General features: G+C 43.0%; 3 protein-coding genes and 1 non-coding gene across 9 annotated transcripts; 1 reads left to right on the top strand and 3 right to left on the bottom strand.

The window, feature by feature from the left end:
- Positions 1-20799: 20799 nt before the first annotated feature.
- On the top strand, positions 20800-48213 carry LOC121581957. Of its 5 annotated transcripts, none has more exons than XM_041897391.1 (13): positions 20800-21205; positions 38824-39355; positions 40024-40446; positions 42391-42542; positions 42761-43040; positions 43315-43526; positions 45591-45646; positions 45760-45974; positions 46138-46394; positions 46537-46671; positions 46755-46902; positions 47031-47063; positions 47290-48213. In XM_041897391.1, the coding sequence occupies exons 2-13, from the start codon at positions 38833-38835 to the stop codon at positions 47604-47606; spliced, it is 2751 nt and encodes a 916-aa protein (XP_041753325.1). In that variant the 5' UTR covers positions 20800-21205; positions 38824-38832; the 3' UTR covers positions 47607-48213. The 5 variants fall into 5 exon arrangements, with proteins under 5 accessions (XP_041753325.1, XP_041753324.1, XP_041753326.1 ...); XM_041897390.1 differs by having other exon boundaries at positions 47013-47063; XM_041897392.1 differs by lacking the exon at positions 47031-47063.
- A 6339-nt stretch (positions 48214-54552) lies between these two features.
- chd1 (chromodomain helicase DNA binding protein 1) lies at positions 54553-90934 on the bottom strand. 2 transcript variants are annotated; one of them, XM_041897388.1, is made up of 37 exons: positions 90620-90934; positions 88917-89047; positions 85237-85444; positions 84745-84849; positions 84432-84484; positions 84187-84333; positions 83232-83509; positions 82232-82457; positions 81924-82024; positions 81535-81713; positions 79070-79194; positions 78506-78722; positions 74853-74942; positions 74309-74499; positions 72922-73110; positions 70454-70616; positions 69252-69404; positions 68433-68504; positions 68049-68198; positions 67387-67535; positions 66802-66898; positions 66266-66361; positions 65784-65960; positions 65326-65486; positions 65034-65075; positions 64802-64935; positions 64254-64392; positions 62519-62669; positions 61952-62074; positions 60551-60688; positions 59901-60107; positions 58803-58931; positions 58426-58604; positions 56895-56994; positions 56674-56725; positions 56212-56452; positions 54553-55949 (listed from the first exon to the last, which is right to left on the bottom strand). In XM_041897388.1, exons 2-37 carry the CDS (start codon positions 88967-88969, stop codon positions 55553-55555), a joined length of 5412 nt encoding a protein of 1803 aa, XP_041753322.1. In that variant the 5' UTR covers positions 88970-89047; positions 90620-90934; the 3' UTR covers positions 54553-55552. The 2 variants fall into 2 exon arrangements, with proteins under 2 accessions (XP_041753322.1, XP_041753323.1); XM_041897389.1 differs by having other exon boundaries at positions 88917-89020.
- LOC121583739 lies at positions 60188-60315 on the bottom strand. The gene has a single exon (XR_006003596.1). It is a non-coding gene; the product is annotated as a small nucleolar RNA ACA64 (small nucleolar RNA).
- Positions 90935-94860: 3926 nt separating the features above from the next.
- Positions 94861-96657, bottom strand: LOC121583179 (transmembrane protein 217). The gene is made up of 3 exons (XM_041899376.2): positions 96551-96657; positions 95025-95905; positions 94861-94930 (listed from the first exon to the last, which is right to left on the bottom strand). Exon 2 carries the CDS (start codon positions 95612-95614, stop codon positions 95048-95050), a length of 567 nt encoding a protein of 188 aa, XP_041755310.1. The 5' UTR covers positions 95615-95905; positions 96551-96657; the 3' UTR covers positions 94861-94930; positions 95025-95047.
- Positions 96658-119720: the final 23063 nt, after the last annotated feature.

Raw genomic sequence — 119720 nt, 5'->3', positions numbered from 1 at the left:
AACTCCAACCTCATAAACGCACAAACACACACAAGGCTGGCAGGAGCACAGAATCGGCTGCAGATCAGCGTCGCCGGGGCAATTGTAGGTGTTAAGTGACTTGCTCAAGGACACATCGGCAGTGAATAGTACCTGGGATCAGAGATCAGCAGCCGTCGGTTGGCAGTTTAGTTCCCGCTTATGTAGCCCGGCCCAGAGTGGTATACTACAAAGCAAGATCAATGCGTTAACTTTGATAAACCAGAAAGAACCATTTATTTTCTGGTTCATAAAGCTAAACTTGTGTTTTTGGTTAAGTAGACAATGCCCATTTCAAGCGGATCTTTTTAAACAATAAAACGTTTTTTTTCTGAATATTTAGGCAGGTTAGCATGCTAACTCATTGATCCTGCTGTGTAGTATACCGCTCTGGGCTTGACGCAGAAACCTTCCCATTTATCCCCTGGTACCACGATAGACTGATAAATGAGTGAGGAACAATTGATGTACGTCCATGATCAATAATGATTCTTTTTTTTTTTTTTTTTAGGTATGTTGTTCTTATTATTGTGTAGAGGTGAAAGGTAGAGATGAGTGCTGAAAGACCAGTGGGCCAGATTCAAACCCATGCTGGCAGCGGTACATCGTACACGCAGGCCACATTAGATGCCAGAATATTCAGTGGTGGAAAAAGTACCCAATTGTCATACTTGAGTAAAAGTATAGATACCTTTAATAGAAAGTTACTCAAGTAAAAGTGAAAGTCACCCAGTAAAATACTACTTGAGTAAAAGTCTAATAGTATTTGGTTGTAAATGTACTTAAGTATCAAAAGTAAATGTAATTGTTAAAATATACTTAAGTATCAAAAGTAAAAGTATAAATCATTTCAAATTCCTTATTAAGCAAAGCAGATGGCACCATTTTCTTGTTTTTTTAAATTTACAGATAGCCAGGTGCACACTCCAACAATCACACATAATTTACAAAAGATGCATTTGTGTTTAGTGAGTCTGCCAGATCAGAGGCAGTAGGGATGACCACGTGTTCTCTTGATAAGTGCATGAATTTGATCCTTTTCCTGACCTGCTAAGCATTCAACATGTGATGAGTACTTTTGGGTGTCAGGGAAAATGTATGGAGTAAAAAGTACATAATTTTCTTTAGGAATGTATGTAACAGATGTTCATCGTACTCTCCTTGCGCTGTGTTTAGTTTAAAGAAATCACCCCAGCCAGTGGTCCCAGTTGATAGTTATTTATTATCTGTGACTAAATAGGAAACGGCACGTTAGTTGTGCAGGGCTTAATGATGTTGATGGCTGTCGATGATAAAATCTGTAGAATGAAAACAACTGTGTTAGCAGTGAGCTTATGTGACCATTACATCGGTGCATGCTAGCTAACGTTTGCAATCTCCCCCTATCTGCAAGCGGGGCCAATAACAACAGCACGCCTTATTGTCATCGGAATTGAACCAACCAATAAGAGTGCTTGAACATTAAATACACATTTCTTTAGAGGCAAGTGGAAACATACCCAACCCTGTTACAGTCTCCCCTGCTGAATTCCACTTGCATACTATAAAGAAATAATGAAAACAAAATGAGGTATGCAATACCTTGCAATATATATGTCACCAAATATTCCAGTGCAAAGACTATTCTCTAAAGAGAATTAGGGGAATTTAAAGACCCCGTAGGAAAACATGCCTGTTACATGTTCAGTACACTCGGTGACAATAAGAACCTCAGACAAAAACATTTACATTTTAGTCATTTAGCAGACACTCTTATCCAGAGCGACTTACAGTTAGTGAATACATATTATTATTTTTTATACTGGCCCCCCGTGGGAATTGAACCCACAACCCTGCTGTTGCAAACACCATGCTCTATCAACTGAGCTACATCCCTGCCGGCCATTCCCTCCCCTACCCTGGACGACGCTGGGCCAATTGTGCACTGCCCATGAGTCTCCCGGTCGCGGCCGGCTGCGACAGAGCCTGGATTCGAACCAGGATCTCTAGTGGCACAGTTAGCACTGCGATGCAGTGCCTTAGACCACTGCGCCACTCAGGAGTACGTGGGATCAGAGATCATCGGCCTACTTGACCTCTGACCCATTACCTCCATAGGGCCTCTAAAAAGTACATTATTTTCTTTAGGAATGTATGTAACAGATGTTAATCGTACTCTACAGGCCAACTTGGATTCTAATCCTACACCCACTCAGGTGTTCTAATGAACTCTGTATGAAAAACCCTCTGTGTCTGCATAGTCTCTGAGTCTCACTGGGCGTTTCCTAACCCGACCAGCCCCTGACCTGACAGGCCTAACTGAGTTATCATTACGGTTAACCTGTTCAACTACAACCACCATTGGTGGGTCACTGCCCACAGTCGGGGGATAGACAAGGTCAAGGTTTCTGTGACTGTTGCCAGAGCTGGAGCTTGTGCTACAAGCGGCATCTTCAGAATGCCTTTCTTCTTCAGAGGGTTCTGACATTTCTTCTCCAAAGGTTAGCTCTGACACGCTTGTGCCACCAGTGGCACCTTCGGAATGTGGTGAGTTCTGAGGACCCCTCGCCAGTGGCCCATCTTCCAGCACATCTGGGGCATCTTCTTCAGAGGGCTCTGACTGTGTTTCCCCCGAGGTCTGCTCTGATACCCTACACTAGTCCTCTCACACCCATGTCCATTTCTGGTATATCGTTCATGGATGAGGCCTCCATCTCCTCCCGCTGATCCTCACTGTCTCCCGTATTAGGTGTCTCCAAGGTAGTGTCCGGGAGAGGCAAGAAGTTTACAGGCATTATCAGATTACGGTGGACTGTTTTCTCCTGGCTAGTCGACATGTTCTGTATCTTGACGATGTGGATGTCACTATTCTTCTCCGTAACAATATAGAGGTTGTTCTCCCAACGATCAGCCAGCTTCCTCTTTCCACGTTCACCCTTATTCGCCAGCAGCACCCGATCACTAACCTCCACAGGAGCTCCTCTGATCTTCCTGTGGTAGAGACCTGCATGCCTCTTCAGCTGTTTGGTTGCTGACACCTTTACCGTCTCCATGGCCTCCCTCAGGTCTCTAGTCAGGGACTTGACGTACTCGTCATAGTCTACAACCTCGATGAGTCTTGCAGCACGGTACCAAACATCATGTCGACAGGCAGACGTGGGGTTCTCCCAAACATCAACTGGAAAGGGGCGTGGTCCATGGTTTCATGGACTGTACATTTGAAGGTCAACGACTTCAGCTTCTGGGGCCACCTGTGCTTCGCTCTCGTAGGTAAGGCCCTGATCATGTTTCCCAGCATTCTGTTGAACCTTTTGACTCCCCCCGTTCCCCATCGGATGGTAAGGAGACTTGTGCGACTTCTGGATTCCTGCAGCACTCAACAACTCAAATCAATTTACTTTCAAAGTTGGCCCCTTGGTCGGAATGGATACGACGAGGAAAACCATACACACAGAAGATGTTGTTCCACAGCTGAAGGGCCACTGCTTTAGCTGATTGGTTCGGACACAAGAAGGCATGGGCCATCTTAGTAAAATGGTCATTGACGACCAGAACATCCAAGGACTTGTTGTTGGAGTCTTCAACAGAACAGAAGTCCACACACACCAACTCGAGTGGCTCAGTTGTGATGATGTTCTCCAATGGAGCTCTGGCCTCTGGCTCGGGGGCTTTACTGAACACACACCTCTTGCAGCTCTTGACGTATTCTCTCACATCAGACTCCAGATGGGTTGTTGTCTGTCCATACAGGAAAAGGCTTGCCCCTTAGCCAATGACTAAACTTCTCACACAGCCCAGCGTAAAGCAAAAACTCTAACCTATGCGCAGGATAATTTGACTGTGCATAAGTAAGTGATTTGCTAGCGAATGCTGCGTGTCTGGCCGCGGACCCATCCTCTGGCACCTGGGAGAGGACAGCACCTAAGCCATTACTAGATGCATCTACAGACAGCAAGAAAGGTCTACTAAAATCAGGGTGGGCTAGCATGACCTGATCGATGAGAGCTGAAGTCCTGTTTGCACTCACCAGTCCAGTCTGCTGCTGTGAGTTTCCTATGTATTCCTTGTTTCTTCTTGCCTTTTCCATGGCGCCTTCGTCCCAGTTGTAGGCCCATGCAGCGGCTTAGCGATGGTGGAGCACCCCTCAATGAACTGCTGGTAATAGACTATCATTCAGAGAAAGGACCAAATCTTCCCCTGGGAGGGCACGTCTGTGTTATCTTCCATGAGATCCTCCTCTGTCATCCCTGCAATAGCCTTCACTTTTTCTGGGTCTGTGGCGACACCTCCTTCACTGATGACATGTCCCAAGAACCGCATTGACCTCTTCATGAAATGGCATTTCCTTGGTGCCAATTTCAGATTATGGGCTTTGAGACGCTCAAAAACGGACTCCAAGCGTTTCAATCCAAGTTCTTTAGTCGGGGCAAAAACCAGCACATCGTCCAGGTAACAGAGAAGGCTACCACATTGTAGTAGCCTGAGGTCAAATCCATCGTAGAGAAGAAGGCATTGCCACCCAGGGCCGCCAGAGCATCAGCTTGGTGAGGTAGAGGGTGAGCATCCTTTACGGTGCGAGCATCCTTTACGGTGCGAGCATCCTTTACGGTGCGAGCATCCTTTACGGTGCGAGCATCCTTTACGGTGCGAGCATCCTTTACGGTGCGAGCATCGAGCCATCGGAAGTCTGTACACAGTCTCAGATCACCACCAGCACGAGCGGGGAGGCATACTCACTGCTGGATTTCCTGATTATGTCTCGCTCTTCCATCTCATCCAAGGCCTGCCTGAGCTTGTCATAATGGTTAGGGGGGAGCCTACGGTAAGGTAGCCTAAAAGGCTTAGTGTCACTGAGTCTGATGCGATGGACATAACCAGTAGTCTTCCCGCAATCTAGTTTGTGCCAGGAGAAGATACTCGTAGCGGGCTATAAGCTGAACTAGCTTGGCCTTACACTGTTGCGACAACTGAGTGGACTCAATGTCAATGTCACTTAGCCCTAACTCGTGCAACACCTCACTTGTCACTCTGTGTGGTTTGACGTCACTGTCAATGGTCAAGCTATCTGCACTACCATTGTCAAAGTCTGGATTGTCATCTATTTAGTGTACCTCCTGCACCAGGGAGACTGGCAGGACAGTGGGCCCATCTATATAGTCCGTGTCAAAGTCCTCTAATGCCATGCAAGGAAAAACGTCCGCTATCTTGGCATTGCTTCTCACTGTTACTGGCTTTAGTGAGGGATTGATAACTTTGACAGGGACCCAGCCATCGCTCCACAATGTCGTTACTGTTCTCCCCACTAGAATGTTTTTCGGTCTTGAGCGTGCCCTCGTAGGCTCAGTAACGACAGCACTGCCCGCGGATACACAGCCGGCCCCAGACTAAATGCTCCTGCATAGGCTCCAATGTGACTGCCCGCTTCAGCCTTACCGTGCTCACTCTTTCTGGCACTTCGGTTCCTTTCCATCGCTCTACATTAGCCAGCAGACAGAACAGTTTGTCATCTCCATTGTGTTCAGACGATGACATCTTCTCCCAGAAGTCACCGGTTGTCTTCAGCTCCCTGATGAGGTGTTTTATCACGTTGCTGCCTAGGATGAGCTCATCACGTTGGCCATCCACTACTAGAACAGGGACAGAGACACTGCTGCCATACACAGACATATTCAATTCACACACACCTACAGGGTTGGTCTTCAACCCCCCGCAGCCAACAAACACCACTTCGGTCAGACTGAGGGAGCCACTCTTAAGCACACCTGCTTTCTCAAGGTGTGGCACCACCGTTGAGCTCAATGTGCATGCCATAGACCCACTGTCAATCATAGCGCTCAACTCTATAACATCCCCCAGTAACACACTAGTATAGAAAAGTTCATCGTTGTGGAGCACTCTCTGTATTCTGCATAATGACTTTTTCATTCGACTTGACTTCATCACAAACACTTGAATATATTGGCTCTAAAATCTACACCACTATCTGATTGGGGCACCTCACAAGGCCCAGCACTTCCCCCCACCCCGTGCGGGCCAGCTAGTTTTCCTGCCGCTGAGCCGTGTTGCTGTTTGATGGAGCGACGGGAGTTACCGATGAAGCGCGTGGACATTCTTGACGTGTGTGCCCAGCTGCATAACAGAGGAAGCATAGGTGGTTAGAATAACAATGATCCATTGTGCTGTGATTTGCGTCCCCACACACTCTGCATCTCCCTTCTCCTGGGCCTCCTCTGGAAACGGTTATCATAGCCGCCTACTGGTTGCTGTGGCCTCTGCTCCAAAACCCGTTCAAGCATGGCAATCACACAATCCAATGCCTCGGATGAGCCATTTGTGGGCTGTGGCAAGCGGCCCGGGCAGTTTACAACAGCCGACACTGGCCTACTCACTTCCTGTGTCAGTGGGGTGACCAGTGGCGGCAGCCGCAAGGGACATGGAGCCTTGCACTTCCTCTGGTACTCCTCCAGCCTGCCATGGACCTCCGCAGCCATCCACTCATCCAATGGTTTGTCCATGAATATCAATGACAGCTCTGGGTTTGGACAGTGCTTGATGAACATGACAGTCAGAACACGTGACGGATTGTCTAGCTCCTTGTTCTGCCTCTTCAAACAGTCCTCTGCCACCTCTATGGCCCTGTTCAGTCTAATCCAGTAGTCAAATGGAGTCTCCCCTTCCATTGGCAAAGTAGACTAAACATCAGCTAGGGGCATGTCAGAGTTGATTGTGTCGCTAAAGTGATGCTTCAAAATGTAAAAAACGTTGCACTCACGTTAATTGGCGTCGGAAAGTATATTATATTTCTCCCACTCACTCATGCTACCAGGAGCTTCCTGAGAATTCTGCTTGTGCAGAATGCGAAACAGTTCATATGCACACGCTAGGCCTCCGGTGTGCATCAGCACCCACTGTACTTCTTGAAGCCGGCTCGCGGATCCCTCCACGCGACGTCCAGCGAAGACAAGAAGACAAGTCTCTGCACCAGTGTAACAGATGTTAATCGTACTCTCCTTGCATTGTGTTTAGTTTTAGAAAATCACCCCAGCCAGTGGTCCCAGTTGATCGTTATTTATTATCTGTGACTAAATAGGAAACAGCACGTTAGTTGTGCAGGGCTTAATGATGTTGATGGCTGTCGATGGTAAAATCTGTAGAATGAAAACAACTGTGTTAGCAGTGAGCTTATGTGACCATTACATCGGTGCATGCTAGCTAACACACTCATATTCAGCAATCATCTACCAAAGCACATCCCAGGAAGCCCCTCAATCCATTTTACATTACATTTTACATTTTAGTCATTTAGCAGACGCTCTTATCCAGAGCGACTTACAGGAGCAATTAGGGTTAAGTGCCTTGCTCAAGGGCACAGACAGATTTTTCACCTAGTTCGCTCGGGGATTAGAACCAGCGACCTTTCGGTTACTGGCACAACGCTCTTAACCACTAAGCTAATCCCTAACAGGTACCATATACCCACACATGTATAAATCAGGAATGTACAGCAAACTTGTACACATTGTAAAATATAGAAATAGAATACAGGATTCAGAACATGACCTACCCCCTTGCATCACATTTTCATACTGGGGAGACCTGACGTTCGCGATCTCCCCCTATCTGCCAATAACAACACGCCTTATTGTCATCGGAATTGAACCAACCAATAAGAGTGCTTGAACATTAAATACACATTTCTTTAGAGGCAAGTGGAAACATAACCAACCCTGTTACATGTAGTAAAGTAAAAAATTTACAGATATAAAAAAAAAAAACTACTTAAGTAGTACTTTAAAGTACTTTACACCACTGAGAATAATGAATGTGTTCTCTCCCTCCCTCCACTTTATTTCACACGTTTGATATGTACCTGTAGGCCTATGTAACGAGGTCCTGACGCTGTGTTCAAGGATTGTCAACCAGAAACCATTACCAGGTAACCAGTTTCATATTTGGGAAATGTTTTTCAGCATGATATCAGTGCCACATGCCAATGTCCTGGTTGTGCATGAAATGAAGGGTGACAGGAAGCCTACTCGGTGTGGGGGACCGTACAAGGGGCCGTTGCAATGTGATGCATTAGTGTGAGCAGCAGCATGTATCTCCTTGGGTACTGATAGAGGTGTAATGAAGTCAGTGGTTTTCCATCTCGCTTGAGGTGCAACCTCATTTTTCTGTGCGTTGTTGGGAATTGCATGCAGTAACCGGAACGATCACTTGATTCAGACAATCGTTGTTGGCTGGTTCTACTGCTGCCTCGAATACAAGTGCTTTTGGCTAAGGCGACCTCCCCTTCTTTCTCCAGGCGAAGTGTCCAACAGTGGAGGCTGGTGGGAGGAGCTATAGGAGGACGGGCTCATTTGGAATGGATTAAATGGAACAGTATCAAACATGGATGTAGCCTCTTTACGTACTTCCTCTACCTTGAGCTGGGCCTACCGCTAAGCTGACTTGACTCTCATTTCACATTCCTTTTGATTGTATGATGCTCTCGTCCTTGCTGATGACGCTCTGGCACAGGCCTCCACTGCAACCATACTGCCTAGCTAGCTACAGTCACTAGACATTAAGCTTGCTAGCAAACTTTCAGACATGGCTTTAGTTATAAACATCTAGCTATCTGACCGTTCAGAATTATAACAAAGCACGGCTTCCGGTCCCATCGACGCGCGTAAACCCGGGTGAAACTGTTGGTGAGTCAACTTCTGCTAGGCTCTGAGAGTGTAGAGAACTGGGGAATGAATCCACTAAGCTACGGACCTCTGATGCAGACTCAGGCTCCCTGGTCTTGACCACTGCTCTCACCCATTCAGCTGTGAGACCGATGGCTCCCTGGTCTTGACCACTGCTCTCACCCATTCAGCTGTGAGACCGATGGCTCCCTGGTCTTGACCACTGCTCTCACCCATTCAGCTGTGAGACCGATGGCTCCCTGGTCTTGACCACTGCTCTCACCCATTCAGCTGTGAGACCGATGGCTCCCTGGTCTTGATCACTGCTCTCACCCATTCAGCTGTGAGACCGATGGCTCCCTGGTCTTGACCACTGCTCTCACCCATTCAGCTGTGAGACAGATGGCTCCCTGGTCTTGACCACTGCTCTCACCCATTCAGCTGTGAGACAGATGGCTCCCTGGTCTTGACCACTGCTCTCACCCATTCAGCTGTGAGACATACTGTGGGGAGAACAAGTATTTGATACACTGCCGATTTTGCAGGTTTTCCTACTTACAAAGCATGTAGAGGTCTGTCATTTTTATCATAGGGACACTTCAACTGTGAGAGACGGAATGTAAAAAATCCAGAAAATCACATTGTATGATTTTTAAGTAATAATTTGCATTTTATTGCATGACATAAGTATTTGATCACCTACCAACCAGTAAGAATTCCGGCTCTCACAGACCTGTTAGTTTTTCTTTAAGAAGCCCTCCTGTTCTCCACTCATTACCTGTATTAACTGCAACTGTTTGAACTCATTACCTGTATAAAAGACACCTGTCCACACACTCAATCAAACAGACTCCAACCTCTCCACAATGGCCAAGACCAGAGAGCTGTGTAAGGACATCAGGGATAAAATTGTAGACCTACACAAGGCTGGGATGGGCTACAGGACATTAGGCAAGCAGCTTGGTGAGAAGGTACCAACTGTTGGCGCAATTATTAGAAAATGGAAGAAGTTCATGATGACGGTCAATCACCCTCGGTCTGGGGCTCCATGCAAGATCTCACCTCGTGGGGCATCAATGATCATGAGGAAGGTGAGGGATCAGCCCAGAACTACACGGCAGGACCTGGTCAATGACCTGAAGAGAGCTGGGACCACAGTCTCAAAGAAAACCATTAGTAACACACTACGCCGTCATGGATTAAAATCCTGCAGTGCACACAAGGTCCCCCTGCTCAAGCCAGCGCATGTCCAGGCCCGTCTGAAGTTTGCCAATGACCATCTGGATGATCCAGAGGAGGAATGGGAGAAGGTCATGTGGTCTGATGAGACAGAAATAGAGCTTTTTGGTCTAAACTCCACTCACCGTGTTTGGAGGAAGAAGAAGGATGAGTACAACCCCAAGAACACCATCCCAACCGTGAAGCATGGAGGTGGAAACATCATTCTTTGGGGATGCTTTTCTGCAAAGGGGACAGGACGACTGCACCGTATTGAGGAGAGGATGGATGGGGCCATGTATTGCGAGATCTTGGCTAACAACCTCCTTCCCTCAGTAAGAGCATTGAAGATGGTTCATGGCTGGGTCTTCCAGCATGACAACGACCCGAAACACACAGCCAGGGCAACTAAGGAGTGGCTCCGTAAGAAGCATCTCAAGGTCCTGGAGTGGCCTAGCCAGTCTCCAGACCTGAACCCAATAGAAAATCTTTGGAGGGAGCTGAAAGTCCGTATTGCCCAGCGACAGCCCCGAAACCTGAAGGATCTGGAGAAGGTCTGTATGGAGGAGTGGGACAAAATCCCTGCTGCAGTGTGTGCAAACCTGGTCAAGACCTACAGGAAACGTATGATCTCTGTAATTGCAAACAAAGGTTTCTGTACCAAATATTAAGTTCTGCTTTTCTGATGTATCAAATACTTATGTCATGCAATAAAATGCAAATTAATTACTTAAAAATCATACAATGTGATTTTCTGGATTTTTAGATTCCGTCTCTCACAGTTGAAATGTACCTATGATAAACATTACAGACCTCTACATGCTTTGTAAGTAGGAAAACCTGCAAAATCGGCAGTGTATCAAATACTTGTTCTCCCCACTGTAGAACAGATCTACCACTTCTTAGACTTGCTTTCAATGAGAATGACAGATCTATAACACACATTTCTATATGAATTCGGTCGGGTCACCCAAAACGTTACAGCAAAACTCCTTTAAAGCAAATCTACCCAAACTATTTCTTATGGTGAACCTGAACAAATTCTAAATAAAATCTGAATGATTGAAAACCCCATTCAGCAGTTGGATGTGAGTTGCGTCCACTCCGGTAGGCAACACAACCCCAGTAAAATACAATTTTCTACAGCGCATTTGGTAACCATGAGCCAGCAATTTACACTGGTTGTCGCTCAACTAATAAAGTCTATAATTTGACGTTGCGAAAGCCATTTTACAAGCATCTGAATGCTGAAGGTGCCAGATTTAGGCCTACGAATAGCCTATTAGAACAGGGATTGGCCTACCTCTCGTTTGCGCGAGCAGCCGGGTCATTGTTGACAAAATTCCCTCTTGAATTACTGAGATTAGGATCTGTAGTTATCTATTTCATAATAATTATTATGTTTTTTGATAAGATATTATGAATTTTACTAACATTTTCACCAAATTCACATTACCGTAACAGTTTTCGAAGACCAAAAAAGTTATAAACAAATTAATATTTCTAATAATTTTTAACACTGCTCCCGTAATGAAAAGGCCTGAGTTAAACATAAGACTGGAAAAATATATATTTCAAATGAAATTATACAATTAAAATCAGACATTTTCCCAATTTGAGCTCTTTAGCCGTTTTGGTATATAGAAGGCCAAGTGGGGTAAAGGGGATGTTTTGAGAATAAGAACCTCATTCTGAAGTAATAAAAGCAAAATAAAAGAACTTAACCTCTAAAAAGGACTTCTCCTCTAGATGATGCATCATGGGTGAATAAAACTTTATTTAAAAACTAATTGGAGTTTTTACAGGAACTTGAAAAAGTGTTACGGTAATGAGACACGTATGCAATAAATATAATAGTTTAATGTAAACTTCAACTTGTATTTTTCTGATTTATGGACAAACTACAGCAACAGATTTTCTGTTTTATTCAAATACGTTTTTTTTAATTGTATAAAATTACCTGAGAATTTAATCCAGAAGGATTTCGGTAATGAGAATTTGGGGTGAAAATGTACAAAATGAAAGGGAAAATATGACATAAAGGTTTGATAGGCTACTGACCTGAAGGAGAAGACGCATCAATTCAGTCACAACAGATAAGAGGTACACTACTGGTCAAAAGTTTTAGAACACCTACTCATTCAAGGGTTTTTCTTTATTTTTACTATTTTCTACAGTGTAGAATAATAGTGAAGACATCAAAACTATGAAATAACACATATGGAATCATGTCGTAACCAAAAAAGTGTTAAACAAATCAAAATATACTTTATATTTGAGATTCTTCAAATAGCCACTCTTTGCCTTGATGACAGCTTTGCACTCTTGGCATTCTCTCAACCAGCTTCACCTGGAATGCTTTTCCAACAGTCTTGAAGGAGTTCCCACATATGCTGAGCACTTGTTGGCTGCTTTTCTTTCACTCTGCGGTCCGACTCATCCCAAACCATCTCAATTTGGTTGAGGTCGGGGGATTGTGGAGGCCAGGTCATCTGATGCAGCACTCCATCACTCTCCTTCTTGGTAAAATAGCCCTTACACAGCCTGGAGGTGTGTTGGGTCATTGTCCCATTGAAAAACAAATGATAGTCCCACTAAGCCCAAACCAGATGGGATGACGTATCGCTGCAGAATGCTATGGTAGCCATGCTGGTTAAGTGTGCCTTGAATTCTAAATAAATCACAGACAGTGTCACCAGCAAAGCACCCCCACACCATAACACCTCCTCCTCCATGCTTTACAAAGACACTGTCTCAAATTTGGACTCCAGACCAAAGGACACTTTTCCACCGGTCTAATGTCCATTGCTCGTGTTTCTTGGCCCAAGCAAGTCTCTTCTTCTTATTGGTGTCCTTTATTAGTGGTTTCTTTGCAGCAATTCGACCACGAAGGCATGATTCACACAGTCTTCTCTGAACAGTTGATGTTGAGATGTGTCTGTTACTTGAACTCATTGATGCATTTATTTGGGCTGCAATTTCTGAGGCTGGTAACTCTAATGAACTTATCCTCTGCAGCAGAGGTAACTCTGGGTCTTTCATTCCTGTGGCGGTCCTCATGAGAGCCAGTTTCATCATAGCGCTTGATGGTTTTTGTGACTGCACTTGAAGAAACTTTCAAAGTTCTTGACATTTTCCATATTGACGGACCTTCATGTCTTAAAGTAATGATGGACTGTTGTTTCTCTTTGCTTATTTGAGCTCTTCTTGCCATAATATGGACTTGGTCTTTTACCAAATAGGGCTATCTTCTGTATACCCCCCCTACCTTGTCACAACACAACTGATTGGCTCAAGCGCATTAAGAAGGAAAGAAATTCCACAAATTAACTTTTAAGAAGGCACACCTGTTAATTGAAATGCATTCCAGGTGACAACCTCATGAAGCTGGTTGAGAGAATGCCAAGAGTGTGCAAAGCTGTCATCAAGGCAAAAGGTGGCTATTTGAAGAATCTCAAATATAACATTTATTTTGATTTTTTTAACACTTTTTTTGGTACCTACATGTGTTATTTCATAGTTTTGATGTCTTCACTATTATTCTACAATGTAGAAAATAGTAAAAAATTAAGAAAAACCCTTGAATGAGTAGGTGTTCTAAAACTTTTGACCGGTAGTCAAAATACGAGTAAAAAACATTAGTGAACTGGCAATTCCTAAGGTTTGAATCGGTTCTCTGACCGATGCATGCTTAATTTAGGTTGGTTTGGGCTCCCACAGACAGATGCACTCATATCTTTTAAACATTTGGACCGGGGACCGATGCATATAGAAGAATCGTTACATCCCTACTAGCTAGCCACTTAATATAACTTGTTTTCTCTAAATGTATGATGGCTAGCTAAGCTAGCTATGTTATGAATACAACTACCATCTGCTGTCGACATCAGGATACGATTTGAGAGCACTAGTTAGCTCAAAAAGTGGTTATAGCTTTGACTGCATGCTGACAGTGAATTCAGAGCCACCAAGTGGCTATAGCTTCACTACAAACATAATTTTACCAGGTTCCCGTGAAGCAATTGTAATGACAGTCCACCACAACATACCCGAGAGTATCCTGATTAGCAAGGTTTAGTCTGTTTTTAATTTCATTGTGTATTAGAAACACAGTTTGAGATCATTATGAGGGGATTTCGCTAGTGGTTTAATGGGGACTTGGGGCCCCCACAGGGGGGCGTGCTCAGCTCCCTCTTGAATTACTCCCTGGTCACCCATGACTGTGTGGCTAAACACGTCTCCAACTCAATCATCAAGTTTGCTGATGACACAACAGTGGTAGGCCTGATTACCAACATCAAGGAGATAGCCTACAGGGAGGATGTGAGAGTCTGGTGGAGTGGTGTCAGGAAAATAACCTCTCCCTCAATGTCAACAAAATGAAGGAGCTGATCAGGGACTACAGGAGACCGCAGAGACAGCACGCCCCCATTCACATCGACGTGGCCCCAGTGGAGAGGGTGAAAAGCTTCAAGTTCCTCTGCGTGCACATCACAGAGGACCTGAAATGATCCCTCCACACAGAGGTGAAGGCGTAGCAGCGCCTCTTCTACCTAAGGAGACTGAAATTCAGCTTGGCCCCTAACGGTAGGTTTTGACCAGAAGCGGCACCTCCGCTTGACAACGCTTCACTCCAAAAGATTGTCTGCAAACCTATTCAAGTAAGTAAGTAAATACATTTGGGAAATGTAAAAAAAAACCAATGTATTATTAGCTAGCTAGCTACAGCAGGCAACTGTGTGTAGGCTAATGAGCTGCTAGCTAGCCAGCTAGACAACTTTACATACTATAGCTAAGTGAAATATCATCAGCTAGCTAACTTAATTTAGCTTGTTACCTTGATGTAGGACTATTTATCGTTGTAAATTAAAAAGTCATACTCCAAATTTGAAGAGGGTGAAAGGATGTTCTGCTCCAGCTGTCAGAAAAGAGAGTAGGTGTACTAGCTGGTTAGACAGGGCAGGTTGTGGGATGACATTATGCAAATATTCTGGCGTTCTAGTCCTAGAGAGGAAAACTATGAAGACAGACAAGGAGATAATAGTCAGGGCTGTCTAATTGTAATAAAATGAAGCCTGTTTCTTTGTGTCCTCAGATATGGAGAGCTGTGAAAGCCTGTCTGCAGATGAAGAGGTCCCAATGAATGTCCCAAGAGCCAGCTGGCACATTCTTGTAGGCCATGGGTTGTATGTGTACGTATGTTAGCACATGTTATATACTACAATACAGTTAAAAGTCACACAATGTAGCCTGCAAACTTATTATAAATGTAGCAGGCCAATCCTTCTCCTGGAGGTCTGCTGGGTGTGCAGGCTTCTGTTCCAGCCCAGCACTAACACATTTGATTCAACTTATGAAACCTGATGAGTTGATAATAATGTGTATTATTGCTGGGCTGGAATATAAGTCCGCTCACCCAGTAGACCCAGGGAGTGGAGCAAGGTTGGCCACCTCTGGTATGGAATTGATAGTTTTCCCGAAATTATGCTTTAGTAATAATGGCCTACTTACTAAGATGTCTAATATTTACAAACAAGTTAGCTAATTTGTACATTTTGAAATTATATGTTGATTAATTAAATTTTTATTGAAGTGAAGTGTTTAAACTTATAATTGTTAACTTAAAAACATTATTCAAGATGAACTAGTGTAAATGTTCATTCATCACAGATCATAAGCTGTTGACTTAAATGTAATGTAAATAATTCTACAATAAAAAGGTGTGTTTCTTTCCCAACTGAACATTACGTTTTTTGTCCAGTTGTGAGATCTCCAATCTGTTTTATTTGATTGTTACCGTCTCAGGATATCAGCCATGTGGACCCATTTTGCAGCTTATCATAATGGCATGCATTACCAACGCAGCCAGAGGCCTACAGTATGGTGGCATTACTAGCCTAATGGGTATGTGCAATCAATGTACCCCTTGTCATTGTACATCAGAAGCAGAGAGTAGCTAAACTCACAAATCATCTGCATATTGTTGAGATAGCTATATGTTCTCAATTTTAAATGATACCAGTAGATAATGTATATGAGGCTAACCATAATCCAGATTTTTTACATGATTCTTCTGACATGAAATTGTTTAGTGCAAATCCAACCCTTGTATTGCGAATCGCGCCGAGTGGCGCAGTGGTCTAAGGCACAGCATTGCAGTGCTAGCTGTGCCACTAGAGATCCTGGTTCGAATCCAGGCTCTGTCGTAGCTGGCCGTGACCGGGAGACCCATGGGGCGGCGCACAATTGGCCCAGCGTCGTCCAGGGTAGGGAAGGGAATGGCCAGCAGGGATGTAGCTCAGTTGGTAGAGCATGGCGTTTGCAACGCCAGGGTTGTGGGTTCGATTCCCACGGGGGCCCAGTATGAAAAATAAAAAATAAAAATGTATGCACTAACTGTAAGTCGCTCTGGATAAGAGCGTCTGCTAAATGACTTAAATGTAAAATGTAAATATAGGTACAGTACTTTACATGAAAATAAGGATCTGATCATTTGTAGGCTAATTACAGCTATCTCAACAATATGCAGATGATTTGTGAGTTTAGCTACTCTTTGCTTCTGATGTACAATGACAAGGGGTACATTGATTGCACATACCCATTAGGCTAGTAATGCCACCATACTGTAGGTCTCTGGCTGCGTTGGTAATGCATGCCATTATGATAAGCTGCAAAATGGGTCCACATGGCTGATATCCTGAGACGGTAACAATCAAATAAAACAGATTGGAGATCTCACAACTGGACAAAAAACGTAATGTTCAGTTGGGAAAGAAACACACCTTTTTATTGTAGAATTATGATCTGTGATGAATGAACATTGACACTAGTTCATCTTGCTAATTAAAAATGTCAAAAAAGGTAAATAATGGGGCGTGGGGAGCGTTATAATTCTACCAAATTTATTTGCTGAGAATAATTTTAGAATACAGAGACAAAATCAGAAGGTCAATGGCATGGAGGAGGATTGCAGAGGTGTTGGTGTTGATGGTGGGTGAAGAGAGATTTGCACAACAATGTTTGCAAGTCAATTTCCTTTACCCAAAGTACCCATTCATTGCATTTTACATGTAGGCCTGTGTATTTTACAGGAACTGAGCTATAATCAATGTCATGGCACAGGTACACTATACAGTGGGGAAAAAAAGTATTTAGTCAGCCACCAATTGTGCAAGTTCTCCCACTTAAAAAGATGAGAGAGGCCTGTAATTTTCATCATAGGTAAACGTCAACTATGACAGACAAAAATAGAAAAAAAATCCAGAAAATTCCCATGTAGGAATTTTTTATGAATTTATTGGCATATGATGGTGGAAAATAAGTATTTGGTCAATAACAAAAGTTTCTCAATACTTTGTTATATACCCTTTGTTGGCAATGACACAGGTCAAACGTTTTCTGTAAGTCTTCACAAGGTTTTCACACACTGTTGCTGGTATTTTGGCCCATTCCTCCATGCAGATCTCCTCTAGAGCAGTGATGTTTTGGGGCTGTCGCTGGGCAACACAGACTTTCAACTCCCTCCAAATATTTTCTATGGGGTTGAGATCTGGAGACTGGCTAGGCCACTCCAGGACCTTGAAATGCTTCTTACGAAGCCACTCCTTCGTTGCCCGGGCGGTGTGTTTGGGATCATTGTCATGCTGAAAGACCCAGCCACGTTTCATCTTCAATGCCCTTGCTGATGGAAGGAGGGTTTCACTCAAAATCTCACGATACATGGCCCCATTCATTCTTTCCTTTACACGGATCAGTCGTCCTGGTCCCTTTGCAGAAAAAACAGCCCCAAAGCATGATGTTTCCAACCCCATGCTTCACAGTAGGTATGGTGTTCTTTGGATGCAACTCAGCATTCTTTGTCCTCCAAACATGACGAGTTGAGTTTTTACCAAAAGTTATATTTTGGTTTCATCTGACCATATGACATTCTCCCAATCCTCTTCTGGATCATCCAAATGCACTTCAGACGGGCCTGGACATGTACTGGCTTAAGCAGGGGGGACACGTCTCTCACTGCAGGATTTGAGTCCCTGGCGGCGTAGTGTGTTACTGATGGTTGGCTTTGTTACTTTGGTCCCAGCTCTCAGCAGGTCATTCACTAGGTCCCCCCGTGTGGTTCTGGGATTTTTGCTCACCGTTCTTGTGATCTTTTTGACCCCACGGGGTGAGATCTTGCATGGAGCCCCAGATCGAGGGAGATTATCAGTGGTCTTGTATGTCTTCCATTTCCTAATAATTGCTCCCACAGTTGATTTCTTCAAACCAAGCTGCTTACCTGTTGCAGATTCAGTCTTCCCAGCCTGGTGCAGGTCTACAATTTTGTTTTTGGTGTCCTTTGACAGCTCTTTGGTCTTGGCCATTGTGAAGTTTGGAGTGTGACTGTTTGAGGTTGTGGACAGGTGTCTTTTATACTGATAACAAGTTCAAACAGGTGCCATTAATACAGGTAACGAGTGGAGGACAGAGGAGCCTCTTAAAGAAGAAGTTACAGGTCTGTGAGAGCCAGAAATCTTGCTTGTTTGTAGGTGACCAAATACTTATTTTCCACCATAATTTGCAAATAAATTCATTAAAAATCCTACAATGGGATTTTCTGGATTTTTTTTTCTCAATTTGTCTGTCATAGTTGACGTGTACCTATGATGAAAATTACAGGCCTCTCTCATCTTTTTAAGTGGGAGAACTTGCACAATTGGTGGCTGACTAAATACTTTTTTGCCCCACTGTATATACAAAAGTATGTGGACACCCCTTCAAATGTGTGGATTCGGCTATTTCAGCCACACCCGTTGCTGACAGGTGAATAAAATAGAGCACACAGCAATGCAATCTCCATAGACAAACATTGGCTGGGGCTGTTTTTCATGGTTCGGGCTAGGCCCCTTCGTTCCAGTGAAGGGAAATCTTAACGCTACAGCATACAATCCCATTCTAGACGATTCTGTGCTTCCAACTTTGTGGCAACAGTTTGGGGAAGGCCCTTTCCTGTTTCATCATGACAAAGCGATACAGAAATGGTTTGTCGAGATCGGTGTGGAAGAACTTGACTGGCCTCCACAGAGCCCTGATCTCAACTTCATCGAACACCTTTGGGATGGATTGGAACGCCGACTGCGAGCCAGGCCTAATCGCCCAACCTCACTAATGCTCCTGCAGCTGAATGGAAGCAAGTCCCCGCAGCAATGTTTGAACAGGTCAGATAAAACCTACCATAATTAGGTAGGTTTTATCTGACCTGTTCAAACTTAAACATAGTACCTGTTTGTGTGTCAGATATTACCTATCCTAACTGCTTTTGGTAACAGAACATGAAGCCAGCACATGGATACTTGAAAGATGACGCGATAAAGTCCAGACTGACAGACAGGCTTGATATTGAGGTCTCTGAATGGAGAGAGACCTGGCACTCAGCATAAACATTTTACTAGACACAACTTTGACTTGTATAGTCTTTTTTCTTATTGTGTGATTGAATAGTACAGTATTAGTCAACATGGGGAGTGAGAAACCCTGTATATTCTGCACCAGGATCAGGGAACTCCTGTTGTACAGTGAGGGAAAAAAGTATTTGATATAACAATGGACAACAAAATGCAGATAGAGGAGCACACGGAGAGGAGAAAAAACGCAAAAGAAATCAACTGTACAGATAACTAATCCAAAGGGCTTTGACTTCTCAAACACGGTAGAAAGCTAACACAATATGATGCCCCGTGAAGCAAGTGCTCATTGTGCAAATGTATTTGTTTTCAATAAACATTTGGAGACGATATCATTTGTATTTGTCAACAACGTAAGCCAACCCCATCTATTTTGTCCCATAGTTACACACGTCGGTTTTGTTGGTTAACAACCAACCCCTCTATACCTTCAAAATAAGGTTATAACTATTTATTCGATGTCAGACTGACAGTCCTTGCATGTAGAGCACTGTCTATGAATTTAAGAGGGGTTACATTACCCTAATGTGGAGAACAATCACAGAGAATCAATCATTGTAAGCTACAATCTAAACCGCTGTGAAATATCTTCAAAATAACCAAAGAATAGCATTTTTTCAGCTGTTTAAAAGATGGTATACAAAACCAAATGTAAAAAGACGCAAAAACAAAACCTAAACACCCACACCATTAGAAATCCAATTTTTTCGAGCTGAAAGACGATGGCCAGAGCTTACCCCATGATGTTGCACAACAATGTAAATCAATAAGTCAAAGTATGATCATATTTTGGCCTGCAAATTCGTGCCAATGACGTGTAAATTATTTGCCGCCTATGTTTCGTTTCAGGGCTGGGTTTTATTTGAATAGTACCACACACCAGCATGGCATTGTTTATTAATCAAATACACCTGCGAATCGCGCCTGAGCTGGGCAATATAATAGATCATCTTTGACCACAGCAAAGATGGTGGATAAATTAACATAGTTCACTCAGGCGTTTTATCATAGACAACAAATAATCAGTTCCGGTCTACTTAATGGGGTGGGTTTCCCATAGACACAAAAGGAAAACAATTGGCAGTTTCGGTCTATTTAATGGGGTGGGTCTCCAATATACACAAACGCAATAGCAGTTGGGTCTAGTCTACTTAGTTCATTGAACCGAAGAAGAAAAAAAACCGCGAGGAAGTCTTGCTTCCTCTTCCGTCTCTGGCTGCCTGAGCCATGGAGCAAATTAAAAGAGGGGGGTGCAAATTAAAAAAAATCCACCTGCCCTTTATTACCAGCAAATTATTATAATCCATTACATCATTTGTCAAATTTCACTTATTTTAGAGCTAGTCTGCATAAAAAATATGTATAACAATTTTATAAATAATAACATTGCGTGATATGATTGCATTTTAGAACCCCCCGTCGCTCCAAGATGAATGGTTTTGACCACTAACTCTTTAGGCCAATTTGTTTTGCATGGCTCGGTGCCCCAAGTGTCCAGTGTTTGATGATTTTCGACCATTCCACTGATCTTTTTAAAAAATCGCCACACACCCGGGGCACCGGGCCATGCAAAACGGATTCGCCCATTGCTTCAGTAAGGCTAACCATATAAACCGAGTTTATATTCTTTCTATTTCTATGTCGGATTCGCAGACACAATTTAGATAATGCATTGATATATAGATAAGCTATCTTGCTGAGATAACAGAGAGAACAAAGATTATAGCTATTTCATATTGTCCGTGGCCATGTCCAAATATTAATGACTTCTGGAATTCGACACAGTTTTACTGGCATTATCAAAAGGCAAGGAGAGACAAACCTCAATACTCAACAGCTCGTATAGGCACGACGTAGATGGGACTAATCTCTTGAGAGGTAGGCTGGTAGTCTTTTTCTGAAATAATTATTTTCACCTGATTTACAGTATGCCTGTCTTAACTGAAATGGTGCTCACATAACTTTCATTAGCTAGGTAAGATTAGCATGCTGTCTAGTTATACTGACAGCTGTCAGTCAGTGCTTTATTTGTTATAAACTGGGTGTTTCGGCCCTGAATGCTGATTGTCTAAAAGTTGTTTCTTATTGTCCAAGAAATACTAAAGAAAACAACTGTTCTTTAAAACAACTGTTCTTTATTCAAGTTAACCGGAACCATACAAGCATCGTGCATTGAGCTGGGATCTCCCACTCTTCTACGCGGGTTTCGCGTCCGCTAAGTGGTCACATGGCCTCTGTCGTAGAAATTCTAATCTAAGGGAAGAGAGACTGCAAAACAGATATTGGTCAGGAGAAATGCAGTATTATCATAAGGAGACGTATACTTGGATGAATGAGGAGGAATGGAGGGAAAAGGAGAGGCAGAGGATGTCTAAGAGAGAGAGAGAGAGAGGGAGGAAGACTGTGAGTTTGAGTCGGTAAAAAATGGCGGGGAAAAGGGAGAAGTTTGTTAAAGAAGAGTGGTAGGAAATGTAAGCAAAGTGAGCTGAAGACAGGAGTAGAAAAGGAAGAGGGTGAAGTATCGGAGGTGGTAGGTGTTGTTAAATTGCGTCAATTCAAATCTGGTATTGGGAACAAAAGAGGTGAACACACGTCTTCTAAGATTTACTAGTATTTTAATTAATGCAAAACACTTCAATGGTAAATATGATGTTCGTATATACGGGTCCACTGAAATACCACGCAGGGCACTCAGAGAACTGGTCCATTGTTATAAGTTCTTCTTAAAATACTCTGACAGAGATAGTTCCCGCTCCCTGCTGGCCTATCAGAGTAGAGACTGAGCGTGGTTTAGACTTACTCAGCCTATCGTTGGCACACAGGCTGGTCCCAGCCACTTTGCGCTTCACTGTTGCCAGGTGTCTAGTTGTTTTGCAACTTGTCCAGAAAGTCAGCTCTTTTGCAGTACACGTCCTCGAGCGTTCTAACAAAGAGGCTGTGTTTGTGTATGTGAGAATCACAAGTCTGTCTCACCCTACTCCCTAACATTCCTCACATTAATCACAGCTTGTTATATTAAACAGTCTATATCAGTACAGCACAAACCTTTTATGTTTAATCATTAATGCTTTCTTATTAAGCTAACAGCACATCTAAAATATAAGAGAATAATTCCCCACAATCCCCCTTTTCACACCCACTGGGTGTGAACCCAAGATAAGAAAACCCAAAATAAGACATTTCAGGGAAATTTAGGATTCCCCATTTTGACACCCTCTAGGGTGTCACTCATTAAAATACAATACAAACAAGAAGAATCACACTTTTATTAATAGGCAATAATGATAATAAAAAGGCCTTCAGTCCTTCCATCTACACCCAACTTGTACTAGGTTGGCTACCAGCCACCCAGGAACTTTAAACCTTCACATAAGGAAAGACAAACATTCACAATGGTTAACTTGATTAATAAAGCATAAAACACAGGATTAATAGAACACAAAACACAAGATTATTAAAACATAAAACACAAACAGGGAAGTAAATTTTGGCCCCCTTTAGACACCCTCTAGGGTGTCACTCCACCACCTCACCAATAGCAAACCAAGGGTCATCTTTTGTCAACCCCAGTTTCTTCCGAAAGCTAGACTCAGTGTCTGCATCCCCTTCTTGAGCCCCTAGGAGGGGCATCATACCAGCCGTATGCACGACATCTGTAACATACTTTCTCAGACAAGGAATTACACAGGCAGTACAGCACATTAATATTAGAAACACAACTACTAGGGTCAGAAATCCAGTAACCACCATAGTTGAATACTTGCCAAACCAGTCGTTCAACCAGGAGAACAGCCCACTACTTTCCATTCCAGCCATGCACTTCATTTCAGCTGATAGTTGATCTAAACCAACTAGGGCTTTAGAGATACTCCCGTCAGGACTGTTAAAACTCCTCCTACATCTGTTTAATCCTTGGTTTCTGGTGACTAATTCTAACTAGCTGAACCAGTAGAACCAGGGCGCATGTATCTAGCCACCCCTTTGGAATTCTCTGCCTTACACTGCCTTTACTGGCACACGCCCACCACACATCGGTTACAGGGGCTGTAAGGTTTAGAATTCTCTCCTGTGCTTCCGAACTTAAGTCTCCAATTGATAATTGGTGATGTCTTTGTTTCCCTTTACCCCCCCTGGATGTTCAGTCCCCCTCGGTCTCATATCCCCATCCCCAAGTGTATTTAAACCCTTGAGTCTAGGAACAATCCGCCGTGGGGGCCGAACACGAATATAATAGGATTTTATAATCCCAATTTGCTTATTGACATGTACCCCACCCATTGGCTACATCCCTAACCCTTATTTTGAATCTGACAGTCTGCCCTTCTCTGACTCCCATTTTGTAGGCCACTCGTCCTTGACGGTCAGTATGTCGGGTCGCTTCTCTTCTCTTTTACTTCTTAACAATGGTAAGGGCATAGCGTAATTGGTGGTGGATCTTGACATATCAAGACCATTGCAGAGACTATGATGCAACCCAAGTTATCCATATTCCCAAAAACCGCCAACCCTCTCCTGTCCTCAATCTTTCTGCTTGGTACTACCCCATACTCACACCTCTATAAACACTCCACAGTGATGAAAGGTCGGGGTAGGGGATCTTCGTTAACAGAGTTTACCCCCAGACCCTATTGGTTCCAGTTCTTCTCTTTAACTCTGTGTGTGTTCAACGGTGTTGGTATGTGGGCCTACCTTTTTGCAGTGGGTAACGTTGACCCAAGTGGCTCTCTCAGCTATTCTAATGGCAAAGGCAGTGACCAATATAACCTGATAGGGCCCTTCCCAACAGGCCTGTTTCCAGTTTTTCTTCTTTAGGGACTGGATGCTCACCAGTCACCTGGTTAGATAGAGTGGGTCACCTTCTCCTTTAGTTCACCTGTGGGGCACAAAACCTCTGACATACGGGTGTGGTTAATAAACTATCTTCACACATGTTCAGCTCTCAATTTCTATTTCAGACTTTTTTTTTTCTAGACTGTATCTAAAAACATTTTTTTAAAGTATTTTGTCCTCTCCTTCGTATATATTTATTATTTAATCCTACCATCTCCTACCATCCCCCTTTTGACACATGATTTGCCCATGTGTCAATATTACCACCTACCTAAACAATCACTTAGGTAATATTGGTAATTTATCATCCAATTGCCATCCCTTATTTATTTTTGAGACTGTCCCTTGCTTCTTTATTGCTCCTATCTTCCTGATCTCATTACTAAATCAATGATCTAGGTAATAGCTGTTTCGCATTAGATTGTGCCTTCCTCTGATTACTGCAGCTCATTGCATTAATTTAGTTTCAAATACCAACTTGTTGTTTATTAAAGCATACTAAAAATGAAATTTAAATGACAACATTTGATAATACCTCAATTTACTTCTATGCCGTAAAAGTAATCCAAGATTAGTACAATTGACTAGCAACAGGTATCCCTCATTCAGGGAAAGCTCTCTCTCTTCTGTTATTTTATGGTTCAAATCATATATATTATTACCAAATTATAATCTTCTTCACACTTTTCACAGTATTATAAATTACCCTCAACTTAGTTTATTTTACTATCTTAAAGTCCTCCTCTCATGCCTTTAGAATTTACTAGTGTGGATGATTAATTAACACCAGAAAGTTAAAACAGAGTTCAGAGGCAATTGAAATGATTAAACGAACTGTTCCATCCCATAGTATACCAAACATTTCCATTATTCTAAATATTTCATAAATGTTACTTATCCCAAGTGTTCATTAAGTCCTCATGCCATTCATTCTCATAAGAAATCATATATACCCCAAACTCAGCCAAAACCGAAAAACTCCATAAAATTCACTGTGTGCTCCTCCAAGACCTATCACCCTTGACCTGCTGAAAACCCCCCAAAATTGAAACAACAAGGCTTTATAAACATCATACTAGGTGTGTTGTTTTTTATTTGAAAAACCCAATTTGAAAAACAACAACCACAAATAGCCAGGCCTCACTTAATTTGGTAGCTCACTTTTACGACCTAAATACTGCCTAACTTCACTACTGCTCCCCCTCGCCCTGGGCAACAGTCCAACGAGATAAGCTAATTATCTTTCTCCTGGTTATAATTTTTGTTAACCTTCAATTACCATCAGTAATCTAAAGATGGTAGTACACACAAAACATGATACAGATATCCCCAGTCCTAACCCATCAATAATTATTTGTATCAATCTAATTCCTCATAACTAATCCATAAAACCACTCAAAATTCCTCGAGTATACAATGATTATTTAATTGATTACCTTAAATCTGCAACATGTGATCTCATCTCAAATGATCCATTATCAATTATTTGATCAACCCCTAGGAAAATCTGTCTCCCCTGCTATTGTTCCTGTCCCCCCTGTAAATGTCATATTTCATTTTTTAGCCAATACAATCACGGTTACATCAAATGTTCCCTCCTTTGGCCATGATAATAACTGTAATAACTATTAATAATAATTGTAATAACTATTTCACATTAAATTGTGCCTTTTTCTGATAATGTTATAATTGTAGCCTATTGCATTACTTTAGTTTAAAATATAAGTTTGTTTATTTAACAAATCTAGAATCCACCACAGGCTGGCGCTATTCCCCCAGCACAACAGCCAAAGCCACTTGCATCCCCTGGTCCCCGTAACGAAAATAAATTATCGTTCTAGAATTCACCAACTATTTGCATACACTACTGGTGTTAAGCAACCTATCGAATAAAGAAATAACAATTAGAATTGATCAAAGCACTGCCTTCCAGTCAAGCATTCAGACCTCCATTTGAAATCCCACAGCTCAACCCAACTCGCTTGACTGTCTCTATTTTTTTCTCCCGCTAACCAGAGCCATAAATGATTCTCCTTTGTCCTCAACTCAATTTTCACAGCTCTATCGCCATTTCAGTTCGCTATTCAATTTCTTTAACTGTTCTCTCTGATTAGGCCCTAATTAATAAAACAAATACTTGCTATCGTTGATAAGCATACATTTAATGATATTCCTATCATTTGAACTCTCTCACCCCTCCCCTTGCTCCTTCCTACACAACGGGGAAGGCGCGGGGACCTTGTAATACATCCTCATAGACCTTTCTAGAATACTTCTACTTAAGCTATCTAATTCAACCTTTCACATTTCTCAATCCACGTAGTAATCTAGGTCTATAGCCCCAATGCGAAAGCTTTACCCACTGTCCCTACCTGTGTTCGAACCAGAGACCCTCTCCATACATTGCCAGTCACCCCACACATTCCGCGATGCTTTCAAAGCACGCCAAACAACCACTTCCATGTCGCACAACCAGCCACGTCATCACTCCCGACTAGCCAGCCCTTTCATCTCAAACACTAAATCCCCTAGTAGCAAAAATTAAATACACTCTCAAACAGCGTTCTGCATTTACCTCTATCGTCGGGTTTAAAAACGAACGTAACAACATTAACCATCCTCTATTGCTGTAGTAACGTCATGTTTGGTTCAGTTTATTTATTACGGAGTGTCCATAATACTATAATAATACATAATCGAATTCCCCTCATACATACAGATTTCACCTTATGCCATTGAAATGCCAAATAAACCATAATAGTTCAATGGAGCCCCCTATTGGCTCTCCACTATTTATACATTACTTCCATAACCACACCAGTCTTGGTCCGATCACCCATCAAACCCCATCACATGATCAAACAACGGTACAACCTTAAACTCATATTCTCTACTTTCTCACCCATTACGTACGTCTACGTTCGGGTGAGCAAGTTCATACGTATATATCGTTAGAAATGTATAGGTACCTCTCAAATAATCGCTTCGTGGTGTTTTTAGCCAATTCTTAATCGACACAAATCACCCCCTAGTCCTTCCTGACTCTCCAAAAGCCACACTCTCGCTGTCTCCAGCCCCTCCCCTCGCGGCTCTCCCTCCTGTGTCCAGTCGGAACAGGCCCCGTCTGTTCCTCGTCCTAATTTGTAATATACGTCCGTTATTTAATTATTTAAAGTACGTCTATCTATTTAAATCAAATTATTCCCACCTAATTAGTTCAAGTCTGTGCATATTTATATTTCAACGATAAACCAAATTATTTCAGTCTAATTATTTAACCAGTATTTTGCAGGGTCAAACATCAACCGTTAAATTAAATAATAAACCAAATAGCTTCAACTTAATTATTTAAAACCAGTATTATGCTATGTCGAACATCAAACATTAAATCAAATAATAAACCAAATTGCTTCAACACAACTATTCAAAACCAGTATTATGCTATGTCAAACATCAAACGCCACAGTTCAATCATATCAGCTCAAACGTTTCAGTTCAGTCACACTAGCCATTCATCACTTTACCTTTATGTTCCCAATTGTTATTAACGGGTTATAGGGTTTAAGCAACCACAAACCCAACAGTTATTCACAAATTATACAGTTTGGACAGCCACAGACGTCTTTAATTCCTAATTAGTTTTCTATCAAGGTATACAGGTTTATTAATTTTAGTAACCCGCGTTCACTCTTTTATTTCGTCTGCAAACACTCTTTTATTACACTGGGATCATTCGCACAACACCCTACACTCCAAAGTGTCCCTCAGATCCTAGCCGTACCTAGCCCCCGGGTACGTGTCAGTAGTGCAACACTATCTAAAATTGTAAGTGTCCCTCTGATCCTAGCCGTATCTAGCCCTCTCATACGTGTCAATAGCGTAACACCTTTAACCAATAATTCCCTACGCCTCCAGTTCTCACCACTTGTGATCCTAGCCTGGAGTCGACTAAAATTTAAGTGTCCCTATGATCCTAGCCGTATCTAGCCTTCTGATACGTGTCAATAGCGTAACACCTTTAACCAATAATTCCCTACGCCTCCAGTTCTCACCACTTGTGATCCTAGCCTGGAGTCGACTAAAATGTAAGTGTCCCTATGATCCTAGCCGTATCTAGCATTCTGATACGTGTCAATAGCGCAACACTTTTAAGCCAATAATTCCCTGTACCCCCAGTTCCCACCCCTGGTGGTCCTAGCCTGGGGATTTCAGTATTTTTCCCGAACCTAGCCGTACCTAGCCCTCTGGTACGTGCCGGTGGAACAATACTTTATGGTACCAAGGTTTAACATCACATTCACCACAGGTTTGCATGTCACAATATGGTGCTTATCTACTCATAATAATTTGTATAATAATTCATAATTTAGTTCACTTACATCAAACAGGTGTTTCACAAAATTAATTTGGATAAAGCCAATGTGCAGAACTTTAGTTATATAACAATAGGTGTCTGCTTACCTGTTTTTAGTAGTCCGGACTCTTTGTGAAACACACCGTCCAATGACAGAGATGTCCAATGGGCCGGACAATACCCAGCGAAGTCCCTTCTACCAGATCACAGTCGGTGGTCACCAATTGTTAAGTTGCGTCAATTCAAATCTGGTATTGGGAACAAAAGAGGTGAACACACGTCTTCTAAGATTTACTAGTATTTAAATTAATGCAAAACACTTCAATGGTAAATATGATGTTCGTATATACGGGTCCACTGAAATACCACGCAGGGCACTCAGAGAACTGGTCCATTGTTATAAGTTCTTCTTAAAATACTTTGACAGAGATAGTTCTCGCTCCCTGCTGGCCTATCAGAGTAGAGACTGAGCGTGGTTTAGACTTACTCAGCCTATCGTTGGCGCACAGGCTGGTCCCAGCCCCTTGGCGCTTCACTGTTGCCAGGTGTCTAGTTGTTTTGCAACTTGTCCAGAAAGTCAGCACTTTTGCAGTACACGTCCTTGAGCGTTCTAACAAAGAGGCTGTGTTTGTGTATGTGAGAATCACAAGTCTGTCTCACCCTACTCCCTAACATTCCTCACATTAATCACAGCTTGTTATATTAAACAGTCTATATCAGTACAGCACAAACCTTTTATGTTTAATCATTAATGCTTTCTTATTAAGCTAACAGCACATCTAAAATATAAGAGAATAATTTCCCACAGTGTGGTGAAGTACTCGGAGCCAGAGGCTTGCGCAGACGGTCAGGATAAAGATGAGTCTGTGACAGTAGGAGTGAAGTTTGTGGAAAAAGTGGATCCTTGCCTTTTGGCTGATCCATTTGTGGTTTCAAGATGGGTGAAAAAAGCGTTGGGTATAGTGGAATCGGTGATAATTGTTTGTTTTTCTGTTGGGCAGAGGGAGAAGGCGCTCAGAGTTAAACAAATGCGGGAAAGAATTGTGAATTGTTTCGCTCTTAAGAAAAGGGCGCCATTGAGAGGAGTGATTACTGGGGTAGCAGTAAATGTAAAAGTGGATCAACTGAAGGAGAAGATTCCCGGTGTGTGTGATGCTTGTCGTTTGGTGCGACGTAAACAGGGTGGCGATAGTGGGGAAACAGAAGAGTCATTGTCTGTTCTTTTGACTTTTGAAGTTGAGTCTTTGCCTGATAAAGTGAAGTTAGGATATACAAGTTAAAATAGGGGGGTGCAAATTAAATGTCATCCATTAAGTTATCCTGTGCGAGCTTATGTGCCGAGTACATTACGATGTTACAGGTGTCAAATTTATGAGCATGTGGCAGCAGTATGTAGGAGGGAGATTCCAAGGTGTGAGAAGTGTGCAGAAGGGCATGAGACAAAGGAGTGTGAAGCATTGGGGAAAGTGGTGGTATGTGCTAATTGTAGGGGTGGCCATGGGGCTGGGGATCAGACATGTCCAGTGCGAGAGAAGCAGGTTGAGGTTTCCAGGGTAAGAGTAGAGAAGAAGTTGTCATATGCGGAGGCAGTGAAGAAAGTAGAGGAAGAGGGGTCAAGGGGGGAGTGGTGAGAGTAGTAGATATGTACCAGTACAGTGGGATAGGCAAGCAAGTGATATATGTTTCAGTAAGATTGGGTTTTTAGTGTTTATAGCAATGGTTATTAATTGTACTGCAGGGATGGAACGCAAATCGAAGAAAATTGAGGTTGTGGTGGCAGCTGCAGAGAGATATTTGGGTGTGCGAGACTTGACAGCAGAAGAGTTACAGGGTGTGTTAAGTGGTGATGTCCCATCATTTCAGGTTAAGGGCATGAGGTTGGAGTGAGTATATTTAAATAGTGGAGAAGGGTGGGGTTAATTATTAATAGAAGTTTTGAAGTTGTGAGTGTAGTGTTAGATGGTAGGATATTTCTTTGCTTTGTTTTATTTTATTTTTCAAGGAAATAAAAGGGAGTTGTACTCCAGTCTAGTAGGTGGCGGTAATGCAACAAATTGGATGCCAACCGCTGTTAAACCTCATTGAAGAAGAAGAAGAGACTGCAAATTATTTTGCTTGTGTCTTTCCGGAGTGATTATTTGTTATAATCTTTGCTAAATAAATAACGGAGGAAAGTGGAAAGCCTACTTGAGCGCACACGAAAAAATTTGCTGAATCAATCTCTATTTTTAATCTAATTTTTAATGGATGATGCGATGGAACTATCAAATTATTCGGAATTGTTTTCGACATCCCAGAAAAGACAGTTGAAAGTTTGATTTGTTCAGCAAGTAAAGAATCGTAACGTGCAGTTACCTCTGCAAGCTGCTTGTAGTTGCCCTTGTTTGGCGGAACTCTCCCTCTCATCGTGTCCTCTAAAAGCAAATTCTTGCATGCCCAAAAACACAGTGGTGTTGATAAGCCGCTTGAGAACATCTCTGTTTCTTCTTACTTTCTCGTCGTGTTGCGCAGTTTGAATACGCAGACCTTCGTCATAATCGATGCAGCTTTTTCCCAGAAGCTTGAATCTGATGTGGGCATTTATATGCTCCCTGCTTTTGTTTTGCCGTTAATCTGAACGATCAATGTTCTTTAGGTCACTGTACCCACCTTTCGCCCAAGGCTCAGACTTTCCAAAAAGCAGGCAAGGCCAGCAATACAGGCGGCTTGATGAAAGGCTCCCTGTTAACCAGCTATACTTTTGATACCAGTTGGTATTGAACAACCTCACCTTTTCATCCTTCTTCATGAAACTGACCTCAGGCAGAGGTCGACCCTCGCTTTTAATATGCACCTTTACCGTGTACCCCAGAGAATGAACAAAAAGTCCACAACATTTTCGGCAGCGTTGGCCATTCTACCATTCTGGTGGAGAAAACTGCACATTCGAGCTGGTAGCTAGCTAGCTACTGAAGTTAGCAAGGCAAATTTAAATAAATTGCACTAACTGGACACAAAAATAAAGTTCTAAAACCAAGAAAACTATTTATAATATACCTCCTCCGTCTCCTGTAATTTGAAAAAACTGATTTGAATTGAATAATATCCCAAAAATGCTCAACTATCACTCTCTCTTAATCTCTATCCAACAATGTCACCAAGCTTCTCAACACAGAACCCCCATAATGCTCTGTGGCACAACACACTAGGTTTGTTCTCTGATCTTAATTCTATGATTGGATGGACAACATGTGTTAAGAGAATGTATTAACTAACTATTTCAGTGTCTCTGTGCGTCTCCCAAAAGGTTGTAAGGCTTTTGGATCAAGAAACGGACAGAGCTCCCAGTTGCAATAGTCAGAGATCTTTATTCATTGAGAATTCTGTTATCACAATTTCAGAGTCCATCTTTTATACACACACGTCATACAAAAATCCCACCCGCTTTAGGCGGGCTGTAGTTTTCCACTGGAAAACTGCTCTCCTGACCATCTGGTCACACACACACACACACACACACACACACACACACACACACACACACACACACACACACACACACGTGTTCTTATCATAATCTACAACCTGCTAGGGCAGGCTGCATTCCAAAGTTATCGCCGTTCTCACAATATCCTGCAACATGTTTAACAGTTCTCCTTCTTCGCCGTCCGGCCCAACTCCCACTCACATTGCTAAACAGCAACACAATGTAATCTCAACTTGCCCTACGCTCACACATTACCAGGTAGTAGATTCTAACACATCTCACACAGTTTCGGAGTGTAATAATTAGTCCCTACTAAGAAAGTACTAATCATACTTAAAACAAGAACATTTCACAACTATATTTAAGGGTGGAACATTTAGTCATTACTTTTAACCTGTATATATTTTAATTTCTATATCAACATGTCAGTTCATACTGCAAAAGCTTTGATTGGTTGGAGGACGTCCTCCGGAAGTGGTCATAATTACCATGTATGTCTATGGAAGGAAGTAAGGCCTACGAGCCTCCTAGGTTTTGTATTGAAGTCAACGTAGCCAGAGGAGGACGGAAGCTAGCTGTCCTCCGGCTACACCATGGTGCTACCCCAGACAGTGCTGTTGAAGTCACTGTAGACCTTCATTGCAAAACAGTGTATTTTAATGAATTATTTGGTGACATATGAATATATTTAGTATAAGTTTTATATAAAAAGGATAACTTTTTAAACGTTTCACTATTTTTATTGTTATAAAATTTCACTGAGGAGGATGGTCCTCTCCTTCCTCCTCTGAGGAGCCTCCACTGGTGTGTTGGTGTGTGTGGTAAAACGTAGGACAAAAACAAACAAACAAATGGCCAGACCTTACATATCTGGGAGCTCCCTTTAGGGCCGGATACGGATACCTTTATACATTTACATTTTTACATTTTAGTTATTTAGCAGACGCTCTTATCCAGAGCGACTTACAGTTAGTGAATGCATACGTATTATTAATATTATTTTTTATATTTTTATTTCTTTCATACTGACCCCCCGTGGGAAACGAACCCACATCCCTGCCGGCCATTCCCTCCCCTCCCCTGGACGACGCTGAACCAATTGTGCGCCGCCCATGGGTCTCCCGGTTGCGGCCAGCTGCGACAGAGACTGAACTCGAACCAGGATCTCTAGTGGCACAGCTAGCACTGCGATGCAGTGCCTTAGACCACTGCGCCACTTTATAAAACTGCAGAATTTCACTAACTGCTCTCCCAAGATAACAGTTTCGGAAACATTTCAAAGAGAGAGATAATGACACACCATCCTCTCCTGGAAGAGAAAGTGTACATTTCGGTAGTATTCACTATGCTACATCTTAATCAGCAACACAAAAGTTGTAATTCCAAACCAAACAAAATAAAGATAAGTCCACCGTCCTCCCTCCAATCATTAATCGTTTGTTTTAATCCACCCTAATGATTATGTACCCTTAATTTAGCATGTACAGTTGTGGTCAAAAGTTTTGAGAATGACACAAATATTAATTGCTGCCTCAGTTTTTATGATGGCAATTTGCATATACTCCAGAATGTTATGAAGATTGATCAGATGAATTGCAATTAATTGCAAAGTCCCTCTTTACAATGAAAATTAACTTAATTCCAAAAAAACATTTCCACTGCATTTCAGCCCTGCCACAAAAGGACCAGCTGACATCATGTCAGTGATTCTCTCGTTAACACAGGTGAGAGTGTTGACGAGGACAAGGCTGGAGATCACTCTGTCATGCTGATTGAGTTAGAATAACAGACTGGAAGCTTTAAAAAGGAGGGTGGTGCTTGAAATCATTGTTCTTCCTCTGTTAACCATGGTTACCTGCAAGGAAACACGTGCCGTCATCATTGCTTTGCACAAAAAGGGCCTCACAGGCAAGGATATTGCTGCTAGTAAGATTGCACCTAAATCAACTATTTATCGGATCATCAAGAACTTCAAGGAGAGAGGTTCAATTGTTGTGAAGAAGGCTTCAGGGCGCCCAAGAAAGTCCAGCAAGCGCCAGGACCGTCTCCTAAAGTTGAATCAGCTGCGGGATCGGGGCACCACCAGTGCAGAGCTTGCTCAGGAATGGCAGCAGGCAGGTGTGAGTGCATCTGCACGCACAGTGAGGCGAAGACTTTTGGAGGATGGCCTGGTGTCAAGAAGGGCAACGAGGAAGCCACTTCTCTCCAGGAAAAAGATCAGGGACAGGCTGATATTTTGCAAAAGGTACAGGGATTGGACTGCTGACGACTGGGATAAAGTCATTTTCTCTGATGAATCCCCTTTCCGATTGTTTGGGGCATCCGGAAAAAAGCTTGTCTGGAGAAGACAAGGTGAGCGCTACCATCAGTCCTGTGTAATGCCAACAGTAAAGCATCCTGAGACCATTCATGTGTGGGGTTGCTTCTCAGCCAAGGGAGTGGGCTCACTCACAATTTTGCTTAAGAACACAGCCATGAACTTCTCCCAACCATCCAAGAACAGTTTGGTGACGAACAATGCCTTTTCCAGCATGATGGAGCATCTTGCCATAAGGCAAAAGTGATAAGTGGCTCGGGGAACAAAACATCGACATTTTGGGTCCATGGCCAGGAAACTCCCCTGACCTTAATCCCATTGAGAACTTGTGGTCAATCCTCAAGAGGCGGGTGGACAAACAAAAACCCACAAATTCTGACAAACTCCAAGCATTGATTATGCAAGAATGGGCTGCCATCAGTCAGGATGTGGCCCAGAAGTTAATTGACAGCATGCCAGGGCGGGTTGCAGAGGTCTTGAAAAAGAAGGGTCAACACTGCAAATATTGACTCTGCATAAACTTAATGTAATTGTCATTAAAAGCCTTTGACACTTATGGAATGTTTGTAATTATACTTCAGTATACCATAGTAACATCTGACAAAAATATCTAAAAACACTGAAGCAGCAAACGTTGTGAAGACCAATACTTGTGTCATTCTCAAAAACTGTTGACCATGACTGTACTACCCTTACACACGGCGACATTTATCTCGCCACTGAGTCTAACGATTTACTCCCGTATATGACTGGTCTCTCTCTTCCCCATGATTTTCCGTAACCACCGCACTACAAAGCCCTTCATGTTCATGAACAACCATTTTAAAAGGTAATTTTAGGTTTGGTAACCCCAATGATGTCGCTTGACAGAATTGTTTCTTTCAAAAGTCTACTAAAAATTACTCACAATATTAACTCCACTCTTAATTTCTCGTGACCCCCTCCTCCCCCTCCTCCCTTTCGTCAATTCTATAAATCTATTTCAGAATAAGAAGAAATAAAATGCCTCACAAGATTTAAAAAACCTTGGTGCACATTTAGCCTCTTGTTTTGATAGTTGTGCTTTCTCATATGATGCTTCATGATTTGCTCTGCCACACTCATTTTTCCAATCACTACTTTCTCACCTATCGCCCTACGCGTCGGTATTCTTCTGCTACCCCTGCAATATTCGTTTTGATAACAGGTTTCAAACCTGCTATCAAAGCAGACGTACCCATTTTATCAATGTGCTCTGGCCGAGGAGCAGGGTTGATCTGAGCGTTCTGACCTCACAACAGCAGTCAAGCACCCATTTACATTTTTATTCATTTAGCAGACGCTCTTATCCAGAGCGACTTACAGTTAGTGAATACATATTTTTTTATACTGGCCCCCCCGTGGGAATCAAACCCACAACCCTGGCGTTGCAAACGCCATGCTCTATCAACTGAGCTACATCCCTGCCGGCCATTCCCTCCCTTACCCTGGACGACGCTGGGACAATTGTGCGCCGCCCATGAGTCTCCCGGTCGCGGCCGGCTGCGACAGAGCCTGGATTCGAACCAGGATCTCTAGTGGCACAGTTAGCACTGCGATGCAGTGCCTTAGACCACTGCGCCACTCAGGAGACACCCAAGCTAACTGGCTAAAGTTTGGCTAGCTTGTTAGCTACTTCCAGACACAAATGAGAGAACACCTCATTCTGACCATTTTACCGCCCTAGCAGAGCTGGTTAGGCTGTTTTCATATTATCCAAAGCGTTGGTGACTATAACTGTGCTGCTGGCAACAATTTAATACAAATTAAAAAATCCAAGGTTTACTGACAACGGCCATATTCAACGGGTGTTGAGGGTTCGTAAATTCAACAGTTCCTCTGTGCCCTGGCACATTCAGACGAGTGCCTTGAAATCGGAGCAGATAGCCAGAGCGAATTTACGAAGCACCCGCTTTAACAATGTCCATAGATAACGCACAATGACTATACCATTTAGCTAAGCTAAGAACGACGTGAATAATTCTGTCAATAAACGTTGGGTAGTTGGATAGCATATAGTTAATATACTAGCAAGTTTGGTATATTAGTAGCTAGCTAACATATATTACCGGTACATACTACTGCAATGATATGCGATGCGGTTCATAAGGATGGCGTAACTAACAAATTGCCAGCCAAGTCATTACTTTGTTACATTGCTCAACATTTTCTTAACATTTGTCATAATTAGTTAAAGCAATGAATTTGTATCTATAACCAATAAGCATACTACATACTCAATTTACGTCACAAATAGTACGGTTAGTGCGGTTATGCTGAGTACTAATTTTGGTTTTATCGGTATTTCTTTTCTGTTGATAACATCAAAACGCTGGTGTATTGAGCTTTGATTGTTCTTTTATGTCATTGTGCCAACTAACAATAGCATCTCTGAATTCTATATTAGATTGGAACTTTCCGTCAGCAGGGAAATGCTGCCCAATTTTATCCATGATTAGATTTTTTAAATAATATTTGAGCCGAATTGGTAGAATGCCCTTGCGCTTCTTTTAATAATATTAATAATAATAATATGCCATTTAGCAGACGCTTTTATCCAAAGCGACTTACAGTCATGTGTGCATAAATTTTTACGTATGGGTGGTCCCGGGGATCGAACCCACTACCCTGGCGTTACAAGCGCCATGCTCTACCAATTGAGCTTTTAATGCCTCTATGGCTTTGCCAAAGTTTACCTCTACTATGATGGTTATTTCTGCGCCTCTCTCAACGGTATCCAGAGTTTAGATTTCATCACTCATGGTTTTAATATATGCCCATTTCAAAAAAAAATCCAAGGTAGTGATACCCACTTCCCCGGAGAGTAGTTATGGTATTTGTGACTTTTAATTGGTGACGGCACCTGATACCTTGTATTAGAACCAGTACTGAAGCCCTGCCAATTTACTATTGGAGAATATGGGAGACCTAATGTCTTATACCAGTCTCACGCTTCAAATATCACTGTTGTTGACAACACATATTAATAAATCAAAATTAGGGTCCATCGTCTGTCCATAACATAAATGTCTTGTCAATGGTGAGAAATTCGCGATGCAATGTAAGCCAGTCTGTGACACAAAACTGCCTTTGTGTTTCCAACAACTGCGAGCAGTTGAGAAAATATATTGTACGTCCCATGCATAGTACCAATCACATGTAATCCCCAATTTACAGAGAAGATCTCTTCCTGCCAAATTGTACAGGACAACATGCAGAATAAATGAATGTATGTTTTATGCATGTGTTATCAACTTTAACAGGTAGGGGCATCGTGAGCAACTCTTTCATAGTCACTCCCGAGGCTCCGACAGTGCTGACTGACTGATTCATTTGACATGGGAAGGTTTGGACATTAGATTTAGATGTTAAGCGCTTCTGTCCGGCAACGGCGTGGGAAGTAGCTATCTAGTATCAGGGTGACAGTCACACTGAGCACACGCATACAACGCATGAAGCAACACAACGCATGAAGCAACAGTACACCCATCATCAATACTTAAATCAAAGATAAACAATCGTCAGTTTTATAACTGAAAATGTACAAATATTTGTGTAAAACTAACAGTGAAATACGACTCAGACTCATCCTCTGGCTTAAAAACAGAAGTACGGTAGCTCAATGTACGGTAGTTGCATGGTAAGAAACTGAAGAAAAAAAAACAGCTCAATCAAAACTGTCTATAGCAGAACGCTTTTGACACACCCACTACTTTCCTTTCGGCACACCCACTACTTTCCACACGCCCACTACTTTCCTTTCGGCACACCCACTCGCCCATACTCAGGTCGCCATATTGGGATGCAGCTACCCCCTTCTCCGAAATAGGTGCAGCAACTTCCTCTGAGGTGGGCCTTTTTAAGAGATGGGATGCATAGAAATTGTGCACATAGAATGGATCTACCGCATATCAGACTTGCTTTCAATGAGAATGACAGATCTGTAACTCTATAACATTTGGTCTGTCGCCCACAAAGGACCTTTTTAAAAGTGCAGAGTGAAGGAAAAATAAATAACCTGCACTTGTCCTTTCCTACTAGAGCTGACTTTGCTGATAACGTCTTTATTGAGAAACATTTTACTTACTAGGACTGTGATATGTCTCACCTACAGTTGTAGGATCTTCATTTTATCGCCCTGTTGTTGCAGGAAATGCAAACTTAGTGTATTCAAGGTTTAAAAAGGCTTTTTAATGTTAGTAATTTCCACTTTACATGTTCAGACATGATTTGCCCTAACAAATAATGTATCAACCCCTACAAAAATGTAAATTTAATTACACTCCACACAATAATTCACATTTCATGTTGCTGCAGGATTATTTTACTGCTGTGAGAAACTGGTCAAATCAAGATCCTACATCTGTAGTTATCTTAAGATGAATGTAAGTCACTCTGGAAAGATTCTAGTATGTTCTACTAACAATATGGATGTGTTCATGTTCTTTGCTCAAATTATATAAGTTTCTAGTTTACATGTCACAGACTACTCACCTGTTTGGTTGTTTTAGGGAACCACAATGCTACCTGCTAAGGAGCTGCTGCTGGCCACTCTGGAGGAGTTGACTGAGGGAGGAGGAAAGCTGGAGCGATTTCAGTGGTTCTTGACTAGTCTGCTGCCCATCTTTCCTCCCATCCCAGAGAGCCAGCTGGATGACCCTGACAGGCAGGACACAGTGGATGAGATGGTGCAGAGCTTCGGCCCTGAGGTTGCTGTGAAGATCACACTGAGGATCCTGAAGAATTTAAAACAGTTCCATCTCGCAGAAAAGTTAGAGATAAACTACGGACAGGTTACGCCATTCTTTAAATACTTACTGACTTCCCCTGGAGCAAGTGGAGACCAGGAGACCTATGATGACATTGAAGAAGGTGCAGGTGAAGAATATGACGTCATGTGCTATGATGACCTAATTTTGCGGTCAACACAACCTCACATAAGCGTTCCTGAAGGAGAACATGAAGAATATGAGATCTGTGATGTCATAGACATTACCGCCACTTCAGCGCCACCGCACATAACCATTCCTGAGAGAGGAGCAGGTGATGAGCATGAGATCTATACTAACATACACTTTTGTCTGTCATTCAGCTTTATTTTCAACTGCTGAAATAGTATTTTATTTCTAAAACACCATATCCACCAATTTTTTCATCAGAAATGATTGCACATGGGTAACTTTATGTGTGTGTAAAATATTACTGTTCTTAGATCTTTAATTCAGAGATTTTAGATGTGTATGAAAACGAGTTTTTTTTTGCAAAACGCTATAGATCCATTGTGGAATGTTTGTATCCTGTATATTTGACTGTGATGTGGTTGTCTCACCTAGCTATCTTTGAAATAAATGCACTTACTGTAATTCGCTCTGGATAAGAGCAGCTGCTAAGTGACTTAAATGTCAATTGTAAATGTTTTACATACAGATCTCATTTGTACATTTATTTATAAAAGGTTTAGTTATTTGTTACATTTTACTGTGTAAAACCTAGCAGTACTACTTATTTATCCGAGAGTGAGACGGATATATATCATTTAGCAAAAAAACATGATTATTTGTCTGTCTGAAATGAAACCATCAAGTGATAGATTTTAAACAAATACATGTCTGTCATTGAATAACCCCATGCCATGATTTCTACTGATTATTCAGTAAGAAGACAGCTACTGTGAAATGATAACCTGTTCTCACTCTCTTTCTTGCTCACAGAAGGCCTTTACCCCGATATCAAACCTAAACTAAAAGGGATGTTGAAACGCAGTCTCTCATTAGACGATCTTCAAGTCAGAACACCATCCTCGTCTCACAGTGTTTCCGATGATCAAGGGGAATACATCAACATGAGTTCTTTGAGCCCCACAATGCCAACTGTTCCAGATCTGCTCCTCGCTACTCTAGAGATGCTAAACGCAGAAGAGTTTAAGAGATTTCTGAGTCACCTGGCTCACTGCCTGCTGTCCATATTTCCTCCCATCCCATGGAGCCAGCTGGAGAATGCTGACACAAAGGTCACAGTGGATAAAATGGTGCAGCGCTACAGCCTCGAGTATGCTGTAAAGATCACCGTGGTGATCCTGAAGATGATGAAGTGGTTTGATCTCGCTGACAAGTTAAGGAATAATTACAGACTAGGTAAAACAGCAAGACAAACCAATCTGTGCATTATGAGGACATTGTTACCAGCAAGCAACATTTGGCATAGGATGTCATGAGTGATTACAAACAGTTCAGAGGGAACAATCAGAAAATATGGAAGTTTGTAATTGTGGTAGATTTGAAAAAAAATAAAAAATCGCTCCTTTCCTCTTAAGCAGTAGCGAGAACCTCAAAACATCAATCAAAAAGGTGGGGGGGGGAATACTAGTCAGTTGCACAACTGAATGCATTCAACCTAAATGTGTATTCTGCATTTAACCCAACCCCTTTGAATCAGAGAGGTGCAGGGGGCTGCTTTAATCGACATCCACAGCACCCAGGGAGAAGTTTTTGGGGGTTAACTGCCTTGCTCAAGGGCAGAGCGGCAGATTTTTCCAACTTGCCGGCTTGGGGATTCAAACCAGCGACCAAGGGTTTTACTTTATTTTTACTATTTTCTACATTGTAGAATAATAGTGAAGACATCAAACTATGAAATAACACATAGTAGTAACCAAAAACGTGTTAAACAAATCAAAATATATTTTATATTTGAGATTCTTCAAAGTAGCCATCCTTTGCTTTGATGACAGCTTTGCACACTCTTGGCATTCTCTCAACCATCTTCATGAGGTAGTCACCTGGAATGCATTTCAATTAACAGGTGTGCCTGCTTAAAAGTTAATTTGTGGAATTTCTTTCCTTCTTAATGCGCTTGAGCCAATCAGTTGTGTTGTGACAAGGTAGGGGGGGTATACAGAAGATAGCCCTATTTGGTAAAAGACCAAGTCCATATTATGGCAAGAAGAGCTCAATACAGAGGATAAGTTCATTAGAGTTACCAGCCTCAGAAATTGCAGCCCAAATAAATGCTTCACAGAGTTCAAGTAACAGACACATCTCAACATCAACTGTTCAGAGGAGACTGCGTGAATCAGGCCTTCATGGTCGAATTGCTGCAAAGAAACCACTACTAAAGCACACCAATAAGAAGAAGAGACTTGCTTGGGCCAAGAAACACGAGCAATTAGACCGGTGGAAATCTGTCCTTTGACTGATGAGTCCAAATTTGAGATTTTTGGTTCCAACAGCTGTGTCTTTGTGAGACGCAGAGTAGGTGAACGGATGATCTCTGCATGTGTAGTTCCCACCGTGAAGCATGGAGGAGGAGGTGTGATGGTGTGGGGGTGCTTTGCTGGTGACACTGTTGGTGATTTCTTTAGAATTTGAGGCACACTTAACCAGCATGGCTACCACAGCGATATGCCATCCCATCTGGTTTGCGCTAAGTGGGACTATCATACATTTTTCAACAGGACAATGACCCAACACACCTCCAGGCTGTGTAAGGGCTATTTGACCAAGAAGGAGAGTGATGGAGTGTTGCATCAGATGACCTGGCCTCCACAATCACCCGACCTCAACCCAATTGAGATGATTTGGGATGAGTTGGACCACAGAGTGAAGGAAAAGCAGCCAACAAGTGCTCAGCATATGTGGGAACCCCTTCAAGACTGTTGGAAAAGCATTCCAGGTGAAGCTGGTTGAGAGAATGCCAAGAGTGTGCAAAGCTGTCATCAAGGCAAAGGGTGGCTACTTTGAAGAATCTAAAATCTAAAATATATTTTGATTTGTTTAACACTTTTTTGGTTACTACATGATTCCATATGTGTTATTTCATAGTTTTGATGTCTTCACTATTATTCTACAATGTAGAAAATAGTAAAAATAAAGAAAAACCCTTGAATGAGTAGGTGTCCAAACATTTGACTGGTACTGTATGTTATGTTCAAGGTAAAATTCTATGAAAATAAGTGTGTATGACATTTCAAAATGGTGCTGCTTTTGTGTGTGGTTGACTACCAAATGTTGCCTTTCCCACTCCCACTTACCTGTTATTAAATTGTTGTTATTATTGATACCTCTCTTCTGATACTACAGGAAGAAGAAGGGAGCACAGTAAGACAGCATGTCACACGTCATCTTTGTCCAAGGGTAAAGAGAAAGAGGAGGATCTTTTTGTTTCTAGTCCCTCTGCAAAAAAAGAGGAGCAAGAAAAAGCTATTGCAATTCATAGCAACAGAGATGTCATGGTGAGAAGGAAAGGTGATGTTTTTGGTTCACAGACACAATCATACCTGGTTCTATCATTGGAACTCATGTATGCAGTTAACTTGTTATTGTGTGCAAAATATGAATGATAATACATTTGGTCTTGCCCTTTAGGCTCTGCTCTTTGGGGTGCTCCCCTCTTTGGGGTGCTCCCCACCCGAGAAAGATTCAAATCCTTCTGTTGTCTTTTTTTATAAAGGGACCCACAAAGCTGCCTGTTGCAGATCTGCTGCGGGCCACTCTGATGGAGCTGAGCAAACAAGTGCGGAGGAGATTTAAGTTTTTCCTAACTAGCAGCCTGCTGCCTGGCTTTCCTCCAATCCCAGCCAGCCAGCTAAGGTACGCCAACATAGAGGTCACAGTTGATAAAATGGTGCAGATCTTCGGCCCTGAGGGAGCTGTGGAGATCACACTGAAGATCCTGAGGGAGATGAATCAGCATAATCTTGCCGATGAATTAAAGAGAGAACACGGCAGAAGTAAGTGCAGGTTCTTAGTCAGTGTGTTCAAACAAAGAGTGCCTGAGCTTCTTTCATTCTCATTATAGAATGTTAATGAAGATGTAACGTTTATGCTCCAAGTTCCTCCTTGATAATGCATCTCAGAAGCACAGGCGTCACTTCTATAGAGGGCAACTACAGTGTTTGTAATTTAGAGGAAATGCGAAGTTCCTCATGTCATCATCCTGTTACCTCAGTTGCAGACTAATAACTAACTAAATGAAATGTGCACTTCTTTGCTATCTGTTTGTAGATTCTCCTCTCTTCCTGAAACCCAAATATGCCTCTGTAGCCCTGTCAAGCCTTCCCAGTCGTCCCTCAACTAGAGAACGATCAAAGGAAGAGGAGAGCGAGGAACGTATCGAAGTTAATCCGTCTCAAAGCTTAACTGATACCAAGGAGCAATTATTAAGCAATGTATTCGGAAAGGTCGGCCAAGCTATGTGTATGACTGACCCTCTCCAGGTAATATACGATCCTCACTGGCAAGAAAGAAAGAGAGAAGTTAAATACACACACTACCGTTCAAAAGTTTGGGGCCACTTAGAAATGTCCTTGTTTTCCGTGAAAACATACATGAAATGAGTTTGAATAGGAAAAATAGCAAAATGAATAGGAAATGTAGTCATTGACAAGGTTAGAAATAATGATTTTTAATTGAAATAATAATTGTGTTCTTCAAACTTTGCTTTCGTCAAAGAATCCTCCATTTGCAGCAATTACAGCCTTGCTGTCACGATCATTGAGAGACGGGTCAGACCAAGGTGCAGCGTAGTATGCGTACATGTTTATTAAGACGAATAAACACTTGACAAAATAACAAAACAACGAAAATGTGAAGTCCTATGGGCTATACACACAACAAGCCTAACAGGAACACAAATAAGATCCCACAACTAAGGTAGGCAACATGGCTGCCTAAGTATGATCCCCAATCAGAGACAACGATAGACAGCTGCCTCTGATTGGGAACCACACCCGGCCAACATAGAAATACAAAACTAGATATACACATAGAAATTCACACCCTGACCAAACCAACTAAAGACAACCGGGTTCTCAAGGCCAGGGCATGACACTTGCAGACCTTTGGCATTCTAGTTGTCGATTTGTTGAGGTAATCTGAAGAGATTTCACCCCATGCTTCCTGAAACACATCCCACAAGTTGGATTGGCTTGATGGGTACTTCTTAAGTACCATACGGTCAAGCTGCTCCCACAACAGCTCATTAGGGTTGAGATCCGGTGACTGTGCTGGCCACCCCATTATAGACAGAATACCAGCTGACTGCTTCTTCCCTAAATAGTTATTGCATAGTTTGGAGCTGTGCTTTGGGTCATTGTCCTGTTTTAGGAGGAAATTGGCTCGAATCAAGTGCCATCCACAGGGTACGGCATGGAGTTGCAAAATGGAGTGATAGCCTTCCTTCTTCAAGATCCCTTTTACCCTGTACAAATCTCCCACTTTACCACCACCAAAGCACCCCCAGACCATCACATTGCCTCCACCATGCTTGACAGATGGCATCAAGCACTCCTCCAGCATCTTTTCATTTGGTCTGCGTCTCACAAATGTTATTCTTTGTGATCCGAACACCTCAAACTTCGATTTGTCTGTCCATAACACTTTTTTCCAATCTTCCTCTGTCCAGTGTCTGTGTTCTTTTGCCCATCTTTTCTTTTTATTGGCCAGTCTGAGATATGGTTTTTTCTTTTAAACTCTGCCTAGAAGGTCAGCATCCCGTAGTCGCCTCTTCGCTGTTGACGTTGAGACTGGTGTTTTGCGGGTACTATTTAATGAAGCTGCCAATTGAGGACCTGTGAGGCGTCTGTTTCTCAAACTAGACACTCTAATGTATTTGTCCTCTTGCTCAGTTGTGCACCGGGGCCTCCCACTCCTCTTTCTATTCTGGTTAGAGCCAGTTTGTGCTGTTCTGTGAATGGAGTAGTACACAGCGTTGTAAGAGATCTTCAGTTTCTTGGGAATTTCTTGCATGGAATAGCCTTCATTTCTCAGAACAAGAATAGACTGACGAGTTTCAGAAGAAAGTTATTTGTTTCTGGCCATTCTGATCCTGTAATTAAACACACAATTGCTGATGCTCCCGATACTCAACTAGTCTCAAGAAGGCCAGTTTTATTGCTTCTTTAATCAGCACAACAGTTTTCAGCTGTGCTAACATAATTGCAAAAGGGTTTTCTAATGATCAATTAGCCTTTTAAAATGCTAAACTTTGATTAGCAAACACAACGTGCCATTGGAACACAGGACTGATGGTTGCTGATAATGGGCCTCTGTACGCCTATGTAGATATTCCATTAAAAATCAGCCGTTTCCAGCTACAATAGCCATTTACAACATTAACAATGTCTACACTGTATTTCTGATCAATTTGATGTTATTTTAATGGACAAAAAATTTGCTTTTCTTTCGAAAACAAGGACATTTCTAACCTGACCCCAAACTTTTGAACGGTAGCGGATATTTCAACTATGGGTTCAAAATCTACTGGTGTTGTTACATTTTAGGCATTTCCTGATAACTTGGAAACAGAAATATATGACGAGAGCAGGGGAGCATACCGGTAACCTGTTCTTCTTTTCCATTTATGAGAGGATAACATGTTGAAATTGACACTTTAAGAATGTAAAATGAACATGTCATGATGCCACGTCATTGTCATATGCTCTACACTAGGTTCAAGTGCCCCTGTGCAGGTCTGTTCCCAAGTGGTGTAACCGGCCTGGGGTTTGGGATGGAGGGGGAGGGGGAAGTGCTCTATTGGACAGTCCCCTGGGACAGGAGGCTTCTAGCACAGAGAGGCAAGAGGCCTGCAGGACCCCTGTTCAAATTCACATGCCTTAAAGGGTCTGTCTGTCAACTGCAACTCCCACACTGTGAGCTTCATTCTAGTGAGTGACGCTTTCATGAAAGTCATAGTGCTTCAAGACCACTGGCATTTCGAATGAGCCTGTCATAATTTATTGATCAATCTCATCATTTAGCTATTCTCATTACTAATCATCGATAATCAAGTCAGAGAAATAAGCTCCGCATGTTCTCTTTATTTCCCAGAGGGTGGATGTGACTTCCTGTCTGTAGCCCATGTGATGGATGACAGTTTGGAGTTTATCCGTGACGTTCAGATAACAGACAAACATGTCATATTAAACATCACTGGATTCTCTGCTTATGGCGTCGTCAAGGAAGATGACTCACCCACTGTTCCTATACGTGCACTTGTCTTGTTATTCTACAAACCCCCAGTTGTTCCTAAAAAGAGGTCCATCCTGAATGTGTTGTTGCTTCCCAGAAATGTTATGATCAGGGAGGTAGGTAAGCAGATCAGAGATGTCAAACAATACTTTGGCGGGAATATACTAAATGCATGTTTTGGTAACGTTATCACTCGGATAATGTTTTATAGTTTAAACATTGGATAACCAAAATGTGCTTTTATGAAAACATTCAAAGGTACAGGAGGAGTGGAAGAGAAGGAATGGAGATGAAGAAATCTACATTGAAACTAATGCTCACTGCCAACTAATCCCAAAGCAAGAATATACCCTCTCCACTGATCTTGTAGATGAACATAAAATAAGACCAAAGGTGATGAGTTAGAGAAAAATAATTAGATGAAAATCTATTTGCACATTAAAATTCTATAACTGACTAACTGTATTTTTCACCAGGATGCAGCATTCGTGGATTTCGAATCCTATGAAAACTACATCCCAACATTTCAGTTGTTCTTACAAACTGTCGTTGAACAAGTTGATCTCCTCCTGAAAGAAAATGGCGGTGCAGAGTCTGTGTGGGACAGACTTGTCTGGCTTCCAGGTAACACAAAGTTGGAGTACTAGTATTGCAGTTGTTGTTACTGAATTAGTATATCTTTATATCATAAGTATTGGTTATAATGAACGCAGTCTTATATTAACGTTAATCAGACGGTCATCTTTTCTCAGTCACAGTTTCACCAACGGAAGTAATCTCTACAGGTAACTTGAGATTCCGCTGAGATTTACCATTATAAACCTCACAATTTAATGATTTCACAATAATAAAAGAAGACATTATTGAAATAAAGAAATCTGATTCGTAGTGCTCCTGTGTAGTAAAAAATAATATTGACTTGAGGTCATAATTTATCTTCGATGTTTAGCATACATCTTGATTTTATCATCCTAAACTGTATTTTAAAGATAGAATTTTCCCCTCTCTCAGCTTCCGGCCCTCTCTCTGTAGCCCCTCCTGCCGATCCTCCTACTCTCTCAGGAGAGAACTTCATAACAAAACAAAGAGTGAAACTGGAGGAACACATGGGTGAATTACAACCTATACTCCTCAAGCTCCAGGAATGTAAAGTACTGAACGATGTGGAGAGAGAGAAGATTGACAACATAAGTTCACGGGTCCGGAGGAACAAGGCCCTTCTGGAAATGGTTATGAGGAAGGGACCTCGTGCCCAGGAACAGCTGTACCAGGCCATAAAAAAAGGGGACCCTTACCTGGTGGAATACCTGGAAGAGGAGACATCCTGACCATAGATTGGTGTGTACGGTAATCCAACGGTTCTGGACAAAAAATGACAACAAAAAAGATGTGTAAATGGACCAGGAGCCTAGAGACCGGGGAAAGTGTTGCTATGCAACTGCACTGGCTGCAAACAGCAAGCTCAGGGACTTTGCTATTTAATGGCGTTATATATGTTTTGATCTCTGTATAAAATATATATGAAGATGGTAGGTATATATTTCCAAGCATTTATTTACGTTTTCATATCAGTATTTTATCCATACACATACAGATTTATGTATCAGTCATTTCTATAGTTGATCAATGTCGCTGCTATCCATGAATTTTTATCTGCACACTGATGTTTTTATTGGTCTCATAGTGTGATGGAGAGATGCTTGTATAAAAGTTGCGTCACTCTTGTCCATATAGAATGTACTGTATGAAAATGACCAAAAGCCAGGCCTAGTCTGTTGAATGACATAGCTGTGGTGAAGAGATCAATGCTAAGTGGTGGCAGGCACCCTGTTCTACAAAACAAAAAATACAATGACAGTGTGAGGGCAATGTTCAGTGTTCATAATGCTCAATAGTGTCAAGTTATATTACATTTGATTAAACCTCTCTAGCTTATTTGAGTTGAGCTACTCCCCCCCTGTGTCAAGACATCCGGGGTGGGTCATGTTTGTATTGAATAGCAGCTCTACTCTAGCACGTTGTCCCTCGTTCCAAAATATAGTTCACACATTGAGGGGCTGCTTCCGGAACACAGATTTAGGGCTCTATTCATTCCGCGTCGCAGAGATTCATCTTTACAGCGTGATTGAAATTTAAAGGCAATGTTCCCGCTTTAGCGGAGTATGCGGTAAACGATGCCTAAGTTGGCTCAATTACCTTTACATTTCAATCAAATAAAATGTTATTCATCACATGCTTCATAAACAACAGATGTACACTAACAGTGAAATGCTTGCTTACGGGCCCTTCCCCACGATGCAGAGAGAAAGACAATAGAGAAATAATAGAAAAGTAAAAGACGTAATAATAAAACCGATAACTTGGCTAAATACACGGGCACCAGTACCGAGTCGATGTGCAGGGGTTCAATGTAATTTAGGTAGATACAGTGCCTTCAGAAAGTATTCACACCCCTTGACTTTTTCCATGTTTTGTTGTGGTACAGTCTGAATTTTTTAATTGATTAAATTATATATTTTTGTCACTGGCCTACACACAATACCCCAGAATGTCAAAGTGGAATTTTTACAAATGAATTAAAAATGAAAAGCTGAAATGTCTTGAGTCAATAAGTATTCAACCCCTTTGTTCTGGCAAGCTAAATAAGTTCTGGAGTAAAGATTTTCTTAACAAGTCATATGATAAGTTGCATGGACTCATCTGTGTGCAATAATAGTGTTTAACGTGATTTTTGAATAACTACCTCCCCCAACACATACAATTATCTGTAAGGTCCCTCGGTCGAGCAGTGAATTTCAAACACAGATTTAACTACAAAAAGAGGTTTTCCAATGCCTCGCAAAGAAGGGTTCGTATTGGTAGATTATTATTTTTTTTAAAGCAGACATTGAATATCCCTTTGAGCATGGTGAAGTTATTCATTACACTTTGAATGGTGTCACTACAAAGATACAGGCGTCCTTCCTAACTCAGTTGCTGGAGAGGAAGGAAACCGCTCAGGGATTTCACCATGAGGCCAATGGTAACTTTAAAACAGTTAGAGTTTAATGGCTGTGATAGAAAACTGAGGATGGATCAACAACATTATAGTTACTCCACAATACTAACCTAATTGACAGAGTGAAAATAAAGAAGCCTGTACAGAATAAAAATATTCAAAAATATGCTTCCTGTTTGCAACAAGGCACTAAAGTAATACTGCTAATAATGTGGCAAAGCAATTCACTTTTTGTCCTAAATACAAAGTGTTATGTTTGGGGCAAATCCAGTACAACACATTACTAAGTACCACTCTGCACATTTCCAAGCATAGTGGTGGTTGCATTATGTTATGGGTATTCTTGTAATCGTTAAGGACGGGCGTTTTTCAGGATAAAAAAGAAACGGAATGGAGCTAAGCACAGGCAAAACTCTAGAGGAAAACCTGGTTCAGCCTGCTTTCCACCAGGCACTGGGAGATGAATTCACCTTTCAGCAGGACAATAACCTAAAACACAAGGCCAAATCTACACTAGCGTTGCTTACCAAGAAGACAGTGAATGTTCCGGAGTGGCCGAGGTACAGATTTGACTGAAATCTGCTTGAAGATATATGGAAAGACCTGAAAATGGTTGTCTAGCAATGATCAACAACCAATTTGATAGAGCTTGAAGAATTTTGAAAAGAATAATGGGCAAATGTTGCACAATCCATGTGTGGTAAGCTCTTAGAGACTTACCCAGAAAGACTCACAGCTGTAATCGCAGCCAAAGGTGATTCTAACATATATTGACTCGGGGTTGAATACTTATGTAAATTAGATGTTTTATTTTTCTTAAATTGTTTCACAAATATACTTTTTCTTCCCCTATGACAGAGTATTTTGTGTAGATCGTTGGCAAAAAAATTACAATTAAATGCATTCAGAAAGTATTCAGACCCCTTGACTTTTTCCACATTACAGTCTTATTCTAAAATGGATTTTTTTTTATTCCCCTCATCAAACTACACACAATACAGCATAATGACAAAGCAAAAACAGGTTTTTCGATTTTTTTTGCAAATGTATTAAAAATAAAAAGCTGAAATAATACATTTACATAAGTATTCAGACCCTTTACTCAGTACTTTGTTGAAGCATCTTTGGTAGCGTTTACAGCCTTGAGTCTTCTTGGGTATGACGCTACAAGCTTGGTACACCTGTATTTGGGGAGTTTCTCCCATTCTTCTCTGCATATCCTCTCAAGCTCTATCATGTTGGATGGGGAGCGTCGTTACACAGCTATTTGTAAGGTCTCTCCAGAGATGTTCGATCGGGTTCAAGTTCGGGCTCTGGCTGGGCCACTCAAGGACATTCAGAGACTTGTCCCGAAACCACTCCTGCGTTGTCTTGGCTGTATGCTTAGGGTCGTTGTCCTGTTGGAAGGTGAACCTTCGCCCCAGTCTGAGGTCCTGAGCGTTCTGGAGCAGGTTTTCATTCATCAAGGATCTCTCTGTACTTTGCTCCGTTCATCTTTTCCTCGATCTTGACTAGTCTCCCAGTCCCTGCCGCTGAAAAACATACTTACAGCATGATGCTGCCACCACCATCCTTCACTGTAGTGATGGTGCCAGGTTTCCTCCAGACGTGACGCTTGGCATTCAGGCCAAAGAGTTCAATCTTGTTTCTCATGGTCTGCGAGTCCTTTAGGTGCCTTTTGGCAAACTCCAAGCGGGCTGTCATGTGCCTTTTATTGAGGAGTGGTTTCCGTCTGGCCACTCTACCATGAAGGCCTAATTGGTGGAGTGCTGCAGAGATGGTTGTCCTACTGGAAGGTTCTCCCATCTCCAGAGAAACTCCGGAGCTCTGTCAGAGTGACCATCGGGTTCTTGGTCACCTCCCTGACCAAGGCCCTTGTCCCCCGATTGCTCAGTTTGGCCGGGCGGCCAGCTCCAGGAAGAGTCTTGGTGCTTCAAAACGTATTCCATTTAATAATGTTGGCGGCCACTGTGTTCTTGGGGACCTTCAATGCTGCATAAATGTTTTGGTACCCTTCCCCAGAGCTGTGCCTCGACACAATCCTGTCTCGGAGCTCTACGGACAATTTATTCGACCTCATGGCTTGGTTTGACATGCGCTGTCAACTGTGGGACCTTATATAGACATGTGTGTGCCTTTCCCAATCATGTCCAATCATTTGAATTTACCACAGGTGGACTCCAATCAAGTTGTAGAAACATCTCAAGGATGATCAATGGAAACAGGATGCACCTGAGCTCAATTTCGAATCTCATAGCAAAGGGTCTGAATAATTACAGTACCAGTCAAAAGTTTGGACACACCTGCTCATTCCAGGGTTTTTCTTAATTTTTACTATTTTCTCAAAACTATGAAATAACACATATGGAATCATGTAGTAACCAAAGAAGTGTTAAAGAAATCAAAATATATTTTATATTTGAGATTCTTCAAATAGCCACCCTTTGCCTTGATGACAGCTTTGCACACTCTTGCCATTCTCTTGGCATTCTCTCAACCAGCTTCATGAGGTAGTCCATTTCAATTAACAGGTGTACCTTCTTAAAAGTTAATTTGTGGAATTTCTTTCCTTCTTAATGTGTTTGAGCCAATTAGTTGTGTTGTGACAAGGTAGGGGGTTATACAGAAGATAGCCCTATTTGGTAAAAGACCAAGTCCATATTATGGCAAGAACAGCTCAAATAAGCAAAGAGAAACAACAGTCCATCATTACTTGAAGACATGGTCAGTCAATATGGACAATTTCAAGAACTTTAAAAGTTTCTTCAATTGCAGTTGCAAAAACCATCAAGCGTAGAGGAGCCAGAATGGAAGACCCAGAGTTACCTCTGCAGAGTATAAATTCATTAGTTACCAGCCTCAGAAATTGCAGCCCAAATAAATGCTTCACAGAGTTCAAGTAACAGACACATCTCAACATCAACTGTTCAGAGGGGACTGTGTGAATCAGGCCTTCTTGATCGAATTGCTGCAAAGAAACCACTACTTAAGGACACCAATAAGAAGAAGACACTTGCTTGGGCCAAGAAACATGAGCAATGGACATTAGACCGGTGAAACTTTGTCCTTTGGTCTGGAGTCCAAATTTTAGATTTTTGGTTCCAACCACTGTCTTTATGAGAAGCGGTGTGGGTGAACGGATGATCTCTGCATGTGTATTTCCCACGTGAAGCATTGAGGTGTTGTGTTATGATACACCATCCCATCTGGTTTATGCTTAGTGGGACTATCATTTGTTTTTCAACAGGACAATGACCCAACACACCTCCAGGCTGTGTAAGGGCTATTTTACCAAGAAAGAGAGTGATGGAGTGCTGCATCAGATGACCTGGCCTCCACAATCCCCCGACCTCAACCAAACCAACAAGTGCTCAGCATGTGGGAACTCCTTCAAGACTGTTGGAAAAGCATTCCAGGTGAAGCTGGTTGAGAGAATGCCAAGAGTGTGCAAAGCTGTCAAAGCAAAGGGTGGCAATTTGAAGAATCTCAAATACAAAATATTTTGATTTGTTTAACACTTTCTGGTTACTACATGATTCCATGTGTTATTTCATAGTGTTGATGTCTTCACTATTAATCTATAATGTAGAAAATAGTAAAAATAAAGAAAAGGTCTCGTGTAGCTCAGTTGGTAGAGCATGGCGCTTGCAACGCCAGGGTTGTGGGTTCTTTTCCCACGGGGGGGCCAGTATGAAAAAATGTATGCACTCACTAACTGTAAGTCGCTCTAGATAAGAGCGTCTGCTAAATGACTAAAATGTCAATGTAATGAGTAGGTGTTCTAAAACTTTTGACCGGTAGTGTACGTACAGTCACTGTGGGGACGACGTCGTGGATGCACTTAATGAAGCCGGTGACTGATGTGGTATACTCCTCAATGCCATTGGTCGAATCCCGGAACATATTCCAGTGTGTGCTAGCTAAACAGTCAGTTTTACAGAATAAATAAACCTAGTGTTGGTCTAATAAGCTCTTTTAAATAACATGTTTTTTAGTCTAGGAATAGTGGTTATGGTGTGTGAATTCATCTACCACTTGGTGAAGGATAACTCATTGGCACATGAGTTGGTCAAATGTGTCCTATACAAGTATTCGGTATAAAACTGGTGATTAAATCAGTTTGACAGTCCTCACCATCATAAAGTAACTTATACTTCGGGAGGATAACACAGTAGAGGCTCCTGAGGGGAGAACGGCTCATAATAAATGGCCAGAACGGAGAAAATGGAATGACATCAAACACATGGAAACTATGTTTGTATTTGATACCATTCCACTGATTCCGCTCCAGTCATTACCCACAAGCCCGTTCTCCCCAATTAAGGTGCCACCAACCTCCTGTGGAGGATATGTGCATGACATTGAAACATGCTAATATCAGGTACTTTGACCTCCATTATTTATTGGTTAGAAAATGCTCAAGTTAGCTGTTGTTGACAGTAGCTAGGTAAACAAACCCAAATTGTGGATTGGATTCTCTCATAGTAAGGAAACAAAAGTAATTTGTTATTTGGGTGAATTATCCATTCAAAAACGACAGGCATGCCTCCTGTAGCTAGTGATAGAGCAACCACAGCTTTTACGCTGCCCTGGTCCATTGTCTCTTAAAATGGGTTGAGGGAGAGATGTATTCTGGGTCATAGCTTACTCCATTGTAAAAAACTGGCGACCACTGTTACCCGAGATCGGTCTTTAAACCAAAGACAAAAAGGGGGATATTTGTATCCAGAATTCCAGTATTGTGACATCTGCACCAACACGAAGACCATTCCAGATTACAAGGGAGTACAGTGATTGAGTTTAATGACTTTTATAAACTATATAAAACAATTCTTAAAAATCCATGCATTTTCAGTGTAAATTCATTTTGAAATATAGAGGAAAATCTATGTACAACTGTGAACCGTAACAGCAGCTTCACTCAGTCAGGCTGTTCACCAGAAATACACTTGGCTGCATAGAAGATTTGACATTATTGCCTATGTTAAAAAAAAAAGAAAAAAATGATTTCTGTAAAAAGACTAGTTTATTTGAGATCTTACAGGCGCTTGTATTTGATAAACCCCCTCTGCTACATGTTGTAGTAAAACTTGAGATCTTTCAACTCGTCGATTCTGACACGTATTCACAACAGAATTCACAAAATTAACAGAAATAAAACGAAGTCGCTCTAGAGCCCTCTAAACTCCGCTCTGGGCCTCCAAGCCAGTTCCACTGCATTTTTTAAATTGTTCCCCTCTAATCAAGGACTGATTTAGACCTGGGACACCAGGTGGGTGCAATTAATTATCAGGTAGAACAGAAAACCAGCAGGCTCTGGACCTCGTGGGGTATTGAGTTGAGTACCCCTGCTCTAGGGGAATAATACGACTAATATAATAATTTCCCCCTGTTTACCAAAGTTATTCTGAATAGCATTTATCATTAAAGTTAAGTGTCGTACGAAAACTGACTCATTTAATACAACGGACAAAAAAGCCTGAGTTGATGGGGAAGAGTTGTAATAACAAACCCAAGAGCCTGAGAAGAAAAAGCCCATTGATTTACTATTTTACAATAATTTACAGTAGTATAATTCGTGAAAAGGGACATTTTAAATTGCTCACAAAAAAAGAAATCCTGGTTATTTTTTACAGCGGAGACAGAAATTAAATAATTAAAGCATGATACGAAAAAGAAAGAAAAAAACAGATCGTCAAGGTGGTCACTAGAAACACTGTAAACGAGGTACTTTGGAAAGTGAACCCAAGTCATTCAGACTGCTTTTTGACGAGACCCTTACATCCACTCTTAGCATGATTATGAGAGAAATACATAAATGTTACTTTTCTTCTTGATTTAAACACTTCTTTAAATAAACGTGAGAACCACATTAAACGTGAGAGACAAACAGTCAATAGCAGGATCCAGTGTTGTGGGTTGGTGAGACAGCACTCGAGGGTATTTGTGTCCGTTTGAGTAAAAAAAGGCGTCCATTTTATAAAAATAATAAAAGAAACTATGCTGCGACACCTATGGCACAGTGCAGCTTTTAACTCTTAAATACAAAAATATGCAATTTGTCTGCCATCCCAACCCCGCTCCCACTGCCATCGTTCCTGGGATGTGGTCCACCGTTGGAGATAGGACACCACAGGTACGGTGAGGCCACAGATACAGTGCGCAGTACAGCTTTGTTGTCCTCCACAGTCCCCATAAGGCATTTCCTGTGTTCAACGCGAGTCTATGGCTGATACTCTGGTCGCTAGGCTAGCGCCTCCAGCCAGACGCTGGCGGTTATGTCTTGCGGCTGCTCCAGATCTGCTCCGGCGTGCTCTTGTGGTCTGACGAGTACTCGAAGGGCGACCGGTGGCCCAAAGGTGAGCGTCCGTCGTAGGGCGAGCGCTGGTCGCGTGGCGAGCGCTGATCGCGCGGCGAACGGGGCCCGCTGGCCGACGCCCGTTGGTCCATCTGCCAGTCTGCATGGTAGCGGTAGGAGTCACCTCGCGATAACGACTTGTGGTGGCCTGACGAGTAGTCGGAGCCCGAGTGGTGTTCGGAATGGGAGCGGTGGTCCGAGTGGTGTTCGGAATGGGAGCGGTGGTCCGAGTGGGAACGCTCCTTGCTGTCCAGCCGTACGTCTCGGCCTGACCGGTGCTCGTCCACCTTCCTGTGCTTACTGTCGCTGTAGTATCTGATTAATAGAGAACACCATGAGCAAGAGTGACTAACACAAAAACCAATATACAGAAATGATTAGTTACAGAATTAGTTGATCCACAATGGGACCAATTTGTTAAGCATCGAGTTGCACTAGATTCTAGAACTAATCAGTAGAACAATAATCCAGTCAGTAAAATAAATCAACATCAAAATGTCCCTTAATTGCCACCAACTTGAAAGGAACCCTTTACTAAAAACAGGGAAGCCTTTAAAGACGATATAGGTGGTCTTACCTGCTGTCCTGCCGGTCTGACCGATAGTGGTCTCGGTGGTCTTTGCCGTTGCTGAAGGACGAGTAGGGTCTCTTCCTGGAGTCCCCCCCGCTCCCCGCCATCCTGCTGTAGGGGTCGGAGGTGTGCCTGTCCCGGCTGTCGCGGTCCTCATGGTAGCGCGACGACGAGTGGTGCCTTTCAGAGCTGTAGCTGTCCCTGCTGCTGTCGTCGTGGTGAGAGTTGTCCTTTAGCCTCTCGATGTCTGGGCCAAGAGGAGAGGAGGAAGATCCGGGGTTAATAAGGCTACATAGAATTGCTTTTATCTCATTGGTCATTAATATTTGTTTGATGTATTCCTTCATTTAACCTGGTTAAATTAATGTCATTAAGACCCCCCCACCCCCCCCCCCCAAAAAAAAAAAGAAACTAGTGAACAAATAAACAAAATAAAGACAGACTAAAAAGGCAAGTGAAAGTTCATACCTGCATGCTTAAAGCCATGGGTATTTACAGTGCTAGTGATCACGTCTGCTGCCTGTAAAAGAGATCATCATAAAACACTGGCATTAAAATTATATTTGGAAAGGTCTGAAATGCAATCTACATTTGTATCACTTTATTACCAGTTAAACCTTCATGGAGTGAATTGTATTTTCATTTCCCCGACGCCCCGGAACAGTAACTCTCATCAGGGCTATACATACCTGAGCATTCTCTTGTCTTTTCTTGATTGCGTGCTTATACAATTTATGCAATTTTCTTGCATCAAATTCTGTAAACTTTGAAACAAATATCCACAGGTTTCTGGAGAAGAGAAAAATAAATATACATTTAGGTCAACACTGGTCATTGATACAATGAGCCCCATAACACAGCCCATCTGTAATTAGCCCACCCAACTACCTCATCCCCATATGGTTATTTATTTTGCTCATTTGCACCCCAGTATCTCTATTTGCACATCATCTTCTATCACTCCAGTGTAAATTGTAATTATTTTGCACTATTTATTGCCTTACCTCCATAACTTACTACATTTGCACACACTGTATATATATTTTATATTGTGTTATTGACTGTACTGTTTTGCTTTATCTTGGCCAGGTTGCAGTTGTAAATGAGAACTTGTTCTCAACTGGCCTACCTGGTTAAATAAAGGTGAAACAATTTTTTTAAACAAAAATTAAGTAATGGTATGAATGCAGTCAATGGTAAAGGTACATAGCCAGCTCAGTTTGATTGCTAAAGGACATACATCTACATTCCCTGAGCTGTTGTTTCATAACCCCAGTGTTATGAAACGTTACATTCCGTCAGTTTGCCAAGGCCAGGCCTGTCCTATTTCCAAGGATGGGATGACCTCCAATGTTGTTTGTACTTATAAACAGCATTCCAGCCTGTGTGTATCTGTAATGGATAATCAACGAGGGGCTATGCGTTCTCTGGAAAATAATGAACGACGTGGAAGGTGTGTTCCACAACACGCTAAAACATAGAGCCCCGAGTTGATTATCCCCTTTTGGCTATAACTTAACACATTTACCACTAGAAATGTGTTCATTTGCCGGTAGAAATGTGTTCAACATCCACTGAAGTAGCTAGCAAGTTTACTAGACAGCGACAGTAGTTACCGTGGTAACCAAACAAATAGTTTAGCTAACCAAATCAGTCCTAGCTTGCTATTATGAAAATCGAATTCAACAATGCCAATAATGTTTTCAATTCGACTATTGCTTTCAAAAGCAGCTCAAACATATACATTTGAACTACAGCCATTGAATTCTACCATGCCAATCGATATACAGTGTGTTATAGGGAAATAATGCACCGTCTAGAATGCCCTTCAAGCCAATCAGAACGAGTATTCAACAATCATGGTATATCAGACATTAAACTGGGTGGTTCAAACCCTGAATGCTGATTGGCTGACAGCCGTGGTATATCAGACCATATACCTCGGGTGTGACAAAACATGTGTTTTTACTACTAATTACGTTGGTAACCAGTTTATAATAGCAATAAGGCACCTCGGGGGTTTGTGGTATATGGCCAATATACCACGGCTAAGGGCTGTATCCAGGAATAGCCATATACCAAACCTCCTCGTGCCTTACTGCTTAAATATACCACGGGTAAATATCAGTATCATATACAGTATTTCAGAGAGCTTGATCTTAAAATCAGCAAATTGATTGTAACAAAACGTTGAATGTGAACTAATATCGAGCTCCTTACTTTCTCCACTGTTTGATCTGCTCGGGGTTGGAGTACTCCTTCAGACACTCGGTGATGTGGTCTCCGATCTTAATGAGGCACTGGCGCGTGTGCTCCAGCTGCTCGCGTTCCGACAGGCCCTTCTCTGGCCGGTCCAGCTGCTTCAGGGCTGCCTTGACCGGTCGCATCCTCTCCTTACACTGAGGAACACAGACAGGACATACACAAGTGAATGGAGGGTCAACATTGGTAAGACAGTATTTGAGTTACCGTCTCGACCCGACCCCTAGACGTCTCGACCCGACCCCTAGACGTCTCGACCCGACCCCTAGACGTCTCGACCCACTGAGTGGACTTATTTGCATCACTGACACTATGACCAACTCGGTGTGACTCACCACACTGAAGGTCTTCTGGTCGAGTTCCTCCGACTCCTCCGAGATGTTCTCTCCCCCTGCTGTGATGTGGACCGGAGTGTCCGAAGTCTTCTTCACCTTCTCCCGTACCTCAGCCTTCACCTCGCTCGGCTGCAGGCAAAACAGTCACAATGAATGAATGACAATTGTTAAGATGCTACGTAGAGACATTATAAACCATCAAAGATCCTCCATGCTTACCACAACTAATAAAAGCATAATACATTTAACTAATAGTGCACAAAAATGAGTAAGAACCGCACACGGAAAAAGACAGGTGACCAACCTTGACTTTAGTGCTAATTAATTTTTCATATTTGCAGTGCAACGAACTGCACTGTACGTTTTTCAGTCCCTTCCAACTATTCCCAACTGGCGAGGTCTTACCTAGTCATGGCTAGAAGGGATACAGCTTTTGTCACAGTGTTTCCTCTACATTCATTTAGCAGCGGCGGACTGTTAAATTGTTTCCACCACTCCCCCCCAAAATTTTTTTGTTTTACCCCAAAAAATGTTGGGGTCAACTTAAATAACTAAAACCAGATATAAAGTATATAGAAAAGATAATGGAGCTACATATTTTTTTTAAATAAGATAATCTTTGAGAACTAACAAATCATCAAAATAAAAACTAGACAGTCAGGGAGAATCTAAAATGAAGAAAATGTGACGGCATTGGGCACCCACCCCCCTATTGATTTTGTTAGAATATGTTTGAGTCGCTCAGATAGCGAACATGGCAAAGGCCATGGCAAAATGTTTAGAATTGCAGGAAATTTGCTTTAAAACAGCAACATTGTCTATGCTGTCAAAAATTGGTTTGAGACTGAGCCATTGGCCACACCCACTACCTCACCCCCTCCTAACTTTGCCACCGCTACTGAAATAAATCTTAGGGGCAACACTGTCAAATTAACATCAAACGCATTTTAGCTAACCCCAACCCCTTTCCTAACCTTAAACACATTTTCCTAACACGCTACAATAATTATCCTAACCCGTTGTGTTAATTCTCTTAACCCTGCTACGAACAACCTAATCTTACAAAAGCTGTATCCCATCTAGTCAAAACCATCTTACCTTCTCCCCTGTGACCTCTTCCTGTTCCTGTACTGGCTCCACAGGCTCCTCCTCTTTCTTCTCCTTTTTAACCTCTTTCTTCATCTCCCTTTCTTTGGGCTCCTTCTCCTCAGGCGGCTCAGGCTCCTCCTCCGGCTCAGGCTCCTCCTTAACCACCACGCGCTCCGCTCGGCCCCTTCTGGGTGGCGCCTTTACCGGGACCACCTCCTGGGAGGTAGAGAAAGATGGTTAGAATAGCTAGACTGCCTCGATGGAAAATTACCTTAAAAACAGAATTCTGTAAGTATGCTTGTGGGCACATGGGTTTAATCACACTGCTATACAGAGCAGGCAATAAGCTTAACGTACCACAGTACTGTAGGCCTAGTTATCTCTCCCTAGACAACTGATATATCCAAGGTGATTTTCAGACTGGGCCCATTCATTGAGTTTAGTTGACTGATTACTGAGGTTAATTTAATCTTTTACTCATTGCTATTTTATTAAGGGATCCACGGTGATAAGGAGCCTCTGATCATAGGGTAAAGTTGCCCCTAGATGCTGATCTCTGTTCCATTTGGCCTTTTCCCCACTAATGGTTAAGGTTAGGATTGGGGGAGGGGAAGCTGATCCTAGATATGTACCTAGGGGAGCATCATTGTTCCACATACCTTTTCCTCCTCAATCTCGTCCTCTGAGGACTTGTCTGAGGGGGGCTCAGAGGACGGACTCTTCACCACTTCGTCCACCTTGGCTGGCTTCACAGCTTTGGTCTTCTTACTCCTCGGTTTCCTCTTCCTCCAATTGGCCTACAACAACAACAACAACAACAAAGGGACTTAATCTTTCTTTGCAACTAATTGAAAAAACACGTTGGCCAACTAAAAAGCGTGAAGAACAAGGCTAACCTTCTCCGCTGTTTTTGGTCCTGCTGCTATCACGTTGTTGCAGAGTGAAGCGCACCAGATACGCTGTCGGAGAGCGTCGTATTGTATCGTGCTTCTCATATCGCAACAACGTATAGCTTCAAACCACAGTTAAAACTATACATTTTGATCTAATGGACTGTCAGTTATTGTATCTTGAGCACAGCCTATGAATTTAAAGAGCTACTATTCCCTCGCCTCATCTGTTTACCAAAACAAACAAATGGCAAGGCAGCCGCTTTGTTTTTAGAATCCTAGACGGTAGCTTTAATTCTGGACTTTTTAGGTGTAAATTCGAGACTGAATTCAACACTCCACACATACCTGCATATAGCTAGGAATGAAGACAAAGGAAATAATAATCGTATTACAGTGGAACTGCCAATAGGAAAGGAGATGCACTATAGGACACAGACTATGTATTCACCTTACGTCACCTGGCAACAAGGGCGCATGCAATGTGTTGCAATTGTTTTCCTCCTTTCAGGTCCATTCAAACAAGCAAAACATTGTTAAATACGAATAAAATTGGTCAAAACTTAAATAACGCGCACATAACTTGAAAAGGTATGCTAGTTCTATGTCGGCGAAAATATTAAAACGTTTGTTTTTATGTAGTATAAGCACTCGGAAGCACACGTTCGTTAGCATTAGCATTCTTATAGGCTTTGACTGGCGTCGTTACCTAAGTTAGCATTGTGGCACAACAGATTGCAATACACCTAGTGTTTCGGTCTTTTGTAATTGATGTTATGTCTAACATTTACCATTTTAAGCATTGATCTTCGATTAAAAAAGGATACAGCCTGTATGGATAACGACCATTAGATAGTCTAATATGCTAACTAGCTAACGACGCCTCTCAAAGCCTATGAGAATGCTAATGCTAAAGAACGTGGGCTTCCAAGTGCTTATACTAAGTAAAAACAAGCATATATTTTTTTCAATCATTTTCCTCTACAAATAACATATTTTTCTAATTTTGTGCACATCATTTAACCGTTTTGACGAAGGTAATTCATATTTTCTTGCTTGGGAATGTTCTTGTTCAGGAGGAGGAAAACAATTACGTTTGAATTGGGTCAAGTGGGCAGGGCACCATAATAGAGTCTGAATAGTGTGATCCGGCCAGTCATGGCCACTTACCGTCCCTGCTTGCCTCTGCGCTTCCTTTTTGGCCAGGTCCTTGCTCAGTAATTTGATGAGATAGTCCGCTCTCGTCTGCAGTTGCTTGGCCTGTGGCTTCTTGTCAGGGTCGTCAGGTAAGAGCTGGTTCACACAAAGGAACGGATGTGTAAATTAATACAATTATAAAACGCAAAAGCTCTTACCCTTAACCTTGGTTATGACAGTTTCAGTTCCCCGTTATAAAAGTTAGACCCTGTCTTCTTAGAGCTGAGACGATGAACCAAAAATGACAGATACCGACCGAACCGATCACTTCACGATGACATTTAACTGTTATTGTTAATTACGATAATAGCCTATTCTAGAGAAATGTGAAGTCCGCTGATATGGGCGATTGTGAACCGGACAATTGATAGCTGCAACATTCAAAGTAGTAGTAGTAGTTGTTTTGAGAGTAATATAAAAAAAAAAACTGGTGCACATAAACGTTATAAACGTATCATTCTATTCATCTTTATCGTGATATTCATCTTTATCGTGATATTTCAGTACATTTCTTGTGATATGGATTTTCTTCAGACTCACCTTGTGTGTCAGGTTGAGGTCAGGGTCCATCTTGATCATTTCCCAGCTGCCATAACCATACTCGTAGATTCCTATGAGCAGGCTAGAGTCGTCGTCCTTGCCCCAATCAATGTCAAAGTGTGCTGCCTTGGAGTGGCATGGGATTGTGTACCTAAGAAAAGAGAAGGGTTTGGATTCAGTATTCAGTAAGAGTAGGTGGTGTCATTTCATATTAAGTGGTCCTAAAACTAGGCATGTGACAATCATATATTTACATCAAAGTTACATTACATTTAAGTCATTTAGCAGATGCTTTTATCCAGAGCGACTTACAGGAGCAATTAGGGTTAAGTGCCTTGCTCAAGGGCACATCGACAGATTTTTCACCTAGTCAGCTCGGTGATTAGAACCAGCGACCTTTCGGTTACTGGCACAACGCTCTTAACCACTAAGCTACCTGCCGCCCCACATTGCAAGTACAGATTGGTTTCATAGTGCTTACAACATTGTCAAAGTCATGTCTGTCCTTTAATCAATTAATAAATGTTGTGGTACTGCAGGGGGTCTGCGAAAATTAATAATAATATGCCATTTAGCAGACGCTTTTATCCAAAGCGACTTACAGTCATGCGTGCATACATTTTTTTGTGTATGGGTGGTCCCGGGGATCGAACCCACTACCTTGGCGTTACAAGCGCCGTGCTCTACCAGCTGAGCTACAGAGGACCAATAAATATATGTTTAAATATTATATCTAAAAAATAAGATCTTATTTATTTGTGTTGAAATGTTTTTATGAATATAGTTAGCAACAACAGAAAACAATTTACTACATACATAAGAAAATATCATGTTTTTTCTATTGATGTCAACTTTATTTATCAACTCCTAATATTGAGCAAATTACACTCATTCAAGCCAATTAGACTTACTGGAGAATCTGACATACAGTAGGCTTTGAAAAAGCACCAGTTAATAGGCTACCAGTACAGTAAGTGCTGCTGGTAAGATTTCTTGACTTGGACATAATTATTTGCCAACACAAGACTAACCTTTGTTTAACCAGCTAAACAGCTGCTCTTAGCGAAAATGTTTTTGCCGTTACCGTTCTAGCTAATAGGCTATAATTTTTACATTTTAGTCATTTAGCAGACGCTCTTATCCAGAGCGACTTACAGTTAGTGAGTGCATACATTTTTTCATACTGGCCCCCCGTGGGAATCGAACCCACAACCCTGGCTTTGCAAACGCCATGCTCTACCAACTGAGCTACACGGGGCTATGTTAGAGTTTACACTTCCTCTTCCAATTAGAATGTGGGAGGGTGAAAATAATGAAAAATGATCTACCAAACATATTTATTGAAAAAACATGTATTACTTATTTTGCCATTATCATTCACCTGATAAGACGTGATTTATTTTTTGCTAACGTATGATGGGGGTTCCTGGGTCACCAGTTTGCCAGGAAGGGGGTCCCTGGGCAAGAAAATGTTGAAGACCCCCAAGCTTTTTTTTACTATATGGTGTGGATTTAGATAGGCCTGTGGTATTTGTTATACCAAGGGATTTCCGTTTGTATTGGCTGCTACGTGAGTGTAAAACGTTTAACTGTTGTGTGATGGAGGAGTTGAGTAAAAACAGCATTGCTTTGACCCACATGGCCCCTGGTCAAAGGTAGTGCACTAAATAGGGAATAGGGTGTAATTTGGGACGCAATCCATGTTTGAGGTAAGAGACCGAGTGGCGAGACAGACCTCTTCCTCTCATCAGGGTCGGCAGGAATGGCTTTGTGGAGCGGTGCCAGCTCCTCCTCGTGGGAGATCACCAGCTTGGCATTCACCTGGACGCCTGAGATCCTGAATGTAGGGCCTTTCACTTTCCCTCTTCTGCCTCCTGTTGGTGAGGCAGAGAGAGGTTTAATACTGGTGACCAGGGGCATAACAATACAGCCACCTCTTCAGCAACTTTTGACATTGTTTGCAGTAGCAGTAGAGAGATGGACGGACAGATGGATAGAGATGGACTGGCGAGAGAGAGATGGATATATCGGGATGGAAGGATGGGACAGAGACACAGACAGACAAAGACAGATAGTGTAAAGTACCCAGTGCTCGACTTTGGCAGGAGCTCACCACAGCAGAGTACCGGCACCTCAAATTCTATACTGCTTGAGCTCCTGTTCCTTTTATAGAATATTAGCTCAAAAGGTATTGTGGAGCTCCTGCACCTAAATATAAAACAGTAATGGCACCCAAAATTAGTACCGGTACCTATTTCAGTACAAATCGAGCACTGAAAGTACCTGACGTCTTCTCTGGTCCACAGGGGTTCTCCCTGAGAGTCTTCAGACAGCCGTTGTGAACCGTCTCCGCCAGACGCTTCAGGTCGTACTCAGACTTATCCACCAGCTCGGCATCACGGGCGATAGCATCCAGTCTGAGAGAGATAGGTTTTTTTTGGGGGGTCAAATAGCATGTTGAGAAAAGTTGTCAAAAAAAAAGAAACCACATTTTGTAGTTTTTGCCTGCATTTACCTTTCAAGTGGTCCACCGAACTTTTTGTAGCTCTTGATAAATCTGTGTAGAAAAATACAAAAAGTTGAGGTGTAGTCAAGGTAATGGAAGTGAGTGCATTTTCTACATCCCCAAAAGGTGTGTGTGTGTGTGGGACTTTTCAGGGACTTATTCCCACAGGATAGAAGACGTTTAACAACATCACAGGTGTTTCCTAAATGACACCCTATTCCCTATAGTGATTATTATTATTATTATTATTATATAAAGAGAAAAGGGTCCATTTGGGATGCATCCCATGTGTAGTGATTACCTTCGTATCTCAGCATCGCTGAAGCCCTTGATGTTTTCTCGTGGAATGGTCCGAGGCCGTCCTCGTTTCTTGGGCCTCTTGCGATCCGAGACAGAGTCGCTGTCGGAGCCGGAATACCGTCTGTTTCTGCTACGCCGGCTCTCATTGCCGTTAAAATTGACCTGGAACCATAAAACAAACAAACATTTTATTTTTTAGAATTAGAACCATGTTCTGAGGGTTTCAATGAGACCACCTGCACATCATCCACTAAAAGGGATGGGACTGTTTAGCACAACATATTAATTCAGAAGACTATTATAGTCCATTATACTGCTAAGATACAGAAGATTTCTGAAAAATCTGGCATTCCTGTTTTGATTCATTGATAAACCCAATCTCTGTATTGGAGAGTACTGCTGTGTGTGTGTGTGTGTGTGAGAGAGAGAGAGAGAGAGAGGGAGGGCCCCCTAGCTAACCTGTTTGGCACAGTTCCTCATGCGGGGCAGCAGGTAGATCTCTTCCAGCTCCTTCTGTCTCTCCTCCTCCTCCATCCGCCGCCGCTGCTCCTCAGGGATGATGTCGTCCCAGCCCCGATGGTGGCGCTCAGAATCCATGACGATCTCCTCCTCCTCCATCATGGAGAAGTTGGCCACCTGGCAGGGAGGGGTCAAAGTTAGGTTGAGAGGTCACAGAGGCTCAGCGGATTGACTTAAATATTACTACTTTTTTCAGCGCCGGTTTCCTGGACACCGATTTAGGGCCGGTTTCCTGGACACCGATTTAGGGCCGGTTTCCTGGACACCGATTTAGCCTAGTCCTGTACTAGAAAACGCATGGTAAATATATATATATTAATTTTTTTAACACTGTGGTACTTCTTTTCACTCTTACTAGTGCCGTTCTTTCCGTTAGCGGTTCTTTTGAAAAAGCCTTTATTTGCGATGAACGTGATATATACCTTGAACTGTGAGAGCAGCTCCTCTCCAACAGTGGAGGGGCCGGGGTCGTTCTCTCTGGTCTCGGCTCTCTTCAGGATATCATCGATGTCCATATCCTGCCAGAGGGAAACCAAACAGTCAGTTTATGAAAAATGTATCAACTTTATCGATCAACAGGAGGGGAACCTGGCTTTCATCAGAAACACAGGGACAATATGGGTCTACATCAGAACCAACGCAACAGGAGAGATTAATAGGAACTGCAAAGTTCCACACTTAGGACACACAATGATAAGGATTAGGGTTGTCAGGATATCAGTATCGCGATACTCATTAGTATCATGGCAAGTAAACAAAACATGATGCAGAATTAATATCTTGTCAAAAACGTTGAAAACAAACAGCCTTGTGTTTTCACCCCCAGTCACTTTTGTTTTCCCCTCACCCCATGATATAACACACACTACTTTAGATAAAGCGGGTTTTTAAAGAGTTTAGTCTGCTTTTTTTGCCACAGAAAATGAGTATCGTGATAGTGATGAGGTGAGTGACAAACCTGAGGCTCCTGTTCCTCCCCCTCCTGCTCCTTGAACAGCTCCTCAGCACCAAACTTCAAAATGGCCGACAGCTCCTCCTTGTTGAACGGAGTGGCACTGCAAGTGATGGAAGTTCCAAATGAGAACACAGAAAACCTTGCAGGGGTGTGTGTGCATGACCGTGAACACCTCAAAAGGATGGTACGTGTATTTGTGAGTAAGCGTCTAGAGGGTATAGGGTTGTGTCTGCAAAAAGACTGTAAGCACACTGAGGAAGTGTGTGTTTTGTTGATGTAGTTGAGAGAGTAAGGGGGTGTGTGTGTGTGTGTAAAGCAGCAGGTAAGCAGGTAGCCTAGTTAAGAGAGTTGGGCCAGTAACCGAAAGGTCGCCGGTTCCAATCCCCAAGGCACTTCACCCCAATTGCTCCTGTAAGTCACTCTGGATAAGAGCGTCCGCTAAATGACTAAAATGTAAAAATGTGTGCACGCTTGCATGTGTACTTGCGTGAGTTTGTAGGCCCTTGCCTGTATGTAAGCACCTAGAGATTTGAGAGAGTGAGTGTGTTTTCGGTGTGTGTGTGTGTGTGTGTGTGTGTGTGTGTGTACCTGGAGGGGGCGGTGCCGGTGTGTAGGACCGTCTTGCCCGTGGTGTCCATCCTCTGGATGACTAGATGATCCAGCACCATCTTCTTTTTGGCCCGCTCAATGATCTCCTCCTCCACCGAGCTCTTAGTCACCAGACGGTAGATGTTCACCTGGGATACACACAGGTTTCATGTTGTGTTAAGTTATGTCCACAACTCTGTAATCCTTTATTTCAGACGTTTTGTTCCCACTGGGAAAGCATGGTTGTTTAGGATATAGGGTGAATATTTAAAATCATAGGAGATTCACAGCAATAGCTTTACAACACGATTCACTACAACCTGGGCCATGTATCTTGGTCTTGTGCCTGCTGTCATTGGGTATCAATACAACTTGACAACACGTGTTGTGCAAACAAATTGGCCTGTTGTTTTTTTAAAAATCTTTATTTTGACAGAGAGTCATGCTGAGACCAAGGTCTCTTTTACAGATGAGCCCTGTATACACATCAATATACACCACTACACATCACTAGACACATAAAATGGTAAGACAGACCAATGACACATAGCTCTAAAACCTGTATTAATCTATGCCATTTTGGTTTGTTAACCGCTTTGTCATTGGGTAACAAAACTTGAACGCGAACGCAAGTCAACTTGACAAAGTGATTGGTTGCGTACCTGTCTCTTCTGGCCAATCCTGTGGGCTCTGGCCTGGGCCTGCAGGTCATTCTGAGGGTTCCAGTCCGAGTCGAAGATGACCACCGTGTCGGCCGACGCCAGGTTGATGCCCAGACCGCCCGCCCGTGTTGACAACAAGAAGCAGAAATCCTGGGTAGAGGAAGTGAGATGTAATAACGTTGAGTGTCAGACGGTTCATTACAGTAGATTTCCAATTCTATATTTCACCCCATGAGTGAACTTGATTGGACTATTGAGTAAAATTAGCAGGGTTGGGATCAAGTCAGTATTCAAGTCAGTCGATTCAGGAAGTAATCTGATTTGTCCCCAATCCTGGCTGTTAGCGCAGCAGTAGATATTATGATACATTCATTCCACACTTACCTCAGAGCCCTCAGCGTTGAAATGGTCCAGCGCCTGTTTCCTCATCTCTCCCTTGATGGAGCCGTCCAATCTCTACAAAGACAAGACACATATAGTCCTCGTCCCAGCGACAGCAAACTCTCCTCAATGTTCTTGAACGTTGAAATGTTTTTGCATTTTGCTTATCTTTAGGGGTTTAAGTATGGTAACACTTAAGGAGCCTCTAGATACTTTGCTTAGATAACCACCGAGCTGAATCCTGACTAGGAAAGAACCTTACCGTTTTTAGTAAGCCATCGTGCCTATTTGCACAATAAAATGATGTAGTGAAGACTTCTTTAGGTAGGATTCAACCCACACATCACTTTTTTTGGTTCTTTTTCTGGCCCTTGTTCTACTTACCCAGAGGCAGATGAACACGTGGATACCATTGTTATGTCTCTGCATGCCGTATGAAGGAAGTTAGCGGTAGTTTCGGGACGCCAATGCTAACTAGCGTTAGCGCAATGACTGGAAGTCCACAGGTACCGTAGCGATGCTAATTTCCTTCATACAGCACGCAGACATAAAAATGGTATCCACGTGTTCATCTGGGTAAGTAGAACAAGGGCTTAAAATGCCTGAATCTCACAGTGTCCCTTTAAAACCACAGCCCTGGTATACCTGTAGCGGGAGAGGCCTGTATATGGAAAGGACATGGGAAAGGGAATGTGGTGAAGCTGCCCTTAGGACACTGATCTTGGGTCAGTTTTGCATTTCTCCCGCTAATGGTTAAGGTTAGGATTAGGAGAGGGGAAGCTGATCCTAGATCTGTACATAAGGAGCCAGTGAGCTGCTGACCTGGAAGAGGAACTGGCGGCTCTTCAGGTACTCGGCCAGGATGTCCAGCATCCGGACCATCTGGGAGAAGATGAGCACACGGTGACCTCGCTCTCGCAGGCGCAGAAGCAGCTTGTCCAGGAGCACCAGCTTCCCACTGCTCCGGATGAGGTGCTGCAGGGGGAGAGAGATTAGTGTGCGTCTATGCTAACTCTGGAAATAATTACATTTACATTTTAGTCATTTAGCAGACGCTCTTATCCAGAGCGACTTACAGTTAGTCCTGACAATATTCCATGTAACTCTTTTGCTGAGAAATCTTTCAGCCCTGGGAACCGCTCCGCCGCTCCCACAATGATTTATATCTTCCTATATCTTTTCTCCACCTTGGCAGTGCCATTAATCACCATTGCAATAAAGGCCACAAAGTCCACCTTTTTAACCTTTATAATGTCAGGATCATCTTGATGAAAGGCAACCCCTGCAGCTTGCATTGAAGGCCTATCCACCACCATTATATTTACTGTAAAGATAACCCCCAACAACTACAGTGATTCAGTAGATCAGTAGAATTCAACGTAAATAATCTGAGATATGGATATTGGACAAAACTCAGCATTACCTAGCTAACCCTTCTCATCAAAGAGGCCTACAGTAACTACAGTGAGCAGACTTATAAAAGAGCGTGCTAACAACCGTTCGTGCTATGAAACACAAATACTGCACTCTGACCCACAAAACTTTTTTTGCTAGATTCACGATAGTGTCGTTGGAAAAGCAAGGAAAACTTCAAAACGTAATGTAGTTTTATTGGAATTTGCAGCTGTTGTTGGTAAGTAATTACTCTGCTAGCGTAATATAATTTTTCAAAACCGAAGTGTGTTAGGTGCAGCTACTTCCCCACATTTAAAACTCAATTTAAGCTTCAAGTCAGTGGACGTGCTCTCGGCCCTCCAGAATGCCTTGATGCCAAGGTTTGACAATTGAGTGAGTAAGGAGTGTCACACAAATAATAATAATATAATATGCCATTTAGCAGACGCTTTTATCCAAAGCGACTTACAGTCATGCGTGCATACATTATATATTTTTTGTGTATGGGTGGTCCCAGGGATCGAACCCACTACCTTGGCGTTACAAGCGCCGTGCTCTACCAGCTGAGCTACAGAGGACACAAATAATTATAAAGTTTGTACGCACATTTATTTAACCCCCCCCCTCACCTGTAAGGCCTCCTGTTTATTGTAGAACTCGCTGTCCTCTGGTGGCTTGATGAGGTAGCAGTGGTTGCAGCACTTCTTCAGCTCCATCATGATGTTTAGGAAGCCAGACGTGCTGCCCTTGGTGCCTTTACTCAGGGCCTTGTAGTTCCTTGTCAAGATCCACCTGTTTGACCGAACACACACAGGGTTAGTATTTTTTTATTTTTTTATACCCCAATACAGCTTGATTCTGCAACAGAACGACAACGATATATATATTTTTTTTACTACCATTTGCAATGCATTTCATAAAAAAAACGACATGAATTTATTAATTCTGGATTAACTAATTTGGAAAAGGAGCGCTCCAAATTAACTTCCAACTCAGTCAGGATAAACAGGAAACCTGAAGTTAAACCCACCTCCTAGGTTTAGTTTATACCCATAAAGACCTAGAATAGCCCTAATTTCCATCCAGATTAATTAAGGTCTATTTTATACCATGTTCGAGAAGTTCACATTTTCATTAGTCCAGTTTGAAAGAGCAATTTAGTCCAAGATTAGGCTTAATTTCTGTCTGGGAAACAGCTCCTCAGTGTTATGGAGCCATATGCCTGTTTACAACTATTGAGGCGAGGTGGCTGATCGGTTTATTTATACAAAGGTGAAGCACATCTTCGATATCTAGCTGTACGTTTTGGAACATTGCACACTCCTGAAGAAGCCCCCAAAGTCTCAGTGGAACTAAAAAAAGGGTGTGTTGTCCACCCTCCCAGCCAAGCTGCACGGGTAGATTCCCAACAGTAGAACTGAGAGTTGCCAGTGCAGAAGGGGGACTGAGGAGACCGGTAGACTGCTCTCACACGCCAACGAGACCGGTAGACTGCTCTCACACGCCAACGAGACCGGTAGACTGCTCTCACACGCCAACGAGACCGGTAGACTGCTCTCACACGCCAACGAGACCGGTAGACTGCTCTCACACGCCTCTAACTGTACAGCCAGAAAGCGGCTGAGAGCCTCTGGGCTGAAGCTGCAGCACTTGGAGAGAGACGACAGCACCAGCACAGGAGCGTCCTCCAGAAGTGCATCTAAGAAGTGTTCAAATCTTCCTAAAACGTTATACCAGAGGTATTCCTTCGATTTATCAATATATTCTGTTAAATGAGGCCAATTGGGTCTAAGCCGTGGCACTGAATATCTGGAGATTGTCCTTGATGTGCATAAACATTGATCTTGTCTGCTCCCATTGTTAGTTTCTATTGGCTTCATGGCTCTGGTAATTTGCATTGCAGAAGGCAATACGATGTTACTTTTAGTTCTGTTCACAATGAGTAGCATCTAGTAGAGCTGGGACGATTAACAGAAAATTACAGACACCGACGTTGCCTTCCTCTTACCGAAGCATTTTGCTTACGTCGATTATCTTCGGTGATTTTTCTACACAACGTTCCTGTAGATTGTTCTAGAACCATTATTTGGTCAACATTAATACCCTATGCATTATGGTGATTCCTGCTATGAAAGTACCTGCCTGTCCCTGTTTCGCTATCAGCTGCTGACTCTCACTGCCTCTCCCCACTGTGCACACAGAGGAGGGAGAGATGCATTCTGAGAAGCACAAGCATATGACCGTTGCCCAAAATTGCGGGAAAAATACAGTTTTCAAAAGAAACTACTGTTCTAGTTACAGAGAGGAGAGTCACAGCTTGTTTCTCACCTCTTAATATTGAGTTCATGGCACAACTTTACAACCGGAGTAGGTGCACCTACATCAAGTAGCCTAGTCCTAGTGTTGGAAAGTTTTTGTAGGACATTAGCCTACATTTACTGATAGATTAATCAATCAAATTAGCCTACACGGCCAAGAGTGTGCAAAGCTGTCAATGCAAAAGGGTGGCTACTTTGAAGAATCTGAAATATAAAATATATTTTGATTTGTTTAACTTGTTTGGTTACTACATGATTCCATATTTGTTATTTCATAGTTTTGATGTCTTCACTATTATTCTACAATGTAGAAAATAGTAAAAATAAAGAAAAACCCTTGAATGAGTAGGTGGCCTATATATGGAGTTCTCCCCATATCGCCAAGCTCTAGTATCCATCTGTTCTTACCTGTAGTACGGTTTCTGAATAAATAGTAATTTAGACAGCTTTTTTTATTGTTAAAATAGGCCTACCGGTACATTTTTTATTCTCAAAATGTTTACACTCACTCAAGTAATCAAATACTAACGTCCTTTCGGATATCCGGATATTCGCTTAACCATGCCCATCCCTAGTAGTATCTATCTGTTCTGACTTGTAGTACGGTTTCTGAAAAGACGACATTATCTGTTCTTACATGTAGTACTGTTTCTGAATGAGTATGGATGATTAGTATTTCTGTTCTTACGTGTAGTACTGTTTCTGAATGAGTATGGAGTAGTATTTATGTTCTTACGTGTAGTACTGTTTCTGAATGAGTAGTATTTATCTGTTCTTACTTGTAGTACTGTTTCTGAATGGCGCTCATCTCCACTCTGAGGATCTGCTCTACTTTAGCAGGAAGAGACTTCTCCACATCCTTCTTGACTCTACGCAGCAGAAAGGGCTCCAGCTCCTTGTGTAGACTGGTGTAGCCAGAGTCCCTACCCTTCCCATGTTCCTCCTCAAATATCTCCCACGAGTGGAACCTGAAAACACACACAAACACGGGCATACGGCCAGATATCAGCACTGCTCTGAGGACCGAAAGCTCCAGAACAAGGACAAAGAAACATATTTCAACCAGCTTGGTACCTTGATTTCCAGCCACCCCATGAGATCATATAGGACTGTTCTCACACATTCACACACACCATTAACTCATATAGGACAGTTAGTCTTCACACAGAGCGTTGGGCCAGTAACCGAAAGGTCGCTGGTTCGAATCCCAAAGCCGAAAAGGTGTAAATTCTGTCGCTGTGTCACTTGAGCAAGGCACTGAACCCCAATTGCGCCAGGGGCGCTGGACAATGGTGACCCTGGCCATGACCCCACTCGCTGCAGGTGTCAGGGGAATTTGGGATATGCAAGAAACATTCCCAATTCACACTTGTATATGTAACAGGACCAATATAAGCACGCTCCACATTATTATTACACACAAACACACCATTAACTCATGGCTTTGGCTGCGGATCCGCTTCCGAACTTCCCGAAGCCTCTAGGCATGTGTTTATTCTGTACAACACATAGCGACCAGGCTACTCAGGAGAATGGTTATCTTTTAATGAAGTTAGATAAAAGCTGAATCACTGTCTACAAGATCACATAATGATAGTACTCTACATAACAGAACCCAATATAATAGCATAGTATAAAGTTCATGTAAAACAATACAGCATTCAAACATGAATGATAATTCTTTAAGTTTTACCAGTGCAACATCCATGCAGCATCATTCTGCAGAGTAACCATTTGATCATGGGGACATGCATTTAGATCTTCTTGAGTTATAGAGCTGTTTCGAAGTAGCCTACAGTGCTGTTTCGAATGATGGCCAGTGGACAAATTTTTGAGCAGATGGTGTTAAACTGTAGCATAGCCTACCTGTGTATTTTGCTTAGTTGTGTTCGCTGTTGAGTTTTGGCCACATGAATGGAAAAACTGTTGTTTTTGTCTTACAGTAACGTTATACTATGCCATTATATACGATTCTGTTACGTAGAATACTGTTCAGACATTGATTCAGCTTTGATCGGACTTTATTAAAAACGAGCACCATCGGATCCGCAGCCACTCCGTTAACTCCTATAGGACTGATGGCCTTCACACACACACAATGAAATTAAATAGGACCGTCAACCCCCACCCCCCCATACACACCGGCGAGGTAGCCAGGTTACCTACTTTTCGGGCATGATGAAGTGCAGCAGGGACCAGAGCTCTTTGAGTGAGTTCTGCAGCGGCGTGCCGGTGATGAGCAGCCGGTGGTTGGACTTGAAGTCCATCATGGTCTTATAAAGCAGCGAGTCGTCGTTCTTCAGCCGGTGGGCCTCGTCCACGCCGATGAAGGCCCATGGCACGTTCCCCAGGAATCCCTGCATAGTGGACACAGAGTGGTAGTTACAATGTGGTGTCAATAGCTAAGTGGGTTAAAGCATGGTGATGGCCACAACAGGGTTGGGAATTCCATGTTAATGTTGACAATAAGTCCCTTGGGCAAAAGCTAAATGACTATATTAAAGGGATATTTCTGGATTTTGGCAATGAGGTCCTTTATCTACTTCCCCAGAGTCAGATGAACTCGTGGATACCATTTTTTTCTCTGTGTGCAGTTTAGCTCAGGTTTTATTGTGTACATCATTAATTGATTAATGACGTTTATTGCCCTTCAAGAGTAAATTCTTTCAACAACTCACACGTTACAAAGATCTAAGAAACCTGATCTTACCTTATCTTTTAGGAGAATTTCATATGTTGTTAGCAGGATGTTAAACTTGAGTCTCTTGTTCTGAACGTGCATCCATTCATGTGTTCTGATCTAAAAAGTAACGAAGAGGAATTCATAATTAAATGCAGCCTTAATTCAAGAAAAGTCAAAAGTCTGGAAGTGGTGTCTCGATCTTGAAATAGCAACGTCGCAGTAAACACTCTTCTTCAAATATCAAATGCCAGAAACCCCAATGCAATATCGGCAGTATGAAAAACCCTGCAACTTATTCTCTCATCTGTTCTGAATCATTAAAAATCATCTATCATATCCATCACTACGACTGTAGCCTACCATGTCATCTATCATATCCATCACTACAGCTGTAGCCTACCATGTCATCTATCATATCCATCACTACGACTGTAGCCTACCATGTCATCTATCATATCCATAACTACGACTGTAGCCTACCATGTCATCTATCATATCCAGCACTACGACTGTAGCCTACCATGTCATCTATCATATCCATCACTACAGCTGTAGCCTACCATGTCATCTATCATATCCATCACTACGACTGTACCCTACCATGTCATCTATCATATCCATAACTACGACTGTAGCCTACCATGTCATCTATCATATCCAGCACTACGACTGTAGCCTACCATGTCATCTATCATATCCATCACTACGACTGTAGCCTACCATGTCATCTATCATATCCATAACTACGACTGTAGCCTACCATGTCATCTATCATATCCATAACTACGGCTGTAGCCTACCATGTCATCTATCATATCCATCACTACGACTGTAGCCTACCATGCCATCTATCATATCCATCACTACGGCTGTAGCCTACCATGTCATCTATCATATCCATAACTATGGCTGTAGCCTACCATGTCATCTATCATATCCATAACTACGGCTGTAGCCTACCATGTCATCTATCATATCCATAACTATGGCTGTAGCCTACCATGCCATCTATCATATCCATCACTACGGCTGTAGCCTACCATGTCATCTATCATATCCATCACTACGGCTGTAGCCTACCATGTCATCTATCATATCCATAACTACGACTGTAGCCTACCATGTCATCTATCATATCCATAACTACGGCTGTAGCCTACCATGCCATCTATCATATCCATCACTACGGCTGTAGCCTACCATGTCATCTATCATATCCATCACTACGGCTGTAGCCTACCATGTCATCTATCATATCCATAACTACGGCTGTAGCCTACCATGTCATCTATCATATCCATAACTATGGCTGTAGCCTACCATGCCATCTATCATATCCATCACTACGGCTGTAGCCTACCATGTCATCTATCATATCCATCACTACGGCTGTAGCCTACCATGTCATCTATCATATCCATAACTACGACTGTAGCCTACCATGTCATCTATCATATCCAGCACTACGACTGTAGCCTACCATGCCATCTATCATATCCATCACTACGGCTGTAGCCTACCATGTCATCTATCATATCCATCACTACGACTGTAGCCTACCATGTCATCTATCATATCCATCACTACGACTGTAGCCTACCATGTCATCTATCATATCCATAACTATGGCTGTAGCCTACCATGTCATCTATCATATCCATCACTACGGCTGTAGCCTACCATGCCATCTATCATATCCATCACTACAGCTGTAGCCTACCATGTCATCTATCATATCCAGCGCTACGACTGTAGCCTACCATGCCATCTATCATATCCATCACTACAGCTGTAGCCTACCATGTCATCTATCATATCCATAACTATGGCTGTAGCCTACCATGCCATCTATCATATCCATCACTACGGCTGTAGCCTACCATGTCATCTATCATATCCATCACTACGACTGTAGCCTACCATGCCATCTATCATATCCATCACTATGACTGTAGCCTACCATGCCATCTATCATATCCATCACTACGACTGTAGCCTACCATGTCATCTATCATATCCATCACTACAGCTGTAGCCTACCATGCCATCTATCATATCCATCACTACGACTGTAGCCTACCATGTCATCTATCATATCCATCACTACGACTGTAGCCTACCATGCCATCTATCATATCCATAACTATGGCTGTAGCCTACCATGTCATCTATCATATCCATAACTACGACTGTAGCCTACCATGTCATCTATCATATCCATAACTACGACTGTAGCCTACCATGCCATCTATCATATCCATCACTACGGCTGTAGCCTACCATGTCATCTATCATATCCATCACTACGACTGTAGCCTACCATGTCATCTATCATATCCATAACTACGACTGTAGCCTACCATGTCATCTATCATATCCATAACTATGGCTGTAGCCTACCATGCCATCTATCATATCCATCACTACGGCTGTAGCCTACCATGTCATCTATCATATCCATCACTACAGCTGTAGCCTACCATGTCATCTATCATATCCATCACTACGACTGTAGCCTACCATGTCATCTATCATATCCATAACTATGGCTGTAGCCTACCATGCCATCTATCATATCCATCACTACGACTGTAGCCTACCATGTCATCTATCATATCCATAACTACAGCTGTAGCCTACCATGTCATCTATCATATCCATAACTACAGCTGTAGCCTACCATGTCATCTATCATATCCATAACTATGGCTGTAGCCTACCATGCCATCTATCATATCCATCACTACGACTGTAGCCTACCATGTCATCTATCATATCCATAACTATGGCTGTAGCCTACCATGTCATCTATCATATCCAGCACTACGACTGTAGCCTACCATGTCATCTATCATATCCATAACTATGGCTGTAGCCTACCATGTCATCTATCATATCCATAACTATGGCTGTAGCCTACCATGTCATCTATCATATCCATCACTACGGCTGTAGCCTACCATGTCATCTATCATATCCATCACTACGACTGTAGCCTACCATGTCATCTATCATATCCATCACTACAGCTGTAGCCTACCATGTCATCTATCATATCCATAACTATGGCTGTAGCCTACCATGTCATCTATCATATCCATAACTATGGCTGTAGCCTACCATGTCATCTATCATATCCATCACTACGGCTGTAGCCTACCATGTCATCTATCATATCCATCACTACGGCTGTAGCCTACCATGTCATCTATCATATCCATCACTACGACTGTAGCCTACCATGCCATCTATCATATCCATAACTACGACTGTAGCCTACCATGTCATCTATCATATCCATCACTACAGCTGTAGCCTACCATGTCATCTATCATATCCATCACTACAGCTGTAGCCTACCATGTCATCTATCATATCCATCACTACAGCTGTAGCCTACCATGTCATCTATCATATCCATCACTACAGCTGTAGCCTACCATGTCATCTATCATATCCATCACTACAGCTGTAGCCTACCATGCCATCTATCATATCCATCACTACGGCTGTAGCCTACCATGCCATCTATCATATCCATCACTACAGCTGTAGCCTACCATGTCATCTATCATATCCATCACTACGACTGTAGCCTACCATGCCATCTATCATATCCATCACTACGACTGTAGCCTACCATGTCATCTATCATATCCAGCACTACGACTGTAGCCTACCATGCCCCGGCTGCTAATGTCTCCCAGGTAGACCACCACGTTCATGAGGGGGGCCCACAGCTGGATCTCTCTCTGCCAGGAGACGAGCGTGGAAAGGGGCACCACCAGCAGGAAGGGTCCGTACAGCTGGTGATCATGGAACAGGTAGTTGAGGAAGGAGATTGTCTGGATGGTTTTGCCCAGACCCATCTCGTCTGCCAGGATGCAACTGTTCCCCCTGGGGAAAGACGAGAGGATGGTGAGAAAAGTGTTGGGAGCATCGACAGGATGATGAACAGTATTTTGTACAAAGATAATATATATATTAACAGCCAAAGAAACTAAATGTGGCAAATTGTATTTTTTGTCCTCAGTAAAGTTATTCTGAGTAACTTTTTATTGTCTGGTTTCAGATAGTGAAAAGTGAATCGCAATGAAATTCAGAATGTCTGGGGTTCGAACAGTGATATTTAATTTGAATTATGAAACACCCAAATGCTGAGTTTAGCAAAAAATAAGAAAATAATTCAAAATAGTCAAAATGTAACACAACAACCACGGAAGCTCAAGAATACTATGACGTACTTGCACCAGGAGTGAGCCATCCAGTTCAAGCTGTCCAACTGGTAGTCTCGGAGCTCCAGTCCTTCTCCTCCGATATAGGATGGCTGTTTCTTCATGGGAATAAACCTCGGCCTCTGTTTCAACACCTGACGAGGAGACAGGAGAGAGTGAGATGGGAGGAAAGAGAGAGAGTTTGAAGTTCTAAATTAAAACAAGTCATTCCAATGACAGTTCTCTCTGTCATTCCAAAAGGGACGACTGCTGTAAGTCAAATACTCAAACTACCGCCGGCTCCTAAAACGATCCCAAGTCTCTACATCTGGGTCCTTGCCAGGTCCTCAGTTTTTAAAGGGAATGGATAGGTAACAGAAATAGGACAACATTGCTGATTTCCCCTTTCCAATCCATTCAGATGTGCTATGCAAGGACAGACCAAGGGGGGCCTTAAGTGGAGGAAATTGGTCAAATTTTTTTTTTTTTTTAAAGACAAAAATATTTTTTGGGATGAATTCTTGGTTAATTTAGGAAATCTGTACTCAAGAAAAAATAAAATACACTGCTCAAAAAAATAAAGGGAACACTTAAACAACACAATGTAACTCCAAGTCAATCACACTTCTGTGAAATCAAACTGTCCACTTAGGAAACAACACTGATTGACAATAAAATTCACATGCTGTTGTGCAAATGGAATAGACAACAGGTGGAAATTATAGGCAATTAGCAAGACACCCCCAATAAAGGACTGGTTTTGCAGGTGGTGACCACAGACCACTTCTCAGTTCCTATGCTTCCTGGCTGATGTTTTGGTAACTTTTGAATGCTGGCGGTGATTTCACTCTAGTGGTAGCATGAGACGGAGTCTACAACCCACACAAGTGGCTCAGGTAGTGCAGCTCATCCAGGATGGCACATCAATTCGAGCTGTGGCAAGAAGGTTTGCTGTGTCTGTCAGCGTAGTGTCCAGAGCATGGAGGCCCTACCAGGAGACAGGCCAGTACATCAGGAGACGTGGAGGAGGCCGTAGGAGGGCAACAACCCAGCAGCAGGACTGCTACCTCCGCCTTTGTGCAAGGAGGAGCACTGCCAGAGCCCTGCAAACTGACCTCCAGCAGGCCACAAATGTGCATGTGTCTGCTCAAACGGTCAGAAACAGACTCCATGAGGGTGGTATGAGGGCCCGACGTCCACAGGTGGGGGTTGTGCTTACAGCCCAACACCGTGCAGGACGTTTGGCATTTGCCAGAGAACACCAAGATTGGCAAATTCACCACTGGCGCCCTGTGCTCTTCACAGATGAAAGCAGGTTCACACTGAGCACGTGACAGACGTGACAGAGTCTGGAGACGCCGTGGAGAACGTTCTGCTGCCTGCAACATCCTCCAGCATGACCGGTTTGGCGGTGGGTCAGTCATGGTGTGGGGTGGCATTTCTTTGGGGGGCCGCACAGCCCTCCATGTGCTCGCCAGAGGTAGCCTGACTGCCATTAGGTACCGAGATGAGATCCTCAGACCACTTGTGAGACCATATGCTGGTGCGGTTGGCCCTGGGTTCCTCCTAATGCAAGACAATGCTAGACCTCATGTGGCTGGAGTGTGTCAGCAGTTCCTGCAAGAGGAAGGCATTGATGCTATGGACTGGCCGGCCCGTTCCCCAGACCTAAATCCAATTGAGCACATCTGGGACATCATGTCTCGCTCCATCCACCAACGCCACGTTGCACCACAGACTGTCCAGGAGTTGGCGGATGCTTTAGTCCAGGTCTGGGAGGAGATCCCTCGGGAGACCATCCGCCACCTCATCAGGAGCATGCCCAGGCGTTGTAGGGAGGTCATACAGGCACGTGGAGGCCACACACACACACTACTGAGCCTCATTTTGACTTGTTTTAAGGACATTACATCAAAGTTGGATCAGCCTGTAGTGTGGTTTTCCACTTTAATTTTGAGGGTGACTCCAAATCCAGACCTCCATGGGTTGATAAATTTGATTTCCATTGATCATGTGTGTGATTTTGTTGTCAGCACATTCAACTATGTAAAGAAAAAAGTATTTAATAAGATTATTTCATTCATTCAGATCTAGGATGTGTTATTTTAGTGTTCCCTTAATTTTTTTGAGCAGTGTATATGTGATCGTGTCTCTGTGTATGTAATGATTGTTATTTTCAAAAGACCATTTATTTTGGGGCTTAGTTATAATATGCCATTTAGCAGACGCTTTTATCCAAAGCGACTTACAGTCATGCGTGCATACATTTTTTGTGTATGGGTGGTCCCGGGGATCGAACCCACTACCTTGGCGTTACAAGCGCAGTGCTCTACCAACTGAGCTACAGAGGACCACTGTAGTTGTGGTCAATTTGCAGTGTATCAATTATTATAATTATGTTCCTGCCCCCGACCATCCTCTTCGACAAAAATCTGCCCGCGGCTGAATCTAGTTGCCTTTCCCTGGTCTAAGGTCAATATCACCCTACTCCTTACCTTGCAGTCTCTTGAGGGAATGGACTTGGACTGGTTTCTGCGCATGTAGTCATCTATACTCTTCTGGTACTTTCTGGAGATGAGGGCTCCATCCTCCCAGCTGCACTCAGAGTACGACAGGCCCTGCCACTTGCACAGGTAGTCCGGGAAACCCGCTGCAGACTTCTGATTTGAATGCCCTGGGTGACATCAAATCAGAACATGTTAAAAGGGTGCGATTCCCGATCAAAACAAAAATATTCAGGCAATACTTTAAGAATGTTATTTATAGAACTACCACAAAACGGACTCTGCATAAAGTAGTGTAGTCTGCTCTATACATCTCAATCCTATGTCCCACCCCAAACTGTAAATAATGGAAGGAACGCCTGGGCAGTAGGACATCTCACCAATTATCCTCTCCACCAGCTGATATTGTGAGTGTAAGTCGTCCATGAGCTCCTGTTGACAGTTGAAGTATTCCACATCCTCTGGTGAAGAACATTTTATCCTGGAGAAGGAAAACAATATAATAGCAAAAAAATCATACCCAATCTAACTCTTATCTGGCACTCAAAAACACCTCTTCCAACCAATAGCCAAGGCCACAAATGTTGACTTCTGTTTTTTAATATTTGTATTATTGATAGTTTATTTCTTTTGTGACTATGATTGACAAACACATTTCCCATCTCTGATTAATGATTTATTATCTTACCATTTCTTCTTGTCCGATTCCTTCTTCTTGAAGTTGTCTAGTTTCTTCATGCCCTTGACGTTCTGCAGCTTGAGCGTCTCCTCCGTCTCCCAGGTGTTGTGGATGTGGGACCAGCCTTTCCACTTGAACAGGTACTGCTGCTCGCCAGCCTCCTTGTTGGGGTTGAAGTTGGCGTTGGGGTCTCCGTCTGCCTCCACTGCGTACACTGTGGTGGTGCCTCCCGTCGCTGCGGGGGAAAAATAACAACCTGTGTTTAGTATGGGAATAATAAGAATTTATAAAAAACCTCAAAGCGCTTCATAAGCAAATAACTAACAAACAAGCAAGCAATATATCATGACAGGTCAGGCCAACCAAAAGAGGCCAAGTCTTTGAAAGCTGCATCCTCTGCAGATGTAGAGGGTCAGTTCATGGCGTCAGCGTAGGGAGCTGGTCAAAGGATGGTAAATGATGCTGATGATCTGGTACAGGGCCAGTCTGGGAACCAGCGTGAGTCTTATAGCCACTGGACTTCTCCTCTTCCACTCTGTGAAGCACCCACTTGGGGGATGTCTTGGCAGCTCTGGGCGCCAAAACGCTCAACACACAAAGTTCAGAGTAGTATTCAGTCGTCCTCACTACGAGCCCTCTGCCTCACCACTGCTGTAGTCCTCTATCTCCCATTCCTCTCAAGCTTCAAGCAGCCAGGTGAAGAAAAAAAAAATGGTACTGTGTCCAGATGCATTTTTCAAACAAAAACATGTTCTAGCTAGCCAAGTCAAAAAGAGTTGACTTGTCAGTCAATCTGCAAATCCGTGGCTCAAAACAACCAAATATATGCAACAAAAACTCATTATCAAAACAAATAAAATGTTGGTTCCTAAAAATAATGAAAAACACTTAAAAATAACTAAATATGTAAACATGTTCAGGAGCTCTGTCTAGGTTGCTACCAGGGCGTCATGGCAACTATCAACTTAGTTAAATGGGTACTTTGACTCTTATGGTTCTGTCTCTTTACCTCCCCTCCTCCCTATCCGCGTCTCCATCACGCGCTCCAGGGTCTCAAACTCCTCCTCGTCCGGCGGGGGCACGTCCTCCCCGCACACCTCCACCAGGTCGTCAGAGTCGGTCTTCGCCTCGTCGTCCTCCTTGTAGCTGACGTTCTGCGTGGCCTGGCGCCTGGGCCCCTGGTTGGACGACGACTTCTTACCGTCGTAGTCCTCGTGGTCCGAGGACGAGCCCGCCGAGGGCTTTTTCCTCGGCACGTTGCTCTTCTTCCCGTTTCTGGCGTTGGCCCTGAAGGGAGAAAGTGAACAGGAGAGTAGCACAGTACAGACAGTGAACAGGAGAGTAGCACAGTACAGACAGTGAACAGGAGAGTAGCACAGTACAGACAGTGAACAGGAGAGTAGCACAGTACAGACAGTGAACAGGAGAGTAGCACAGTACAGACAGTGAACAGGAGAGTAGCACAGTACAGACAGTGAACAGGAGAGTAGCACAGTACAGACAGTGAACAGGAGAGTAGCACAGTACAGACAGTGAACAGGAGAGTAGCACAGTACAGACAGTGTTTCCTCTCCTCCACCCTTAGAAAGGTCATTTGATCTTCAAATCAAATTGTATTTGTTTATTACACAGATTAGCGCAGGTATAAAAAGGTGCAGTGAAACGCTTACGTGCTAGCTCCCTCAACAATGAAGCACATCTTTAGTGCCATTGACAGTCTAGTGATGAATTGTGGCGGCTGAGCATCCATTCTAAAAGGATTGGTTTGCATCCAGAAATAGTTACCATGCCGATACTACTGCTAAATCAGACTGAGCTGTCATCAATGGACCTAATAGGTATGAGGCGATAAAGGACCTTCCTTTGGATATTGACTATATCCACAGTGTAATGGTGAAAATGACGAGTCTTAATGTGAAGGTATAAATAGTCATCTATTGGCATACAAAAAAAAAAACTCTTACTTGGTTGGAGGCTTCCTGCTTTTGACTTTGTGACTGGGCTCGTAGTCATCCGACTCCTCGCTGTGCTCCTGTTCCTGTGCTGACGAGTCAGAACCGGAACCACTCCCGGACCCCGACCCAGACCCGGAGGACGATCCAGAACCCGATCTAGAGATGGACACAGGGGAGCATTATACCAATAGTATAGCAACATAGTCAGGGTGTTTGATATCACCCACTGAACGATGTCGGGGAGTACAACTCACTTCCTTCTCTTTCCACTTGAGTCGTCATCTGAATCGTCACTGCTCGACGAATCCTGAAAAACATCAGATTAGAAACTAAGTCCCAAATAACAAACATGTTCTAGCCTACCTGTGTGTAATAATGTGTGTTATAACCTATATACTACCAAATCAATGAATGACAGAACTAATTACCACCAAACACCAAGCTATAAAACTGAGGGAATATTTTATTCAAATTTTAAGATGAATAATCTCCCATCTTTACTGAATTTGAGCCTTAGAATACACCTTGAATAACGATGGAAGTAAAATGATTGATAACGCCACCTACCGATCCACTGTTAGAAGAGCTCTGTTGTTGTTGTTGCTGGAGTTGCTGTTTCCTTAGCATAGCTGACCTTTGCACTGCTAGGATACTGGGGTTGGACTTCCAGAACTGAGATGAAGATAGGACAGAGTTAGCTACAAGTCAAGGACAGTTCCCCTGTGGACAATACACAGTACTTGTTCATCAGAAATACAAAATGGGGCTGTTGACCAGGGTCGTATGTATCAATGGTCTGATTTAGGTTCAATTTAGCCTTTTAGATAGCAATGAATAAGATGACATGGTAAGGAGAGACTTGATACTGGATCAGCTCTCCTACTCTGAGATGCTTGACACATACAGCCCCAGATCTTTTGATTAGATCTCAAATCTTGTTTGAACTATCCAAACTATACTCTTTCACTTCAACCTGGCAATATCATGTAGTGCTAACCCCAGTGAATCAATCTCAAAATGACATGTAATGTAGTTTCAGTTGAATGTCGGTGTTCCTACCTCGGCCCCGTCGATCTTGGCTTTGTTTACTGGTTCGTTCTTCTCCTTGGATTTCTCCGAGTCGGAATCGGACTGGCTGCCGGAGTCTGAGCTGCTTCCTGAACCGCTTCCAGAACCGCTTCCAGAACCACTTCCAGAACCGCTACTGGAGCTGGAGCTGGAGCCGGAGCCAGACCCGGACCCCGACCCGGACTCATCGTCCGAGTTGCTGCAAGCAAACACACCATTTCTTAGACTAAGATCAACACAAACTATGCTTGAAGTGGACTGAAATAGGTGTCTGGACTCTGTACTCATTTTGGGTGCCGGTACTGTTTACATTTAGGTGCCAGAACTCTGCAATGTTTTTTTTTTTAATGCCTATATTCTAAGAGGTGCCCGTACTTAAGCAGTAGAAAATTCTAGGTGTGTTCCGGGCCCAAGTCTAGCACTGATAACAACTAAAACACTCATAACTCTTAGGAAATCCTAGAGCCATGTCTAAAGAGGTTTCATTTTAGATTACTCAGTTGAGAGCACACTGCTTTCCCTCCTGCGTGCGAACGTGCATGTTTCACACAGCCTCAAAACAACAACAGAAAGCATATGTGGTGCCTCAGCCCCTAAAACAACACGGCTAAACTTGAGTATGGAGTCCGTGTGTAAGGACTAGGTACAAGCTAAATAACTTGTTAATGGTGATGCAAAACATCTCTATTCTCTACGTGAACATGTAAATAAATCATTATGCCATGTTTTGGTTAACAAAAATATAAATGCAACACGCAACAATTTCAAAGATTTAACTGCATTGCAGTTCATATAAGGAAATCAGTCAATTGAAATAAATTCATTAGGCCTTAATATATGGATTTCACATGACTGGGAATTCAGATATGCATCTGTTGGTCACAGATACGTAAAAAAAATATATATATATATAAAAAAATTGGTGCGTAGATCAGAAAACCAGACTACCATTTGCCTCATGCAGCACGACACATCTCCTTAGTATAGAGTTGATCAGGCTGATGATTGTGGCCTGTGGAATGTTGTCCCACTCATTTTTACATTTTAGTCATTTAGCAGACGCTCTTATCCAGAGCGACTTACAGGAGCAATAAGCGCACATCAGATTTTTCACCTAGTCGGCTCGGGGATTAGAACTAGCGACCTTTCGGTTACTGGCACAACGCTCTTACCTTACTAAGCTACTTGCCGCCCACTCCTCTTCAATGGCTGTGTGAAGTTGCCGGATAATGGTGGAAACTGGAACATGTTGTCATACGCGTCGATCCAGAGCACCCCAAACATGCTCAATGGGTGACATGTCTGGTGAGTATGCAGGCCATGAAAGAACTGGCCAATTCAGCTTCCAGGAATTGTGTACAGATCCTTGCGACATGGGGCTGTGCATTATCATGCTGAAACATGAGGTGATTGCAGCAGATAAATGGCACGACAATGGGCCTCAGGATCTCGTCACGGTATCTTCGTGCATTCAAATTGCCATCGATAAAATGCAATTGTGTTCGTAGCTTATGCCATACCATAACCCCACCATGGGGCACTCTGTTCACACCGTTGACATCAGCATTACTCCATACCATACGACGCCATACACGTGGTCTGTAGTTGTACGTACTGCCAAATTCTCTAAAACAACATTGGAGGCGGCTTATGGTAGAGAAAGGAACATTAAATTATCTGGCAACAGCTCTGGTGGACATTCCTGTAGTCAGCATGCTTGAGATATCTGCAGGATTGTGTTTTGGCAAAACTTCTCATTTTAGAGCGGCCTTTTATTGTCCCCAACACAAGGTGCACTTGTGTAATGATCATGCCGTTTAATCAGCTTCTTGATTTGCCACGCCTGTCAGGTGGATGGATTATCTTGGTAAAGTATGAAAAAAATGTATGGATAAGAGCGTCTGCTAAATGACTAAAATGTTTTAGTTTTTTTTTATGTAAAGGAGAAATGCTCACTAACAGGGATGTAAACACATTTGTGCACAAAAGTTTAGCGAAACATTACTTTTTGTGCGTATGGAAAATGTCTGGGAAATTTTATTTCAGCTCATGAAACATGGGACCAACACTTTACATGTTATTTTTGTTCAGTATATATTGGGATCCTATAAAATATACTATATTTTACATGCCTGAATCTAATATACTACATTTTACATGCCTGAATCTTTGACCAGATTCTGTGCCTCAACAAGACAAGGGCTCCTGAGTGGCGCAGCGGTCTAAGGCACTGCATCTCAGTGCTTGAGGCGTCACTACAGACCACTACAGACTCCCAGCTGTATCACAACTGGGAGTCCCATAGGGTGGCGCACAATTGGCCCAACGTCGTCCGGGTTTGGCCGGTGTAGGCCGTCATTGTAAATAAGAATGTGTTCTTAACTGACTTGCCTAGTTAAATAAAAGGTTAAATAAAAAAAGGGAAAGACTAAATGACATCCAAAACAGTACCAAGCCACGCTGGTCCTGTCACTACGGAAACTACAGAAACTCTAGTTTCTCTTCAATGCTTTGGCTTTAGTGACGGCGTTGTGCAGAAACAACTCAACAAACATCAGGGTGTGAGATATCGCCAAAAAAATAACATTCAAAACAGCCTTTTGTGTTGTGAACAAATTGACAATTTCCATGTCTCTACATTACTCATTAAAAGACAACGGTAGCCAATGGATTGACACCGACAATTGTGAAACAAGAAAAGCATGACGACTCAAAAAACTATGTCGTCATGTTGTTTTACGTCACACACATGCCTGCACGAACACACACATCCACTGTTTGTTTGCTGTTGTATTTGTGCTGTTGCCAGTGTCTTCTGTCCGATTTGTCTTGCACCGTTTTTGTTTTTATCCAAGCCCCCGTCCCCACAGGAGGCATTTGCCTCTTGACGTCATTACAAATAAGAATTTGTTCTTAATTGACTTGCCTGGTCAAACAAAGGTTAAAGAAATAAAAATATATAGTGCCAGCAGTAAAAATTACAAATAACACAACTATGGTTTGCCAACTTCCAGGTAACATCAAGAAGCACACAGTGGTCTCATTTTATGTTCATATCAACAAGGATGCGAAACAACTTGCATATTCGCTTGGAGCATCCAGTAGAGCGATTGCTCCAAAACGATAACTGCTCATCAACATAACGGCTAGCCCACACACAAACCTTTGGATGGTTCATATATATATATATATATATATATATATATATATATATATGCAACATGTAGTGTTGGCCCATGTTTCATGAGCTGAAATAAAATATCCTATTCCCTTCCAGGCCCACCCATGGCTGCGCCCCTGTACAGTCATGTGAAATCCATAGAATAGAGTCTAATTTATTTATTTATATTGACTGATTTCCTTATATGAACTGTAACTCAGTAAAATCTTTGGAATTGTTGCGAGATATATATGCACACACACATATAATCATCAGCTAGCAAGCTCCAATGTAACAGTTTGTCCTCAATGAAAAACCTGGGATGTAGGCTATTCTCTAGGAACCAAACAGAAGCAAACAGGCTGGAACGGGAAGGGATCTACCTGAACTTGTCCAATAAGAAACGTTCAATTTCATTGCAAAATGTTTTGCACTAATGAATAAACCCTGGACCATTTGTCGGTCACAGCACTGTCTGTCATATTCCCAAACAGATGGAGAGACACATTACCTTGACTCCCCACTGCTGTTGCTCACACCCTCCTCTTCACTTCGTCCAGCCATCTCTTAGTCCCAGATATGAGTTTTGGAGAAAATGCTATAATCCAAGCTGCCCTGGTTTACGTGTTGGATGCAGTTCACCTGTAAAATTAAAAGCACAAAAGTTGCAAAAACTAAAAATACAATTTTGAAGTGATGAGTATGTGTGTACATTCAGTGTATTTAAATGAGATGGGCATGCTGTCAATAGTGCTCAAAACTTTTAAATAGCTGCATGTGTTTTAGATTTAAAACCTCCGACAAAACATAGAGAAACCTCCAATTTGATAAACATATCCTTAAATTGATAAACATTTTCTGATTATGGTTTGACTGCTTCCTAGTGACTGTTTGCCCTGACTGCTTCCCATGTCAGATAGCTACAAGAAAAACAGTATTCTATAAACCCGGTGTGTCGTTTATAGCGATTCGAAACTTGTTTGTTTAGCCTTATATGATGTTAGCTAGTTAGTAGATAGAACTACATAGCAAAATAGGTAACAATACATACAGCCTGCTGTTTTGTTTTCATCCCTGTCACATTAGCTAGTTTCCTTCGTCTGAATGCAAACGGTAGCGGTAAGTTAGCAGCCAGCGTTTTTCCGACCGCACAGGCCTGTTGTGAGGCCTGCACAGCATGTGAGTTTCGCGCACTGTCCTAGACAATGCGCCGCACTCTAGATCTCTTTCGTAGGAGGCCCGAAGCAAGATAGTACCACGCCTACAGTATTCTTCTCTCTCGCATACATCGACAGAGTTGCGCAGCAAGCCAGTAAACTAGCAATGGCAAAGCACGCTCTGTCTGTGTGCAGAATACAGATTTATTTCTGAGATGTTTAGCATTTAGCGCACCATTTCAGCTGCTAGCTATTGGCGGTACACTATCAGACGATGAACCACACTGATGCTATCTACCTAGCCATTAACTAATATATAGCAATCCGTCTGTGAGCTAGCTACATTTAAATCCATATTTTTCTCTCTAGCCCTGAAAAGTTGTTTGCTAACCTACCTAGCTAGTTGCTAGCTAAACAGTAAACTGAAGTCAAGACCACTAACTAGCTAGCACACTGGCCTGGAAAGAGGAAAAAGCAACTAACGTTAAGCCACGTGAAACAATATTTTGTTAACAGTAGCTAGTTAGGGACGTTCAGCAAAATATTTTCCACTTGTGGCAAATATGTACCCAGCTATACTTTATTTGTTCATGTGGCCATCTGAATGACCTAGTTAGCTTACTAGCTACCTTACACATTTTAGCAAACAAACTAGCTACACTGTAGCTGACAAGCTAGCTAATCTAACAAACCAGGTCATGGGGAAAGTGTTTGGTAGTTTTTACATAAAACGTGTAGCCAATTGTGATTGTATCATTGTTTCTAACAGTCTTCTAATCAATATATGCAGATTCCCATGACCTCAAACACATTCACATACCCATCACGTTTTATAATCATCCTTTTCCCGCACTCCCAAGCTAGCTCCCTCGTTGCTAATGGATAACGTTAGCTAACAAGTGTTGTTTTCATCAGTCGCTTACTTCCCAAAAATCTAGCTAGGTGACAGGCTCCTTGCTTTCTATTTAACTATTTAACTAAACTAAGCAATCATACTCATATAGATGCCTGTCTTTTAGTAAAAATAAAATGGGCTTTGTTTAGTCTTTTAGGCTACCTTGATAGCTACGGCGAACTGCCAGTCTGATTCTGCCGTCCGACTTCAGTGGTCCTTTTTTCTTATTTTCTTTGGCTAGCGAACTAGCAGCTAAAGATAGCTTGCTAGCTAGCTCCCGGGCCGGGGAGAGCAGCCCCAACGATCTTACTGGAATTCGAGCCAAGTTTCTTGATTTCTTCCTCCAGATGCGTAAAATAGGTTCACCTTTTAATTTTCCGTTTTCAATTCGAAACAAACTATTCTTTGATTGACAGCGATTGTAGATAACGTTTCAGCTGAGGGTCCTACTACAGCCGGTCTCCGCCATGACGCCGTCGAGTTCACACTGTAACATTAGCGATGTAGAGCGTGGAAACCCCGGGTAGTGACGTAAAGACGATGCTTTTCGGTCTCCTACAACTGCAAACTACAACAGACGAAAGTTGACAGTAGTAGGCCTAATATGTGAAATATGGTTGTAATTATAAAACAGGGGAAGCTAGTAGTAAACATGAGAAGTAAATAGCATTGGGTTGAGTGCTGATTAGTGTCTGATTAACACCCTTCACTGCAATGCTTGCTTCAACCAAGCGTTAACCTGCTTCAAATCATTTAATCCCAATTTACCTATTTGGACAAATACTTTAAATTACCCTCTAGCGTACATCTCTTACAATGGTCATCATCACCACATTTGTATCTAGATGCTGTAACCGTTTCTATGACTCCCTCTGCCAGAGGAGGAATACATTATTGGGTAAATCAGGCCTCCTGAATCTCAATAAAAAAAGGACAAAAACAAACAATTCAACACTATAAAGGACAATTTTCTACATATTGAATGATTATGGAATTGAAATTAGTGCAGATTTCAACAGGTTACTGTCAGGGATATCTAGCAGAATCACATGAGATAATTGGTCAAAATTCAACTGTGGTGGTAATTAGGGCTGGGAATTGCCAGGGACCTCACGATACAATATTATCACGATACTTCGGTGCAGATACCATCTGTATTTGCGATTCTCACTATTCTATATGTATTGCGATTCAATACTGTGATTTTATTGCGATTCCATGGTCCAAACATATTGCTCACCATATGTCTGCTGTAAGAGAGAGCCATGAGAAAACGAGTTTTGATCAGTCATGGAAATAAAAGTGCTGAAAACAAATTGGAACCCTATTTAAAAAGAAGATGGAGAACAAGCTATGAAGGAAAAATACTGACGTTTTGGTCTAGGTACCAACTAGCGCAAAATTAGTCTTGGGATATTGTCAAAGCGATACGATATATATATGGTCAAAAATAATATCACGATATGTAACTGTATCGATCCCCCCTCCCCATCACTAGTGGTAATACAACTGGTGCTGGTGTGCTTTTATACGGACTTAAAGGACCAAAAGGCTCAGCCCAATGGCTGTCAAACCTAATTTAGGTCTGGCGGTAAGTAAAATGATAGAGGAAAATGAACGAACAAAGATGATCAGCACAACTGTGCGGCATATTATCTCGGGGCCTCCATCCACTATTGTTATTCAGACAACAGGTCATGTGACATGACCTAGATTTCTTAGGCTCCCTCAGCTCCCCTTTTAGTTGTACGTCTGTAGCGACTTTTGCGTATTGCCCTCTGGGGGAAACTTTAGAAAGTCCATTTAGTTTGAATCATTTCATGTTCTAGTCATCAATATGGTGTAACAAACAGGTCTGGTACTTTTGGGGAATTGGTAATACATTCATTGAACTTTGGCATTGACTTAAGTTTCCATATTTGAAGTGTACACAGATGCACTTGGATTGAACCAGGGAGTTAAGCCCCACACAAAGCAGCTCAGTGCTACAATGTCCTCCAAGACATTAAGTTGAGTTTTAATGCTACATTTTTGTAATGCAAATACATCAACTGAAGCTAATGCTTTTATGAATGAAGCAGTTCTCTTTTCAAAGGGAATTATGCAGAGATGTTCAATTTCCAAAACTGTCTGCTTAGGTTTCGGAACACAGTACCTTTAACACATTTGGGGGGTAAAAATACCATAAATATACACTACCAGTCAAAGGTTTGGACACACCTACTCATTCAAGGATTTTTCTTTATTTTTACAATTTTTTACATTGTAGAATAATAGTGAAGACATCAAAACTATGAAATAACACATATGGAATCATGTAGTAACCAAAAAAGTGTTAAACAAATCAAAATATATTTAATATTTGAGATTCTTCAAATAGCCACCCTTTGCCTTGATGACAGCTTTGCACACTTTTGGCATTCTCTCAACCAGCTTCATGAGGTAGTCACCTGTAATGCATTTCAATTAACAGGTGTGCCTTCTTAAAAGTTAATTTGTGGAATTTCTTTCCTTCTTAATGCGTTTGAGCCAATCAGTTGTGTTGTGACACTGTCCTCCCGAGTGGCGCAGTGGTCTACTAGAGATCCTGGTTCGAATCCAGGCTCTGTCGTAGCCGGCCGAGACCGGGAGACCCATGGGGCGGCGCACAATTGGCCCAGCGTCCAGGGTAGGGGAGGCAATGGCCGGCAGGGATGTAGCTCAGTTGGTAGAGCATGGCATTTGCAACGCCAGGGTTGTGGGTTCGATTCCAGTATGAAAAATAAATAAAAATGTATGCGCTCACTAACTGTAAGTCCCTCTGGATAAGAGCGTCTGCTAAATGACTAAAATGTAAATGTAGGGGTGGTATACCCTATAGCCCTATTTGATAAAAGACCAAATCCATATTATGGCAAGAACAGCTCAAATAAGCAAAGAGAAACGACAGTCCATCATTACTTTAAAACATGAAGGTCAGTCAATACGGAACATTTCAAGAACTTTGAAAGTTTCTTCAACTGCAGTCGCAAAAACCATCAAGCGCTATGATGAAACTGGCTCTCATGAGGACCGCCACAGGAATGGAAGACCCAGATTTACCTCTGCTGCAGAGGATTAGTTCATTAGAGTTACCAGCCTCAGAAATTGCAGCCCAAATAAATGCTTCACAGAATTCAAGTAACAGACACATCTCAACATCAACTGTTCAGAGGGGACTGTGTAAATCAGGCCTTCATGGTCGAATTGGTAGAGCATGGCGCTTGCAACACCAGGGTTGTGGGTTCGTTTCCCACGGGGGGCCAGTATGAAAAATGTATGCACTCACTAACTGTAAGTCGCTCTGGATAAGAGCATCTGCTAAATGACTAAAATGTAAATGTAAACAACTACTAAAGGACACCAATAAGAAGAAGAGACCTGCTTGGGCCAAGAAACACGAGCAATGGACATTAGACCGGTGGAAATTTGTCCTTTGGTCTGGAGTCCAAATTTGAGATTTTTGGTTCAAACCACCATGTCTTTGTGAGACGTGCTGTGGGTGAACGGATGATCTCCGCATGTGTAGTTCCCACCGTAAAGCATGAAGGAGGAGGTGTTATGGTGTTGGGGTGCTTTGTTGGTGACACTGTCTGTGATTTATTTAGAATTCAAGGCACACTTAACCAGCATGGCTACCACAGCATCCTGCAGTGATACACCATCCCATCTGGTTTGGGCTTAGTGGGACTATCATTTGTTTTTCAACAGGACAATGACCCAACACACCTCCAGGCTGGGTATGGGATATTTTACCAAGAAACAGAGTGACCTGGGCTCCACAATCCCCCGACCTCAACGGATGGCAGAGTGAAGGAAAAGCAGCCAACAAGCATATGTCGGAACTCCTTCAAGACTGTTGGAAAAGCATTCCAAGTGAAGCTGGTTGAGAGAATGCCAAGAGTGTGCAAAGCTGTCATCAAGGCAAAGGGTGGCTATTTGAAGAATCTCAAATATAAAATATATTTTGATTTGTTTAACACTTTTTTGGTTACTACATTATTCCATATGTGTTATTTAATAGTTTGATGTCTTCACTGTTATTCTACAATGTAGAAAATAGTAAAATTAAAGAAAAACCCTTGAATGAGTAGGTGTGTCCAAACTTTTGACTGGTACTGTATATTTACTTGACCAGTGGTAGTTGTCATATGTTCGATTTTTCGTAGTTAAGCTAGAAGAAGCTAGCAATTATTATTACTGTGTAATCGTTATGTAATCAAAACAAAAAGTAGACAGTAAACATTAATGACTGAACAGACGCATTATTGCAATGAAAAACTGGGTATTATTTGAGATATGGACGATACATACATAACACAGAGAACATCAAAGTAAAATAAAAAACAACATAAAAAATACTTGTATTATACTTTCTGCATGTAAAAAAATACTTGTATTATACTTTCTGCATGTAAGTAAATGTCCAAAACTTATTTTTGTATCTGAAGAGACCTGTGAGAAACAAAAATAACAATTTCCGTTAAGACTGCAATATAAACCAGCATCTGGAAGCACTGTAAGAAGTCAGTTTGTCATGTTCACATACCGGTGTCTATTAGGCTCTCCATTTCAAACCCCGCTGTCAAAGGCCTTAAATTTCAGCTTGAGCTGTGTCCCCTCCTTTGGAATCCCGCCTTTGCGTTGTCGTGTCCCAAGCCGATGCCTCTCAATCTGCACTTCCAGACCGTGTGTGATTACAAGGGCCAGCCAGAAGGGGTCTCCCATGACCCTGCATATCACGCCGTACCACTCCAGTACACTCAGCTCCAAACCCAGTGCCTGCATCTGCCTCTGGAGCAGGCAAGTGACCACCAACAGAATCACGTCGTACAGCGTCAGCCAGACCGCAAAGCCCAGGATGCCCTTGTGCTGCTGGGCCCAAACTGCTCCGAGCATGCACAGGGTCAGCAGTAGGGTGATGCCACCCAGGACAAGCAGGGAGTAGTAGTAATCGAAGGACACCTGGGGCAGAAGCAGAGAGCCCGTGGCGTTGTTGGTGCTCTCCCTGGCTGTGCGCAGATGGCCAAACTCAAAGACCATTTGCATGATGCCCACCATCAAAAAATAGAGTCCTCCTACTATGGAGCCCTGGTAAGGGGTCATGCCACACATGCCTGAAGACAGAAGTAGCTTCATAGTGACAGTCACAGTCCAAGGGGCCAGAGGATAGTGAGATGGAGATAATAAAATAAAACAAGGAGTCAGATGGTGAACGGGTAAAGGAGTTCTAGAGGTTGAGAGAGGCAGAATTGGAAAATAAATATTTAAAAACACAGAGGAGAGGAGACAGTCAGATTTGTTATCATTCCATCACAATGTCTCATTGAAAGAGGTCAGAACTCTTCTCGCTTAATATTCACAGTGGATGGCAGAGATATGCAGAAAAACCTGTTCACTCCTGGAAGAGAGGGGAGTCCACAACAGCACCTGAAGGGAGGAATCAGAAGACTACATTATGTTTGAAAACAAAATATTGGAGACTGGCATGATGATAGATTATTATTGCATTAAAACTGATCTCACACTGACAGCAAACCTTAGGCAGGTAGCTACTGTAGTTACAGGATATCACTGACACTGAAAACTGCTGAGAGAGACGTCAGCTGTCATGAGGATGACTTTGTGTAAAATAGGCCAGTCTGTTATTAAATTGAAAACTGTCTGTAATGTTAGCTAGCTATCTGATAGTGATCCAATTGACATTTTAGTCATTTAGCAGACGCTCTTATCCAGAGCGATTTACAATTAGTGAGTGCATACATTTTTCATACTGGCCCCCTGTGGGAACGCATAGAGACCAATATTTTATCCAACTGTATGAAAATAGGTGAGGAGGACAAATACCCATTTAAATATAACCACACTGGTTGTTCAACGTCAACAGAAACAAAAAATAACATTCAACCCAGCCCAGGCCCAGCTAGCTTGCAAACGTTAACTACAGTAGCTAACTTAACGTTAATAATAGTTGCTAATGTCACATCAGCCGATATATACACTGCTTTCCAACAAAGGTGACGCGAAAATATATATTTTTAAAACCATAAATATTATCTGTGTGGCTCGACTCACTTGCTGACGGGACGTTTGTTGAAATTGGGCCCTTTGTATTGACACCTCCTTGTTATTTTTCACACAAAAACAATTGCTAGCTAGCTTAGCAATCAACAGGTTGATCCGTTAGCAATCAACAGGTTGATCCGTTGGCGTTGCCATCCTGATGATGAGCGAGGCCAGCAACAGATGAAACCCCCTAGTGACGCCGCGCGCTCGCACTTATTTCAGCGCGCGAAATTCACACCTTGCCTAGCACTGTCGGATTTACCATTAGGCAGAAGAGGCAATTGCCTCAGTCCCCACATCATCATGGGCCTCATGAGTTTAGCAAAAAATAAAATAAAAACGAGACATTTACATATTTAAATTATTTCTCCACTTGAGGCTCCCCCATACTCCGCTTGAGGCAAAATAAATTCAAATGTAGAAATAAAAAATCCCCATTAAAATCTGTCTGTCAGAGATATCTATTTTTCTGCATGGGATACGTTTCAATCCACCACACCCGCCAATGTTGGCCTTCCGCATCTGCGAGCTACAGCGTGTTTGGCAGATCAGGAGACATCTCGAAAATCGGTCTTCTCACGAAAACGTCTGTAGCGTCCGACAGTCGTGGAAAAAGTACCCATTTGTCATAACTGAGTAAAAGTAAAGATACCTTAATAGAAAATGACTAAAGTAAAAGTGAAAGTCACCCAGTAAAATCCTACTTGAGTAAAAGTCTAAAAGTATTTGATTTTAAATATACGTAAGTATCAAAAAGAAATGTAATGGCAAAAATATACTTAGGTATCAAAAGTAAAAGTAAAAGTATCAATCATTTAAAATTCCTTATATTAAGCAAAGCAGACGGCACCATTTTCTTGTTTACAGATATCCAGGGGCACACTCCAACACTCAGACATCAATTACAAATTATGCATTTGTGTTTAGTGAGTCCGCCAGAACAGCGGCACTAGGGATGTTCTCTTGATAAATGCGTGAATTGGACCATTTTCCAGTCCTGCTAAGCATTCAAAATGTAACAAGTACTTTTGGGTGTCAGGGAAAATGTATGGAGTAAAAAGTACATTATTTTCTTTAGGAATGTAGTGAAGTAAAAGTAAAAGTTGTCAAAAATAGAAATAGTAAAGTAAAGTACAGATACCCCCCAAAAATACAAAAGTAGTACTTTTAAGTATTTTTACTGAAGTACTTTACACCACTGGGAAATACACATGCAGAGATCGTCCGTTCACCCACACCGCGTCTCACAAAGACACAGCGGTTGAAACCAAAAATATCAAATTTGGACAAATTTGGACGGTCTAATGTCCATTGCTCGTGTTTCTTGGCCCAAGCAGGTCTCTTCTTCTTATTGGTGGCCTAAAGTTGTGGTTTCTTTGCAGCAATTCGACCATGAAGGCCTGACTCACACAGTCCCCTCTGAACAGTTGATGTTGAGATGTGTCTGTTACTTGAACTCTGTGAAGCATTTATTTGGGCTGCAATTTCTGAGGCTGGTAACTCTAATGAACTTATCCTCTGCAGCAGAGGTAACTCTGGGTCTTCCTTTCCTGTGGCGGTCCTCATGAGAGCTAGTTTCATCATAGCACTTGAAGAAATGTTCAAAGTTCTTGAAATGTTCCGTATTGACTGACCTTCATGTCTTAAAGTACTGATGGACTGTCGTTTCTCTTTGCTTATTTGAGCTGTTCTTGCCATAATATGGACTTGGTCTTTTACCAAATAGAGCTATCTTCTGTATACTCCCCCTACCTAATTGGCTCAAACGCATTAAGAAGGAAAGAAATTCCACAAATTAACTTTTAAGAAGGCACACCTGTTAATTGAAATGCATTCCAGGTGACTAACTCATGAAGCTGGTTGAGAGAATGCAAAGAGTGTGCAGAGCTGTCATCAATGCAAAGGGTGGCTATTTGAAGAATCTCAAATATAAAATATATTTAGATTTGTTTAACACTTTTTTGGTTACTACATGATTCCATTTGTGTTATTTCATAGTTTTGATGTCTTCACTACAAAGAAAAACCCTAAGATAGAAACGGACATTAAGGAACTTAAAAAGGAGAACAACTTTCTGAGAGAAGCCTTACTAGACATGCAAACTAGATCGATGAGAGAAAATCTAGTACTTATGGGTATCCAGGAAAAAGAGGGAGAGGTAACCAAGACTATTGTGATGGACTTCTTTCTAACAGCGCTTCAAATCCCACTCGAGGCTGTCGATAAAATCCAACTCGAACGTGTACACCGTTTTGGACAAAGAGGACAGAGATATGAGCGTCCAATCGTTGCCAAATTAGCTTTTTTTTAAGGATAAAGTAATGGTTAAAAGCCTAGGTAAAATACTTGCTGGCACCAAAATAGGAATTAATGATCAGTTCCCGAGGGAGATTGCAGAACGGCGCAAAGTTCTGTACCCAATCTTCAAGGAAAATAGATTAAAAGGGAAGCGTGTTGCTCTCGTTGTCGATAAACTGTATATTGACAACCATGGCGCCGGAGAAGATGGCTGCCGTTTTACAGCCCTCTAACCAATTGTACTATTATGTGTGTTTTTCCGCGTTATTTGTCATTTATTTTGTACATAATGTTTCTGCCATCGTCTCTTATAACCAAAAAGAGCTTCTGGATATCAGGACAGCGATTACTCACCTCGTATTGGACGAAGATTTTTTCTTCAAGAGGCAGCCGCAAAGGATATCCTACAGACACCCGACAAGGCCCAAATCCCCGTCATTCGCATGAGAAAGAGACAGAGATATCATGGACGTAGGTCGGGGTGCCTTGTAAGGATCCGACGGCGAGCGAGTAAACTACCTCTCCCATCAATCCTATTAGCCAATCTTCAATCATTTGAGAATAAATTGGATGACCTAAGATTACGGTTTAATCTTCAACATAGGAATGCTACCAAAAAGAACTTAATGAAACTGGTTACAATTGACGGAGTCACCCATAATTCACCAAATGATATTTTGAAGGAAGAAACAAAGTACTTTAAGCATATGTTTTCTTTTCAGTCGCCTCCATCTCCTCTAACTGAAGCTAATTGTAGATAATTTTTTTCTATTGATAATGTCAAATTAACAGCCACACAGAAAGACTAATGTGAAGGTGAAATTACAGAGGAGGAACTTCTGGATGCAATTAAAGACTTTAAGTCTGGGAAAACTCCAGGGTTGGATGGCATACCAGTCGAGGTATACCGAACCTTTTTTGATATACTAAGAGGACCGTTATTAGCATGTTTTAACCACTCCTATGTAAATGGTAGATTATCTGACACTCAAGAAGAAGGTCTGATCTCATTATTACTGAAACAGGATACAAGTGGAAAATATAAAGATCCAGTCCATTTACAAAATTGGAGGCCCCTTACACTTCTGTGTTGTGATGCAAAAATCCTAGCAAAATGTATAGCGCATAGAATTAAAAAAGGTATTGTCGGATATTATTCATTCTAATCAGACAGGTTTTTTACATGGAAGATACATTGGAGATAATATAAGGCAAGTATTGGAAACAATAGAACACTATGGAAAATATGGGGAAACCAGGCCTGCTATTCATAGCAGACTTCGAAAAGGCATTTGATAAAGTTCGACTGGGGTTTATATATAAATGCCTGGAGCATTTCAATTTTGGAGAATCTCTTATAAAATGGGTCAAAATCATGTATAGTACCCCTAGGTGTAAAATAGTAAATAATGGCTATTTCTCAGAAAGTTTTAAACTGTCAAGAGGAGTGAAACAAGGTTGTCCACTATCGGCATATCTATTTATTGTGGCCATCGAGATGTTAGCTATTAAAATCAGATCCAATAATAATATCAGAGGATTAGAAATACAGGGCTTAAAAACAAAGGTGTCATTGTTGTACGCTGAGGATTCATGTTTTCTTTTAAATCCACAACTATAATCCACAGCCTCATAGAGGATCTAGATACATTTTCTAACCTCTCTGGATTACAACCAAAATAATGACAAATGTACTATATTACGTATTGGATCACAAAAAAATACAATTTTTACATTACCATGTAGTTTACCAATAAAATGGTCTGATGGTGATGTGGATATACTCGGAATACATATCCCAAAGGAAATAAATGATCTCACTTCAATAAATTTTAATAGAAAGTTAGCAAAAATAGATCTTACTACCATGGAAAGGAAAATACCTGTCAATTTGTGGAAAAATCACCCTGATTAACTCTTTAGTATTATCCCAGTTTACCTATTTGCTTATGGTCTTGCCTACGCCTAGCGAACAGTTTTTTAAATTAAATGAGAAAAAAATATTCAATTTTATTTGGAACGGCAAGCCAGACAAAATTAAAAGGGCATATTTATATAATGAATATGAATTCGGAGGACATAAATTATTAAATATTAAAGCATTAGACCTATCACTAAAAGCTTCAGTCATACAAAAGTTATACTTAAATCCGAACTGGTTCTCAAGCAAATTAGTAAGATTGTCTCACCCAATGTTCAAGAAAGGCCTTTTTCCCTTTATTCAGATTACAACCTCTCACTTTCAGTTATTTGAAAAGGAAATAATCTCCCAAATATCACTATTTCTAAAACAAGCCATAGAAAGTTGGTTGCAATTTCAATTTAATCCTCCAGAAACGACAGAACAAATAATGCAACAAATATTGGGGTTAAATTCAAATATACTAATTGATAAAAAACCTTTATTTTTTGACAGAATGTTTAAAAAAGGTATAATCTTCGTAAATGATATCATCGGTAGGACTGGTGGAGTTATGTCGCACATGCAGCTAACAAAAACATATGGAAATGTCTGCTCTACCCAAAATTACAACCAAATAATTGCAGCCTTACCGCAAAAGTGGAAGAGGAAAGTGGAAGGGGGAGAAAGTAAGGAACTTGTCTGTCGGCCTTGCATTAAAGAACATAATTGGTTAAGGAAACTGTGATAAAAAAGTATATCAGTTTCACTTAAGGACCAAAGGATTGACAGCCGTCCCATATAGATTGCAAAATAGTTGGGAAGAGATCTTTGACGTACCGATCCCATGGCATAGTGTTTATGAACTGACACGCAAAACGACACCCGATTCAAAAATTATAATGTTACGGTCCGGCACTGTTGGTCCTGTTCCTGCTTGTTTTCCTTTTCCTTTTTCCCTGTGTGTGTCTGTCTCCCCGCTGTGCAGCCCAGTCAGAGGATCTAGGTCAGGGGGCATGGCCATTCTCTCTCATGCTCAGTTACATCCAGCTGCAGCTCATTGTCACCAATCAACCAGCAGTTATCTACCCGGGCTGGACACCTCTCCAGCGCCAGTTCGTTTCCTACACCACCTGTGGTAACTTGGCTCCGTACAGCAATCTCAGTTTAGTTGTTACTCTCTCAGCATTATAGTTGTTTCTGCCACGTTTGTAACCTGTCTCTCCTTCGACCAGATCCCGTCTGTTCCTGCTGCCTGCCTGCCTGCCATTCCCACGCCGCAACCTGCTCATCTGTTGTCTGATATCCTCGTCATCCAGCTCTCAGTACTACTGGCTCTCCACCCCACTCAGCTCCTACCCCGGTCTGAAGCTACTCCACCCTGAACTGTTTCTCTCTGCCCAAAACACGCTGAATAAACAACATCCTAATTCACCCTCTTTTGTCCGTGTGTCCCGTCTCTGCACCTGGAGTCCCCCCACCCAGCCTAACAGAACGAACTGGCCAAACATGGACTCAGCAGAGATGCCACATGAAACAACGGGTGATGGCGTACAACGCGCCCTCCATTCACAGGGAATGTTATTGGGACAACACGACCAACTCATCCGGTCTCTATTGGATAACAACCAGCGGTTGTTGGATCAAGTATCTCATCTCACCTCTCAGGTAGCTAACCTGGTAACACTCACTACTCTTCCTCCCTCTGCTTCTCCTCCGCCTGTTCCTCCTACAGTGGCTCCAGGCTCGGCTTCCGCTCCTGCCCCTTCGGGAACCACCTACAACCTCACCCGAACCTTTCACCGGGGACCTGAACAAATCCCGTGGTTTCCTGCTTCAGTGCCGCTTTGGTGTTCCAACAGAAGCCCCTGTCTTTCTCCACGGAATCCTCAAAGGTACATTACGCTCTGGGGTTACTGAGGGGCAAAGCTTTGATTTGGGCAGAAGCGGCTTGTTCTACTCAGCAGATTGCCAGCCTGTCGTTTGACGATTTTTCCTCTCAATTGAAAGTTGTGTTTGATCACCCGGACCATGCCGGGACCGCCACAAAGAGACTGTTGAAGCTACGACAGGGCACGGGTAGCGTGGCTGAATACGCCATTGATTTTTGGACCTTGGCAGCCGATTCCAAGTGGAATGACGAAGCTCTTCAGGGAGCGTTTGTTAACGGTTTAAGTGACACGATTAAGAATGAACTAGCTGTTCGTGATGAGCCTGCTAACCTTCATGTTCTCGTTTCCCTTGCTACACGAATAGACAACAGGCTACGGGAGAGGAGACAGGAGAGGGGCGGTCGGGTCCACACCGCAGGCGGGGCCCCTCGCTTTCTGCAACCCGAGCAACACCACCACTGGACACCGCCCACACACCTCAGCGGGATCCCTCCACGGAACTAGACGAGCCCATGCAGCTGGGCCGTGCTTCGTCTGTCCCCTGCCGAAAGGAACGGCGCATGCGGGCTGGTGAGTGCATGTACTGTGGGGACCGCACTCATTTCTGGTTAACTGTCCGGTTCGCCCAAAAGACAAAGCTCGCAGGTAAAAGTGGGCGTACTTGCAGAAGTGCTACACCTGACTCAATGCCCACAGCACCCGCTCTAGTTATCCCAGCTACAGTCCAGTTCAGGAATCTGTCTCTCCCATTAGCTGCTCTCATTGACTCTGGTGCTGAGGATAGTTTCCTTGACGTTAACCTGGTCACTCAGGCTGAGATCCCTGTTAAGCCCCTGCCTAAGCCTATAACAGTAACCGCTATAGACGGCCATCAGTTTGCCAACATCACCCACCAAACTGTCCCCGTTTCTCTCATGCTGTCCGGCAATCACAAAGAAACCATCCAGTTTAAAGTAGTCTCTCCTCGGCCTCCCCTCTTATCCTTGGTTTCCCTTGGCTTAGCCTTCACAACCCCCATATTGACTGGCAAAACCACAAGATACACAGTTGGAGCACTCACTGCCATTCTGCTTGCCTTGGGTCGGCTATTCCGCCTCGGTAGGTTCCCTGCTTCCCCTGTCAAACCCCCAGACCTCTCTTCAGTCCCTGAAGAGTACCTGGACCTGGCCGAGGTATTCAGTAAGTCCAAGGCACTTTCACTACCACCTCATAGGCCATACGATTGCGCTTATTGAGTTACTGCCTGAGCCCCCTTTGCCGTCCAGTCGGCTTTTCAATCTGTCCCGTCCTGAGAGAGAAGCTATGGAAACCTACATAGGCGACTCCCTAGCCTCTGGCATCATTCGTCCCTCATCTTCCGCTGTTGGTGCTGGGTTCTTTTTTGTAGAGAAGAAGGACAAAACATTACGCCCCTGCATTGACTACAGAGGACTAAATAACATCACAGTCAGAAATACGTACCTGCCTCTCATCAACTCAGCATTTGAACCCCTTCATGGTGCCACCGTGTTTACCAAACTCGACCTGCGTAACGCTTACCACCTCGTTAGGATCAGGCAGGGAGACGAATGGAAAACTGGGTTCAATACCCCTCTCGGACACTTTGAATACCTAGTCATGCCATTCGGTCTCACTAATGCCCCAGCAGTGTTTCAGGCCATGGTTAACGATGTGTTGAGGGATTTTCTACACCGTTTGTGTTTGTCTATTTGGATGACATTCTAATATTCTCTAAGTCACAGGATGAACACGTCTCCCACGTCCGTCTGGTTCTCCAACGCCTCATGGAAAATAAACTGTATGTGAAAGCAGAAAAATGTGAGTTCCACCGGCAGTCCGTCCCCTTTTTGGGCTTTATTATCGAGCGGGGACAAGTGTCACCAGACCCTGACAAGATCAGAGCGGTTGCGGAGTGGCCCACACCCACATCTCGGAAGCAGCTACAACGCTTCCTGGGCTTCGCCAACTTCTACCGCCGCTTCATCAGGGGTTTCAGCCGAGTGGTTGCCCCCCTGACCAAGCTCACCTCCCCAAAGGTACCATTCCTGTGGACGCCTGAGGCCGAGTCAGCCGTGAGTACATTGAAGGAACTGTTCTCCACCTCACCTGTTCTTATTCATCCAGACACTAGTTTGCAGTTTATTGTGGAAGTGGACGCCTCTGATTCGGGGTGGGGGCTGTCCTGTCACAACGTTCCCCCACGGACCAGAAGCTCCATCCTGTGGCCTTTTTTCTCCAGGAGATTGACCCCTGCTGAGAAGAACTACGACGTGGGTAACCGGGAGTTGCTTGCTGTCAAGTTGGCGTTGGAGGAGTGGAGGCACTGGCTAGACGGAGCAGAGCAACCCTTCATAGTCTGGACAGACCACAAGAACCTGGCTTACATCCAGTCATCCAAGAGGCTAAACTCCCGTCAGGCCAGATGGGCTCTGTTCTTCAGCAGGTTCAAGTTTATTTTAACATATCGTCCTGGCACACGTAATGTCAAGCCTGATGCTCTCTCTCGCCAGTTTACAGACAATGAAGACTCCAGCAATCCTGAACCTGTTCTGCCCGCTTCCTGTTTGGTGGCGGCTGTTCACTGGGAAATCGAGTCCCTCGTCCGATCGGGCACAAGAGTCGGAACCTGGACCGGCCGATGGCCCCCGACCTTCTCTATGTTCCCGCAGCCGTGCGGCCGCAAGTGCTCAACTGGATCCACACCTCGCGCTTCTCCTGCCACCCTGGTATGAACCGTACACTGTCGCTACTGAAGAGGCACTTTTGGTGGCCATCCGTCGAGACTGACGTCCGGGAGTACGTGGCGGCCTGTTCCATCTGTGCCCAAAATAAGGCTTCCCACCGGGCTCCTTCGGGCCTGCTGCGGCCTCTCCCAGTCCCGAGTCGTCCTTGGTCTCACGTGGCCTTGGACTTCGTCACTGGACTTCCTATGTCTGAGGGTAATGACACCATACTCACCATCGTGGACAGATTCTCTAAATCTGCCCATTTTGTTGCATTACCAAAATTACCGTCTGCCAGTGAGACAGCCGACCTCTTTTGTCCTACATGTATTCCGTCCCCATGGAATACCTGTGGACATAGTGTCCGATAGAGGCCCACAGTTCATTTCTCGGGTATGGAAGGAGTTTTGTTCTGCTCTGGGTGCCTCTGTCAGTCTCTCATCAGGTTTCCATCCCCAGTCCAATGGCCAGACTGAGAGGACCAATCAGGACCTGGAGGCTGCTCTACGCTGTGTGACATCCCAGAACCCGTCCACCTGGGCAAAACACCTCCCATGGGTCGAATATGCCCACAATTCCCTCACCTCATCTAACACCGGCCTTTCACCATTTGAGGCGGCTTTGGGGTACCAACCGCCATTGTTCCCATCTCAGGAAAAGGAGTTAGCCGTCCCGTCAGTTCAGGATAACCTTCGTCGCTGCCGCAAGGTGTGGGTGGACACCCGTGAGGCCCTTCTACGGACAGCAGAGCGTAACAAGAGAGTGGCGGACAGGCACAGGGTAGTCGCTCCCCAGTTCCAGCCTGGTCAGCGAGTCTGGCTCTCCTCCAGCAACATCCCCCTGCGCACTGACTCCCGTAAGCTGTCGCCCGGTATTTGGGTCCTTTCGAGATCGACTCCATCATCAACCCTTCGGCTGTTCGGTTGAAGCTTCCCCAGGCCATGAGAGTCCATCCTACATTTCACGTGTCCCAGCTGAAGCTGGTCTCCTCCAGCCCTTTGTGTCCGCTCTGTGGATCCCCCTCCGCCACCGCGCGATATTGACTTCGACCATCCAGCCTACACGGTGCGGAGACTGCTGGACGTCCGGAGGCGTGGTAGAGGGCTTCAGTACCTGGTGGACTGGGAGGGATACGGTCCCGAGGAGAGGTCCTGGATTCCCCGACGGTTTATACTGGATCCGCAGCTGGTGGCTGACTTCCATAGGGACCACCCTGACAAGCCGGGTGGGTCGCCGGGTGGCGCCCGTTGAGGGGGGTACTGTTACGGTCCGGCACTGTTGGTCCTGTTCCTCGCTTGTTTTCCTTTTCCTTTTTCCCTGTGTGTGTCTGTCTCCCCCTGCTGTGCAGCCCAGTCAGAGGATCTAGGTCAGGGGGCATGGCCATTCTCTCTCATGCTCAGTTACATCCAGCTGCAGCTCATTGTCACCAATCAACCAGCAGTTATCTACCCGGGGCTGGACACCTCTCCAGCGCCAGTTCGTTCCTACACCACCTGTGGTAACTTGGCTCCGTACAGCAATCTCAGTTTAGTTGTTACTCTCTCAGCATTATAGTTGTTTCTGCCACGTTGTAACCTGTCTCTCCTCGACCAGATCCCCGTCTGTTCCTGCTGCCTGCCTGCCTGCCATTCCCACGCCGCAACCTGCTCATCTGTTGTCTGATATCCTCGTCATCCAGCTCTCAGTACTACTGGCTCTCCACCCCACTCAGCTCCTACCCCCGGTCTGAAGCTACTCCACCCTGAACTGTTTCTCTCTGCCAAAACACGCTGAATAAACAACATCCTAATTCACCCTCTTTTGTCCGTGTGTCCGTCTCTGCACCTGAGTCCCCCACCCAGCCTAACATATAATCTTTCAATTTAAATTATTATATAAAATTCTTGCTACCAATAGAATGTTATTTATATGGGGGATACAATCTTCCCAGCTCTGCAGATTTTGCTGTGAAGAGACAGAATCATTAGATCATTTGTTTTGGTTCTGTCCATTTGTAGCTTGTTTTTGGATACAGGTCCAGGAATGGCTAAAGGATTGCAATATTTACCTGGAGCTAACCTTGCAGATAGCATTACTGGGTGATCTGAAAAGTCATAGTCAATCGATCAATAATATAATAATACTTTTAGCAAAAATGTTTATTTTTAATTCACAATCTGTAGAAGCAATGAGAATAGAAAGGTTCAGAACTTTTGTAAAACATCACAGTACGGTTGAATATATATGGCAAATAGAAATCCTATATGGATGGTGTTAAGAGATAGATGGGAGGTATTGAATAGAGTTGAAGGATGGGACTAATAACAAATAACAACAAATAATAACAAAGATAGCTAATAATGTAAGCATACTGTGTCCATAATAAGTATATAGGTTGTATGTTGGGAGCTTTTGGGAAAGAGCACAGTTAGAAAGATATGGCATATAGAAGCAAACCGGATGGACATCATGAAAATGATCGGAGAGGTTGAGAGTAGAAGAAGTTCAGGAGCAAAAAAAAATAATATATATAATAGAATTATTGTAAAATTAACTCTGTCCATAAGGTGTAGATAGTAAGTATAGACCGGAAGTAGAGGCCTGGGCATTGTTGTTCACTAATTTACTCCAAGTAGGGAAAGGATGGTGGGGTTGAAAAGTAATAAAGGGGAGTATATATATAAAAAAAAACATGGGGAATTGGAAGTGATGCAGACAACTACATTGATAGAAGATACAATCTATCTGCAATATTAAGCTGATCCACCCCCCCCCCCCCCTCCCAAAAATAAAATAAAAATAAAATAAAAAATACATAAAATACAAAATATATAAAAAATAAAAAAAGATTACGGTTATCCTACCAACGGGACATTAAAAACTGTAGTATCTTATGTTTCACCAAGTCGTGGCTGAACGACGACATGGACAACATACAGCTAACGGGCTATACGCTACATCGGCAGGATAGAACGGCTGACTCCGGTAAGACAAGGGGTGGCGGTCTGTGTATATTTGTAAACAACAGCTGGTGCACAAAATCAAATACTAAGGAAGTCTCTAGGTTTTGCTCGCTTGAGGTAGAGTATCTTATGATAAGCTGTAGACCACACTATTTACCGGGGACCACACTATTTACAATATTCACAGTGGGATGGCAGAGACTATGCAGAAAAACCTGTTCACTCCTGGAAGAGAGGGGAGTCCACAACAGCACCTGAAGGGAGGAATCAGAAGACTGCATTATGTTTGAAAACAAAATATTGGAGACTGGCATGATGATAGATTATTATTGCATTAAAACTGATCTCACACTGACAGCAAACCTTAGGCAGGTAGCTACTGTATTTACAGGAAATCACTGACACTGAAAACTGCTGAGAGAGACGTCAGCTGTCATGAGGATGACTTTGTGTAAAATAGGCCAGTCTGTTATTAAATTGAAAACGATACACCCCATCTTTTTACGCTGCTGCTACTCTGTTAGTTATTTATGCATAGTCACTTTAACTCTACCCACATGTACATATTACTTCAACTACCTCAACTAGCCGGTGCCCCCGCACATTGACTCTGTACCGGTACCCCCCTGTATATATAGCCTCCCTACTGTTATTTTACTTCTGCTCTTTTTTTCTCAACACTTTTGTTGTTGTTGTTGTTTTATTTTACTTTTTTATTAAAAATAAATGCACTGTTGGTTAAGGGCTGTAAGTAAGCATTTCACTGTAATGTCTGCACCTGTTGTATTCGGCGCATGTGGCCAATACAATTTGATTTGATTTGATTTGAAATGTACCGCGACACAAAGACTACTCCATGGCTATTCTGAAAGTTCTAATAGAGGAGTCGAATAATGGAGCACCCAATACTAGCCATGGTAGCAATTGTAATAATAAAGAACATTTATAGTATGTATAGTATTTTATAAAAGGATAAAACGGTATTACAAGAAAAGATAACAAGCAAAATAACTAATTCAAATACAACTAATTAGAACACATGTACTCAATCAACATAGTGGAGATAAAACATAGCAAACAGAAGACATAGAAGGCACAGTATGTGGGTATGTGTGGATGAATTGTGATGGAAGGTGTGGTGTCCGTTTTTGTGTTTGAATAAGTGTGGCGTTAAGTGAGTGAGAAAGGAAATGGTTGCATATCCCAGAACCAACGTGTGTCTGTGAGCAGGGGTTGTGAGAGAGAGCTTTCAATGTTGTGCAGATGAGGGATATACATTTTAAAATATAGTATACATCTAATCAATTTTTTTATTGTCCTATCATGATGGAAGGATCCCCAACCCTATATCCTAGACACCCACCTGAGTGACCCATACACCAAAGAGAAGTCCCCATCTGTTTAATGGACCTGCTGTGAGTTGCCTATATGCAGCCTAAACAGAAAAATAAATGCGGTCAGAAACCTACTTGAGCAGCACCGTCCCCTCAAGATTCTGAACCTGCCTGGCAGGGTTGGTCCTACAAAGCCAGAGCCCCGTGATGGGAGAGCATAATATACAAGGAAATTCTCTGCTGCTAATGAGAACCTTGACGACCTTGTACCTAGCCGGTGGGGATTCCGGTGGGGTACCCCCACCCAGGTAGTGGCAGTGCTGGCAACACTGGCTGCAGTAACCCATGGGGAGGGGGTCACACTCGGACAATCAAAGAGGGGGCTTATTATTGTGGCCCAAGTGGCACAAAATAATCAAAGGTCTGACTGCACGGAGATGCTTGGGAAAAATGGTTACAACGGGTACCAGAGTGTTTGTGTCTCAGGTGAAGAGAGTGGATCTGATCTCCATCACTGTTAGGCCTACTGCTGCTAGGTAGCTCTCTCTCTGCTCTCTCCCTCCCCTCTGTCTGTCCTTGATTGCAGGAGTGAAGTCTGGTGTGCGGGAGTCAGGGTTCCAGCTGCAGCTCATTCACCATAATCACCTCAGCCTTTAAGACCCGGTCAAACTTACCACTCATCGTCAGATCATAGTCAAGATGACCATGTTAGTCTCGCTGCCGACTCAACCTGTTTATTTTTGCTCTTTGTGTTTTAGCCTGTTCTATTTACTTTTCTCCTGTGCCACAGATATTTGGAACCTGACTCCTGCCTCCGCTTCACTCCTGCCACCACCATCCTGCTCTCCACTACCGGACCTCTCTTTTGGACTCACCACGGACACTAGGACATTACGGTACCACACCTGCCCTGACCTGGATCTGTTACCCTCCCTGTAACCTGGACTTGCTCTTCCCCCATTATTGGAAACCCGGACTATTGAACATTTTAAATAAACCTGTTAAACCTTCTCTGGCTTGGTGTACTTGTCTGCATTTGGGTTCTAATACTGGTAAATCATAACAGTATGATCTGACCATCATGAACCCAGCAGACAGTAGCTTGATACCACCCCAGAGTGCACTCAAATTTGGACTGCCATAGCCAATCAGGGCATTTTACTTGGCCAACATGATACCCTGTTTAAGACGATTGCTGAGGACAGTCAGGTGCTGCTTAATCAGGTTCAATTACTCACCAATCAAGTGTCTGCCCTTACTACCCCTTCAGCCCAGATCAGAGAGCCTTTTGTTCCTGCTCCAGAGCGCTATGACGGGAACATGGGAACCTGTGGCGATTTTTTGACTCAATGCTTGTTAGTGTTTGAACAACAGCCCCTCACCTACGCCTCAGAAAGAGCCCGTATTGCCTACCTTATCAACTCTACTAGCGGTTCCGCTCGTGCCTGGGGATCCGCGGTCTGGGAGAGTCAGTCAGACATTTGGCAACGCTTTACGTTGCCTTCACCACTGAGATGAGGAAGGTTTCTTGACCACCCCGTACGAGGCAAGGAGGCTGCGAAACGGTTGTTTTCTCTTCGGCAGGGGGCTCGCAGTGTGGCGGAGATGGCAGTGGAGTTTCGGACTTTAGCAGCAGTGAGTGGTTGGAATGACGAGGCATTACAAGGAGTGTTCATCAATGCTTTGTCTGAGACTTTAAAAGATGAATTGGTGTCATATGATGAATCGCCTACGCTGGATAATCTTATTTCACTCACCATCAGGTTGGATAATCGGATTCGGGAGCGCCGCCGGGAGAGGAGTGTTAGTTCCAAGCAACCTGTCTGTCATCAACAAACTCCTCCCCGCATCTTCCCCTACGGAGAAAGCCGTGTTCTTCCCGAGTCGATACGAGGAGCACTGAACCTGAAGCCATGGAGGTGGGTCGTGCACGGTTGTCCTCAGAGGAGCGTGCACGTCGCATTCAGGCTCGGGTCTGCCTGTATTGTGGAGAAGCTGGTCATTTCGTTCCTTCCTGCCCAGTTCGTCCGGGAAAAGGGCCGGCTCATCATTAATGGGAGAAGTTTTGGTGAGCCGAGCAGCGGATTCTTCCTCTTCTCCCCGCATTCTGCTCCAGGCATCCCTCCAGTGGCAGTTCCAGAATCTCTCTGTTAGTGCGCTGATTGACTCTGGTGCAGACGAAAGCTTTTTGGATAGAGAGTGGGCTCAACAAATGGATTTGGAGACTGTTCCTATGGACTGTCCGCTGCAGGCTAAGGGTCTGAATGGACAATTGTTGACCCATATTACCCATCAGACTGTTCCTGTTTGTCTTAGAGTGTCGGGAAATCATCAGGAGAACATTCAATTCCATATTATCGACTGCCCACAGACCCTCTGGTCCTTGGTATCCCCTGGCTCATAAGACACAATCCACACATTGATTGGGTGACAGGTAGAATTGTTTCATGGAGCACATTTTGTCATGTGAATTGTTTGTGTTCTGCTCTGACTCCTGCCAGTACTGTGCCTCGACCTCCACTGGAGTCCATGGATCTTTCTAATGTTCCTGACGTGTATCATGACCTGGCATCCGTTTTCTGCAAACACAGAGCTACTTCTCTTCCTCCTCACCGGCCTTACGACTGTGCCATTGACCTCCAGCCAGGAGCCCCGGCTCCCCAGCAGTCGCCTGTACAATCTCTCCCGGCCGGAGACGGAGGCTATGGAGAACTACATTCGGGACTCCTTGGCGGCAGGTATTATGCGTCCTTCCTCGTCACCTGTAGGAGCGGGATTCTTTTTGTTGCTAAGAAGGATAAGACCCTCAGACCCTGTATTGATTACCGTGGACTTAACAACATCACCATTAAGAACAAGTATTCTCTGCCTTTGATTAATTCTGCTTTTCCCCTCCTTCATGGTGCTACCATCTTTACGAAACTGGATCTACGAAATGCGTATCACCTGGTGCGCATTCGTAAAGGTGATGAATGGAAGACTGCCTTCAACACACCCTTGGGACATTTTGAGTATCTGGTTATGCCTTTTGGGTTGTCTAATGCCCCTGCTGTTTTTCAGGCACTAGTCAATGATGTCCTTCGGGACATGTTGAATCGGTTTGTTTTTGTCTATCTGGATGATATCTTGATTTTCTCAGAGTCCTCCCAGGAACATGAACTGCATGTGCGCCAGGTGTTGCAAAGGTTGTTGGAGAACAAACTGATTGTGAAGATGGAGAAATGTGAATTTCATGTGTCTGAGACCTCTTTTTTGGGTTACATCATCGCTCAGGGGGAGTTGCGGATGGACCCAGCTAAGATCTCTGCTGTCACGGACTGGCCAGCCCCCTCTACCCGCAAACAACTTCAACGATTTCTGGGGTTTGCGAACTTCTATAGGAGGTTCATCAAGGACTACAGCCGCATTGCGGCGCCACTCACCGCTCTCACCTCCATCTCACGACCGTTCGCTTGGAATGAAGGGGCCGAATCAGCTGTCGAAGAACTGAAACATCGCTCGCCTCGGCTCCCATTCTGATGCAGCCGGACCCCGACCGCCAGTTTGTCGTGGAGGTGGATGCATCCGACACTGGGGTAGGTGCGGTGTTGTCACAGCGTTCTCCTGAAGATAACAAACTGCATCCCTGTGCTTTTCTCTCAAGGAAACTTTCTCAGGCAGAGAGGAATTATGATGTTGGCAATCGTGAACTGCTCGCCGTTAAGCTGGCTCTCGAGGAGTGGCGACATTGGTTGGAGGGGGCGGAACAACCCTTCATCGTTTGGACGGATCATAAGAATCTGGCTTACCTCCAGTCAGCGAAGCAGCTCAACCCCCCGTCAAGCCAGGTGGGCACTATTTTTGGGAGATTCAATTTTTCTCTGTCTTACCGTCCTGGGTCACGCAACGTCAAGCCTGACGCCCTGTCTCGTGTTCATTCGGCTGTTGATACTGGTAGTAACCCTGAACCCATTTTGCCTCCTACCTGCAGTATTGCGGTCGTCACATGTGACATCGAGGGGATTGTTAGACAGGCTCAACATCATCAAGCTGACCCTGGGAGGGGTCCTCCTAACCGGATGTTTGTCCCTGAGTCTGCTCGCTCCCAGGTACTTCAGTGGGCTCACTCGTCTCCCCCTTACCTGTCACCCTGGAGTTTCGCGGACCCTTGACTTTGTGCGACGGAAGTTCTGGTGGGCCACGATGGAGGCGGACACTCGAGCCTTCATTGCTGCTTGTACGGTATGTGCACGAAGTAAGAACTCCACCCAGGCCAGCGCTGGTCATCTACGACCTCTACCTATACCCAGCCGGCCCTGGTCGCATATCGCTATGGATTTTGTCACTGGACTTCCCCCTCGTCTGGAAAGACTGTAATTCTTTACGGTGATTGATCGTTTTTCTAAGTTCGCTAATTTTTTGGCCCTACCTAAACTGCCCACTGCCAGAGAGACGGCTGATATTTTGGTTGAACATGTGTTCCGCTCTCATGGTCTACCCACGGATATTGTCTCTGACAGGGGTCCCCAGTTTGTCTCCCAGGTGTGGAAAGCTTTCTGTAAAGCTTTGGGCATTACATCCAGCCTGTCCTCTGGATATCACCCCCAGACCAACGGGCAAGCCGAGAGAGCGAACCAGGAGATGGAGACCGCTCTTCGCTGTGTCACAGGGTCTAACCCTGGGTCATGGAGCTCCATGCTCCCCTGGGTGGAATATGCTCATAACACCTTGACTAACGCTTCCTCTGGTTTGTCTCCTTTTCTGTGTGCTCTGGGTTATCAACCTCCCCTGTTCCCTTCTCAAGAGAGGGAACTGGCGGTACCCTCGGTGCAGTCCCACATGCGCCGCTGCTTCAAGGTCTGGAGGAAGGCCAGGGTAGCTCTGTCCCGAGCTTCGGCGTACATGCAGAGGCAAGCCAACCGTCACCGGTCCCAGGCTCCCGGTTACTCTCCTGGTCAAGAGGTATGGCTGAAGTCACGGGACCTTCCATTGAAGGTGGAGTCTAAGAAGATGGCGCCTCGTTTTATAGGACCGTTCAAGATACTGTCTATTGTTAACCCCTGCGCGGTTAAGCTACAGCTTCCTGCCTCCCTACGGGTTCATTCCACCTTTCATGTTTCCCAGATTAAGCCTGTGTCGGTTAGCCCTCTGTGCCCGCCCTCTCGTCCCCCTCCTCCGCCCAGGATCGTGGGTGGGGGTCCGGTCTACACTGTCCGGCGACTTCTGGATGTTCGCCGCGGGTCGTGGTTTCCAGTACCTGGTGGATTGGGAGGGTTATGGTCCTGAGGAACGTTCCTGGGTGCCCAGGAGCTTCATTGTGGATCCTGCTCTGGTCCGAGAGTTTCATAGGTTACATCCCGATAGCAAACCCGCCGCCGCCAGGTGGCGTCCGTAGAGGGGGGTACTGTTAGGCCTACTGCTGCTAGGGTAGCTCTCTCTCTGCTCTCTCCTCCCCTCTGTCTGTCCTTGATTGCAGGAGTGAAGTCTGGTGTGCGGGAGTCAGGGTTCCAGCTGCAGCTCATTCACCATAATCACCTCAGCCTTTAAGACCCGGTCAAACTTACCACTCATCGTCAGATCATAGTCAAGATGACCATGTTAGTCTCGCTGCCGACTCAACCTGTTTATTTTTGCTCTTTGTGTTTTGGCCTGTTCTATTTACTTTTTCTCCTGTGCCACAGATATTTGGAACCTGACTCCTGCCTCCGCTTCACTCCTGCCACCACCATCCTGCTCTCCACTACCGGACCTCTCTTTTGGACTCACCACGGACACTAGGACATTACGGTACCACACCTGCCCTGACCTGGATCTGTTACCCTCCCTGTAACCTGGACTTGCTCTTCCCCTATTATTGGAAACCCGGACTATTGAACATTTTAAATAAACCTGTTAAACCTTCTCTGGCTTGGTGTACTTGTCTGCATTTGGGTTCTAATACTGGTAAATCATAACAATCACCTAGGACTTGACATAGATTAAATAGATTAATCAAATCTCACATTGTTGTCCATTTTTGCTCAATCTTGCATGCTTTCTCAAACAGCTGTAACTGTATATGCATTCGTAAATCAGGTCCTTTCTTGAGTTGGGCTCTGGGATGTAACAACCGTTGAGCATCTGATTTTATGGTTGATTGTGGAGGAAAGGGGTTGCGTGTGTTAGAGTATGTGCGTGTGTGTTTATCCCACATCTGTTGCAAGGGGGTAAGGATGTTAGGGAGAATATAGGATGAACGACAATAATTGTTTGCTAAAATAATAATTGCTTGTCAAAAATGTAATGTAATACAATGGCAATCCGGGTTATAGGTTAAAATCCTACGCATGAACTGCCAACATTATTACGCATATTAATCGATAATGAAATAAGATATGCAAGATATTTGAATGGCTATATATATATATATATATATATATATACAGTGAGGGAAAAAAGTATTTGATCCCCTGCTGATTTTGTACGTTTGCCCACTGACAAAGAAATGATCAGTCTATAATTTTAATGATAGGTTTATTTGAACCGTGAGAGACAGACAGAATAACAACAAAAAAATCCAGAAAAACGCATTTCAAAAATGTTATAAATTGATTTGCATTTTAATGAGGGAAATAAGTATTTGACCCTCTCTCAATCAGAAAGATTTCTGGCTCCCAGGTGTCTTTTATACAGGTAACGAGCTGAGATTAGGAGCACACTCTTAAAGGGAGTGCTCCTAATCTCAGCTTGTTGCCTGTATAAAAGACACCTGTCCACAGAAGCAATCAATCAATCAGATTCCAAACTCTCCAAGGCCAAGACCAAAGAGCTCTCCAAGGATGTCAGGGACAAGATTGTAGACCTACACAAGGCTGGAATGGGCTACAAAACCATCACCAAGCAGCTTGGTGAGAAGGTGACAACAGTTAGTGCGATTATTAAGAACTGTCAATCTCCCTCGGCCTGGGGCTCCATGCAAGATCTCACCTCGTGGAGTTGCAATGATCATGAGAACGGTGAGGAATCAGCCCAGAACTACACGGGAGGATCTTGTCAATGATCTCAAGGCAGCTGGGACCATAGTCACCAAGAAAACAATTGGTAACACACTACGCCGTAAAGGACTGAAAGGGGTAGAAGGATTACTTTATCCTATCCCAGGTATTCCTTAAAGAGGTGGGGTTTCAAATGTCTCCGGAAGGTGGTGAGTGACTCCGCTGTCCTGGCGTTGTGAGGGAGCTTGTTCCACCATTGGGGTGCCAGAGCAGCGAACAGTTTTGACTGGGCTGAGCGGGAACTATGCTTCCGGAGGAAGGGGAGCCAGCAGGCCAGAGGTGGATGAACGCAATGCCCTCGTTTGGGTGTAGGGACTGATCAGAGCCTGAAGGTACGGAGGTGCCGTTCCCTTCACAGCTCCATAGGCAAGCACCATGGTCTTGTAACAGATGCGAGCTTCAACTGGAAGCCAGTGGAGTGTGCGGAGGAGCGGGGTGACGTGAGAGAACTTGGGAAGGTTGAACTAACTACAAAAAACATCTGACCTCTGTGATTGCCAACAAGGGTTTTGCCACCAAGTACTAAATCATGTTTTGCAGAGGGATCAAATACTTATTTCCCTCATTAAAATGCAAATAAATTTATAACATTTTTGACATGCGTTTTTCTGGATTTTGTTGTTGTTATTCTGTCTCTCACTGTTCAAATAAACCTATCATTAAAATTCTAGATTGATCATGTCTTTGTCAGTGGGCAAACGTACAAAATCAGCAGGGGATCAAATACTTTTTTCCCTCACTGTACAGTGGGGAGAACAAGTATTTGATACACTGCCGATTTTGCAGGTTTTCCTACTTACAAAGCATGTAGAGGTCTGTAATTTTTATCATAGGTACACTTCAACTGTGAGAGACAGAATCTAAAACAAAAATCCAGAAAACCACATTGTATGATCTTTAAGTAATTCATTTGCATTTTATTGCATGACATAAGTATTTGATACATCAGAAAAGCATAACTTAATATTTGGTACAGAAACCTTTGTTTTCAATTACAGAGATCATACGTTTCCTGTAGGTCTTGACCAGGTTTGCACACACTGCAGCAGGGATTTTGGCCCACTCCTCCATACCTTCTCCAGATCCTTCAGGTCATTGACCAGGTCCTGCCGTGTAGTTCTGGGCTGATCCCTCACCTTCCTCATGATCATTGATGCCCCACGAGGTGAGATCTTGCATGGAGCCCCAGACCGAGGGTGATTGACCGTCATCTTGAACTTCTTCCATTTTCTAATAATTGCGCCAACAGTTGTTGCCTTCTCACCAAGCTGCTTGCCTATTGTCCTGTAGCCCATCCCAGCCTTGTGCAGGTCTACAATTTTATCCCTGATGTCCTTACACAGCTCTCTGGTCTTGGCCATTGTGGAGAGGTTGGAGTCTGTTTGATTGAGTGTGTGGACAGGTGTCTTTTATACAGGTAACAAGTTCAAACAGGTGCAGTTAATACAGGTAATGAGTGGAGAACAGGAGGGCTTCTTAAAGAAAAACTAACAGGTCTGTGAGAGCCGGAATTCTTGCTGGTTGGTATGTGATCAAATACTTATGTCATGCAATAAAATGCAAATTAATTACTTAAAAATCATACAATGTGATTTTCTGAATTTTTGTTTTAGATTCCGTCTCTCACAGTTGAAGTGTACCTATGATAAAAATTACAGACCTCTACATGCTTTGTAAGTAGGAAAACCTGCAAAATCGGCAGTGTATCAAATACTTGTTCTCCCCACTGTATATATATTGAGGTGAGAGCATTGGAAATGCTTTTGGCGGTTGACCTGCTTCTGTTTTGTGGGTGGCACTGTGTGCTGTTTTCGATGGATGGGTCGTGGCCTCTCGGGGGCCTAGGGATTCGGGGGGACGGGGGTGGTATGCTGAACACTGGGATGACGGCCCAACTTGTGATGGGGAGGGGCTTAAGCGGGGGAATTAGTGGAGAACAATTGGAGGGTTACTTAGTAGCAATGCAAATATCATGGTACAGCTATATGGACAGTCAATCGCTATGGTATTTTTTATTGGTAAATTTACAAACATATATAATGATAAATAGATTTGAAACTTGTATCCCATTATGGTATGTGGTGAAATAAGTATAGCCAGTTATAATTGTAATGGCTTAGCAGATAATAACAAAAGAATAACAATATTTACATGGCTCCAAGAGAAGGAATATAATCGAGGTCGAGGTATACCAAACCTTTTTTGATATACTCAGAGGACCGTTATTAGCATGTTTTAACCACTCCTATGTAAATGGTAGATTATCAGACACTCAAGAAGAAGGTCTGATTTCATTATTACTGAAACAGGATACAAGTGGAAAATATAAAGATCAGTCCATTTTAAAAATTGGAGGCCCCTTACACTTCAGTGTTGTGATGCAAAAACTCTAGCAAAATGTATAGCGCATAGAATTAAAAAGGTATTGTCGGACATTATTCATTCTAATCAAACAGGTTTTATACATGGGCGATACATTGGAGATAATATAAGGCAAGTACTGGAAACAATAGAACACTATGAAAAATGTGGGAAACCAGGCCTACTATTCATAGCAGACTTCGAAAAGGCATTTGATAAAGTACGACTGGGGTTTATATATAAATGCCTGGAGCATTTCAATTTTAGACAATCTCTTATAAATTGGGTTAAAATCATGTATAGTAACCCTAGGTGTAAAATAGTAAATAATGGCTATTTCTCAGAAAGTTTTAAACTGTCAAGAGGAGTGAAACAAGGTTGTCCACTATCGGCATATCTATTTATTATTGCCATCGAGATGTTATCTATTAAAATCAGATCCAACAATAATATCAAGGGATTAGAAATCCAGGGCTTAAAAACAAAGGTGTCATTGTACGCTGATGATTCATGTTTTCTTTTAAATCCACAACTTGAATCCCTCCACAGCCTCATAGAGGATCTAGATACATTTTCTAACCTCTCTGGATTACAACCAAATTATGATAAATGTACTATATTGGATCACTAAAAAATACAATTTTTACATTACCATGTAGTTTACCAATAAAATGGTCTGATGGTGATGTGGATATACTCGGAATACATATCCCAAA

This window comes from Coregonus clupeaformis, chromosome 15, assembly GCF_020615455.1.
Source record: "Coregonus clupeaformis isolate EN_2021a chromosome 15, ASM2061545v1, whole genome shotgun sequence".
Lineage (NCBI taxonomy): Eukaryota > Metazoa > Chordata > Actinopteri > Salmoniformes > Salmonidae > Coregonus > Coregonus clupeaformis.
This window is presented reverse-complemented; position numbering and strand designations above follow the sequence as displayed.

What these genes read in the sequence shown, in the direction of transcription:
- LOC121581957 (XM_041897390.1), top strand. Translation starts at nt 38,833, where the DNA reads ATGCTACCTGCTAAGGAGCTGCTGCTGGCCACTCTGGAGGAGTTGACT. An exon ending in CATTCCTGAGAGAGGAGCAG is followed by an intron (nt 39,356 to 40,023) that starts GTGATGAGCATG and finishes TCTTGCTCACAG; the next exon opens with AAGGCCTTTACCCCGATATC. An exon ending in ACACTGTGAGCTTCATTCTA is followed by an intron (nt 45,975 to 46,137) that starts GTGAGTGACGCT and finishes TTTATTTCCCAG; the next exon opens with AGGGTGGATGTGACTTCCTG.
- chd1 (XM_041897388.1), bottom strand. Translation starts at nt 88,969, where the DNA reads ATGGCTGGACGAAGTGAAGAGGAGGGTGTGAGCAACAGCAGTGGGGAG. An exon ending in TGAGGAACTGTGCCAAACAG is followed by an intron (nt 65,487 to 65,783) that starts GTTAGCTAGGGG and finishes TTATGGTTCCAG; the next exon opens with GTCAATTTTAACGGCAATGA. An exon ending in AAGAGGTCACAGGGGAGAAG is followed by an intron (nt 58,932 to 59,900) that starts GTAAGATGGTTT and finishes TTTTGCCTGCAG; the next exon opens with CCGAGCGAGGTGAAGGCTGA.
- LOC121583179 (XM_041899376.2), bottom strand. Translation starts at nt 95,614, where the DNA reads ATGAAGCTACTTCTGTCTTCAGGCATGTGTGGCATGACCCCTTACCAG.